Consider the following 144,179-nt stretch of genomic DNA (forward strand, 5'->3'; position numbering starts at 1 on the left):
CGTAAACTTGAGGAAATACCATTCGCCCCCTTACGGGCTCACTTCGCTCGCCACGCTGCGGGCACGGTGGCTCGCTTCACTCGCCACATGGATTTGTTGCCCCTCCATGCCCACTTGGATGGTAGGGAATGACGTCGGATGGTAGGGAATGACGTTGGACATTAGCGTAAAGATGAGCCAGTGTCCAACGTCATTCCCTACCATCCAACGTCATTCTCTACCATCCAAGGGGGAATAAATCCATGTGGCGAGCGAAGAGAGCCACCATGCCCTCTGCGTGGCAAGCGCAGCGAGCCCGCAAGGGGCCGAATAGTATTTCCTGATTACGCTATTTACGTAGCGTAACCAGGGGGCCGCAAAGATACAGAAGTACATTTTAGTTTTATCGACTCTGGTTCTGCTCTGTATTAATAACTAATGTACCCCATTGTACATCACTGCTAGCACTTTCAATTTATGGACATACAGATAAGCGTACTTTTTCCCATATGGCTCTGTAGTATTCTGTTCACACACAGCCATTCATCATTTCCCCCCACCCCAGCATTGCACAGCCCTTTACCCACTTATGTGAAGAAAATGAATTATGCAGACTCTAGTTTAGTTTTATGCAAACAAGTGTCTCTGAGGAATGAGATTATACTGATCTGTGTGTGAGCCCAGTATTGCAGGGGCGGTAAGCATTATGGAGCAGGCTGGAGGTGATGGATAAGAGACAGATGGGTAGGGTACCAATATTTATACAGTGGCTAATGGAATTTGCAAAATGAGTCATTTTATTTGGGGATGGGTGGGCGGAATAAAGATATTTGGCCTTATTTTCTGCAGTTACAATCTGTACAATTATTTCACAAGCAAAATAGGTTCTAGCTCACTGACATCTCTAAGGCTTTGGGCAAACAGGCTGTGCTACTGTCTGTCAGCGTGTCTACTTAAATCATCCATTTTTTCCTTTCTGTTTCTAATTATCCTGCTATTTATCTCTCTTATCTCTGCCCAGCACTGATTCTCTATTCTTGGTTCTTTACTGTACAAACCAACATTCATTTTCTGTTCTTTCATTTATACAATATTTCTCCTCCAATAGCACTCCTTTCTCATCTCTCCTTGCTAGAAATATGATTAGATTTCCTGAATGCCCGCTGGTGATTTGCATCCTGAAACTCAGTCAATTTCAGCAGGACCTGCAGCTTTTGCAGTGCTCCATGTAACTAATTCTAAAACAAGACAGAAGGCAAATAGGTTAATTATGAAATTTGCCACTCAGAACTATTTGGCTACTGAGCTGGCAATTTGCACATATGATAGTGGATTCTTCTAATGGCAACAAGATAACATGAGTTAATTGTTTCCCTGATATTACTGGCATTGTACAAGTTAATGTGTTAATTAAACAAGGCTGAGATTTCAACTATTAATGTGGTAATGAAATGTATAGAAAGAACTATTTGTAATGCCAACGTCACCCTTGTTTCTTCCATATATATATATATAATATATATATATGTATATATATATATATATATATACACACACATCAGGGCATATACCTCTCCCCTCTTCCTCATACTGAGAAACATACAGTACCTGTATTTTCTTACTCATCTCTTCCAAATTCTTCAGGATATGTACCTCTCACCTCCTCTTATTACAAAGTCACCGGGATATGTACTGTACGTAACACCTCCTCCAAATTCTTCAGGATATGTACCTCTCACCTCCTCTTATTACAAAGTCACCGGGATATGTACTGTACGTAACACCTCCTCCAAATTCTTCAGGATATGTACCTCTCACCTCCTCTTATTACAAAGTCACCGGGATATGTACTGTACGTAACACCTCCTCCAAATTCTTCAGGATATGTACCTCTAACCTCCTCTTATTACAAAGTCACCAGGATATGTACTGTACCTCACACCTCCACATTATTCAGGGACCTCCTCTTATTACAGTCACCAGGATATGTCCTGTACCTCACACTGCCTCCACAGTCTTCTGGATATGTACCTCTCACCTCCTCTTATTACAAAGTCACCAGGATATGTCCTGTACCTCACACTGCCTCCACAGTCTTCTGGATATGTACCTCTCACCTCCTCTTATTACAAAGTCACCAGGATATGTCCTGTACCTCACACTGCCTCCACAGTCTTCTGGATATGTACCTCTCACCTCCTCTTATTACAAAGTCACCAGGATATGTACTGTACCTCACACCTCCTCCACATTCTTCTGGATATGTACCTCACCTCCTCTTATTACAAAGTCACCAGGATATGTACTGTACCTCACACCTCCACATTATTTAGGATCTGTACCTCTCACCTCTTATTACAAAGTTGCCAGGATATGTACTGTACCTCATACCTCCTCCAAATACATTTTCTAGAGGATATTTACCTCTCAATTCCTCTTATAACAAAGGCATCAGGATATGCACTGTACCTCACACTTCCTCTAAATTCGTAGTCTTCCTCTAAATTTGCAGTCTTCAGGATATGTGGCTCTCAACTCCTTTTATTACAAAGTCACCAGGATATGTACTGTACCTCACACCTCCTCCAAATACGCAGTCTTCAATGTATGTGCCTCTCACCTCCTCCTGTATCTCTTCTCTCCTCCAAATACAGTCTTCAAGATATGTACTACTCAGGTGATCAGATGTGTAATCAAGACCTGTACCTTTCTCCTCCTTATATATACTCAAATGAATGTACCCCTAACCTCCACCTTATGCACTGACATCAACACAAATATCTATCATCTCCTCTTAATGCACAGACACATAGGGCAAACATTTTGTTGCTTCAAGAAATCCCCTTCATACATCAAATCATCATAGAGAACACCTCAATCCATGTTAACTCTTAATTACCTAATGGTCAGATGCTCCCTACATACATTATTCTACATATAACTCTTCAGAGCTCAGAAGCTGTACATGCTCATTTTCTGGGGTAGTGGATTACAGTTGCTTAGAGACATTACAGGATATGGATAAATGCAGACTATACTGTATGACACAAGGGGTTCCATGCTCCATTGTTGAACTTAAACTACCTTATGCTTTGCCTTTATACTGAAGGGTGGGGGATGTGGTGATACTGTGGCAGGTTCTGCTGACCTGAGCTGAGATGTTGAAAGTGGTGGGGGCACATGAGTAATATGAGAATGACATCATCTTGTGAGAGTGGATCCTCCCCAAGGAGAAAAGAGCAGGAGGAGGGAATGAGACAGGAGAGCAATCACTCTGAAAGCTCTGGATGAATCCCAGCACACGGCATGCTGGCTGACTCCAAGTATGATCGCTTTCGCAATGACTCCGTAACTTCAACAGAAGAGCAGACACCTCTGGCAGCTGGAGCCATGAGTGGTCAAGTGGCACCAGGTTCTCCCACTACATCTCCATCATTGGTTCAGCCATTCTCTGAATCACAATGCCCCGAAGAGCAGGATGTGGCTACCACCTTCTGCATGATGATACCCAGGATGGGGCAATGGAAATTCTCAAGTCCTGCTGCTTTCCTGAGCCGATATCCGTCTGGAGCAAACAAAGAACTGTCCATAGAGAAATCTGGGGGACTGGGGTCAATGTTCGGAGCCTGCGATCCGGTTTGTTCTACGCCATGTACTCTGCAGGTGATAAACCGGTTGCGAGGGGGAGCAGGTGGAGGAGGAGGGAGAAAGGCTGCACGGACAGAGACATATAAACAGCCAGGGGAGGAGTGGACCCGTAAAGGGACATTTATCAGTAAACCAGCTCAGGGTTGGCTCCATCCTGATGACCGACTGCAGGGTCCTGGGGTGTCTTATATTGTAAGGGTAAGTATTGCTACAACAAGTGCAGGCTGAAACATGTACCATAATTAGAAATGTAGGGTGGGGCATTCTTTACTGATAATACTGATGCCTCATTGTGGCAGTATATGTGATAGCCAGGAGGAACACAAGAAAACAGGGTGGCTGCTGAAACGCATACCTCTGTGCTTGGTAAGTTAATTATAAAGGAGCTGGTTGCAGTAAACAACTGCAGAAAGAGCATTCAGTTAAGATTAACTTGCTAATATATCATATTAAACTGTCTTTTTTTTTCCTGAAGACACAGAACTCTTTAAGTGATATGCCCCGAGTCTGATCACATAGAACTATGTGCATGCCCCTTTAACTAATGGGCCAACAGAGCAAGAGCAGTGCGCAGTGTTGTGTCCTGTTACCTGATTGGCTAGCTAATCCTTTCCTTGGTGCTGATTTGTAAAAGCGCTGATGCAATGTTTTTCTCCTTTGTTTTGCTGTGCTCTCATTGGCTGGTGAAACCTTTGTTTTGAAGGAGGAAAGGAAGGGCTGGCGATGATGCTGTAACCATATTACCTTCTGCAATTGTCATTATGTAGGCTTTAAACACCGTCATATTTACATATATTGCTTTTTTTATTGAGTTTTTTTTATGATGTGTGCGGATTAAGCTGAGAATTATTTCTATAGAAATGTCCTTATAAAAATATTCGGTGACAACATAATTGACATTTGGCCAAGTTTTAGATAAATTCCTAATTATTATTGTTTTCTATAATTTATTAAAATGAAGATAAATCTATGACAGCGGATACCTAACATAAAAGAGCTATTAGTAACATTCACAAATATACAGCACAACAGTTCCAATACCATAAAATAACAATAGATATGGAACTTACACTTACTCTGCAGCATGGTATAAGCAATCGCAGCCATGTTAGACTTAGAAGGGCCTCTATCTATGTGATTTCATAGAAATGTAAAGAAAGGAACTCTGCTGTGTTATTTTATATGATATATGTTCTGTTATACTAAGCTTCTAGATTGTGTCCTATGTATTTATTTGTAAATATTGCTTGTAGCATTTTTATAGAAGCCAAATTGTGTTTTAGTGTTACTGGTTATTTAAATGACAAGGACGGAACCAATCTAAGCAGATATTGCAAAATGAATAAACATAATCATATTCTTCATAACCATACAGGATTCATACCTGGGCTGTATAAAAACTATTACGTGAACCAATTAAGTGGCATATCATTTCAGAATTTGGAGCATGGCTGAAATCAAACTGCTTATAAAAACTATTTTGTTATATATGTCACATGGGTGCTATGCTATATAACCTGTGTGAATTATCAGTCATAGGTATGCTATTATATTACATCATGTTTATTACGGTAATGAATGTGTCTGTATAACATTGGCCAGGGGTGCAGTATGCCCTTGGATCAGCTCTGATTTTGGCTGACATCTATCACTTATCATCTTAAATGTCCTCCCTTAATTGCATCAACCAACCTCTGCTAGGATGCATTTACATGTGAGCACAGTCACAGCATCAGTGAAATAGGCTTACTCAGTCATGCCTCTCCCAGGGGTAATCATCTGAGCCAGAGGGGTGGTCTCCTTTCCTTATGTCATGCATTTGGGACTTTCTTATATATGGTGAATTAAATAAATTTTGTCACATGAAACAAGCAAGGTTATTTGGGGACAGTATAAGACATAAATCACACAAAAATACAGAATAAGTCACATAAGGACAGGGTGTGCATAGTGTTTTATTCTCCATAGAGGGGAATTTACCTGCATTGTTTATCTACCTTGTACTATAACATTATTCATTTAATGTATCTTAATTATTTATTGCAGTTATGTGTTATCTGCCAATCATACTCTCCTCAGAAATTACTTTCAAGTCCAATTTATTAAAGTGCTGAGGAACTACGCTTTTGGGGATGTAGTTTAAATCCCGGGTGTCGGGATGCCGGCAGTCAGAATCCCGGTGCCAGTATCCCGACCGCCGGCATCCTGACGGTAAGTAGTGGGGTTAGGGAGAGGATAAGGGTTAGGGTTAAGCACTAGGGGGGGAGGTTAGGGTTAAGCACTAGGGGGGAGGATAGGTTTAGGGGGAGGGTAAGGGGTAATGTTAGGATAGTTACCAACACCTGTCTGTATCCTAACCCTGTCGGGATGCCATCGTCGGGATTCTGACAACCAGGATCCCGAGTGCCGGCATCCCATACCCAACCCTATTAAAGTGCTGAGGAACTACACTATTGTTTACAATGTTTCTATGTGAACAGCACATTTAAGCAGTCTAATAGGATGTTATTATTCTGAGGTCACAGGAGTTGCACCATTCCCACCTCTCTTATCTGCCACTGCCCTGTTGACAGTAGGGCTCTGATTCGGAGTCGTTGTCACGTCTACGTCTTATTCATTTGCCACGGGTGATTTCTTTAAAACTGAAACGCCCACTTGCAGTGCCTTGCACCTGTGGAAATCCATCTCAATACCATCGGGCTCACCATTGAAACTGGCATCAGCCCTGTGGCAGGTGCAGTTTCTCCGTCTGAATATGGACTCCTGTGTGTGCGGCTTTGTCATTGTCAGTGACACGCCCGCATCTGCCTAACCACTATACTGTTACCTCCCTGGTACGCCCACTAAAAGCCACACTCCCTGTCTCCAAATTTGTACTGTGTCTCTGTGCGGTGACAATTGAGATGCATGTGCAGTACTTCAGCATTGAGTGTAGTTAGCATGCGACTCAGAATCAGGCCCTAGGTCTCCTCCTGAGCATGAAGGTCTAAACCAATATACTTGTACCACCGAAGGTACACCCAGAAAGGCTAGGCGGTGCTATGCAGCCAGTGCCGTTTCAAAGCACAGGCAGGCCATGTGGCTGCCTGGTACACAGGTGAACACCATCCAGTTGTGGATTCAGGGAAGGATAGGTTGCAGCATACTGTCAGCAACATCCTCTGACATCTTACAGAGGAGCTGGCTGCTGCTTATTGCCAAGCAACGGTGTCCACGGCCAATTAGCAGGCAGTCAGACAAAATGTTTTGAGAATCTTCTATAGTCGCGCCCACTGAGGACGGTGTAATAGCCTTAATGGTCGTAATGCCCTACTTTGTGAGATGCCCCTCCTAAGTCCCGGGTAACTGTTCTAAGAGACGGGCCAGCGTACAACACTGCAGTTAGCAGTAGGTGCCCACTAGACATCATATAATCCACACAGCAGCAGGTCAGCAAGACTTCTCACCTCACAAGTTGCTGTGGCTGATAACAAACACTACAGCTGCAGAATAAAGAGCAGACCTGTGTATGAGCTTCATAGTTGATCTCGGAGCTTAGCTGATACAGAAAAGTCACATTAGAGCAGCATAGGCGAGTGCAGAAGCTAGAACAGGGGGTGCCTGTTACCCATACCTTGGTCATGGTCTACCCTGTCCCCTCCTCCCCCTGGGACATACACTACTCACATAGGCTGTCCAGGTGAGTAGTGTATGTCCCACAGGAACAGGGAGATGGGATAGACCATGGGATAGACCATGACCCAGTGGAGGAGGAAGTGCCGAAAGGACACCCCTATGCTGGCTTCTGAGCATGCCTATGGAGAGCAGTCAGGTAGGGGAATCTGGCATAAAAGGAGCATGTGCCTGGCATAAACAGGGCATGTTGAGAAGACTGATGGCATAAAAGGGGCATGTCGAGGAATCTGGAATAAAAAGGGCATGTATCTAGCATAAAAGAGAGAGGTGTGCCCATTATCCCCCCTCTAACCTCTCCATTGACCCACTGTACTGTATACTTCAATCGTGGTCTGATTTGAAAGGAATCTTGATTGGAGAGGTGGAAATCACTGTCAGCCTTTGCAGATGATGCGTTACTGTACATTGCTAATCCCAAGTATATGTAGGAATTGATATTGGATAAGCTGAAAGATTTTGGGGCTGTTTCGGGATACACGGTTTATATGTTCAAATGTTGAGTCTCTTTCTACATCCATGTGTCCATACACTGCATTGGCGCTATCATCTCCCTGTAACTTGGGCAACATCTTATACTGATTATCTGGGCATTCAACTCTCTAAACGGCCCTCAGAATTGTGTTATCTTAATATAACAAAGGCTATTTCACAAATATCGAGAGAGCTGGTGGTTGGTGCCATCTCCTTTTGTCCTATATGGGCAGGACAAGCATAAATAAAATGGTGAAGTTTCCTAGACTACTATATTTAATGCAATTTTTTCCATACAGTTCTTTCAGAAAGATATACAGTTGCTAAATTCTCTATTTTAGAAGTTTATTTGGAGGACCAAACGTCCTCACATCGGTTTTCTAAAACTGCAGCAGACTAAAAATAGTCCTGCAATCATGCGATGTCCTGCGTGAATGCAAATCGCCCTGAACATCAGCACAATTGCTGGTCGTCCAGGTGTGTACCCAGCCTTAGGGACACAAAGTCAATTTAACAACATACTGTATATTTTATTACCACCACTGACTGCTCTGTACTTTTCTCCTGGTGCAGGTACCTTCTGAACCAGGCATGAAAAGCTAGTACACACAGACTGATCTTGTTGCTAAGCTGCTCTTACAATGAACTCTGGCAGCCAATCAGTGATCAGAGTAGCAAATTTTTGCCTGGTACTTGAGCCAGTTATAGCATTGGGAGCATCTGTTAAGAGTCATCAATGACCGCTCTGAGTGCCAGCCTTCTAGAAATAATTAGGTCAGAGGGGCATTACTCTAGTAGGTAGGCACCACAATCATGGTCCGCAGGGTTAACCAAGCAGCAGAATTAGGGTCTTAATTGCACTGAGATCTGCATGGTACACAATTCAACTAAATGCTCTTTGTACGATATACTAGCAGATTGAATTATGGTCTGCATGATATATATACCTCTGGAATTGGGGTCTGCATGGTTACGAACCACCTGAACTGAGGTTTGAAGTATATACTAGTTATCAAAATGGTGATATGCATAGCTTCCTTAATCACTTAACTGGCTAATATATTTTCCAAAAATGTCTCCAAAATGTAAAAAAAAAAAAAAATATTATCAAATTATGTAAATAATAGCTATTATTTACATGTGATAATTAAAATATGTTGGGGACATTTGCGGAAAAAAACAAATCACTTTTAGAGTTTAAAAAAAGCTTTACTGTGTTAGTTTTAATATATTCACACACAGAGCCGTAACTAGACTTTTTGGTGCCCTGCGCCAGAGAGAGCATTGGCGCTCCACCCCATTTATTAAATAGGGACATAAGATAGTGAACCTGAAAAAGGGCCATGGCCTCCTTGGGAAAGGCCGGGAAGAGATATGGGAGGCCAGGAGATGCTGGGGATGAAGAGGAGGAAGCTACAAGCAAGACTGATAATATAAAGGAAAATTGACAGGCCCAAACAGTGCCCCATGCCTTTCGGTGCCCTGTGCCATGGCACTGGTTGCACTACCCTAGTTACGGCCCTGCACACAAAAACAATCCCGTCTCCCCAATACACGCGCAGTAAAGCCTGTGAGTACACTCCAAAGTTACCCACTGTGAGGGAAACTGGACAGACCTAGGAGAGAATGTAGGGTCGCTGGGAGCGGTGAAAGTATGTGCCTCGGGAGGGGGTGGGGGGGGGGAGGGAATGGTGGTGAAACGTGTGGGACAGAGCCATGACCACCATCTACGGTCAAGATCAGTGGTTTCAGTGTGCAGTGCGGATCACACAGAGGACCTCATTCAGAGCCACTCGCAAAATGCGAGCACTCGCTCTGAATGAGGGCGGCCGCTTCTCTATAATGAGCCGGCCTCCTGGCCGCTCGCTAAGCTGTGGGTGACCACCCACAGCTTTAGCGAGCGGCCAGGTTGATGGTCGCGATGATCAAGACCATCGCGACTTGCGATGAGACCCTTGTGGTAGGGTCTCATCTACCGCAAGCCCCAGTGAGCTTTCGGCTCTAACAGAGCCGGAAGCTCACCACTGACATCACTGGGCCGCCCCCAAATGGCAGGCTTTCCTTCGGGAAAGCCTCCGTTTGGCAAGCCAATCCCCCACCCCGCCTACAAAACGGTGCGAGCTGTCGATCACCATCGACAGCCACCCCTTTTGTAGTGAGTCCCGGAGCGAGAGAATTTCTCTCTCGCTCCAGGGCTTGCGCACGCGCAGTGCGTGAGCAGGGCCTCAACATCGACCTGCTTGCGAGCGCTCAGCACTTGCATGCGGGTCTGAATGAGACCCAGAGTGCGGTCCACACTACACAATGAAACAAACACACCGCCGCCAGCGCTGGGTAGCACACTCACTGACAGTGAGTGTACTACCCGGCGGCGGTGCGTTTGTTTTAGTAGGCAATGAGAGTCAGACAGACTCTCATTGGCTGCTGCACCTAGGGCCGAAGCCGGCCTGGAGCTCACTCACGAGCTCCACCTTCCCGGCTCCCGCAGCAGGTGAAGGGAGGTCTCTCCCGTAGTGCCAAGCAGGTAAGTATTTTGTTTTGTGTGTGTGTGTGTGTTTGTGTTATAAATGTAAGGAGCACTACTGGCTGGGGGCACTGTATAAGGGACACTACTGGCTGGGGGCACTGTATAAGGGGCACTACTGGGGGCACTGTATAAGGAGCACTACTGGAGGCACTGCATAAAGGGGACCACTACTGGGGGCACTGTATAAGGAGCAGTGCATAGGGGGGCCAGTACTGGGGGCACTGTATAAGGGGCACTACTGGGGCACTGTATAAGCACTGAGATCTGCATGGTACACAATTTAACTAAATGCTTTTTGCACAATAGGCTAGCAGATCGAATTATGGTCTCCATGATTGGAATTGGGGTCTGCATGGTTACGAACCACCTGAACTGAGGTTTGAAGTATATGCAAGCTATCAAAATGGTGATATGCATAGTATACTAGCTTCCTTAACCACTTAACTGGCTAATAAAAAAATGTCTCCAAAATGTAAAAACTGACAGTGAGTGTACTACCCGGCGACAATGTATTTGTTTTAGTAGACAATGAGAGTCAGACAGACTCTCATTGGCTGCTGCACCCAGGACCAGAGCTGAGCTGGAGCTCACTCACGAACTCCACCTTCCGGCTCCCGCAGTGGCTGAAGGGACGGCTCTCCCAAAGTGCCAAGCAGGAGGATGGAGAAGCGGACGGCGGTGGACGCAGGAGCGAGGATTCAGGTAACTATTTTGTTTTGTGTGTGTCTTTGTGTTATATATGTAAGGGGCACTACTGGCCGGGGGCACTGTATAAGGGGCACTACTGGCCGGGGGCACTGTATAAGGGGCACTACTGGCCAGAGGCACTGTATAAGGGGCACTACTGGAGGCACTGCATAGGGGGGACCACTACTGGGGGCATAAGGGGCACTACTGGGAGCACTATAATAGGGGGCATTGCATAAGGAGCACTGCATAATGAGCACCACAATAGGAGGCTTTGCATAAGGGGCACGGCATAAGGGGCATTACTACTGGGGACACTGCATAAGGGGCACTACTAGAGTGGCATTTCAAGAGGGGCCCTACTACTAGGGGCATTGCATAAGGGGCATTACTAAGGGGGCATTAAGGTGCATATTCAATGGAAAGGATTGTTCTCAGAGTGACAAGAAACGGTGGTTGACTTTCCGATCACTGTGGCCAACAGTGATCAGGACACATTGGGGGCAGACCCACGGCTTCTGTTTCTATTGCACCCTCAGCTGCACTGAAGCTGGCATGAGGAGGAACAGCTGTGCTGCCTGATCACTGCTGGCCACAGTGACAGAGAACGCAGCCGCATTTCTGTCTCCGCTGCTCTACAGCTGCTGGGTGGGGATTCCGTCGGTATGCCCGATCACTGTAGCCAGCAGTGATTGGGTGCTGGATGCAGCAATGCGATTTTTGTGGTAAAAAAAAAAATACGATTCTTTAGATGGCGTTGCCCAATAGAAGCCTATGGGCTTCTATTCGCAACTCCCCCAGAGAAGGATCTAATCAGATCCCTCCCAGCACCCCCTGCAGCGCGTGCGCCACTCAATGTATGAGCAAAAGGACTTCTGGTTCATAAAACCGGAAGTACTTCTATCACAAAGGACAGCTCTTACTGGGAGAGCTGCCCTTTGTGATTCTCTTCAAGCATACGGTGTTAATAAGAGCTATTTTGCTTGCAAAGAGTTGCGGGATGCATCGCATTCAAAATGAGATGCGTCATGCACTCCGCCCCGGGATACACTGGGAGCGGAGCCGTGGGTACAGGGGGCCAGGAGATCCCGCTAAGATTGTCGGCTGCATCAGATGCAACCAAAACCCCAGCCTCATGTGCCCATCAGAATAAGGTGGGTACATATCGCATTGTCTGTGCCGCACAGCCGATGAACAAATATGTCTGCAGACATATCTGTCCATCGGCAAGTGTGTACGGGCGGTCTACAGACTGCTCGTACACACAGCGGCAGCTACGGGGAGGGGGGCGGTCCCGCCCCCACCCTGCCTCCCTGCCAGTGGGACTCGTAGCTGTTGGATATATGGCCGTTCAGTCAGTGTGTACGAATGACTATCATCTAAAGATATATCTCCCATATCCTTTAGTTACCACAATGTGGGTCTATAAAGTGTACTAGCCAGTAGCCACTAAAATTGGGAACTGCTTTTTATATTTGCCACTAGAATAAGGTATAGACTGTAAACTGGCCAACACATGGGCCTCTGTATCTTACACTGTATGCTGGATATTATTATCTAAATACAGGTGTTAGGGGTTTTTCTTTATGTACCATTTCAACTACTAAAGGCCACATTCTTTGTTTCTGCCCTATGACTATCTTATCGAACATGGGTCTTGGACCAGTATCTGCTATATATATATATATAATATAATTAAAATAGGGGAGCCACACAAACTGCCACCTCAAAGATCGGTGGCCGGGACTCACTGGCAGTTGGTTTGGCTCCCCTGTTTGAATTTTGGACTGCGCTGCATCCCCACCTCTAGCGCCGCCACTGGTCCTGACTCACTGAGTCATCAACCCAGCCCAAACCAAAGGTGGTGAAAAGGGGCTGGGTCGGACTGCCCATCTGGCAGTTATGGTAAATGCCAGAAGGCCGATGGACAGATGGGACGGTCCGGCTACTGCAGCCGAGGGGATGGGTGCAGCGCGACCTTAAACATAGCTCGCAGCCAGGTTCCCTGCACACACAGCGCATTGCAGAGCATAAATCCCCACCCACCTTCCGGCTCGCATTGAAGGGAAGAGGGAGGAGAGAGGGAGGTGCTGGGAGGAGGAAGAGTCTTGAAGAGACAGCACCACAGTAATTTTTAATCTGGCACCGGCAGCCAATCAGCAGCGGCTGCCGGTCCGTGAGCTCCGATTGGCTTGCGACCGGCGCCAGATTCAAAATGCCGGCGGCGTTGTATAACTAAAGTTACCCCCTGCCCTCATTTGGAGTTTGGAAGGTTGAGCATTTTGGTCTGTCCATGGGTGTGGGATTGCTATGGGGTTGTGGAGAGATCCCCTACAGTAACAGCTGCATGCAAGTGTGTGGAAGCCCGGCTCCAAATTTACCTGCTGATGGCACGCAGGGGGTTGCTGGACAAACACAAAAGGAGCAAAGGTAAGAGGCTGCTGGAGGGACACTGGGGGGTGACATAATGTGTAAGGGGCATTGCTGTGTGGTCTAATGTTATAAGGGGCATTACTGTGTGGCATAATGTGTAAGGGACATTACTGTGTGGCCTAATGTGTAAGGGGCATTACTGTGTGGTCTAATGTGTAAGGGGCATTACTGTGTGGCATAATGTGTTATAAGGGGCATTACTGTGTGGCATAGGGTCCATTTATTAAATGGAATTTGAGGTAAATTCCCCAAAAACACCTGTTTTCGGGGGTTTACCTCAAATACTAAGTATCCCCCGGATGTATGAAGGAGGGACCGCAGCTGGTATCTCCGATACCTGCTGCAATCCCTCCATTGCCGCTGGCAGCCGCCTCCCCCATAGGTTTCTATGGAGGATGCGATGCTGCCAAATGTATCAATATCGGGAATGCGAAGCATTCCCAATATTGGCCCCAGCAGCTAACGCCATTTGAAGATAGCGTTAGCCGCTGTAGCCTATGGGGACTTACCGCATGTCAGCCGACAGAGGGATTATTATTATTATTATTATTACCAGTTATTTATATAGCGCACACATATTCCGCAGCGCTTTACAGAGAATATTTTGGCCACTCACATCAGTCCCTGCCCCAGTGGAGCTTACAATCTATATTCCCTACCACATGCGCACACACATACACACACTAGGGTTGATTTGTGTTGGGAGCCAATTAACCTACCAGTATATTTTTTTTTTGGAGTGTGGGAGGAAACCGGAGTACCCGGAGGAAACCCACGCAAGCACAGGGAGAATATACAAACTCCGCACAGGTAGGGCCGTGGTGGGAATCGAACCCATGACCTCAGTGCTGTGAGGCAGTAACGCTAACCATTACACCGTCTGTGCTGCCCATCTCCCAGATCCCTCCGTCGGCAATGGGAGCCGCTCATGTGCAGTCCGCGGGACTGTGCATGCGCAGCATCCTCCGGCCACATCGCAGGAACCCGTCGCCCTGCATGTGCCGGATCATACATTCGGCCTCTATGATCGCATTTTGCAATGCAATCATGGGCGGTACTGCATGCCCTGATCCCATTGCAAAATGCGATAATTAATAAATGGGCCCCTTAATGTGTTATAAGCGGCATTACTACTGTGTGGCATGTTTATAAGGAATACTACTGAGTGGCATAACATGAGTGGGCTCTGTGTGGTGTAACCTGACAAAGAGACACTACTGTGCAGTGTAATGTGACAAAGGGACACTACTGTGCAGTGTAATGTGATGAAGAGACATTACTACTGTGCAGTGTAATGTGACAAAGGGACACTACTGTGCAGTGTAATGTGACAAAGGGACACTACTGTGTGGCATAATTTGAATTGGGGGTACTATTGTGTGGTCATGCCCCTTCCCAGTGGGACCACACCTATTTTTTTCGGTGGTGCGTGCTCTCTCCACTGCATTTGTGGATGGCGGCACCAATGCTCTTTATGTACACAGGGCACCAATTGTGTAGTTACGACTCTGCTTTGGTGTGCACAGATGTGCCCGCCCGGCTACGACCCCTTTTGCCGGCCACGCCCCCTGCCCTGCCGATCTGGCTGCTCCCTCCTGGAAGGAGCAGCCAGATAGTCAGCAAGTATGAGCCAGGTACTGACGTGAGGTTGGCCTGTGTGTGCTTTAAATGCAGGGCCTATTTTTAGCCCAGCCCTGAAAAGGGTTAATTTGTTTCCTCTCAACTGAGGTGAATGGGTGACAAAGCAACATGGCCCAAGTGCTGTGGGACTATAAGCTCATCGTCTAGGATGAGTGTCGGGCCCTAGTGGTGGGGCTGCAGCGCAAGTCCAAAATATTCAAATAGGGGAGTTAACATGACATTACCCCACAGGTATAAATGAACTAAACATATAAGTTAAGATGAGATGAAGGAAATATCTAAGGTCTACCCGGGTGAAACCGGGTACATCAGCAAGTTTTTTTATATATATTTTGTGTTATTGTTTATCTGTGAATAGCAGGCCTGGTTGGGATTGCATCAGAACCACTATCTTTACTGGTGAACAGCCAGGGCCTGTGCAAGCTCTCTCTACACCCTAGGCAAGGCTTCAGCCTAGTGCCCCCACAAACCCCCCCCATGTACTAAAGACATGTACTTCCTGCACACAGGAGGGTACACACATTTACACATACACAGCACCAGACTGCAAGTAACCATCGTGACAAATTCCAACAGTGGCTAAAGATCAGAGATGCACACAGCACATACAGCAACAGCAATGACGTCACCCCCTCCCCGACACTCACCACACACAGTCCGGACGGCGCCCTCCACCCCCTTCGGTACATGAAGCACGAGCTCCAATGGACAAGCCCCTGTGCTGCTTGCAGTATGACCCGGGATGACTGCTTAGCCTCTGCCCGCAATACCTCACGCTCCATGACGATTAAGCTTTCGGGGGGCCAGGGGCACTTATGACAGGGGGGCCCTCTCCCACTTGCACCACCTCCCCTGACCGTGCCCGTGGTGCGTACGCCTCCTCCACCCACACCTCCATGGGGCAGCAGCACAGATCCTACTAGCGGGGGCACATAACATATACATACTATATATATATATATATATACACACACAAAGACACAATCCATTCTATTATGTGTAGTAAATATCCCCCCCACTTCTTCCCTTGTATTTTGTATGATTTTATTTCTTTCCACCTCCCAACAACTCATAATATAATATGTTAGTAAATTACATATATTATTATTCTAATATATATATATATATTATATATTTAAGGATCTTCCCCCTAACCCCTTATATAATATATTTAATGATCTTCTCACACTAATCCCTTAAATGATACCCCCTCATCCCCAGCCCTTACATATTTAATGATACCCCCTCACCCCCAGTCATTATATATTTAATAATCCCCCCTCAACCCCAGTCATTATATATTTAATGATCCCCCCTCACCGCCAGCCATTATATATTTAATGATCCCCCCTCACCCCCAGTCATTATATATTTAATGATCCCCCCTCACCCCCAGCCCTTACATATTTAATGATCCCCCCTCACCCCCAGTCATTATATATTTAATGATCCCCCCTCACCCCCAGTCATTATATATTTAATGATCCCCCCTCACCCCAAGCCCTTACATATTTAATGATCCCCCCTCACCCCCAGTCATTATATATTTAATGATCCCCCCTCACCCCCAGTCATTATATATTTAATGATACCCCCTCACCCCCAGCCATTATATATTTAATGTATTTAATGATCCCCCTCACCCCCAGTCCATATATATTTAATGATCCCCTCACCCCCAGCCATTATATATTTAATTATCCCCCTTACCCCTAATATATTTAATGATACCAGGGCCGTTTCTAGGGGCGGGCGACCCGTGCAATCGCACGGGGCGCTCCACCCTATCAATGATCACAAAATACGCGCCGCGCTGTCAGCGTCCAATTGCCGCCTCCCTATTATCCTCATGGCTGTCACATGATAGGATGCCACTCTACCCGCTCAGCCGCACTGACACTCCGGGCGCCGGCTGAGAGTGAGACCTCCGTCCTTCACTCCCCCCGGGTGTCATGTGGCAGGACTCCTGAAGGAGGGCCCGCTTCTCTGCCCTCTATGCCTCCGTATGCCGCTTGAGACTCCCGTCTCAGCCCTCTGCTCTCACAGTCACATAGGGGCCCTGGCTGTCCGCTCCCATTTGCCGCACTCCGGACTGGGACAAGCATGTGCTGCAGCTTCACCAGGTAACTGTACCTCCGCGAAGGGGGTGCAAGCTGCAGCATGTGTGCGCAATATCAGTTGGGGGGTTGCAGGCTGCAGCATGTGTGCGCAATATCAGTTGAGGGGGTGCAGGCTGCAGCATGTGTGCGCAATATCACTTGGGGGGGGTGCAGGCTGCAGCATGTGTGCTCAATATCACTTGGGGGGGTGAAGGCTGCAGCATGTGTGCGCAATATCACTTGGGGGGGTGCAGGCTGCAGCATGTGTGCGCAATATCAGTTGGGGGGTGCAGGCTGCAGCATGTGTGTGCAATATCACTTGGCGGGGTGCAGGCTGCAGAATGTGTGCGCAATATCACTTGGGGGGGTGCAGGCTGCAGCATGTGTGTGCAATATCACTTGGCGGGGTGCAGGCTGCAGCATATGTGCGCAATATCAGTTGGGGGGGTGCAGGCTGCAGCATATGTGTGTAATATCTGTATAGTCTGTGGGCACTGCATAAGGGGCATAAGTACAGGGGGCACTGCATAAGGGGCACTAATACAGGGACACTTCATATGGGGACAACTACAAGAGGCACTGCATAATTGGCACTTTTGCCTGAGAGCCAGTGGGAGAGAAGCCTAAGACCTGTCGGGATGGAATGGCAAGGGAGGGGGCTGGAATGAAGTGTGTATTATGTGAATCTTGTTTTTTCAATGTGTTTTATGTGGTTCTGGATTTCAAAATTTATTTTATGTGTTTCTGGATTTAATAATGTATTTGAGGTGGATGTGGTTTTAAAACGTAGTTTATGTGCCTCTGGCTTTTACAATATATTTTATGTGGAAGTGGTTTGTTGCAGTGTAATCCTGCAGTGGCTTTTTCAGTGTATTTTATGTGGACCTGGCTTATTTCAGTGTATTTTATGTGGACCTGGCTTATTTCAGTGTATTTTATGTGGACCTGGCTTATTTCAGTGTATTTTATGCGGCTATGGCTTATTTCAGTGTATTTTATGTGGACCTGGCTTATTTCAGTGTATTTTATGTGGACCTGGCTTATTTCAGTGTATTTTATGTGGCTATGGCTTGTATCTTCAATGTGATGGGCTCGACCCCCAAACTGACTAAAAATGGGTGTGATACAAGGTCATACTTCTGCAAATGTCACACCAAAGGCATGCACACACAAGTGCGGCGTGGGCTTGTGACAGCTAGGCCACAACCCAATTTTTGAGTGCACGCCTTCGGCACGCGCATGCTGTCTGTCTTTGATTTAACTACATATATTTTTCAGCGCTTTGCCTCTGACAGGTTAGCCACCCCTGGGCTCAGTAGTCACAGCGGCTGACATTCTGTGGTCTTTCGAGGCCACTCTCCCTTACTGTGGTACCACACCCCCTTACAATGAGGCTACGCCCACTCCACAATATTACTGCTTCTTGAAGGAGGGGGGGGGGGCGCATTTTGACTGCTCGCACTTGGAGCCTCAGACCCTAGAAACTGCCCTGAATGATACCCCCAGTCATTATATATTTAATGATCCCCCCTCACTTCCAGCCCTTATATATTTATTTAATGATCCCCCTCATCCCCAGTCCTTATATATTTAATGATACCCTCACCCTCAGTCATATATTTAATGATCCCCTCTCACTCCCAGCCCTTACATATTTATTTAATGATCCCCCCTCACTCCCAGCCCTTATATATTTATTTAATGATCCCCCCTTACTCCCAGCCCTTACATATTTAATGATACCCCTCACCCTCAGTCAGTCATTATATAATATATTTAATGATTCCCCTTTTCTCACTTACCTCTGCAGGTTGGGGTGCGCTGCATTCAGCTCAGTCCTCCAAGAGTTCCAGGCTCCCAGCTGTACCCCAGCACCAGATCACCACTGTCCTGCTCCTCGTTGACGTCAGTAGCGCAGGCGCAGCGCCGCTTCATTAACGCCGGAGGAGGAAAGTAGGGAAGGCTGACAGGCCAGGTGCCAACCACTGCACTGGCCAGGGAGGGGACCGATCCTGTTAGTCTCCAGCCTCCACTGCCAGCAGCAGCGCAGGGCAGCGGAGGCTAGAGATAAGCAAAACATTTTTCCAGACTGCAGCGCTAGAGCTGCTTTGGAGTAGGCTGGGGGCCCAACCTGAGAGAGAAGGAGGTCCGGGAATACTCGCCCCCTGCGCACCTCCCCCTTAATCCGACCCTGCGGATGCATGCGGCTCCCACACAGCCATGGGGTCACAAGGCGCAGACCAGGCACAATTAAACAGGCGCCGGGGATGTGCAAGCGTCACTGACCTTCCTGCTGTGGATTCAGTGGCGCCCTCCAGGGGCCGGCTCCCTTTAGGCAGCTGCTTAATGGTAGCGCCGGCCCTGTGAGCAGCATAGAAATGCCTGGTCTTAAATCACAGTACAAAACACAGATATACTGTACTGTATTTATTTTGTGATAAAAATGCCTCACACTCCATTTTATGACTTTATTTTGCCAACCAGAATTCCAAGTTGTTTTTTCCCCCCAGACAAACGGAATGTTACTGACCAGGGAACTTTGCAGGCCTCATAAGATAAATGGTATATGTTCTGCTACATAGAAGGAGAGGGGAGCACCTCAGGCATTTACTTAGTACACAGCAGTAAAGAGAGAGAGTAAGAAGATTTAAAACACATGCAATGTATCTTAGATGCTGGGCCACACACATATCTTAAGTGATCTCTATGTTGGCTTTTGGCCATCTGTTTTCCCTCCCAAGGGCCTAACTATAGCAAAAGCAGCCTATGCAACTGATGTGGGGCCTAACAGCACAGGGGAACCTGTCCCTCAGGAAAACAAATGTTCCTTAAAGTGGAAACCTATTATGGTTTCATAATTAATTTATCCAGGTAGCTGTATTATTTGAAAAACAATTAGAAGAAAATATGTACTATATATATATATATATATATATATATATATATATATATATATATATATATATATATATATATAATGTATATATATATTTTATAGGCTAACCTTGCAGCAGTATATGTTCTGCTTCAATGCTCTTTATAGGTTTCCCCACATCTTAAAGCCAACAATGACCCCTTGATGTCTAGATCTATTGTCAGCAAATACATTTGTTTTTGTATGAGAAATATGGCCCTGTTTACAAACCAAATAACAGTATTGAAGTCAACTGAAGAATATTAATAAAAATATGTATAAAAACAATCCCTTTAATCATGTTAAACAGTAAATACAATGTTCCCAATGTAAAAGTATCTAGACATAAACTAATAATTGCCAATGATAATTGGTACTTCTAAAAATAGAAATGATGCTGTATTTAATGTTCCCTGGAAAACACATTTGGATAGATATAACAGCTGTTGCAGAGCAAAGCCTTGTATTGGTAAGTTGTTCTCATGACACCTTATATACCATAGTTTTATTCTGACTCTATATATTCACATAGTAAACAGAGGTGTCTATCAGACCAGTGTATGCTGTTATAAATAAACACTGAAGTGAGAAACCTCAATGGAAACTACTGTTATTTAGTTCAGCAAGATAAAATATGATCAAACATATAGGCGTTTATTCATTATCACTTCGTTTATACAAAAGCAGGTGAAAATGAACATATTCACCTACTTTTTGTAAAATGTAAGAATTGGGGCCAATCATTATAAAGGTAATGAGGAGATATCACGGATATCTCCTGCTTACCTTTCAGCGGGATGCAGCAATGTGAAAAATGCTGTCAAATCCCCTGAAAATGCTGTTTAAGGGGGTTTGACCGCATTTCTCATATGTACCAAGCTTGGATGCGGTGGGTAAAGCCATCTTCAGATAGCGTTACCCTATAGAAGTCTATGGGCTTCTCTTCAGAGAGAAGCCCATCATCCCCTGTGGTGTGCAAGGAGGTCAGAGGAACTTCAGGGTCATTCACAAAGGACAGCTCTTACCGAGGGAGCATTGCAGTCTCCTTTATGCATACTGGTATAATTAACGTTGGCATGCATGCAAAGAGTGGTGGGATGCATCGCATCCTGAATTTGATGCATTATGTATCCCGACCCTAATCTTGCACGCTGTTCCCATACGCTAGTATGGGGCTCAAATTCATCAAGCACCAAAAATACAATATTTTCTGAACTTGACTGCGGATATATTTGCCATCTTCAGATGGCATTTGTTCCCGCACCCTGCTACATCCCTATAGGAAGGAGGCCCCGGTTGCAAAGAGGGATACATTTGGATCCCTCAGCTACTGCCGGGCTCCTGGCTCCTTCTGCTGGACGCCGGGGCTTTGTGTGCTTGCGTGAACCCCAGTTCACGCAGGCGCACTAGCAATGCTGAGTCAGACTCGTCAGTGCTCATTTTCACCGCTACTAAGACATTTGCGGGAACAGTTGATCTTCAGATCAGCTGTCTCTGCACCGGATCAATGACGAATTCTCCGGCGCTTATGGCGAGAAAGAAAGTTAATTTACATAATGAATAGTCTCAATAATCATGTTGAAATGTGAACGGGAGAAGCATACAGTATGAAAGTCATATATACTTTCAATTGTATCTATGTCGCTATTCACTTTTCCTTAAGGCAGAGGTTCCCAAACTTTTTGGAATCAGTGCGCCCTAGAGTATCAGCATTGTTTTCATGGCACCCCTAAGCCAATTGTTTGTTATTGAGAAATTCAGTAAAAATGTAGTACAGTAGTAAAGTGAAGTAAATTGTGCTGACCTGTCAATCCATAGGGTCAGTTATGTGGTGTTGGACAGGTTTGAGCTTCTGTTTGTCCACATATTTACATTACACTGGCCATAAATAATTTGATTTGGTGCTGAACCACCAACCTGAGGCACCCCTGCAAGAGACCAGAGGCACCCCAGGGTGCCACGGCGAACAGTTTGGGAACCACTGCCTTAAGATATTCATCCAACACAGAACCCTCACCTGCTATACTGGCCCCAATGTAATACCCCTTTTACACCGGAGCTAAAACCCGGGTTATTGCAGAGTTAACCCGGCAGCTCCCTGGTGTAAAAGGGGAGAGTGTTGGATCGCCGGGTCGAGTGACCCGGCAATCCAACCCAGGTAAATAGCAGGGTTTAACATGGGCTTAGCCCGTGAAACCCTGCTGTGAGAACAGCGCACTCCGGGTCACGATGACCTGGAGTGCGCTGCAAGCCGGCCGATTGGTCCGGTTTCAGTGGCGCTTGGAGATGACATCATCTCCAAACGTCCACTTTCACGCTGGGAAAGCCGGGTCTATGCGTCGGCTAAATTCAGAGTCGGCGTCGGCTAAATTCCGGGTCTGATCCGGATAGGAACTCTGTTCCAACTCCGGGTCAGACCCGGAATTTTGGTGGAAAAGGGATATAACAAACAGAAAAATTTTCATTATACACAACAAAGCAATGACTAAAATGGGAGCACTGTGGTTCATCTCTAGCAGCCATTTTTTCTAAGTATACCATCCTACCTGCCATTCTGGCTATTAGAAGTCTGATTAAATATATTTTGAAAACGGTTTGTTACATACACACCAGTATAAGATGTAATTGTGGATCCAGGAAAAACTCTTGTGGATCTTACATCTTTAAACAATGGTCCAGCAAATAAGCTTCCTGGGGTACATTAAACACAGTAACATTTTTATTTTTAGAAGTATTCATTATAACTGGTAATTAGTTATGTAACTTATGTTTACACAGTATACTTTTACATTGGGAATGAATTGTGTTTACTGTTTAACATGGAAAAGGTACTTATTCTAATAGATATATTTATTAATGGTCTTCAGCTGACCTCAGCACAATTATTAGGTCAGTAATTTGTGGTTTAATTGAGAATTGCAGTCTAATTACAGCTGCTTTAGTCAGATTTTACTGCTCAGAGCCATAAGTGTATTACCATTTTTATAGTCTTGGCAAATATGCCCCTATGACTGAGTATACACTCTCTTTATAAATGTATTATTTTACTTACTGTAGCAGCATATGTTTTGCTGCAAAGATAGGTATACGTGCACATAATTTTAAAAACAAAAGTTGTGACATTTTCTCATGTACAGTATTTGAAATGAAGTTGTGAATTTACAAACGGGTCACAGGACAGGGCTGTGTAACCTGGTGCATCTTTTTGCAAGCCTGATATAGTAGTACACATGTGACACCACTGTTTGTTGCAAAAATTAAGGGGAAATATAAATAAGCATTAGGAGCAGTATGGAACTGGGGCATGGAGAGCTAGATATTGTCCAACCCTCTAAAGTAATTCCATTAATAAAAAAAAAATATATGACATTAGCCCCCACAGGAAAAAATAAAACACATTGGTCCCCACAGAAAAAAATAAAACACATTGGCCCCCACAGGTAAAAAAAAATAAAACATATTGGCTCCCACAGGAGAAAAAACTAACAAACAAACACATTGATCCCCGCTCAGCTCCGAGGACGCTCGGTTGGAACCGGTGACTATCTGTGCACAGACATTGGATTTTCTTTGCGCTATCCAACAGTGCAGGTTCACCAGTTCACGGTAAATATCGGGGACTAACGGTCACACCGTGTTTTCAGGACTTGTCTACCAACCGTGAGTGCATTTATACAAGTTGATGCCTATACTAGCTGAATTATCCAGTGTGCTAAATTGAGCCATTTGCCCTATATAGGGAATACATTTAAAACCTCCCACAGACTTTGCCTTGCTAAGGAGGCTTACGATCTGTCTGAACAGAGCAACTATGCATTTTTTAGCTATCAGCTGATATTTTTTTTAGAGATGATACATTGTTATTTAACCATGGTTACATTTTGACACATTATGGGCCAAATGTAATAAGGTGAGAGTTTAGCAGTAAACTCTCACATTGGTTGAGTTTTATCTTCAAAATGGGAAAACATCTCAATGAGATTTGAAATCATGAGAGTTTTTTAAGTCTAAAAAAACATGCAAGTTCGCTCTGTTACTTTGTTTTTGGTCTCTAATACATTGTCAAAGTTTAAAAAGTGTCAGAAACTCTCACTTTTCTAAACTCTCACCCTATTACATTTGGCCCATTATCTTTTTCTTTGTGTATGTCCATTTGTTTAATATTTGTCTCCCAATATTCTGCACGGGTAGACTTCTATATTTCCATTATTATCCACTCATTTTTCTGTTTTTATTATGTTTGTTTTTTTATCGGGATTTTTATTATGTGTGTTTATTATTATACCTTGATATTCCATATGGAATTATTTATTAAACAGTGATTAATTATACCCCAGCAGCGCAATTCCTATATGTTTTTTACTGCATAGGGGGACCATTACTGGGGGGCACTACGTAGGCAGGCACTGCATAGGGGGCCCTTTACTGAGGGCACTGCACAGGGGGACTACTACTGGGGGAACTGCATAGGGGGGGCGACGGCAGCTGGGGCTGGCATAGGTGCTGGAGGGGATGGTTAATTTTATTTATTTTTTATTTTTTTTGGGGGGGCACCAACATTTATCTTGCCTCCAGGCACCTGGGATGAAGCTACGCCACTGGCTGGGCTCTTCCTAAGGACTCGCCAGATGACACTCAGGTGGATCTCCAGCCTGTAGGGATCCTTTCCAGCTTTATTTTTACACTGCAATTTAGATGTCAGTTTGGACACATCCCTCCAGAATCTAAATCTCTCTGCACATTTTAGATCTGCCCCACCTGTAGTGCAGCATGGTTTTATCAAGTTACTTGCTCTTTCTAAGGTGCATACACACATAAAGATTTTATGTCCATCCATCCAACTAGTTGATTGGTTGGAATTAAAATCTGGTAAGGTATAAAAGTAAATGACAATCAGCAATTTGCTCCCAAACGCCGGAAAATGGACATAAACTGTTGTTTGAACAAATTATTTAGATCAAACATATAACAAACTTGTCTGATGACCATTTTCATCTGTTTTCTGGCATTTAGGAGCAAATTGCTGATCATCAGTTACTCCCATATGTTACCAGATTTTCATTCCAACCAATCAACTAGTTGGATGGTTGGACAGTAAATCTTTACGTGTGTATGCAGCTTAAATCAGGCCCTTAGACCACAGGTTCTCAAACTCGGTCCTCAGGACCCCCAAACAGTGCATGTTTTCCATGTCTCCACACTGAATCAAGTGAAATAATTAGCTCCACCTGTGGACCTTTTAAAATGTGTCATTGAGTAATGATTACACCTGTGCACCTGCTGGGTGACCTGCAAAACGTGAACTGTGTGGGGTCCTGAGGACCGAGTTTGAGAACCACTGCCTTAGACAACCAAGTTGTAGTGTCGGCCCTGCAAGTACTGTCTGCTTCATCTTGGATTATATTATCCATTGTCCCAGGTTTTAAAGTTTTCTTTTATCCTGTATATTTGTTGAAATGACCTCTAATATTTAAATTCTGGGATCTATATGTAAAGCAGCATAACAGTTACATATATATTTAGATGTATTTTATTTTTAACAGGTATTTCTCTATACAAACTATGACATGCCTAGGTAAATCTGCTAATCTCTAACATTGTATAATGTTCTCTCACCTGCCAGTATATGGGCTGCATTGAAGTTCTACGTTCCATGAGATCTCTGGATTTTAACACAAGGACACAAGTGACAAGGTCAGTGATACCGAATACATCAAACTAAAACCTACTCTATCTATCTATCTATCTATCTATCTATCTATCTATCTATCTATCTATCTATCTATCTATCTACATTTATTCGCTACAATACTCCATAGAACTTCTTTATGGTAGTTTCAATCTAGCACGTAGGAGAAAAGTTCAGACAGAAAGGGAATAGTTGACTGCAGGGGTCGGGTATGACTGCAGGATGCCGGGTGTCAAAAGACTGACAGCGGCATCCCGATGCTGAGAATCCCATCAGGGGATACGTAGGTATGCAAACCCTCACCCTCTAACCCTAACTCTCCTTTTCTACACCCTAACCCTCCCTACCCTGCAGCCTAACCCTCCCGGTTAGTGCCTAAACCTAACCCTCCTCCCTTAGTGCCTAACCCTAACCCCCCTCCGGAGGTGCCTAACCCTAATCTGCTCTGTCTGCAGCCTAACCCTAACGTCCCACAACCTAACCCTAACCCCCCAGGGGTGTCTAAACCTAACCCCCGCCCCCCTCTGCAGCTAAGAGCTAAGGATGCCTGCTATTCTTTCGATTGGTATGCCGTCTGTCGGGATCCCGGCAGCGGCATCTCCACTCATGTCTGGATTCCGGCGCTGGTCTTCTGTCCATGATTCGGGATTCCGGCGACGGGATTTCATCAGCCGGTATCCAGACGGTAGGCAATGTAACTACATCCTGACTGCACTCAGGGCTGGAGCATCAGCAAGCAACATGCTTGATTCAGAGTATCCAGGTATTGTGATGTTTTTGCAATCCCGCAATGGTTTTTGATCTGTGTATGCGCATAGGTCACGCTGCGCATGTGCAGATCCTACTCTGCGATCTCATCGATTGATATGCTGCGACTGGTTGAGAGGGGCAGATCGGGGACCATTCTACAAATTGCGGACATATCACCTCCATTTTGTAGCCGTGGCTAGGCCAGGGTCTGCATCTTCTAATGCAGATTTTTTGGCCCCACCTGAGGAGTACCATCCCACATTATGAGTAAGCTTAGATTTATTTTATTTATTTATTACCAGTTATTTATATAGAACACACATATTCCGCAGTGCTTTACAGAGAGTATCTGGACATTCAGTGGAGCTTACAATCTAAAGCTCCTACCACATGTACATGCACATACTTACACACTAGGGTTCATTTTTGTTGGGAGCCAATTAACCTATCAGTATATGTTTGGAGTGTGGGAGTAAACTGGAGCACCCTGAGGAAATCCACGCAAGCACAGCAAGAATATACAAACTCCTCACAGTTAGGGCCGTAGAGGGAATTGAACCCACAACCTCAGTGCTATGAGGCAGTAATGCTAACCCTTACACCGTCTGTGTAGACTTACTCAGAAGGGCAATGACTGTGAACATGATTGTGATGGTGATCCAATGCTGCCTCTTTGGATGCAGGAATTGTATCTTCAATGCCGGCATTAGGCGTCTTTTTCCTTCAGCTGCCTTCTGCAGCCATTAACATAATTTAGTAACTCACGCAGCTGCTACTGTTTACCATGTTACTCTGTATCAGTCCCATTGCTCACAGTGAGTGTAGTCAGGTGCAGGATCAAGCAGTACCTAGTGTGAGTGGCTTCAGGTTTGAATGTGGTAGGTCATGGCAATGAGATGGGTTTTTAATGAGTGATGAGTGTTTGAAGGTTTGGGGAGATATGGACTGGAGGTGAGGTGCATCAAGCATCACAGTTTGGATGCTATGCAACCCGTCAATGAACGCTGTACCATATAGTAACGCCGAATGCATGATGATTTCAGCAAAGGACACCTCTCCTGGAAAGAGCTGTCCTACGTGATGTGGGGACTTCCGGGTTTATGACCCAGGAGTCCCTCTGCACATGCGCGAGCTGTGGGGGGACTCTGGGAGGGATCTAATGGATTCCTCTTGGGGTAAACTCCAAAAAGAAACCCATAGGCTTCTATTAGGCAACGCCATGTAAAGATAAGCGTTGCCTATTGGGACCAAGTTTCACTTTCCGGAGCTTCGTGCATACAGGAAATGCGGTCAAACCACGAAAACAGAAGGTGGTGCCTAAGGGAAGGGAAGATAGGGTTAGGCACTAGGGGGAGAGTTAGAGGTAAGTATTAGGATTAAGGAGAGAGGGTAGAGTACTCACTGGAACGCCACTGCTGAGACGTCGCCGCCACAACTGCTCTGCATGAGACCGCCGGAACCCAGAAGACAACACTGGAGCTGTCGCTGCTGCCATGAGAAGGTAAGACTCTACTAGACCAGGGACGGTTTGTCGACAGTTCATCATGTCGGCATATCATCCGTGTAGACATGATGAATGTCACCATGATCACTGTCTGTTGGATGAGGAGCTCTCTGGCACTGCCTCCATCCATGCTACAGACAGGTAGCTAGACAAGAGGTCTGCAAGAGGTCTGAGCTCTAACATGTGCTACTGCGCATGTACGCCGTCTCTACTCGTCTTTCTCCCTAGTGTTCCTCTTGAGCAGACACAACCCTGAGACTCTCCAGCTGTTTGGTGTGTGCAGAGCCTGTAAAGCTGCTGCAAGTATACACCACCACCGATATAGTGAGGGCAATGGTGTATCTATAATGGGTGAAGGGTGTGCGGTCAGCTGGAGTAATGCTGGGTACACTCCTGTGCGACCCAGTAGCTGGCTGAACTCACACAGACCAAGAAACCAATTTAGTAAGCCTACACACCTACCTATCGGCTGCTCGATATGTGTGGCCAGACATCACAACTACCGCCCAGTTGTGATGTCAGTGTCGGCAGTTCTTGCGGCCAGTGTAATGGGCCGGTCGTGGGTCACCAGCACACACCCGCAGATGCACATGATAGATCTGCAAGATATAGTGCATCTGCCGTGCTGCAAGGGCGGCACAATATATCTGTGAAGGACGTCTTTCACAGATATATTATGTGTACACAAGAGCCGACGCGCTTAACTATGTCATTCGTCGGCTGTGCGAACGATATAATTAGTCGGCTGTGTGAACGATATATCGTATAGTGTGTACCCAGCATAACCTACCAATATAAACCTAAATGAAAACACTCACATATGGTTATTTGTGAGCACATTACAAACTTCAAAAGTGAGCAATAACCCATATGAATCAATCAGTAATTGCTTTTGATTTATTTAATACATGTAAAACAAAGCAAATGTTTGAGTGGATGCCGATTTTTTGGCACAATTAGTACATAACACAATAAAGTCAAGAAATATATGACCTAATATATTGTAAGCCACTTCTTTCATTTACTGATCCCTGATTATCACAAGCCTAAAATTAAAATTGGATTGTAGCTGTACATTTACCACCACAACCCTTCTTAAATAGGCTTATCCATCCCATGCTATTACCTGCAGGGGTCTTCTCACAGAGAGAAACCTATTTTAAATAAATCTTAATAAATAAGGTTAAATAACACTCAATGTCCTCTTGTCTCACAGAGAGGCCATCAACAGGCTATATGAGGCTGTTCCTGGAGTGAGAGGGACTTGGAAAAAGAAGGTGAGTGACCTGTCATGACCACATGAATAAATGATGGCCAGGACCCTTCCTGAACAGAAATGTTGTTTTCCATGAAGCATAGCATCTCTGTGGGCCACCATTTTTTCTCCTTGTTTGTTTGTAGGCACCGAATAAATCTTTAGCTTCAGTTTTGGGTCGGAGTAATCTTCATTTCGCAGGAATAAGCGTTGCTGTAAATATATCCACTGACGGACTTAATCTCAGTATCCCAACCACCCGGCAGGTAAGGATATTACTCCTACATACCCAGATGATCATTTCTATCATTCAATATCTAATCCATACTTTACAGCTCCCAGAATTCAGTGTATTTAAACATTATGGGCCTGATTCAAAGGTAGACTCTAATGCAGCCGCAACTGCCTCTTTTTATGTAGAGCGACTTTGTCTTCATGCTAATGCCATGGCCGACTGGGATTCGTAGAGAGACATCCACCGTCTGCGGCACTAATCCGCTGCTTTGCGTATTAAGATGCACCATCGGCCTCACATCAGTGGAGAACATTGAACATTGTGGGTAGCCACCCCCGTTACCACCAAGGAACGCTCACTGACATGGCTTCTCTCTGTGTCCAAATTTGTTCGGTGTCTCCCATCAGTGGTAATCATCGTGTAGCACGCGCAGGGCAACTCGGACGCATGCGCAGACTGAAAACATCGGCCGCTGGCGTCCAACATGGACACAGCGTCCATCTCTGAACCAGGCCCTATGCCTTTTTGTATGGCACATTTTCCTGTAGTGTGTCATTTATTAAAATAAACTACTGTAATGCATTATTGCTCTGCCCTGGAGTGTTTTATTAAACATGTTACTATCTTACACTTTGCAGTGGCAAAGCTCCTAATGCTAATGTCCTTGTGCTAATTGTAGTGTATATCACCTGCTGAGGAGCCAGTAACTAAAGCGGCTTATACTGTACACTGACATATCTGTTTTCTATGCAGGTCATCGCCAATCATCACATGCAAGCCATCTCCTTTGCTTCAGGAGGGGATATGGTACGTATGAGCTGCACACGTATTTCTCATTCTTTCCCAGGTTAAGGGATGAGTGAAAACATTGATATTTTTATTTCTCTCCCAGGACACAACAGATTATGTAGCATACGTAGCCAAGGATCCAATTAACCAGAGAGGTAACCAATTCCTTCTTGTTGTATGCTGGGATACCATAGATACCGTAGTGCTGTAATAATCTTCAACTGTAATCTTCAGCTCTTAAGGTGTCCATCCACTTGAAGATCTGAAAGCGACTGCACGATTACAACATTGTAATCGTGCAGTCGTTTGTCAGTCTGTGATGAGCCTGCACTGAACGAGCAGTCATTCAGTGCAGGCTCATCAATCTGGAAACATGCTGAACCTGATGATATCATCAGGTTGTCCAGCATGTTTGCAAGATGATAGATGTCTAAACGACCAGCGGGCACGTGCATGGCTGGTTGTTTTAAACACATTTGCAAACGATTGAACGATCGTTATCGTTCAACTTAATCGTCTAGTGGATGGGCACCTTTACTTATAACTGTAATCTTCAACTCTTACTTATAATAGATAACAACTTGTCTATTCAGTAATATTTGTCTAATAAATTACCTTTAGTATGAATATTGTTTTTACAATTTCAGGCTTATTCTTTTTAATGTTATTTAATTGTGCTCTCTAAATTAATTTTGTCTACATCTAAGAGTTATTCATGCTCTCATTTTGTGGAGAGATACATTCAATTTGGGGGTTATTTACTAAGTGTTCAGATTTCAAAGACACTGATCTGTGGTTTCGCCAACGGGAATTAAAATGGCAATAGTATCAAATGCAAAACCCAGGCATGTTTTCTATACAGTATTATTATTATTATTGGTCCGATTTTAAATCCTGCAGGCAAAAACCACAGAATATCGGTGGCTATGAAAACCTGATTCTTAGTGAGTACAACACTCAATTCTTTGTTTGCATTGGGCCTGATTCAGAGCAGTACCCTAATAGCATTGCAGCTGCGTCTGTGTATGCAAATGTCATAGCCGCCGGTAGATGTATAGAGACACCCACCTGAGGCTATGCAAATCTAGGCATCTGCGTAAATATTCGCAGCATCTGCGTGCACAGACGCAGCATCATTCGCAGATCATTCGATTGTCGCAGTCCTGAGTAAGTCAACAGTCCCGCAAGAATGACCGTGGGAAGTGAGAGGCCGGAACCATGTTTCCTGCATATGGGATCACAGACGCAGGCAGCGACACACCTCGAGAATGGTCACGACACATCTGCGGTTTTGCCGACACTCCTCATTACCTCTCCCAAAAGCTGTCAGCCTGTCACTCACACTGCGAATGATAAATTGCAGCGAGCGACTATGGTACAGTATTTTGATGCATGCACAGTGCTACCAAGACGCATGTGCTGTTTACCGATAATCGCTCAACTGCGTAAACACGGCATAGCGTATTTCTCTAAATCAGGCCCATACACCAAATGTGTCAGACTGATACAAATCAGATCCAACAGATTTGTCAGCCATGTGCAAAACTGTTATGTGGAAATGTCATCACTCTGTATGGTTATATATTATCATTGCTCAACCGGGCAAATTTGCATTAATCTAATAGCAATAATTAGACAGTTACACAGACTTGCCTACATTTTGGAACTCCCATCTGAAGAAGGTGAGGTAAATTTTGAGGAGCATGACTATGTGATTTGCATCATAATCACACAGCACAGTGGTACTTTATGACGTAGTGAATTGCATCATAAAACCCCTGCTTTCTTCACTAGGAACATTTGTGGGATCCAAGAGGAGGTCTACTCTCCTGGATCTCCTGAATTTTACTAGAGATTCAGGGGGTGCGTTTAAGTGTGATTTGCATTCATTATCTACACAGATGAAATCAAATGTCTGACTTGTTGCTGTTATATTAGTGCAGATTTGCACCTTGGAGAAATATTAGTAAATAACCCTGAAGATGAATACAGATGGAAGTTATTTTAGAGAGTAGCCAAAGTTCTGTGTTACATGAGATATGCTCCTAATATGTCCCACCAATCACTTGTCTAAGCTCTTTTATTTTTCACCCTCTTGGGCAAGAGTTGAGGAAATAAACTTTTTTTTAATAGAGAAAACTTATGTCGAACTGGACATAAATGGTATAGCCACATTAGTACATTATGGGGGGAATTCAGTAATTTTTTAGTTTTCGCTATCTTTGTTTTGTGTTATTCAATTATCCCCCGTTTTTTGTGCCCGAAAAAATATATAAACGACCAGCGGGAGCGTGTGTCGCTGGTCATTTTACACATTTTTGCAAACAATTTATGAACGATAACGATATGGTTATCGTTCAATCGCTCAATTTAATCGTCTAGTGGTTGGGCACCTTTGGTCTGCAAGATGTTTTATTTAAATATTACTGTTACAATTATTAATGCCTAAGGCAGAGGTTTCCAAACTCAGTCCTCAAGACACCCTAAAAGTCCAGGTTTTAAGGATAGCCATGCTTGACCACAGGTTACTTAATTAGTACCTCAGTTCATTTGATTTAATCACTTGTGCTTAACCATGGATATCTCTAAAACCTGAACTGTTGGGATGCCTTAAGGACCACGTTTGGCCTAATATGCATAGAATAAGCTACAGTATGTTGTATGATGATGCATTTTAATTAATAATTGAAATGTACTTCTAAGCAGTATACTTACAGTTTTTATAATAAATAATTAGTAATGCAATACATAAATATAAGGGGGTATATTTACTAAAGTTCAATTTTGTTTTATTTTGAATTTGTGGAGTAATGGCAGCATAGATCTTAAGAACATCTATGCTGCCATTACTCAAGTGAGGGTTGTTTCTGAGGAATAGTAATGTCTGGACTACAGTATGGTGGCACTGTGGTCGGTGACACCCAGTGCGTCTAGGAAACCCCCTGCGTGTGTGTCGCCAAAAAGAGGATGTGACCATGCCACACACCCAAATTTTCAACACTCTGGGGATGTGCCCAGCACTCCAAGAGATGCCAGGCTGCCCCCAGAGACTCTCCCTGCACTGCCGGCTCCTCTTCAGTGATGGAAAACGGGCACTGCACTGTGATGTTAGTCTGCAGCGCTCTGCTCCCTGTCACTGAAGAGGAACCCAATGCAGTCTTCACCCCCCCTAGTGACTCCACTGAACACAGATATGGTAGATTCGTTATAATTCATATACACAATACAAATGTACATGGAGGGGGGCATATAGAGCTGGGCATATGTGTCTTTTCTTGTGTGTAAAATATGCATTTTCATATCACATAACGACTTACAGTTTTTGGTCGCGTTTACCACTTACTTTACTGAAACAAACATCGCGGACGGGATGCATGACTTTGCATGAAGAAAATCGCAAAGGACAGCTCTCCCGATACGAGCTGTCCTTTGCGAGAGAGGGACTTCCGGGTTTATGACCCAGAAGTCCCTCTGGCAACCTCATGCGCAGAAGGAAGCTAGCACCGCAGGGGGTGCTGGGAGGGGTCTGATTGGATTTTTCCCAGGGGGGTGTCGTGAATAGATGGCCATAGGCTTCTATTGGGCAACACCATCTGACAATAGCATTGCCCACCACATCCAAGTACCGGAATGTATCACATTCTGGGGCTTGGTGCATATGAGAAATGCTGTCAAACCACCGAAAACGGCATTTCCGAGAGTTTGACTGCATTTCTGATGTTGGTGCATCTCGCCCGTATGCAATGCGCTTTTCCAAATCAATCTTCGTTAGGGTGCCTAGTGTGGCACTTTTTCCAAAACATTCCCAATGTAAAGGCCCCCATACATCAGCAATCGATTGTGGCAATTCCGCAATTTGCAGATGATTGTGTATAACAATCTGCAATGTATGGGCTTCACAGATCGCAGATTGCAACCAAAAAGTGATTGGAATTGTTAGATTAGATTGTCCTACATGTTGAATTTCACAGATGGATTGGGGCTGTATATTCCTAGTGTATGGAGATGATCAGCAGATTTGCAGACCGTTACCAGTAAAATGATGGGCCTATCAAGATTGGCAGATCTGTGTTTGCAGAAAATGATCTGCAAATCACTGAAACAGATTTGTAATGTATGGACGCAGATTGCTAGATTGGGAATTCCTAAACTCGGGCAATTAATCTTCAAATTGTTCAATTGTGGTTTTCAGATTGCTGATGTATGGGGGCCTTTAGTCGCTGAACATTGGTCACTTGGAATGCTTATGTTTCAGAATTCATACATCTGATGTTGATGTACTGAAAGAGTTGGCCACCATCAGACATCTTTATTATATAGGGTTGAAAATGCCTCCCTATACTAAAGTATTATTTTATTTTTGTGGCTTCTATTTATTGATTTATTTTGTTGCTCCTAAAGCCTTACATGATTATGTAAGAGTTGTATATTTTGTAACCCCTGGGTGTGTAGATCTCTGCATTAGACACACTTATACCCACAGGGCAGAGAAAGAAAAAAAAAGAAAAAACTCTGGCTAGATAATATAACACATTCATGAATATTGGGAAGTAAAAAGAGAAAACCATGTATGTAGTAAAAGTTGCAGGAGGGCATGGACAAATTAGTAACCAGTGACGGAATTTCGTTTGACACAATCTATGCTAATATATGTGGTTTTTGTGGCATTTGGTAGCCAAAAGGAGATTCTGAATGGTATTTATGGACTAGACCAGAGGTTCCCAAACGTGGTTCTCAAGGCTCCCCAACAGTTCAGGTATTAGAGATATCCATGGTTGAGCACAGGTGACTTAATTAGTACTTCAGTCAATTTGATTTAACCACCTTTGATCAACCATGGATATCTTTAAAACCTGAACTGTTGAGGAGCCTTCAGGACTGCGTTTGGGAACCTCTGGACTAGACAGATACATATGGTTTGGGTATTGTCAGAACTGTGGAAAATATTTGTTTCAATCAAAATAGCGAGAGTTAAAAAACTTCATACTAAAACATTTATTTGTGAATTGCCTTTCCTTCATCCAGCACACAGGTCCTCAAACTTGGTCCTCAGGACCCCAAACTGCATGTTTTCCAGGTCTCCTAACAGAATCACAAGTGAAATAATTAGCTCACCTGTGGACCTTTAAAAAAAAATGTATCAGTGAGTAATGAGTACACCTGTGCTCCTGATGGGTGACTTGGAAAATGTGAACTGTGTGGAGTTTGAGAACCACTGATCTAGCATAATTAGGAATGCCATTACCATGATCCTTGCAGTCAGGAGAAATTTACCACTGTAAAAGTGCATTCATAAGAGTTTAAAGTCAGTGATTGATAGAAAACTCCCACAGATGAAGGTTATCAACACATTTTTCCAATCAGGCTGGCTTAGGTAAAGCAAGTGTTTCACGCATAGTTTTGGAAGGACATAACTAATAAGAACCCAATCTTACAAAAGCAGTTACCTAACCCTAACCCTCCATCCCAAACAAAGCCCCCAAAGTGACCAAATTTTAAATGTGAAGCCAATATTTATAAGCCAAGCCTTACCGTAACTCCATAAGTGAAACACTATAGAAAACTATTAAAAGAGAATTTAAAACATTAATTTATAAAAAAATGGAAACACGGACCCATGTAGAGGAAGCTGTAAAACGGAATACATATTGTTTGTTGACAGTGAATATGTCGACATACTCTGTATCGAGATGCACTAAGCCTTGTAGAGTAATAAAGTGGAGAGAGATAAAGTACCAACCAATCAGCTCCTAACTAACTTTACAGGCTGTGTTTGAAAAATGACAGTTAGGAGCTGATTGGTTGATAGTTTATCTCTCTCCACTTTATCACTCTCTAAGGCTCAGTGTGTGCAGGAGAATTCTGATGTCAATATTTCAACACTGTTCTAATGTTAGTTAAATCAATTTAACCGTATCGGCAGTATCACTGGTGAAGCTCGTCATTAAAAATAGGGAAATATGACACACAGAATACAACAACCAAAATGGAATGAAGATGAGAAAGGTAATGATTTTGCTAGAAAGGATAAATTAAAAGAATGATGGTTGTGCTTGTACATTGTTTGTAATTCAAGGAGATAGATTGGTGCATGATGATTAGCATAAAACATCTGCCCATTATTCCTTTCCTTGTTTCACACTTCAAACCATCTGTGGATTTCATCTTGGTGTTAATGTTTGTTTTTGTCTCTTGAACCACCCTTTCTGTCCTTCTTTGAACCATCCCTGTCTTCCCATCTGTCCCTTTGTGTCCCCAAATCATCCACAGCCTGTCACATTCTGGAGTGCTGTGATGGGTTGGCCCAAAGTGTGATCAGCACTGTAGGACAAGCCTTTGAGTTGAGGTTCAAACAGTTCCTGCACAGCCCTCCCAAAGTGGCAGCACCCCCAGACAGGTAGGATGGGAACCCCATTTAACCTTCGCAACATTTTTTATTTGAGTCTTTATCCGTAAATGTTCTCATAAGGAAAACATTTTAAAGATACTGTAAATCCTGAGCCTAACACAAAATGTAATGTCACCGCAAAGCATTTAGCTGCTAACACTTGCAGAGCTAGGACATCAAAGTGAATACAGTGGGGATGTTACTAACAGGTAGTATTGTCTTTTCACGCACAATATGATTCTGATTCCGAACTGCAGGCAACTCTGCTCTGCTGACTGATTTTTAGCAATTGCGCATGTGTCAGAGCCTGTGTCCGCAACTTTGAGCAAATACAGGCAATTAGTAGTCGTATGCATCTCAGCTGCATCTCTACTTTCAACTGAGTAGGTGTAGCTGAGCGGCAGTTTGACGTTTACAAATAGGATGTGTGCCATGGGCATGTTCTGGCTGTGTAAATGGAATTGCGGGCTATGCAGACTTGTGCATATTTAGAGATCTGTCTAATTTCCAATGGATCTCATGCACCAAGGATAGTGTAGGAATAAAGGCACACTAATAGTGATTATGGCTACTTTCACAAGCAGATGGATTGGGGAGGTGCAGCCACATAGATGCAGACAACTCCGAATATAGGCCAAGATCCCGATTTATTTCTGAGCGAGCAATGCTGCAGCAGCAGATGCAGATGTTTGCGTACAATTTGAATTCAGATTTTTTTGGGTCATTTTGCCAATCTCTGACTTGGAAAGCTCTTTTTTTATATAGACATATAATAGTATTATTTAAACAGTAGTAAGACACCTTGCTCATTTACTTAGTTAGGGAATCACACAGCTCCATATAGAGAAAAATACACAAAATTAGACAAATGTACCACATGTCATCTTGCTATTTTGTATAGTGCTCCTTCATCTCTCCTCCAAACCTGTAACTTGCAGTGTGACCTTTGCTTTCAATATGTGGTCACATGCGTTCTTATCTCTTGTTTCTACAGGGTGGTAGTTGGAAGCGAGGAGTTGGCATGGGGGGTCGAGGAGGATCAAAGCTCTGAACACAACTATTACAATAATATCCCAGGAAAGGAACCCCCTCCAGGAGGAGTGCAAGACTGCAGAATGAGGGATCCAGGTCCAACAACCCAGCCTAACACACAGATAACAAGCAATGGGCAGTGGACACAGGTAGAGGCCACCTCTCTTCACAATTAATTACATCTTGCTGATATTTATTGATTATATTGATGCTAACGCACTGAGGGCCTGATTCTGTAAGGATCGTAATTGCAAAGCTGCACGCAGGCATCACGCCTCTTGTGCATTACTTAACCGAGCTGTGTTTTCTAACGCAGCATCGGTTAATCTATGTACCATCAGCCGGCTGCGGTGACCCACAGGGTCCTGCAGTCGGCCGCCTCAGTTTAGGGGAAGAGGCCAGGAAATTTCCGGCAGCCGATGGAGATCCTGGCTTCTTCCCTCCCCCGCAATGGCGACGACACACCTCAGTTTCAGGAAATGGAGGGCATCGCCGGCCCCTCCCCTCGCACAAACGGCAGCAGACTGTCAATCACTGATAGACACAAAAAGAAAGGTTACAAGTGCACAACTCCAACATTACTAATTATGTATAATACATCGTGCAATAACATTTTGTAATAAATAAATAAATAGAGGTTTTAGAATAATCCTGGCCAAGCTTATGGGCGTACTCACTGCGTCCCGGAGACCTCTGAGGGTAGGTTCCTAACATACTGGGGTTAATATCCAGAGCGCAGGACCCCCCAAACCAGCTCAGCAGAGCCACCACAGGGTATCACTCTAATGAGAAAGAAGTGTAAAAAAGTGTTAGATAGATAGGAGCAGCTACTGCTACATATATTAGAAGGTGAAAAATAGAGATGTGAAAATAGTATATATATAACAAACAAACAATAGAGGTGCTAAAAGTGCAAAAAAGGAATAATGTGTTATAATGCGATGCCCTGAAGCAGCCCAACCAAAGCAATCCAGAGGACCCACGTCCCAAAAATCAACCCATAGTTGCACTAGAGTATATAAATTTGTGCATGCTGAATCAGGCCCTGAATTCACCGTGTAGCTATTGTTTTATGTCAGCTGCATAATAAACCTACGGGTGTGTTAATGAAAAATGGCACAATGATGTAAATATAGGTGTATGACGTTACAAAGCAAGAAAAAATTACTCATACATATATGCATATATCTGCATTCATTAATCACCTCCATTGCTTCCGCCTTTGATGCTCTTTGTAGGTGGGTTCTCCTGCCAGAAGGCCACCAGTATCACACTCAGGCTCACAATGGGAGCTGAAAGACCAGGGTGAGCTTTTTATGTTTTATTTAGCATGTTGTATTTAGAGTGCTTGCTCTCAAGCCCATATTCAGGTCTTCCTAACAAAGTATGGTTTGTTAGCACACCACCAACTTATCCACCCTTTTGAGAACCCCAACAACCTATCCCCCTGTGCTTCTATAAAGAGAAAAACATACACTGTTGGCAAGTCCTGATTATAGGGTTGAGGGAAACCAGGGTAGAGTACATTGCATTTTTGATTCCCATCATGCTCATTTCTCAGGACCAGCCAATGACTTATTCCAAGGTACCAGTGGCCGTTCAGTAGGACTACGAGACTATGAGGAACACATGTATGTGAATACGCAGAGCTTGGATGAACTGAATACAGAAAAAGAGCCCTATATGATCCCGGAGGATAGTCCAAAGAAGGATCTCTTTGATATGAGTAGGTTGACATAGGGGTTTAATTTACATTTGTATACTGTTTATCTAATCTGTAACCAGGTTCTTTATTCTCATTTTATCTATACATTACATAGTGTTCTCTGATTTTTTTTATGCCCTATGTTCATTCCTGTGTGGCTTACTCATACATTTCCTATGATGCTGACAAGACAAATGAGCTATGATATATAAACCATCTGGGAGATAGCAAAGCATATTATGCAGCTGACACGGGAGCCAAAGAGGGGTGTCTTCCTAGCGCTTCTTCTGGGCAAATGGGGCCACTGTAGAAAGCCGCTGTAGCAACTGCGACAATTCTCACAATGTTTACCGTTACCATATCTGTAACCTAATACATAAAAACCTCATATTTAGGAAGACAGCACACAGAGACTAAGGTTAAGGGAAGACAGATGGGAACATAAAGTGGAGTCTAAGGATCCATTATTTTATCCTGTTACCTAAATGTTACTACTCCTATAGTCCCATACTGCCTTCTTTATGCAGTCCACTTGCTCAGATGTACTTGACAAAATTCAATTCAATGTCAATAGCGAATAAGAAAGATGTGCCACTCTCTTCATACAAAAACAGTGTCAAATCAAATAAATAAATGAATAGATTTCCTTAGTATGACAAATGGGATGCCATGATATAGGGGAGGGAGGGGGTAGCAGGTACTAATTACTCGGGCCCGGGCTTGTTGGAGAGGCTTGGCGGAGGCACGGGTCCATCACTGCCCCCCCTACTTCTTACCTGTCAGCAGCCTCTGGCCCCACTGCAGACCAGCACAGAGCAGTGTGCGCTAGGCTGGGGAGTGTGGCCATGCCTCCAACGATTAGCCCCTCATGAAAAGTACCGGGGCCCAGCTCTCTATGGGCCTGGCTAGGTGCAAGAGACCCATTAGAAACTGGCTTCCCTTCGCATAAATTCGAAATTTGCATCCTGCTCAAAGATCCGTACAACTCAGAATCAATTATATAAGGAGGAGCAAGGTGGAGAAAGAGCCTGTCTGTCACCTCCATAACAAGACACATTCATGCACTTAGGGCCTGATTCAGAGCCGGACGCAAGTGGCTGCTCGTTCGCTCCGAGCGATGTTTGCCCAACTGTGCATGCGTACGGATCGTAATACGCATGCGCGAACCACTCAGTGCGGCCGAAAATCGTGTGCTCGCAAAATAGCGAATGCCTGCTATTTTGAGTGACAGAATGAGGCGTATGTGGGTGGTAACAGGGGAAGGTGCTTGAAAACGGGGAGTGGAGATCCGATCGCAGGCGTGCTTAAAGGTCAAAACGGGCGTTTTATGGGTGTGCATAATTAAAACTTCAGCGTCATTGACTACGTCACGGGTTTTTTTCTTGCCAGAACTGCTCGCAAAATTGTGGTAGCAAAAACCAACCACAGGAATAGCGAGCAACTCATACCCTGTTCGATGTACTCGATTAATCTAATAAATAGCGGACATGACGTAGGATGCGAGCGGCCAGGGGGCCTAGTTTCCCAAAAAACGACCGCGTTTTGTACGCTCGTTCAGACCTAGAGGCGTGAACAGACCGCAAACAGCGAACGGTTCATTTGAATAGCCACCCCTATTTTCTTGACGAGCGAGCGCAAATAGCGTCCGGCTCTGAATCAGGCCCTTAGTCTGCACTCATCAAGGGCTGTCTGTTATTCCATAGCTCCTCAAATGAGAAGATGCAGAATTCTGCACTCTGCTGATGCCTGAGTCTTGCTCTGCATACTTTGTGCTACACTAATAACAACAGGTGTATTCGTACAAACAAGGCATTACAGAAACAAAGTCTGTGGGTCCACACATTTACGCTTTCATACCTGGCTCTTTCTGAAAGCATAGAAATTGCACTTTAGCAGTGTCAGTGTGCCGAGTTAATATGTAATTAGTTCTGGTCATTATCAATATTGGCTGCATTCTCAATGTATATATACACAAAGGGAGTCGCCTAGATAAAAGGAAATGAAACAGTTTAAGATATGTGGAACAATTTATAGCAAACTACGACTGTACCAGATGGGAGGGAGAGAGAATGTGTGTGTGTGATAAGTGACAAAGCTAATTAAACAGTCTGGTAAGTTATAGTACTCACAAATGTATTATATACAGAGATAATACAGTGACTAGACTGACTAGAAAATGCATATACTAATCAGAGGAAAGAAAATCAGTCAAATTCATCAATTTAATAATCCACTAAGGTCTGTCTTCTGACCTGCTCAGTGGGGGCCTGAACACGCTCCTCAGGAGCCAACGCACCCACTGCAGTGAAGGAGCAAACCTCTATCTGGTGCGTCGGGAATGGGGTAAATATTAAGCGGGGATAGAGTGGGGAGAGGGGCCGAGGTGACCCGGCATATGCTGGGTCCCTTTACTAGTAATAATCTAATGGCACTAGAGATGACAAAAAACTCCAAAACATATAGTTACAGTTAACTGCCTAGACGAAAAGGTAGTAAACTAGACAGTGGTTTTTGTATGTATTCATTACACACAAGGTACATTTTCTTAAACCAATAATTCTAGAGGAGGGATCCCAATTCATTGTCTGGTTCATCTGTGTCCAGAACCACCAACACAAGGGAGAGTTTAGGGAACCCCCTGCCTACTACTTAGTGACCACAACCAGAAGTAAGCTTAGGACAAGAGTTTATTACAAATTCCACCCTGGCACAGAAAAGAGAAAGACTGCAGGATGTTAGGTTTCATATATTAACTATACTTTGCGGGTAAAACAACACCGATAAGGAACTTTGGGTAAACCAGCTATTGACATACAATAGTAGTGGCCCTTGTGCAAGGAGCCACTGCTGACTACTGTCCAGACTGGGAAGGCTAAGGTCACTTATGCCCAAGCCAATGAACCCTTCAGCTGTCAGCCTATTTATTTTGATGGGGATATCACTCATCTTATGGCTTTGATGACAATGTGCTACTCAATTTGCTTAGTCATCTGATGCAAGCCACCAGGACATAATAGCCTCCTTGTTGATCGGGTTCAGAGGTGAAGCTCTGGAAAAAGCATATTTTGTTATTAACTTTAAAGACCCTGTGATGCAGGATTTTACTGCTTTCTATATGGCAGGTGTTTCCCACCCTCAGTTCTTGCAGACTTGAATGCTACCTTCAACCCAGAGGCTAAACCTCAATGTGAACCGTCATTGAAAAAGTCTGCATCTTCAGGGTTATCCACACCTAGGTCTTTCATACAGGCTAAACAAATACATAAGAGAATTTTTTTTTAACCCAGTTTACGAAAGTCCTCATTAATTTGATGTTCCCTAAGGCATATGGGATTCGCCTTCCAAAGGGGGGCATTATGTTATGACCCTATCATGTACATCTTGGTCTGTGCAGTTCTGTGGTTCATCAGTAGGTGCTGTTGCCTGGACTCAGCTATCTTATTCTGGACTTATGGTGATTTTATCTTTCAAGGAGTTACCTCTACCTCATCAGCTGCACCTGTTTATAAGGTATTTTATTCCACTCTCTAAAGCCAGGGACACACTAGACCAGTGGCGGAACTTGTGAGTGGTGGGCCCAGGTGCAAAAATTTTCTTTGGGCCCCCCTCCTCCGCCTTACTCCAAGTTCAAAGTGCAGTGGGTGACAGGGAGAGGCAAGAGGTAGACAGAGAGAGGCAAGAAGGTGACAAGGAGAGGGTGACAGGGAGAAGCAGTGGGTGACAGGGAGAGATAACAGACCATGGGTGAAAGGTAGAGGGAAGAGGCAGTTGGTGACAGGGAGAGGGTGATAGGGAGAAGTGATAGGCAGTGGGTGATAGGGAGAAGCAGTGGGTGACAGGGATAGGGAAGAAGCAGTGGGTGACAGGAAAGAGGGTGAGAGGTGACAGGGAGAAGCAGTGGGTGACAGAGAGGGAGTGAGGGTGACATGGATAGTTGACAGACAATGAGTGAAAGGGAGAGGGGATAGGCAGTGGGTGACAGGGAGAGAATCATAAGGAGAGGTGCCAAGGAAAAGCAGTGGGTGAGAGGGAGAGGTGACAGGCAGTGGGAGACAAGGAGAGGTAGGGGCAGTAGGTGACAAGGAGAGGGTGGTAGGGAGAGGTGACAGGACGTGGGTGACAGGCAGTGTGTGACAGGGAAAGGGGAGAGGCAGTGGGTGATAGGAAGAGGTGACAGGCAGTGGGTGACATGGAGATGTAGTGGGTGCCTGACACATTATACCACACTGTAGTGCCCCCCACATTATGTCACACTGTAGTGCCCCACATATTATGCCACACTATAGTGCTCACACATTATGCTACACTGTAGTGCCCACACATTATGCCACAATGTAGTGCCCACACATTATGTCACACTGTAGTTCCAGCACATTATACCACTGCAGTGCTCACACATGCTACCAGTAGTGCCCACACATTATGCCACCTGTAATGTCCACACATTAAGCCACCTCTAGTGCCCACACAAGATGCAACCTGTAGTTCCCACAAATTATGCTACACTGTAGTGCCCACACATTATGCTGCCTGTAGTGCCCACACATTATGCTACCTGTAGTGCCCACACATTATGCCACACTGTAGTCCCCACACATTATGCCACACAGTGTACTCCCCCGCAGTATCCTCAGGCAGCCGGCAGAGCAGCAGTCACAGCCTAACAATGAGTCACACACATGAGGCTGTGATGCTAAACTTCAGGTAAGAGGAGCATGTGATGGGCTCCTCCAATCACAGCTCAGCACATTCTCCTCTGACCCCACTGCAGAGACTACTGGGATTTATTACCCAGTAGGTGAGCCTGACTGCACCGTTCCCTGGTCTTCTCTGTGTGTAGCTGCCAGCCGGCTCAGTCACAGCCTCAATGACTGCCCAGCAAGCAGCTGCACTGCAGCCTGCCATATACAAATGGCGTTGGGCAGTGTGGACCCCTATATTGCGGTGGGCCCCGGTGCAGTGCAGCGGCTGCACCGCCGGTAGTTCCGCCCCTGCACTAGACGATATCTCGTCCAATCGGCTGGATCGTATGAATATCGGGCACATCCTCTAGTGTGTACCCGCTATATTGCTGACGAAGCGTGCTCCCGCACGTCGTCACCGACATCGGACTTGCATGCAGGTCTCCTCCTTCTAAATGTATGGTGAAATATTAGACATCATTCCATTGATATACATATCTTCAAATAGCTACATTTCAATACATCAAGTTTGTACCTATCATGCAGTCACTGAGAATTGAATCCTTGGTACAGTAAAAATCAGGATGGTCAATGTAAAGAAACTGTTACTCCTAATTCTGCTGCTCCTCACTTTGGCCAATGGCTGGCTATCTATGAGGAGAGATTATTGAAGAGCAGTTTACCCATACAAACAACAGTATAACCGGGACATTACTCAATATTTAATTTCTGCTATTGGGTGTCTTACTGGAAGCATTGGACACCAAATGAGAGAACTACTCTATTGAGATGATCCTCAGTTAATAGAGGAATAGGAAAGATATTGGATCAATCGATATATAACATTAGCCCAAAGCTACAAAAATCTCAGAGAGTTTATTTTCTATTACACGGTCCATGTGTAGCTGTTTGTCTCAAAAGGGCATAAAAGTATATCGCATCATTAGGATACATTCTAAATGGTGGTAAAAGAGTATGGGGCCTATTCATCAACACAAAAATTATGGTTTTAAGGACAGTTGTCCTTAATTACCGTTTTTTAGTATATCACCGATATCTCCTGGTAAAGTTTGTCTGCATTAATTTCCACACTCCTTATACATTAGTATGGGGATGTAGAAATTAGGCAATTCATCAAATTATTTTTGGAATTTGATGGTGTTACTATACGCCACTCTCAGGTGGTGTATAGCGGGTTATACTTACCTGCTTTCAGCTGGGCAGGTCCTCCTCTGGCTCTCTCCGTCACTCCTGGTCCTTCCGGCTCCGGCTGTGTGTCCTCTCCGCAGCAATGCTGCTGGTGGCGGACAGCATCTCCCCTCTGTTCTCCGATGGCACTTGTAACTGCGGGATGCAATCGGGAAACCGGCTGATGTGATCCCGACAGCCGGCTTCCCGACTGCTTTATCCCGACGTAGGTTAAATGACAGGCGTCTATATCTAGACTCCTATAATTTTCCCTGCGCCGGGAGACAGGCGCTCTGTATTCCGATCGAAGGGATGCTGGGCGCCGCGAGCGGACAGCCGCGCATGGGGGTGGAGGGTTAGGTTTAGTGCTCCCGGGGGGGACTTAGGGTCAGGCACCCCCTTGGGAGGGTTAGGCTAGGGGGAGGGAGGGTTAGGGTTAGGCACCCCAGGGGGGGACTTAGGGTTAGGCACCCCCCCGGGGGACTTAGGTTTAGGCAGCGGGGAAGAGGGGGGTTAGGGTTAGGCACTTACAGGGGGATTAGGGTTAGGCACTTGGGGGGAGGTTAGGGTTAGGCACCCCTAAGGAGGGTTTGGGTTACGGGGGTTAGGTTAGGCTAGTTATTACTTACCTGAGGACGATTGGGTTTCCAATGCTGTCGGGCTGCCGATGCTGGGATCTGTTCAGCTGTCGGGCTGCCGGCGGTATTTCGTACCGATTCCGTAAGTGCTTCTTCAATTAACTGTTCATTTACTATAAAGAGTTAAATAAAGAAGCACTTACAAGTGCCACCGGGGTACAGTGGTATGGATACCTAATTAAAACCTCTATGCAATCCTGTCTATACCTTCTAAAATCCTGCCTATACCTTCTAAAATTGTCGCTATTTAGCGTAATGAGTCGCACAGTAAATAAATGCTTTCAAACTTTGAATGTGGTTCCAAAGCACAAAAAGTTATTATTCAATATAAAAACAGATGGTTACATGCTGTGATCTAAAGACAATTAGCGCAAATAAATTATACAGACCCAAGGTACAGTTGTTATATACGCACGTGCTCTGGGCCCAGATACCGGCATCAGCATTAGAAACCTCCGTCAACAGCACAGCAAGAAGACTCAAGACTGGGGTCAGAGAGCGCACATATATACTCTTACAGGGATAGCCAATACAATAGACAAGTTTGACATGATTCCATTGGATCTTCTTAAAGGTGCTTCTGTTACAGGATAGTTCATAGGTCAATTCGAATGGACACAAACAGCCTCTAACAACCCTTTGTGTCCTTTTTTCCGCTGCATGCTAATCTAAGCTGCTAACATTACAGAGTACATTGTAATGTTTTAACTCTCTATAGTCCATAGTTTGCAGACGCATGTTGCGATCTTCTCACCGATGATACCGGAAATCTATGGAGTAGTACATGGTAAGCATGGAAATCTATGGAGACACAGTGGATCAGTACAACACCAAACACTGTCTGCTTACCATGTACTACACCGTAGATATCAAATAACCTTTATTACACAACATTAATAATTACTGCATAAACCCTGGATATTACACTTTAATGCTAGGGAACCTTTTATGTAAGTGTGCAGTGTGTAAGTATTGGGGACTTGGGAAAAGACGCTAGTTAACGTTGTGCGACTATGTGTTTTGTGGAGTCCACTATGGTACTTGTTTTGCAGGGATAATCATTTTATATGTTTTAATGACTCTGTATTTGTATGGTGAGGACCTTTAACTTCTTTCTATTGCGTGGGAATCGCACAACGCTAAATAAATAGCATCGCCGTATGTACTTATAATGGCGAGTTTCACTAAAATGGCGCTGGGCGGCCAGTCGCAAAATGGTGACTCATTGCCATTTGCAAAATGGCGTCACCCGGATCTAATTTTAAACCGATCCTGTCTCAGCCAATTATCCGGCTTCGACAGTGGGGAGGGGAGACGCTGTCCGGCAGCAGCAGCAGCAGCAGTATTACGGTGGGGAGAACATAATAAAGTTATATAAAAAGAAAAAAAACTAGAACTACCTCTGCCTGCCCGTCCTTGTAGACGATGGGGCCCGGCGGAAGGTCGGGGTTCGTGGTTGCAGCCCGACAGCCGGCCGGGTAGGTGGGGGGTGGGTGGGGGTGCGGAGACATAGGATTTTATGTTCAAATACCGCAGCTGTAATCAGTGCTGCGCATGCGCCGCTTCTGTGAACGGAACGGCGCATGCGCAGTACTGATTACAGCTGCGGTATGTTAGTGTAGAGAGGGAAAGTATCTATTTTCTGAAGAGCTGTCATCGCAAAAATTACAGCTTTTCGGAATAGATACTTATGGAGAGGAGGAATGATGAATTCCTCCGGTAAGTAGGTAGAACTCCATGTGAGTTCTAAACCTAATTACCTCCATCAATATTTTAGCAATGAGGAATAGGCCCCTATATCTTGAACTGCATGTATATCTATGAGTGATCGATATACACATATAAGAAATCTGATTCAAACACTCGTACTGATACCTATATATCTCATCTCACTAAAACTGCCTGTGAGACAGCCGAAAGTGGTATATAGGTACATAAATGGAAAAAGGTGAGAAAGTATAACTTATCATAAATATCTTATATGTGGCATAAAGATTCAGACCAGGTGGCATGTGCGACTGGTACAACTTTTCACATTCCCAATTGGTGCTTATCGTCCCCAGGCAGTAGCAAAATTGAAATATAAAATCTATGAAACAATCAACCATGTACTGTAAGAGCTCGATTCAATTGATCGCGAAGTATATAGCGGGAGGGAGCTCCTGGTGCTATTCAATTCTGCTCGCTGTTCGGTCGGGGAATGCCCGTTCTTCCGCCCCTCGCGACTTAAACAGGGTGTTTAGTCGTGAGAACGGGCATTCTCTGACTAAACTTCCCACACAATGCTGTTTTCCCGGAGTTAAGCACAGGTTTATATTATTATACCTAAATCACATGTCTATATATACCACCAAAACCTACTACCACTATCCTTTAAGGAAGACCCAAAATATCACCTGGTAATAAATATAATAAATAAATATAATGCGTGATATGGGCAAAGTCTGAAATGTGACAGAACAAATAAATAGGTGTACAAGTACCTTTTTAATTGTAGGAGCCCTTACTGGCAGCTGAATAGACAAAAAGGTGCTAGTGCAGATTCAGTCAGATGGTATATTAAAGTGCAAGAGTGCAAATATTAGTGTATAACATACAGGCTGATAATAGCACTAAGTGCTGGTACCAGTATGAGTCTCTCGCTCCAATACATATATTTAATGAATAAGTGCAGGAGTGCAGATATTATAATTTAATGTGCAAACGTATGAAAATTATAATTATTGGCATTAACATATGCTTATTGCCTCAATGCATATGTTAAGTATAGTTGCATGGCAGTATGACCTGCACACAAAATTCCAAAAGGGATCCGCAGCATATCGCTGTTAGCAGAAAAAACCTCTGGAGTCCCGGTTAAAGTATGAACAACTATATCTCACAGTGGGGTACAAATTATATGCTGGGGTGTCCCGTGCTGCGCAGTCACGTGCAGCTGTCCTGCCGATGCGCGTTTCACTGCTGTAGCTTGGGAATGAGATAGATCCCCTTCCGTTTGTGTACGATGACGTCATCAGCCAGTGTCCAACGTCTTTCTCTACCATCCAAGTGGGCATAGAGGGGGAATATATTCCTGTGGCGAGCGAAGTGAGCCACCGTGCCCGCAGCGTGGCGAGCAAAGCGAGCCTGCAAGAGGCCGAATTTCTTATTTTCCTGGAAAGTGTGGGCAAAAAGATCCACTTAAGTTCCGCCCTCACTCATGTCACTTCCAGGTACAGCTACTGAAGGGGTTTTATACTCTTCCCTGGAGCTTGGTCACGGAGGAAGTAACATAATGTGCAGTTCCTGATTGCCGTTTTAATGTACCAGAGGCTGGCCAATCAAAAAGTGACATGCATTGATTGGCAGATCCTCTAGCCAATGGGTGTTCCTACCCATTAGAATTCGGACTCACTGGGGAGTGTGTTGGAACCGCCTTTGTTTCTGATTTACAGAGCATCCAGCAATGGGTGTTCTATTACCATTAATCCTAAAACACTTTGAAGTTTAAAGTTATTTCATAGTAAATAAAAGGGGATTGAATAGCTGAGATATTTTGTATTTTGGCCGGGGAATATATATAGGGAGCTCCTATTATTAGATTGACAGACAATCTAGTCAATAGATGTTCCATAATGCTTAATACCAAAACATCAGGGAATGTGTAGTAAATAACCCTAGATAGTTACATAGAGGTAGTATGGCCAGGTGGATAATATATTATAATGGGGTAATAGTGAACTGATGGACCTATAATTTCTATTCATAATAACCTGGGCGTGTAGGACCCATCCATAATCTGGTGACCCCCTCTCTCCCATACTATTAGCTTTGATGCAATACATATATATCAAACTGAATAGTCTGGATTATGTATACCTAGAGCCTCATGATAATCTCTGTAGTAGATTAAATATTATATTTATTATACTAATGGGCTGTTATATAACTTCTCAAAAAAATAAAATAATAAAATAATAATAAATGAGTGCATGAGATATTATAAACTTAGCGTGTGAAAAAAAATGTATAGTGAAGGCAATGAAAGTAAACATTAAATAGTGAAGTGTCCCTCAAACCATATCCCTCTCATGTGACCAAAACAGTGAGAAAGAAGAGGGGGAGTGTGCTACAGTACTATGTATGATTATCAATCATTGGTAGTTTATTGTGACCCATGACTGTACCTGGTTCACCAGACAGAGTGAATCAATAAACTGTAAGAATAAGAAGGTGCAACATGCAAAATGTGTTATTGGGGAAAATTTTTAATAAAAATGTGGCAAATAAGTGGAAATCAAAACAAAATAGATATGAATGACAATAAAAAATAATATATAATGAATAGAAAATAAAAGTGTTGTTGTGATGAACTGCCTATTGCAGATAAGAATGGTTTATAATGGTGGGTACACACTGGGCGATATTACTGACTTACGACATCGTAATCGTGCAATCGCTCCGTAATCGTGCACAAATCGTGCACTTTTATGTCAGAAACGACCAGCGATGCGCACTCCCGCTGGTCGTTTCTGACAGTGTCCATTGCCTGAACAGCACAATCTGACGACCAGGTTGCTGCATGTTGGGGAATGGGGGAGAGAGCCCGGCGCTGAACGATATCGTTAATTATATAGTTCAGCGGCTGTGCTCAATGTCATGAACGACATTGTGCACAGCCTGCCGAAAATACACTGCACGATATGGCTCAGGGAGCATATCGTGTAGTGTGTACGCACCTTTAGTGTGTGTGTATGTGGTGCACATTTGTAACTATCAATATAATGGAAAGGGGATCGTGTTTACTTGAAGTTAAAAAATATGTGTATCCTATGTGCTGTGAATAACTGGTAGGGATTACCTACCCTGCTATTATACATGTAGTACAAATTGGACACATGTTTGACTAGGTACATATGTCCTGATATATATCTTAATCCTAAACTGTTTATAATACTGTAGATATAATAGATCTATAAAATTAAGGAAGTTGGGGAAGGGATAAATTTGTGAGCTGACCTTTAGGGGTATTAAATCCCTTTAACACTATAATATATATACGTGCTCTCAAAATGAAATAAAGAAAGCCCGCCTATGCATTCCTATAGGGAATAGTAAGGTTATTACAAATATATTGGGTCATTATATATAGTCTCCAGCCATCTAAGTATGTGTGTGCATCTTGAAGGATTATCATACACGGTAAGAGAATCACAGGAAGGGGGTATAGCTGTTATACTCATTTAACCCTCCAGATGTACCCAGTTTGAATATCCATTCCGTTTCTTTCCTAAGAAGAGTTGTATTCAGGTCTCCTCCTCTGATACACATTTTTATTATTTCCAAACAGAAGGCTTTGAGTTGTCCTGGATCACTATTGTGCTTCTGTAAGAAATGCCTGACTAATGAAGAGATCTTATTTATTTTGCTTGCGTCTGATTTTGCATTGCTTATGTTACTAGCATGTTCCAGTAATCGCAGTTTGGGAGCTCGTGTAGTAATTCCCACATATTTATAGTCGCATTCACATTGTTGGCAATATATGACTCCAGTAGTATTGCAGTTAAAGTAGTCTCATATTAAAAAACATTTTTACCATACTTGTCTTGTAGTCTGGTCGTTTTTTTTATGAAACTACAAGCCTTACAATTACTGCATGGATATATCCCCTCTACTTTTGGTTTCCTTCTTGGAAACTGTTCATAGTGACTATGAATGAGAAGATCCCCCAAATTTCTGGCTCTCCTCCAACTCATAGAGACCTCTACCTTGAGGTGTGTCCTCAGATCCGTATCCAAAAGGAGAACCGGACAATGTTTCTGTATGATTCGTTTCAGTTCTTTCCACTCCCTACAGTAATCTCCCACAAACCTGATCTCTTTGTGTTCCTCTTTGGGAAAGATAAGAGTATCTCTATAAATCTTGGATACATTATATCTTGCCTTTTTAATTGATCAATTACTGTAGCCCTTTTGCGTAATCTTAAAGAAAGATCCTCACATCGTTTAGTAAAGTCTATTTCATTCGAGCAATTTCGCCTTAAACGTAGACATTCTCCCTTGGGAAGATTGGATATGGTTGGTGGGAAGTGACAACTTTCTTCATGTAAGAGGCTGTTAGTTGCCGTTGATTTCTTGAAAAGATTGGTAGTGATTTTGCCATTGCCTTCTTTGCTTATTTTCAGGTCCAAGAAAAAATACTTACATTGCTTATTTCCCATGTAAATCTCAAATTCAATTGATTAGTATTCAGAATCTCCATGAATTACTACCTCCCCAGATGACAAAAACATCATCGATGCATCATAGCCATTGTATCATGTGCTGTGTGTATTTATCATTCATTTCGAAGACCACCTCCCGCTCCCACTAGCCTAGAAATAAGTTGGCATATGTGGGAGCGCATGTAGATTCCATGGGCGTTCCCCTTGTTTGCAGGTAGAATTTATTTTGGAAGCTAATCTACATGGGGAGGGATGGGGTTGTTCATCTCTTTGTTCCTCTTCTGATTAATGAAAAATTTAGTCAGGAGTAGTTGTCTCCCAAATAAATGCAAGTCTTTCTCCCATAGAAACCGATTAAAACTAGTCACGGTGGAAAAAGACAGTCCCTTCTTCAGTAAAGTGGTTTGTGCTGGTGATAAGATCTCTTGGGATAGGTTGATATTTTGAGCTCTTCCTCTTGTGACAGGTCTGTCACCTCCGTCTGTTGGTCCTTGCTGATAGGTAGGGGTGGGTCCCAACTTTGGGAGCCTCTTCCTCTTCTCCTTTAAAAGGATTGTCACTTTAAATATATAAGGCGACTCGCATAAATCCCCATAGCATCGGAAGTTTGGAGGCTATTACATTTAACCCATAGTCTGTTGATGGTCATTGAAGTCTCCTGTGTCTGTTGCTGCCAGTGGTTATATTTCTATTGTTTGCTGTTCTGGTTCTGACCTTTGGCTTCGTCTCCTGGATATTTCCTTGCTGCCTGTCGCTGTCCACTGCCTGGATTCTCGATTTCGTTTGTTTGCAGCCTGTACCATGATCTTAGCCTGGAACTTGGATTATGTTTGTCTGCTGCCTGCTTCTGACCCAATATTGTATAGTTTGTCCTGCCTGTATGCCATTGACTGTATTGAGATTGTGTTAGGGCTCCAGAATTAGGGCTCGGTATTCTGCTGTCTTTACATGGGCTGAATATAAATAAACCTTTACTGTGCACCTTCATCCGGTCTTTGCACACGCCGAATACTAACAAGCCATCTTGCTTTTGCACTGGAAAGAGGTGACTAGTCCAACCTGTCTTAGTTACATCTGTTAATTCTCTCGTACACTGGAATAGCGCTAGCTCTGGACAATATATTGTCTATTAGAGGACTGCAAGTTTTTGATTAGAGGAACCTCTGGTGTGGAAAACGGGCAAGAGGTAGGGACACCCCCTTTTCTACAATCTTTAAAAGCCACATATCTGTGGTAATCTGCCTACTGGTTGCTATTGCTTGAGTGAGGCCAAGGTGAGAAGTTACCTGAATAGTAATTACTGTAACCTCTATCTCTCCTGGAGGGGTTCCTGTTGGAGGACACTGTACCTTTTGTGACCCATGTCCTATAGGAGCCTCTGTGATCTCAGGTCAAACCACTGGATATCAAGGATTTACCCTTTTGTGAAAAGAGTCTTCTAGAGAACTGGTGACCCCCTAACACCCAAAACGTATATCTGGGCTCTATAACGAATCTTAACTAGGTCTGCTTCTATTAGTTTCGGGCCATCTATTTGCCTAGGAGCTAAGGGCCTGATTCAGCAAGGAACGCAGTTGCTTATACGCACGCAATTGGTCAACTGTTGCGTACTGCGCATGCATATGCATCGCAGTGTGTGTGCGCGAACTAGCAATTGCGTCGGGAACTGCGATTGCAGAGGACATGCAGACCAATGACAGCGTTATTGACAGGAAGTGCTGTTTGTGGGTGGTGACAGTGGGGTGGTCGGGTGAACACAGGCATGCTAGTGCATTACGCCATTGCAGGGTCGTACATAAATGATCCACTGCGTGGCCATAAGCAGCCATAGCACTGATAGCGTATGTGGCTGGTAGCAATTTCTGAGTAAGGTCAGGGTTGTACAAGTGTGCATATGGGGTCCGATGTTACCAATTGTTTCGCTATGTTGTAAGTAAGTATACGGATGTCAGTATGGGGAAGTGGGCGTCCTTATGTCTGACTGCGATCACAATGTGAATGCTAGAGTAAGCCCGCCGGAAGTGGTATGCGTTCCAGTTAATGGAACACAAACCGCTAAATTACATTTGGATGGCAATTACATAGTAGATCTGGGGAGAATGATGAAATCTCATTTCAGGAGGTGAGACATAGTTGGACTATAGTTGGTGATTGTGCCCCTATGGGAGTAGATTAGGATTATTGAGAGATGGACCAATGGGGAGACACCTTAGGGTATTTAAGGAAGTAGTATATGGTGGCTAACATACACCTTGAAAAAGGCTCTATATGAGCAGAAACACGTTGGAGAGAAAGGAGCTGCATTGAGAACACCAGGAATAGGGTCTAGAGGACGAACCACTGCCATATAGACACCAGGGGGACCACACGAACCCATCCCGGGAGGTGACTGTTTATATCCCTGCACATGCTGTCTTGGGTGTGTATTGTCCTACACCCCTATATATCTGGTACGAAGCTACCTTTATGAGTTTTATGGATGTTTTTATGTTTTGAATAAACTGTACTTCACTATATACTACTTTTTATTATTTTTTTGAGGAATTTTGGCATATTCACTGGTTGAATCGTTTGAAAAGGAACAGTATAGGAATCCATTCCGGAGAAACTTTCTCATTAATTAACTTTTCCTAAATCTGACATTTACTCCAGAGGAGCGTGGGAACTGCAAGTACTGTATTTATTGAGGTTTATAGGGTGTGGCCACCCAAGCATTTCCTGCAGCACCATTGGATTGGCGCGCTCATTTCATTATAAATCATCTGTTTGTTGTTTTTTGCATTTATATAGCACCGCTGATATTAGCAACTGCGGTGCATGCGTTTAAGCAGAATTGCGATCCATAGTGAATGAGGCCCTAAGTTAGATCTGCTCCAGAAAGATAGTTAGTAAGACATTAAAGTGGCTCTGCTTATAGCTTTAAGAAGAATGGACTAGGAGGCCACTAAGGAGACACTTTTTCGGACTTGTCTTGGACAAATATGCAGGGACCCGCTGCATCAGAAACCTTAATCTGTATTGTTTTTTCAAAAGCTTGTCTGTAGTGTCAATCTGGGAGCTATCCCCAATGAGTAACCTAAGTGATAGATCAATGTCTGGGGCAAAGAGGGCAGAAATGTAAGGTATAGCAGTTTGCTTACAGAGAACCATTGCATCCTCTTTTATGATAGTGATTCTGAATGTTAATTGGGCAAACTGGTAAACCTCTGAGTTTTCATCTAATGCCCAATGGAAGGTGTATAATTCTACCCGCCAATGCCACTCTGGCCTTCTGCAGTTCACTATACTCACCACTTTTAGAGGATGCAGAGGTTGTGGTGACCTCCTCAGATTCCTAATCAATAGAAGTAAAACTAGCTTCATTGTGGTTATGAGTGTGAGGTACTGAATGCTGCATTGTGGACCCCCTATGGGAACTGGTCAGTGATTACTGCTGGTCAGTGGCAGAAAAAATGTGCCGGACATGGACAGTAGATGATGGTTTGCTGCACACCATGGATGTATTCCAGCTATGGGCAATACCAGGAAATGAGATGTTTTTCCCTGAGCTGGCATCTCTGTGGAAAACTTAGTCAAAATGTTTACTTTTAGAGGTATCTGGAAATGCAAGAGGAGAGTGAGACTGAACACTGTGGAGCACGTCCTCAGTCTTTGAACTGTCCCTGCTGTCCACAGAACTGACAGGGACAAAACTTTTTTCTAAATGCTACTTGCTCTGAGGAGGAATTATCATTATTATCTGATAACAGCCCCTATTCAGACTGTCTGGAGATGATGCTGATAGATGGGGACAAATGGAGGGTGTCTGTGATAGAGACAGATACAGAATCCTCTATCCCTGCAGTGCTGAGGTAAAAGTTTAGCTAGGGAGTGGGAAGCGGCTCACAGATGACCGCGCACGTGAAGGTGACCTGCGTGCGCATGCACCGCACTCGCTCCCTAGAAGTGAGGGAAAGGTAGGTGACATTTTTTCACTTTACCTGGCTTCTTTTCCTGTAGGCTTCTGGGACCAGCTTTTCACTTTGGTATAGAGCAGTGTCCTTCTCTTCCTGCGTTGGGCACTTGATTGTTAGTGTCCCTTGAATGCCTGCATGAAGACAGTGCATCACTTAAATTAATTCCAATAAATGTTGATCACAATTTTCAAAATATGCTGTTGGATGATGGCTGCAAATTCACAGCGTGTGCATTCATTGTGGGGCTGCAGGAGCTGTGTCCCATAGCCTGTGACCATACTCAGATCCAGTTTTTTTGAACCGAGAACTGAATGACTGGATCCATGTTCAATTTGGCCATACCGGTGTCTGACTTAATCGGGAGGAGTGGCCAATCAGCACACAGGACTAAAGCTGGTTCTTTGTGATTCTGCCACACACGTGTGAAAGTTGGAGGCTGCTTGGGTGAAGCATACCAGGTGGTATAAGCACTTTGAGTACTGCCAGGTCTATGGAACAAAAGCTTCAAACCTGGTATTGATTTATCAGTCAAGTTTACTACTCATAGTAAAAAAGTATTGTGTACAGTGTGCACCTAATATGGAAGCCTATATTGCAAAAAATACATTTATTTAAAACATTGAGAGGATTTAGTCAATGTCACAATGTCACAGATGTAACAATCATTATTTATTCTGTACAGTTATGTTCCTGGTCTCCGCTGTAGAAATCACTTCAGTGTGTGTATACAATCAGCCGCTTATCTAACAGCCAGCAGTGTTTGGGGACAAATCTGGGACTGCTCTCCACTGCTTCATCACTGGTTTCTACTCTTTTGTCTGTTTGCCCTTTGTCTGTTGAACGTGCACTTATCTCTCCCTCACCATCCCTTGCCACAGGAGGTATCTCTTTCAGCACTGGCATGGCCTATGTTCTCACAGTCAGGAACGCTGCCTATTAACCCAAATATTCAACAACCTTTTAAGGAAATGCATTTTTCTCATAGGCTGCACTGTACTGGAGAGACAACTTGTGTGAAACTGATTGCTTCCCTGCTCTTTAGCCTTGACCAGTGATCTATCGCTTAGTGAGACCTGGTGCATGTGATATTGATGGTGGGGGGCCCTGCGCACTGGAACGGACTAAAGTGTTCGGGGTGTGCTGCAAATAATAGATAGGTCGCCCTAACCTTAATTGAATGAAATAGAAAGGTAACCCTGCGCTCTACCTCTTCTGTGTCATGACTAAATAATAAATAAATACAGGTTGTGAAATTATATCAACACACTTTTAATTACAAAAATGTGGGTGAAGTGAGTATAATGAATCAGGGTATACACATTAACAGCCAACTTGTGTTCTCATGTAAACATGTCAACACAGTTAGTTGTGATGGTAATTCTATAAAAAAGTCTTCGTGTACACTACTACCCAATGCGATATGAGATAACATTGATAGGTGGTAGGTAAAGTTCTGCTTAATAGAAGTCTCTCTGACTAACACCTGTGTGTTAAAGTCTGTCCGTGCGAGTTACCTTCACTTCCTTAGTTGAGCGGTGTCCTGCTTTCCTTGGCTTTGTGGTGCACCTCTTCTTTCTTTAATGTTGGTTCTGGTGGGGGTCCGGTTGTTTCAGCCCGGTCTTATTGTACACCTAACTCGTGTGGCTACCTCTACCACTGTGGTGCTCCCCGCAGATCACCTTGTTAAGATTCACCTTGGGGCATCTAGCTGTGGAGGTGCCTGGCTCTAGATGTTGTGACCTCCCTCTGGTCCCTAATTAGTCCCGCCATCTGTTCCTGATCGCTGCCGGGTCCCAATCACGTGACCGCAAGTCCTGTCTCACGAGTCCTAGCTTCCTCGATGCTGGGCTGCCTGCAGCTGACGGTCCTTAATAGATATGATATAGCGTTGCTCTGGTGGGTGTCAATGCCAACGCGTTTCGGCCCTTGGGCCTTTCCCTGGGGATGTGTGGAAGGAGAACTATGTCTCTGGGGCTCTTTTATTAGCCCTGCTAGATGTTACGTGTTCTCCTATTGGGCAGTAAAAGAGCTGCGTTGATTGGTGCATACGGCTGTCACTCAGTGTGTGCTGTTACAACGTGGGTATTATTGTTCCAGTTTGGCATGTTAGGGGTTAAACGGCCATCTTGGTTGTGGCTGATGAGTTAGCCACAACTATCTTAAACATGGAATTGTGTGTTGATCTTTGTATTTACTTGGTATTCATCTATTTGGCATGTTACAAGTTAAGCTGCCATCTTGGAGGTGGCAGTGTGCTCCACTAATTATTTTGTATTGTACTTGGCAGACATTTTTGATGTGGCAATGAACATACTAAACTATCTTATTTATTGAATTTTTTTTTATTTTTATTTAAGTTTGCCCTGTTATATAGAAGGGCAGATTCTCATCTGGTAACATCATATGGATGTCCACGTACTGGGTGTCGCTATGTACAGGTCCAAGAGATACAGATGTCTGCTAACGTTTAATAATTATATCTCTGGTGATATATGTAACAAGAGGGCAAATTATCATCTAATAACATCATATGGATGTCCACATGCTTGATGTCTTTATGTACATGTCCGAGAGGCATTTAAAGGTTTACTAATGCATATTATTTAACTCTCTGGTGTGTGGTATGTTATTCAGTTGCATATGATAGATCTGATTGCATTGTCTATGTTTAAGCTTTTAGGGTTCAATGTGTCAAATAGGATAATGTGTTTCAATACATACAGTCAGGTCCATAAATATTGGGACATTGACAGAATTTTCATATTTTGGCCTCTATTCACCACCACAATGGCTTTGAAATGAAACAAACAAGATGTGATTTAACTGCAGACTTTCAGATTTAATTTGAGGGTAATTACATGCAAATCAGGTGAACGGTGTAGGAATTACAACGGTGTCTATATGTGCCTCCCACTTTTTAAGGGGCCAAAAGTAATGGGACAAACTAAACAATCCTAAATCTAACTTTCACTTTTTAATACTTTGTTGCAAATCCTTTGCAGGCAATTACAGCCTGAAGTCTGAAACGCATAGACATCACCAGACGCTGGGTTTCATCCCTGGTGATGGTCTGCCAGGTCTCTACTGCAAATGTCTTCAGTTGCTGCTTGTTCTTGGGGCATTTTCCCTTCAGTTTTGTCTTCATCAAGTGAAATGCATGCTCAATCGGATTCAGGTCAGAGGATTGACTTGGCCATTGCATAACATTCCACTTTTTAGCCTTAAAAAACTCTTTGGTTGCTTTTGCAGTATGCTTTGGGTCATTGTCCATCTGCACTGTGAAGAGCCGTCCAATAAGTTCTGAAGCATTTGACTGAATATGAGCATATAATATTGCCCGAAACACTTCAGAATTCATTCTGCTGTTTTTGTCAGCAGTCACATCATCAATAAATACAAGGGAACCAGTTCCATTGGCAGCCATACATGCCCACACCATGACACTACCACCACCATGCTTCACTGATGAGGTGGTATGTTTTGGATCATGAGCAGTTTCTTTCCTTCTCCATACTCTTCTCTTCCCATCACTCTGTTACAAGTTGATCTTTGTCTCATCTGTCCATAGGATGTTGTTCCAGAACTGTAATGGCTTTTTTAGATGTTGTTTGGCAAACTCTAATTTGGTCTTCCTATTTTTGTGGCTCACCAATGGTTTGCATCTTGTGGTGAACCCTCTATATTCACTCTTGTGAAGTCTTCTCTTGATTGTTGACTTTGACACATATACATCTACCTCCTGGAGAGGGTTCTTGATTTGGCCAACTGTTGTGAAGGGGTTTTACTTTACCAGGGAAATAATTATTTTGTCATCCACCACAGTTGTTTTCCGTGGTCTTCCGGGTCTTTTGGTGTTGCTGAGCTCTCCGATGCATTCTTTCTTTTTAAGAATGTTCCAAACAGTTGATTTGGCCACACCTAATGTTTTTGCTATCTCTCTGATGGGTGTGTTTTGATTTTTCAGCCTAATGATGGCTTGCTTCACTGATAGTGACAGCTCTTTGGATCTCATATTGAGAGTTGACAGCAACTGATTTCAAATGCAAATCTCACACCTAGAATCAACTCCAGACCTTTTACTTGCTTAATTGATAATGAAATAACAAGGGAATAGCCCACACCTGTCCATAAAATAGCTTTTGAGTTGATAGTCCCATTACTTTTGGCCCCTTAAAAAGTGGGAGGCACATATTGAAACTGTTGTAATTCGTACACCGTTCACCCGATTTGGATGTAATTACCCTCAAATTAAATCTGAAAGTCTGCAGTTAAAGCACATCTTGTTTGTTTCATTTCAAAACCATTGCGGTGATGAATAGAGGCCAAAATCTGAAAATTCTGTCAATGTCCCAATATTTATGGACCTGACTGTATGTGTAGGGTGCACGTGATAGTTGCAACCTGAGCCCATTGGGCCAATAAGACCACTATAGTTGATGTCCAATACTTCTTGACTGAAGGATTGTAAACAACAGAAATGAAAGATATAAATATAAATTTGCCCTAAATCAATTCTGCTCAATGGCCACAATGTACTGTTTCAGAACAGCACAACATGACTAGCAACATTGCATGTTTTACCTCGCAGCCCATAGAGGTGTGCAGGAAAACTTGTCATGCTAAGGGTACCGTATATGGCGAATATTTGCTCAGCCGAGCATCCGGTTTCCTCCTACACTCCTAAAAATACATTAATTGCCTTGTGACAAAATTAACCCTAGTGTACGTCCATATTGTAGGAAACATAGATTGTAAGCTCCACACGGATGCGAGCGATTAAATAATCACTGTAACGTACTGTGAAATATGTAGGCGCTATATTAATAATTGATAAGAGATTAAATAAAACAGGCAACATCAGACAGGAATGATCATTTGAGTGCATCAGGGTATTTTACTTTGCCAAGGTTCATTAATGGAATATTTGTAGTTTGGCTGTGTTTGTTTGTTTTTTATACATTGGTGCTTCATTAATAACATACTGCACATAATAGATGTTGTGCTTTAACCATAGCAACCAATCAGACATCAGCTTTAGGCAGTCTTTTGTAGTTATACTAATAAGAACAGGTAACCATGGGTTACAACGCATACATTCTACTTCTGCTACTTTATTAAATAAGCCAATTTGCGTGCAGATATTAGTTTCTAAATCCTTCGCCTGCTCAAATCTTAATGCAACACAAGAATATTCTGATTACTCATTACATCATAGATGGCATCAGTTTACTTATTGATAACATCAAAAAACATTACTAAATACATTAACTACAATCATGTTTCATATTAGACAATATGACTGTGCAGGACAAATTTGCATTGGGGAAAAAAAGTGTTGTTTTTCCCCAATGCAGTACATTAATGTACAATTACAAAGTTCACAAGTTCAAGTACTTTCACATGTCAATAAAGCTAATTTCTTGGGTAACATTGTTTGCAAAAGGGTAAATTCGGCTTAAAGCAGTGCTATCACCTAGTAATAACTGGCTCTGCAGAGCCTCCTCCCCCAGCTGTAACCCCATGCAGCCATTTTTTTCCCAGGGCTCTGCTGGTTCTGTAACACAAAAGTGGCATATTCATTTTCTAAATCTACTTAAAATAGCATCATAGGCAGGTGTGCAAGTGTGTGGACCCACTAACCCCCCAGTTTTCACCCAGCTACAAAAGGATGACCTACAATCACTTCTGGTTTTTCAAACCCAATTAAATAGATTTTGGGCAGCCTTTATTTCACATGTCAAGTGTTTCAATAAGCAAAGAAAGTAGTTGAAAATAGTGGATTTAGGATATGATTCAGACCCGCTCGCTAGCAAGCGGCCGCTCGTTGCAGCCGATGTTCGCTAATGTGCACATGCGTGTTGTTCGCAGTGCGCAAACTAGTACGAGAGATCAGATTTTTCTCGCTTGCCCTGCAAAGACAGCCCAGCGGAATGAGTGGCAGGAGAGGTCATTTGTGGGTGGTAACAGGGCAGGGCAGTAGTAACGGGAGTGGAGTTGCGGACGCAGGCGTGCCAGAGTGTTTTCACTGCGTTTCTTGGGCGTACATAATTAACAGGCAACGTCCTAGTACATGTCTCCTGGTTGAATTATAAGTGCTCACAGTGCTTGCGGTAAGGTAGAGTCAACCGCAAGCGCTACAGTCAGATCCGATAGAACCCGATGTACCGATGGTTGTATATACTTCCTGGAGATGACGTACGGTAGTGGGCGGCTAAAGACAGGCTGGTGGGCGTCTATAAACACAAAGTGATCGTTCATAGACATAGTGGGCGTGCTTATGCCTTGCCAAGCGAGTGGCTCCACTGACGTCACTTTGCAAAATTTAAATACGCTGGGAGCGAGCGGCCGCAACTAGCAAGCTGGTCTGAATGAGCTCCCTAGCTTGCTGCAAACTTCCTTCAAGTAAGTGCTATCTTTCTGTAATCCTTAAAACTCATTTTTATATCTGGTCAGCAATAATAAATGTTCTGTTTAGGTGCATTGCAAATACAAGTAAAGATGTGCGGATCGGTTTTCCAAACTTTGTTGTTCTGAGTCTAATTGGTTCCCGGTTCAGATCACATTTCAGGTCTCAAGTAGAACAGAGGCCCTGATTCAGAGCTGTGAACGCCTTGGGAACGCCTCCGTCTGGGCAGCCATGCCCCCGGCACGCCCACCAAAGGGGGCGTGCTGTCAATCACCATCGACAGCGCGCCCCCTTTGGTGCGAGACCCTTAACGACGGCTTTGCCGTCATTATTCGGGTCTCGCACATGCGCACGACGGAGCCGCCTCCGTCGTGCGCATGCGCATTTGGGCACCATCGACCCTCTTGCGAGCGCTCAGCGCGCGCGAGCGGGTCAGAATCAGGCCCAGAGTCCCTTCTAAGGTCCGCTGTAGGTTCGGAACTTGGATTTAAAACAAAATGTCGGTTTTCGATTGCATGTAAACAGGTCCAAATTATATTGTTTTAGCTGTTTTATCAGTTTTAAAAAGATCCAAAACCGAATCCAAACCACAACACTTGAGGGTAGTTTTGCCAAAGCGATAACATTTGAGGATGGTTTTGCCAAAACCAAAACACGGAAATCCGCGCACATCTCCCATAAGGTAGAACTCAGATGCACCTATTTTGTTGTGCAAAAATGTACTCATGTATGTTGGGATAAAAACTGGCACCACAGCCGTGAAGTCTTAACGGCTTTTGTTCTGCACCTTTTGGGCCTAATTCTGAGTTAGAGAAAGTAAAGAAAAAATAGCAAGTAACTTTGCACCTTGGCAATATCATACTGCACTGCAGGTGGGGCAGATGTGAAATGGGCAGAGAGACTTAGATGTGAGAGGGGTGCGTCCAAACTCTAAATTACATAAATATGTAAATGTAAAGCTGTCAGACATTTGTGCGCTACATGCAACAACAGCCAGTATTTACCCTGCATGCAAGTATATTAAATGTATTTGCACCCCTTGAAATGCAACATGGTTTGTCTAGGTGCAATTATTTTATTAATATACTGTGCCTCAGTGCTGGTTTGGGTTATGAAAGGTCCACCAGTAAGTCTTGTTATAGGTGCCTATTGATGAGTTTAAATGAATACTTTAGGTATAATATTCTGCAAACACATAACACTACACAATATCTGGTTTGAATTTAGGTTATAAAGGGAAATAAAATAAATGTTCTTGCTGGAGTTTGTTTTGAGTATTTTAGGTGTCACTATGGGTTAGGACCAAGCAGGGGATCCTTTGATAACTTATGACAACAGTAAGCCTACTGTGCATATCATCTATGCAGTTATTTATTTCTTGGACATAGAGCAATGGAATGGCCTGTATTTTAATCGTACATGATTTTTTTGTTCTTTGTTTTACCCATTGCACTTGATAATTCTACTATATATATACCTCATTCATGTAATTTAATTTTGCTTGTACAACTAGTTAAATATATTAAAATATATTTTATGTAACTGTAGATAAGAGTAAAGTCAAATTAAATAAATTAAGTCAATTCTACAGTCAAAAAGAAAATATAATATCGTTTTCTTTTTTTTTACCAGGACCATTTGAAGATGCTCTAAAACTCCACGAGTCTGGCCTCTCTGAGGCCCAAAAGTTGGAAGATCAGTGGCCAAGTCCACCCACTAGGAGAGCACCTGTTGCCCCAACGGAAGAGCAACTCAAAAGAGAGCCATGGTATCAGGGAAAAATGAGCAGAAGGGAAGCAGAGAAGCTCCTGCAGAGAGATGGTGACTTCCTGGTGAGGGATAGCATCACCAACCCAGGCCAATATGTCTTGACAGGCATGCACAGAGGGCAACCCAAGCATCTTCTCTTAGTGGACCCTGAAGGAGTGGTAAGAAAGTGTCATGATGACACTTCATCGATGTATCATAATGCAACACTCTACAGCAGGGGTGTCAAACTTGAGGTCCTCAAGCTGCTGTGGACCTACATATCCCAGCATGCCCTGCCACAGTTTTAGCATGCCCTAATAGCAAAACTGTTGCAGTGTATGGTGGGATGTGTAGTTCCACTGCAGATGGAGGTATGCTAGTTTGACAGCCAGTGGCGTAACCAGGGCAGGTCAGCTGGGGCTCGTGCCCTGGGCGCCGTCGAACCGGCGGTGTTTATTTTTAATTTTTTGGGGAGGCCATCACCGTCCGTGGTCCAGGTCTGGTAAAGTCAGTGTAGCGCGCAGTTAGGGCACTACACAGTAACACACACACCGCTGCCGGCGCTGGGTAGTACACACGTACTACCGGGCGGCGGTGTGTGTGTTTCAGCAGCCAATGAGAGTCAGACAGACTCTCATTGCCTGCTGCGCCCACTGCCAGAGCCGGGCTGGAGCTCATGAGCTCCTTCCGGCTCTTGCAGTGGGTGATGGGAGAGACGTCATGACGCCTCTCCCATAGTACCGAGTGGGAGGAAGGAGGCACGGACGGTGGCGGGTGCGGCAGGAACAGGGATTCAGGTGTTTTGTGTGTGTATGTTTGTTGTGTTATATATGTAAGTGGCACTACTGGTTGGGGGCACTGTATCACTACTGGGGGCACTACATAGGAGGAAACACTACTGGGGCACTGCATAGGGGGGACCACTACTGGGGGCACTGTACAAGGGGCACTATTGGGGGCGTGCATAAGAAGAGGGGGAACTACTGGGGGCACTGTATGCTGGGGGTACTATATAAGGGGCACTACTAGAGGCCTGCAAAAGAGGGACCACTACTGGGGGCACTGCATAAGAGGGACCACTACTGGGGGGGGCACTGCATAGGGGGTCCACTACTGGGGCACTGCATAGGGGGGCACTGTATAAAAGACACTGCATAAGGAGGACCACCACTGGGGGCACTGCATAGGGGAGACCACTACTGGGGGCACTGCATAGGGGGAACACTACTGGGGACACTGTATAAGGGGCACTGCATGGGGAGAACACTACTGGGGGCACTGTATCAGGGGCACTTCTGGGTGCACTGCATAAGGGGGACCACTACTGGGGGCACTGTATAAGGGGCACTACTGGCGGCACTGTATAAGGGGGACCACTACTGGGGGCACTGCATAAGGGGCACTACTGGAGGCACTATATAAAAGACACTACTGGGGGCACTGTTTAAGGATGCACTACTGGGGGCACTGTATAAGGGGCACTACTGGGGCACTGCTACTGGAGACATTGCATAAGGGGCACTACTACAGTGGGCATTTCAAGAGAGGCAATACTACTGGGGGCATTAAGGTGCATATGGAATGGAAAGCAATGTTCCCAGAGTGACGAGAACAACGGGGGGTGTCATGTTGACAAGCCCCCATTTCTCAGTGGCCACGCCCCTTGTGGAATGTGGCCATGCCCACTTTTCAGCACGCGCACATAGGGGAGGGGGGCTCTGTTTTTCATCTTGCCCTGGGCTCCAAATACCCTAGTTACGCCACTGTTGACACCCCTGCTCTACAGGTTCTTTATGAAATAAGGATATAGCTGTGTGATTTGGAACTTGTCACTCAGGCACTATGCTTATATAGAGATTGTTTTAATTAAAGCAGCATACTAGTAGCACATGGGTGCCCATATTTTTTAAGCCCTAGTTACTGGAGCCGTTCTACTTTTTGGTTTTCTCTTGTACCAATGGAGCCTGGATAGGACAGAATATTAAACAGAATCCTAGAGATGCTAAAGGAAAAATTTATGTAAAATTATTCTAGACTTATAACAGTAACGGTAATCCAAGGCAATGTCTAATCCTGCCCATCGATATTTATTATGTTTTACACAGGTAATAGGGTACAGAAGGGAAAAAAGGAAGGAACACAACACAGCTGCCCTAAAAATGTTCCTACACATTGCATTAGCTTAAGCACTAATGCAAACCGCTAAACCTAGTTCAAGCTATACAGTTCCAGGTTTCCTGCCCAAATTCTATAAATGTAAATATAGGGGCTGAATCTGAGTTAGGAACAAAGCAAAAATGCAAATAACATTGCCCCTGGAAAATAATGTTGCAATGCAAACGGTGAAAATTATTATTATTATTTTATTTTTGCATGCATGGTAAATACTGGCTGCTTTTGCATGTAGCCCACACATGCTGGGCAGTTTTATTTTTACACTGTAATTTAGATTTCAGTTTGGACCTCCCAAATCTAACTCTCTCTGCACATGTTACTTCTGCACCAGCTGCAGTGTAGCATGGTGTTACCAAGATGCACACTTACTATTTTTTTTTTTTTTTTTTGCTTTGCTCCCATCTCAGAATCGACCACATAATCTATATTTGGGATATATTTGCAAGTTATATATTAGTTGGCATGGGTACTCACTAATGTGACCAATGTGATCCTGGGGCCCACTAAATTTTTGAATCCGCCAAAAAAAAAAAAGGTAGAGCTGCTGCACATATAAGACAAAAAGCACAATCAAACATCAGAATGATAGAATAGCCGGAGTAAAAATGTCATTAATACATAGCTCTGTCCCTCCCACTGCACCGTGACAAATATAAGTGAATCGTATTAGCTGCAAAAAGCAAAGTATGCACTACCCTCTGTCTTTTTCAGGTCAGGACAAAAGATGTACTGTTTGAGAGCATCAGTCACCTGATCTCCTATCATCTGCATAACCAACAGCCGATTGTGGCAGCTGAGAGTGAACTGCATCTAAGGCAGGTGATAGCACGCAAAGTACCATCTTAGGTAAGATAATACATATATCCTGGTCTAGATGGTGAGTGACTAGTTATCAAAGATTGTATTGTGTGAGGAAATTCATAATAAAAGCATAAGTTCAAGAAACAAAACTTTCAGAAAACAATGTGATGTATGCTGCAAGAAAGTTCTGTGGATGTTCTGTGGATAGGAAAGTAAAGAAAATGGTAGGCTGTAAGATAAAATGATATTTTTGGAAATAGTGGACTCGGTCTGATTCAGCAAGGATCGCACGGCTGCGTTCGCACAGTGTCTTCACACAGTGATTGAAAGGAAGTGACCGTTTGAGGGTGGTGACGGGGTGTGGTCAGAGAAATGCAGGCGTGTTTTTGCGTTTGAACGCCATTACAGGGGCGTGCATAATTAAGCTCCTGCGATTGTATACGCTGGCAGAGGTCTAGATAGCGACAGGAAGTTTAGTAGTTTGCGTGGTAGGGTCAGGTCAACCACAGCTGTGCGAATGGTTCTGATGTTACTCGATGTTACCGATGTTTTTCTGACTTGCGGATGCATGCCATGGGAAGATGAAGGCTTTATACGGTGATGGGCGTCTTGGTATAGTGCTGCGGTTGCCGTGCGATTGCATTCATTAGCAGATTTTCGCAGCTAACAGGTGCGTGCGAACGCAGCCGTGCGATCCGTGCTGAATCAGGCCCTCAGAACACTGACTGCATATATAGAGATCTGCAGTATTATAAAAGTATGGGTATTCTAAGCTGACAGTGATTTGAAAAAAAAATAAAATAAAATGAAGGAATCTGAGGCAGACAGGCCATAAAGATAAAATATTTTGAAACCTTTTTGTCTGTCATTTTGAGATCATCATTCATAAGTAACTTAACTTTATGTAATGTACCTATATGCTCTATATCGTTCAGGGTGACCTCACAAGGAGATGAATATTAATCAAGAAAGGGGCACAGAGGGGTTCCCAGAAAACAGATCAAGAAATTGAAAAACCACAAATTGTAACATCAATCAATAAGTGGCACAGAGTACTATTCTCCTGAAACATCTAGTCATTTAAATATAGTTTTACTACTTCACCACCAGAGGGAGCAGTTGAGCACACCAGGAAGAAGATCATTTGAATTTTCAAGCTGCAATTCCATAATAGAAGTATGTGTGTTTTTATAACATAAATAACTCTGGTTACATGTAATAAGACACATTGTTTTGTCTCCTTAGTTATCTACTTTAAGCTGATATTAATCATTTATAAGTGTCATATACTTGGAACTACAGTCACCTGACAGATGATGTAAAGATTATGGTAACTTTGGAATTCCCCTCTTCTCGCCATGCACAAAGCTCTAAACCAGGTGTATTCCACATTTGGTCCTCCAACTGCTGGGAACATCCCAGCATGCATTGCCGCAGTCTTGCTCTTAGGGCATGCTCAAATTGTGGCAGGAATCCTGGGATGTATAGTACCACAGCAGCTGGAGGGACATAAGTTGAATACCCCTGCAAGTCTAAACCCTCTTTTTTTCTATCATCACATGACCATCAAGGAGCTTCCTTACTAACTGGAAAAAATTATATAAAAAAAATATCCTAAATGGCTAAATGCATATAAATAAAATAAAATTTGCTTAAAAAAAAAAAAAAAAAATTAAATAAAAAAAAATATAAATGAAAATACCATAAATAAACAATTAGTATGCATAAAAATATCCAACATTGAATATGGGATAGAAAATCACAAGGTGAGCTATCATTCACAAAATGTAATCTCATAACCAACCTCTAAACCACAGAAATGACATCCTAATCTGGAACTATAATAAATGAGGAGACATGAAACGAAGATATATACCTGAAAACTGATTACGTATAACAGAGCGAGCTATTGCAGCATGGAACTGGGGGTGGGACATTAAAAGGTGGTCAGCTATATTCTATCATATAAGGTGCTTATGAAATCTTTGCCTTTGAACCTCACCGCAGTGTTTATCTTGGCACTGCACATAGGACTCCCTATTGTCCACATACACAGTCTTATCAGCATACAGCTTACAAATGAATTCTGGATGAAGTACTTCCCTTGATTGATTTTGGGATATTAGGCAGCTCCTAATTAAGAGTTATTTTATTTTATGTGGTTTAGATTTGGGTTAGACAACATGTGACACTCCAGCTGCAGTGACACTATGTATCCCAGCATGCCCTGCCACAGTTTTAGCATGCCCTAACAGCAAAACTGTGGCAGCAGATGTTGGTTATAAGCATTTTATGAATGAAACACATCCCTAGTTAACTTAGATTGAGATTCTGGCATATATTCAATTATTGGTTATTTTTATGCATATTTATTGATTATTGTGTTTTATGCTTTATTTAATTAAAGTTGATTATTTAAAAAAAACAGTTATCTGCTGTTTATATGAATTAGACCATTTAAGATTTTTCTTTTAGCATTTTTGTATTTTTATTTTTCACCACACTTAGCGCTGTTGCTTGCTGGGGTTTTTCTGTCAGTATATAAGACTGACAACCCTTTAGATACAGCTGCTGTGTTGGTTTAGATTGGAGTGCCAAAAGGACATATTTTTCTTATTTCTTCTGACTCAGAGATCAGGTTACACTCTTCATGAATGTGCATGAGGGGCCGTGCTGAAAGGCAAATACTTCCAGATGAGAGACTATTGAGTGACAGACATATAACTTTCCTGATGGAGTGATATTAGGAAGAAGACATCCTGGAAAAATGACAGCTTCTTGGTACTCAATGTTGTAACTTATAAAAGTTCAAACTTTGCTTTTTAAACCCAGACCCCCCCAAATAATGTGGGATTGCAGCTGTAAATACAACATAAAAATAAAACTGTTGTTGGTTTTTATAAGACCCAATTTAACCATTTATGTTACAGAAGAACAAGTGTGATATATTGTAAGCCCATCTTGGAGCAACAATGTTAACTGTATAAAATAATGTGCATTAAAGAAGCATAAATTATATTTTAACATTAATACATAATTATCTCAGTCTGTTTTCAGTTTCTAACATCCTGCTGCAAACCCTAACACCCAAATTCACCCATTTAGGATTTACCCTTGTGGCTCCCAAGCATGGTTGACCTGCTTTACAGTGCAAAATCTACCACGTCTGATAATATTTGTACCAGGGATAATGGACCTCATTCAGAGTCGGTCGTTGCGGCCGCACGGTCGTACGGGAAAAGGGGCCGTATATGCAAATGATGCACTCGCATGTTGCGTCCCTAAGTTCGGATCGTTAGGTGCCCGACCAAGGGGAGGAAGCGGCCGGAAGATAAAAAATACGCCCCCTTCTCGTACGCATTACACGTCATCTCCGGCCATATAAGGATTAATCGAGACCATCGGGAACCATCTGAACTGGTCGTAGAGCTTAAGGTTGACCATACCCTCTCTTAAGCTCTACGATCATGTCAGTGTAAAAACCACCCATGTCACGTGTGCCATGACACTACTTTGTTAATTATGCACTCCCATAAAACGCCGTTCGCATAATTAGGCACGCCTGCGTTCGGATCTCCACTCCCCCGTTTTCAAGCACCTTCCCCTGTTACCACCCACAAACGCCTCAATCTGTCATTCAAACTAACGACCTGGCTGTGTTCAAGGAGAGAGAAATTTCTGATCGTAGTGGCTAGTTTGCGCACACGCATTGCGAACTTTACGCATGCGCAGTTTAGCGAACATCGGTGGCGTACGACCATGCGGCCGCAACGACCGACTCTGACTGAGGTCCAATGTCCCATTTGCTATGATATTGTGATGCATTTTATAAGTTTATCAAATTAGTATTCGGCGTTAAATAATAAAGCATCGGTGCAGTCCCAAGAATGGCTAATGTTTAACTCAGTATTTTCAGTTGTTAAAACACAGAAAGTGTCAGTCGTCAGCCACTAGGCCGGCCGTTACGCCATATAGACTCAGAGAAGTGGAGATCAGCAGATAATCTAATTATCTCTCACCTGGAGCTATCTGACCTCTTGGGATGGATAAGTACTCTTTGTATGGGCAATGGCAGAAAATGTAATTTCACAGGTTTTAAATAGATATTGCTTTCCATATCAGAATGCACAAGTAAAGAACAAATTTGTTGCACCTACTGCTTTCCGTCCATAAGCCAGGTGACCGTCAAAACACTACACAGACATGTATATGTAATGGCTTTTATGGAGAAGTCATGGAACGCTGAATGCAGCAAGTAACAGAGACTGAAACACTTCTTCTGACTTGTGATGACTTCAGTCCTATGGAATGAACTATATCTTTTACAAATGAAGACAGAATGTGCTCCTTACTTATGTCAGGGGGAATCTGAAAATCAGCAAATCGAGACAAAAGCTGGAAAGTAGTAACTCAAAGAATACACATTTTTCCTGAGTGACACTAATCTGGACCTATGGATACATTTGTTGGAGTTGTATAATACAGTGCACTGTTTCTGTACATTTCTCAGACTGTTTCATTAACCATTCAGTGTGGTTGTATATACAGCAATACAATGATGGGACCATGGTCTGAGTACCTGTGCTGAACACAATGGGAAAGAGAGCACCATAAGGAATGGTATACTGGAAGGGGCAAATGAGGGATTTTGTGGGTTGTAGGGGATTACACAAAGTTGATCTCTACTTGATGAATTTAATTAAAAAATATATAAGACAAATGACCTGTGATGAAAGTCATCAGTTGTGCTATTTTGTGTCAGGATGTGTGTCGCATTGCATGTGATGTAATGTGCTGAGTGATTTGGTGAACAGTATACTAGGGCAAATGGACCACTGTGAATGGCAACACAAGTCAATGGCAGTATCAAGGGCTGTTTCTCTCTAGGTACCATAAATGTATTCGCATTGTATGGCAACTACTGGGAATGTTTGTTGCCCAAAATATACTTCTTTCGTGTCCCTTGGTCCGTCTTCTCCTCCCAAGTTATCCCTTTACCTGTAAGCCAAGCTTTTTAGTCTAGTCTTCATACTTCATCCTGTATCGGCTGACAGCACATATCAAAATGACCCAGGCAATGATAGCGTACAAATCTTTGTTCAACACTAGTAATGACAGAGACCCTGTGGATTGCATGGCTACACAATGCAAATGTCAACAATCGCTGGTTAATGCTGAAATATAGGGGTCAGTGACATGTGACAGTGAGCCTAGGTGGTTTATTTACTAAGCATTGGGTTCTAAAACACGACTAGTAAAAGCTTTGACTTTTTACATTTCAGGTATAAACACGATCGTAAGCGCCAGGTTTTAGAATCCGACGCTTAGTAAATAAACCCCTAGGTGTCTTTCTTTAATAATGAATCAGGGTAATTCTGGAACATAGACAAACATTAGACCTGTTTAAATGAAAATCAGTAAAAAAATTTTTTAAGAAACCACAAAGCAAGCATATAGCATGAAGACAACAGAAACTAAATAGGAGATTAACGTAAAGTCTCAGACCATTTTAAAGTGATTATAGAGACAAAGCAGTAGAAGGCCTGAGACCAGTGGCAGATTGTACATAGGGGCTGCAGGGTTGCAGCCCCTCCCCCCTCTCCCAGTACAATCCACCACCACCAGTGAGTCTCACTGGCTGTGACTTCTCATTGGAAGCACTACTTGCCAATCACACATAGGACAGGCAGTCCCAGGGGGAGGTGTTTTCTCCCCCTGGGTCTGCAAGTCCGGGCTGCGATTAACAGAGAGCACTTTCAATAGGAAGCCACTCTTCTGCCTTACAGTCAGCCCTACCTGGCTTCTAGGGGCTGCAGCTGATGCAGTCCCTAGAAGCCAGTGTTGTGCGCATACGCAGCCGGTCCCATTGGTGTTTGTGTGTCTGCGCTGGCACCTGCGCCTGCAGATCCATTATACAGGTGTCATGACTGTCTCCTTAGGCTCCGAGTTCGGACTGCGGCACGGGCAGCCCCCTATGCAAAGAGGGTAGGAGCTGCCACTGCCTGAGACTCAAATGACAAAAAATGACAGAGCAGTGAAGAAGTGTGCACTGGTACCAGGTAACAAGGGTTAGTGGCAATGTAAGTGGAAATAGCATTCAGCAAGAAGTGCCCTGGATTGTAGAACTTGATTATTTTTTTTTAGTTTACGCACCAAAGTACTGGACTAAGCATGAGCGACAGAATTTGTGTACAGAAAAGTGTTCATTTTGTTGTGGAAAATTGTGGCTAAAAGTAATCATCGACAGCATTTTTTTTGAGGACTAAATTGTAACGATAACGATAATATAAACATTTTAATAACAAATAAATTGTGACAAAATCTGTGTTAAATTTTAAATAAGTGACTAAGGGCTCTATTCAGCAACAGTGATGATGTTGCTCCGAATATTATCGAGCAACATCGTCACAATTTTTTATCAATTATTACATTTTATGGATGCTATTCAGCATTTCTGTATGCAGGGGCACCGGTTGCGGTAACACGCTGTCCCTGTGATGTTGCAGAAAGCATTGTTTTCAGGATTCCAAAAACAAAACCTTCTGTTTTTTCTGCGCATGCTCAGTCATAGTAATAGTCTCCGTCCCTGCTTTGTGGGGGCTGAGTCCAACTCCAGCCTGTCAAAACTGTCTAAACTGACCGACGTGTACACAGGCTTTATCAGAGCCGTAACTCAGGCTTGCCTACCCTCCCGATTTTAGCGGGAGGCTCCCGATTTTTAATGGAGTCTCCTGCAGCCCCGCAAATTATAACTCATCTCCCGGTTTCTGAAGCTGGAAATACTGAGGGCGGCTGCTGCTAGTGAGCTCTGAACAACACTCACAGTGTCATGCAGCTCCAGCGTCCTCCATAATCACTCTCACAGCACCAGCAGTCTACAGTCTTCTACACTGGCCGGTGTGCAGGAGGAAGCGGACCCGGGAGGCGTCTCTAGCACTGCACTCCTGACGTCATGTTAAAAGCCGGCTCCCGCAGGGTGGGTGCCGGCGGCCAGCATAGCTTACAAATCAAACAGGCACACTGGCGGCATCAGCGGCGGGGACGACCACAATGGGTCACGGGTGCAGGCCAGGGATTCAGGAGTGCAGTGCTAATGCCCGGAGACACTTCCCCCTGCACCCAGCTCATACACCCTGCCAGTGTAGACTGTTGGGAGAGTGATTATGGAGACAGACAGAGTACCCGGCGCCGGAGCTGCATGACACTGAGTGTTGTTCAGAGTTCACTAGCAACTCTTACAAAATGTATTGACTGCGAGAGGAGAGGAGGAGAGGATCTATTTGTGTGAATGTGTCTGGGTAAATGGTTGTGGAGGAGCATGCAAAGGATCTGTCCCACTTTTCAGGATTCATAAAGAATATTTTATGTCCTAGAGAGTATCAGAATTTTTTTCACGACAGCCCTTGGCCAAAAGGTTATTGAGAAATTCAGCAAAAGTTAATAAAATAAGTACATTCTGCCTATATGTCATTCTTAGGTTCAGTTATGTGACGGTGGTGAACAGGGCTGTACTTTTGTTTGTCTGCATATTTTATGATTGTCAGCCACCAGCACTGATTTGCCTAAAACATTAGCCATAAATAACTTAATTTGGTACAGGACACACCCGAGTGGCAATATATACGCCATAGGTGGAGCTTGACACGCCCATTGGGTGGAGCTGGTCACGCCCCCATGCTGCGCTGCACGTGGAGCCATCTAAAATCTCCCTGAAACTAGTTTTCAAAAGTAGGCAAGTATGCCGTAACTAGACTGTTTGGTGACCTGTGCCAGAAAGAGCATTGGCACCCCCCTCATTTTTCAAAGGGACATAATGCACCAAAAAAAGGGCCATGGCTTCATGGGGAAGGGCCAGGGAAGAGATAGGAGAGGCCAGGAGATGCTGGGGATGAAATAAGAGGAAGCTACAAGCAAGAATGATAATAAACAGAAATTTGACAGGCCCAAACAGCGCCCCCTGACCTGTGGTGCCCTGTGCGATGGCACCGGCAGCACTACCCTAGCTACGGCCCTGGGCTTTATGTTATATTAAATACATGTATATTTATTTGCTTTTATATTTGACATTTATATAGACATTTTAAATACAGAAGCACATAAATATAAATGTATGCAGACTTATATAAAGCCTGTGTACACATTTCAATCAATTTAGACAGTTTTGACAGGCTGGAGTTGGACTTACGTCACCGCAAAGCAGAGACAGAGACTGGGCGGAGTTTCAAGATCCTGTAGGGACTTATGGGAAAACTTTTTCGGGATTATTATTATTATTAGTAGTAGTAGTATGGGGATATGGAAATTATGCTATTCATCAAATTCCGAAAATTATGTATTTTCGGAATTTGATGGTGTTACTATACGCCACTGGGAGGTGGCGTACAGCGGGTTACACTTGCCTGCTGTCAGCTGTGCAGGTCCTCCTCTGCTCCCTCTGGTGGTCCCTGGTCCCTCCTCCAGCTCCGGTGGCTGCTCTGACACTGTGTTCTCCCGGCAGAACACAGTGAAGTTTAGAAAATAAAAAGTTTTGTTTTTTTTCTAAACTTTACTGTGTTCTGCCGGGAGAACACAGGACCTGATTCAGACCCGCTCGCAAGCACTATGTTCTCGCAAGTGGGTCAATTGTTAGGCAGTGCGCACGTGTGTTATGCGCACTGCACGTGCGCGAACCCCGGAGCGAGCGCAAAAAGCACTCGCTCCGGCGATCGCATCCAAAAGGGGTGGCTGTCGATGTTGATCAACAGCTCGCCCCGTTTGGAAGGCGTTGGGCAAATGGATGCGTTCCTGCAGGAACGCCTGCCGTTTGTGGGCGGCCCTACTGACATCACTTGTGATCACTCGTGATGTCAGTAGGTGGACTTCCTGCTCTATTAGAGCAGGAAGTCCACTGGGGCTTGCGGCAACGAGACCCTACTGCAAGGGTCTCGTCGCAAGTCCGATGGTCGCGATGGTCTTTACCATGGCGACCATCACCTGGCCGCTCGCATAAGCTGTGGGTGGTAACCCACAGCTATGCGAGCGGCCAGGAGGTCGCAACTAAAAAAAGCAGTGCCCGCCCTGATTCAGACCGAGCGCTTGCTTTTTGCGAGCGCCTCTGAATCAGGGCCACAGTGTCAAAGCAGCAGTCGGAGCCGGAGGCGGCTGCAGCGGACAGGTACGTGAGCGGAGGGAGGGAGGAGGGACACACAATTACCGCAGCTGTAGGCAGTGCTGTGCATACACCGCTCTTACGGAGGTAACAGGGCATGCGCAGCACAGATTACAGCTGCGGTAAATTAGAGCAGCCCTGGAAAAGTATCTATTTCCCGAAAAGCTGTCATCGCAAACATGACAGCTTTTTGAAATAGATAGTTATGAAGAGGAGGAATGATGAATTCCTCTGGTAATTAGGTAGAGCTCCATGTGAGTTCTAAACCTAATTACCTCCATCTAATTTTTAGTTATAATGAATAGGCCCCTAAAACTAGATTTAAAATCCTCGTCAAAATTAACACTGATACTACCATACACTTCTTTCAATTTTTGAAGTAGGGTTATTTTACATTTTTAATGTGTTCTAGATATTGGCAGAACATAAACATGATCTGTGTGAAGGAAATATGATTGTATTTTGCACTTGTTCTAAGGCATTCATTTGTATATGATATATGGGAGAAGTACTACGTTAAGTCAGTATGTAACACATTCTCACTCCTACTTAGTCTAGTAGAGGTAAATTTACTAAAGTGAGAGTTTTTAGAAGTGGAGATGTTGCCCATAGTAACCAGTCAGATTCTAGCTATTATCTTCTAGAATGTGCTAGGTAAATGTTAAGTAGAATCTGATTGGTTGTTATGGCAACATCTCCACTTCAAAAACTCTCATTTTAGATTACTAAACACATAGTTACAGTATGCTGACTTCAAGTTCTCAAGTTCTTCAGTAAAATCCCATACAGCATCATTAGACTGTTTGCAAAAATGATGACTAAAACCAGTGGTCGAAGTGGGAATTTTGAAGTGGGGGTATGGAATAGTTAAGGTCGTACTTATGTGTCAGAAAAGGGGGCGTGGTCCCTCAAAAGGGGTGTGTTCTTAAGATGCGCCCCTTTTCATCAGTGTAGTGTACCACATTGTAGTACCCCTTATGCACATTATGCCACACAACAGTAGTGCCCCTTATAACACATTATGCCATGCTGTAGTAGTGTCCCTTACACATTATGCCACACAGTAATGCCCTATACACATGATGCCACACAGTAATGCCCTCTACAAATTATGCCATTCAGAATTGTCCCCCCCCTTCCCCACAGCCTCTTATCTCCCTCTGTGTCCCTCCAGCATCATCTCACCTCCGCATCATGGGGAAACCAGCAGCAGCCTCAGACCTCCCCCTTATGTGCTAGCAGCAGCAGGTGTGGGTTTGGTGATGGGTCAGGCACACATCCATAGAGGGACAGTAGCACAGCGTCACAGTCATTTTTAATCTGGCACTGGGCGAGATGCATCAAGGGTAAAAATGCGGTCAGGCCCTGAAAATGCAGGTTTAACTGCATTTTTCATATGCACCAAGCCCTGGAGTGCGATGCACTCTGGGACTTAGTTGCGGTGGGTAACGCCATCTTCCTGATGGCGTTACCCTATAGAAGCCTATGGGCTTCTCTCTCCACAGAGTGCAGATAGTCGTAGACCCAAAAGTTCCTCCACCGCAAAGGGCCATTCTTACCAACAGAGCGGTCCTTTACAGGGATCATCATGCATTTACTGGCGGAATGCATCGCAAAGTGAGTGCGATGCGTCATGCATCCCGCCCACTGTCTGCTAACCAATTGACTCACAGACCAGCAGCCAATCAGGAACCACCTCCTGTAATGCTACATGTGTAACAAAACCGTCTCTCTTGCATTGTTGATAGTCGGTAAGTGGGCAGTAGATCATTAAGTAGTAAGGTAGGTAGTCGGAAAGTGGGCAGTAGGTAAGTAGACAATTGGTAGGTTAATAGCCCCATGACCTCCTGCAATGACAGAGTACTCCACATGCAGGTAGTTAGTTTTCTTACTACCTTGTCCTCCTATCCTGTGAAAAGAGCAGGGAGCCAGGACAGTCAGTGTGGTGAGGGGGGTGGGGACACAGAGGAGGCACATGCAGTGAGTGTCTCAGTCGAGCAGGAAGAAAAGGGCTGATCCGTGCAGCCCACTGAGCCCGGTGATAGGTAGGCTGGTGACCCTTGGGGAAGGGCCAGCCAGTAATGTTGGACAGGCTGGCCCCAGTGCCCAGAATGTGTGATGCCTGGCTGGCCCCTCACTGCCCTGGCTGCCGCTGTAGCTGACAGCGCCTGTCAGTACCTTTCCACAATCAGCGCTGCTCCAGAGCCGGCGGCTCCTCTGCACTAAGCAAACAGCCGGAGCCCCCGAGGGACTGGAGGGTGGGAAGCAGCAGCGGGGAAAGAGATTCTGGTCCTGATCAAGGTGACATCAGCCGCGGGGCCCGAGGGAGTTAACTTTTGGTGCAGAGTGAGTCCCTACAACTAGAAATCCATGGGACCGAGCCCCTCTGAGGTAAGCTGCTGCTGCTATGCACTTCTCCTCATGTGGTCTGCCAGGGCTCCCAGGTCGGCAAACTCCAAGTGACACACGGACCTGTCAGCCTGGCTGGGAGCCCTGATAGAATTCAGGGAGAGAAGTGCAGAGCAGCAGGACCTGTCCAGACCGCAGAAGGAGAAGTGCAATACGGCAGCAACACCTTGGGGGAGAGGGGGCTCCTCTCCTCCCGCAATAGGGACTCGGTCTCCCAAATTTCTAGTTGTGGAGATTCTCTGCTCCAAAAGTTACCTTCCCCTCACACCTCCCACACACACTGGTTTCTCCTCACCCCCTGCCGGATCGGCCCAGTGTCTCCGTAATTGCCACATGGGTTGATCTCAATTCAACTTAGTGCTGGGGACGTGACTGTGGTAGTTCCGTCCTGTTCGGACGGCAAAGCAGGGTTCCGTGCTTGAAGTGCCGGTATACCATACCGTTGTATACCAGCACACTTCGAGCACTGACTAAAACATTAACCAAACTTAGACTAAAATAACAACTGAGGTCCACTGACTGAGGGTAGAATGCAGCAAAGCGAGAAATGCGGTCAAACCCCAAAAATGCTGGTTTGAAAGCATTTCTCATATGCACCAAGCCCCGGGAATGTCATGCACTCCGAGGCTTGATTGCGGTGGGTAATGCCATCTCCTGATTGGCGTTACCCTATGGAAGAGCCTATGTGCTTCTATCGGGAGAGTGCTGTGAGAGGGTTACAATCGGGTCCCTCCCAGCACCCCCCGCGGTGCGTGCGTCCTTCTACGCATGCGCAGATGGACACCAGTGGGGCTTCTGAGTCATAGACCCGGAATTCCCTCCATCACAAAGGCCCGCTATTGCCGAGAGAGTGGTCCTTTGCGGTGTTCGTCATGCATACCGGCAATGCTAGCGCCGGCATGCATGTGAAGGGTGGTGGGATGAAGCGCATGCCAAATGCGATGCGTCATGCTTCCCGTCCTAAATCTTGACTAAAACAAAGCAAAAAAAGAGACTATTATGTGACTTTAAACCTACTACAATTTTAAATAAGTGAAGACAAAAAGTAAATTTAAAATCCTTGTCAAAATTAACATTGGTACAGAAAGCAAGGAGCTTAAGGACAGCGATAGGGTATACACTGTCAGGATGCTGGCACCGGGATTCTGACTGGTGTTGGGATTCCAGCACTGGCATCCCGACCGCCAGGATCTCAACTGCATCCCTGTTATCTTGCATTTTAATCTCTGCACATCAGTATTAGCACACTGGAGAAAATTGAGTGCAGGAATGGAGTGGCCAAAACATGTATTGGAAGCACTGAGTTCACCGTCACTGCTGCAATGGTCCTGGATTCATTGCAGGAATCTTCCCATCCGTGGACGCTATTTTGCTGTAAAATAAAAAAAGGCATTAGCAGATCTATCTATCTACCCCCACACCTGAAGGGCCCCCACGCTCATTGGGATTAAAGTGAACCGGAGGAGACTGAACCAATTCCGCCTCCTCTGGCCAACCTAACCCCGGCGCCGCACGGAGGCACCATTTGCCAGGCGCCCGCTGAGATTGTAACCAGCGGGCGCCCGGCTCCCTCCCCGCAGCAGGAGCCGGAGACTGGAGCTCATTCGTGAGCTCCGGCTTCTGGCTCATGACGTCTCTCCCATGGTGCACTGCAGAGGAGCAGCCGAGCGGACTGGACGTGGACGGCAGCGGACGCGGGAGCGGGGCTTAAGTATTAGCTTTTTTTTCTTTTTAGCGCAAGCTACTGGGGGCATTGCTCAGGGGGAGGGCATTACTACTGGGGGCATTACTACTGGAGGCATTACTTGGGGCATTACTACAGGGGGCATTACTTGGGGGGGCATTACTACAGGGGGCATTGCTCGGGGGGGCATTACTACAGGGGGTATTGCTTAGGGGGCTTTACTACTGGGGTCATTACTCGGGAGGGCATTACTACAGGGGGCATTACTCGGGGGGTAGGCCTTACTACTGGGGGCACCACTTCTGGGGGCATTACTATTGGGGGCTCAACTACTTCAAGGTGGGGCATTACTACTGGGGCACTGGGACTACTACAGAGGGAGCATTACTATTAGGGGCACTAATACAGGGGCATTACTACTGGGGCATTTATACAGAGGGTACGACTACAGGGGGCATTACTACTGGAGCCATTACCACAGAGGACATGACTACTGGGGGCACAACTACAGTGGTATTACTACCTGGGCATTTATACAGAGGGTACTACTACAGGAGACATTACTACTGAGGCCACTACCACAGGGGGCATGACTACTGGGGGCACAACTACAGGGGTATTACTACTGAGGGCATTTATACAGGGGGTATTACTACTAGGGCATTACTATTGGGCACACACAGGGGGCATGACTACTGGAGGGCATAACTGCAGGGGTATTACTACTGGGGGTATTTATACAGGGGGCATTACTATTGGGGACACTACTACTGGGGGAATAACTACAGATGGCACTACTAATTGGAGTATTGCAAACGGGGCACTGCATAAGGGGCACCACTCCTGGGGGCACCACTACTGGGTGCACTGCATAAAGGGCACCACTACTGTGGACTCTGCATTCGGGGCACTACCAATGTGGGCAGTGACACTACTGGGGTCCCCATTGCGCATACCCCCAGTTTGTCACATTTAATAGGAGCCCCCACATAATTGTTGCCCAGGGGCCCCCACAGACCTTAATCCGACCCTGTATCTATCCCATATCTATCTATCGATCTATCCCATATCTATCTATCCCATATCTATCTATCGTTCTATCCCATATCTATCTATCGATCTATCCCATATCTATCTATCTATCCCATATCTATCTATCTAACTATCTATCCCATATCTATCTATCTATCTATCTATCTATCTATCTATCTATCCCATATCTATCTCTCTCTCTATAGATATATCTATCTATCCCATATCTATCTATCTATCTATCTATCTATCTATCTATCTATCCCATATCTATCTATCTATCCCATATCTATCTATCCATCCATCCATCTATCTATCTATCCCATATCTATCTATCTATCTATCTATCTATCCCATATCTATCTATCTATCTATCTATCTATCTATCTATCCAGGGGTTAAAGTGGGCAAGGAACGGGGTGGAACTGAGTTCTGTCACCAAGTCCCTGCACAGAAGTCCCACAGACAGGGACACTCACTGTCTGCGTGCGCGTGTGTGTCTGTATGTGTAAAGAACTGTTTTGGCCTGTCAGACTTACGTGGCGGGGGGAGAGATGAGTTCCACCACCTCTCCAGGACCACTTTAAGCCCTGTATCTATCTATCTATCTATCTATCTATCTATCTATCTATCTATCCCATATCTATCTATCCCATATCTATCTATCTATCTATCTATCTATCTATCTATCTATCTATCTAATCTATCTCTATATACATACCTATCTCATATCTATCTATCTATCTATCTATCTATCTATCTATCTATCTGTCATCTAATTATCTATCCATTTATCTATCTATATCTATCTATCTATCTATCATCTAATTATCTATCTATCTAATCTATCTCTATATACCTACCTATCTCATATCTATCTATCATCTAATTTATCTATCTATCTATCTATCTATCTATCCCATATCTATCTATCTATCTATCTATCTATCTATCTATCTATCTATCTATCTATCTACCTATCTCCTTGCTGTATCTGACATAACTTAGCTGCCTGGATTAGGTTCGTATTCAAACAGAGAATACATTTATTTATATTGCGGCATTTGGAAGAGTGACTGTTCCTTCTCAAACTCCCTGGGGAAAAACATACAGCTACAATTAAACTGCATAATACAAGTCTACTGGTAAAGCTGTCATGGAGCTCACTGGCAATAATGCACACCTCAATCAATTGTACACAGAAAGTATTGAAATGTCACCATACAACAGTATTACATGTGATACTATCATGATGTAACAAACCCACATGTGGCACATAAGGCAATGCTGCTGCTATGTGGGTGTCACAATTTAACAAAGCACTAATAGTAAAGGTACAAGTGATCCATCAATCATGGTGAAACACCGATTACACAAAACAATGATGAATGTTTTGAAGTAAAATACTACACAGCGCATTAATGCGATCACAGCTTCACAAGTCATACACAAATCATATACAAATGTTGGAAACATGCTAATATGGTATCGGGCACTTACATAATGACAATCATAATGTTACAGAGATCAGTACATATATTCCTGCACATAGCTATGCGTCAGACTGTCACGTTAAACATGTTATTTTCCTCCAATAATAACTACCATCCCCAGTCATTATCGGGGACTGTGCTGCATTAATCAGAGGAAGAACTAATTACAGCTGGATGGATAGACGTAAGATACATGTTGCATATATTAATGGTCGATGTGTAGTGCCTTCCTATGGAGTCAGGTGGTTTATTATCATTATTTCCCTCAGACTTGTTGCTTCTCCTTCCCGGGACCTATATACACAAGGTGAGCAGCCTAGTGCCTCCCAGAGCTGGGAGGTGTGTATTAGGAGCAGGACGTGTGGTTGGCTGGGAGGGCTGGCAGCTGGGTATATATAACACTGCACAGTCCCGGCGACTCATCATCATCACAGGCAGAGACAGGGACCAGCTGTATCAGCGCCAGTGACGGGCGGTCACAGCAGCGAGGGGCAGCACTTACCTGTCATCTGCACTACAAGTCACCCACCCGCACGGACTGGAGCTCTTACATACCCAGCTGCCTGGGAATACTTGAATATCTGGTCGGCACCAGCTGCGCCCCCATCAGACCCATCACTCCGGGAGCAGGGAAGCCACAGGTAGGTAGCGCCCCCTGCGTGCTCAGCAGTATAAAACACACGGGGGGCGTTGTCCCATGATGCCGCCTTATAGTCTCATGACTCGCATCCAGCCTCAGGGCATCGGAATAAAACAAATGCAGAGAAGGAACCTTTGCTGCGCATTGTCTATAGAGATCAGCAGGTTGTAGTGTAGGGTGAGATTACTTTTTGTACACATTTCCACCATTGAGTCTAGGACAAGCCATAACTCCTGCAGAGTGCCTTATTGTTCTCTGTTTCTTACAGTCACCCTTTACTTTTTTATGTCTGCAAACATTTGCTTGGAAGTCACCCTTTGGTTACTGTGTTTGTGGGCTGCTAATATGCTGTGACATGATTCAGTCAGACAGGATTCGGTGCTTGGAGAGAACTGCGGCAGAGTCACCTCCTATCATCCATTTGCCTATTGTTAGAGATCCCCCTCCTGGGGAGGCCAGTGTTACCACATTGTGCATCATGCCATACAGTTATTTTTGGCGGACCAATGTATCATTTGCATCATTGACAATCAGCAGCAGAGAAGCTCATTCTGAATTTCAATTGATTAAAGTTTGTTTTTGTGTGGTATTGAGCTTGAGCGGACAGAAATAGTCCTTCTTAATGATTGTGTTGAAATTAGGGGGTAGTGAGAATGTTCAGACCTTCACAGGGAGGAATGGGAGAGAGACAGTATTGGTGCATGTAGCTGGGGAATAGAGATGGTGATTAGATGCTTACAGGTGATAGTCTGCCAGGTATGAACCCCATACAGTCACACTATTGGCAGTAACTTTTTTTCCTTATGATATGTTGCTAGCTCTGGGCTCAGTATATGTCTCTTATGCACATGAGAGAGGGCTATTCCCCATATGTAGTAAAGCTCAGCATCTCGGTTCAAGCGTTATTATCACAGAACTTTGTAGTACTGCCTTTCCTATCTAAAGCGCTATATAAATATTATTATTATTATTATTATTATTATTATTATTATTATTATCTCCCCGACTGCAATCCAACCAGTTCAAATATGCTTTTGGGGAAAAGAAGATAGCAGCTATTTAGTGCTGGTTACACTGCAGAGAATATCATAGGTTTCATAAATCCCACCAGTATTTCTCAGGCACAGAATGAGTTTTATTATAGGAACATCCACAAATATTTGTATTGTCTATAAACATTTTTTACAGTGCTACACAATGAGGGCGTAGACAAAGTACAATAATAACACATCAGTAAGGAGAAAATGTGGTGTATAGTTCTTATAATACACAGCATACAATCATCATATACCAAGGCTTTCTGTGCACTCATAGTCAAAGCAAAAGTCCTATTTACATTGCAGATAATTACAGTACATTCTACGTATTGACACACAGGTAGCTGGATTGTAAACTGCGAAAAGGTTTGTTGACAAACCTGTACAGTTTAGTATAGAAAGCTCTTCACCAGTCACATATATTGCAAACAAGGTTTCTTAAATACTCTGACATATTTATATAAAATACTTTTATAAATGATGCTAATACTCTTATGAATAATAAGTGGATAAAGTGAGATTTGCTGCAATCATTTATTTTCAGTGAGTGCTGATGTCATCAGTTCAGTATTCTTTCGGAAACCCTATGTATTATAAGGAATTGTAAAAAACAATACACCCTACCATTATAATGGATATTAAGGGTTAACTCACACAGCGATCCGTATAACAGCTCTCAGCCTTTATATGGCCATGTAAGTCCACGTAGACTTATGATATCATTATAATTTACAGTAGAGTGTACATTATCCCATGTGTCACTTTTCATACAGAACCCTTTTCGGAAACATTACTAATACATACTTATAGGAGAATAAAATGACACACAGGAGACGCTATGGAGAAAGTAAAGGTGCTGAAATAACCAAAGCATTGGCAATCTACGTCTGCCTCTTGAAAACCCTCTTATCTAAAGGGCTGCATAGTTTCCTTTCAAAGAGACACCTGTGATAGCATTTCAAGTGTAACACACAGACAGATTTCTGCACGCATCTGTAGAAGAAAGCCTTATACTGCATCGCCCACTGTTTCAGCGCTAAGATAATTGCTCACTTTTTTTACATGTATTTTATAGACTTCTTGTGTCAGTCATATACAGAGTGCTGCGTTTAGTCTAAAATGAAGTTAAACAGGAATAAATGTAGCGTCTATTCTAGCTTATCGAAATCTGCAGCATATGAAAGCGACACTTTCCTTCTGTAGTCTTGGAGTCAGCACAGTATTGCTTATTTTTCTCTAATTATACATGGATTTCTTCTTCATGATAGCTTCCACAAAATCATTTATAAATACATCTACAGGAGAAGACATCTTTGGTATAAGATTTTTTTCTATGTGTCAGTACATCGGCTTAATGCACAGGCACAAATATTTACCACAAAAACAACTTTCAGGGGATGTAGTTGAAATGCTGGCTGTCGGCACCGGAATCCAGATGCCAAACAGAATCCCAGCGTCAGCATCTCGACTGCCAGCATCCCGACGGTAAGAAGTGGGGATAGGGGTTAGGGTTATACACTAGGGGACGGGTTGGGGGGGGGGGGGGGAAGGTAAAGTTTAAAGTGCGGAGAGAGAGGGATGGGGTTCGGATACTTGCCGACAGGCGTCGGTATCTTAATCCTATCAGGATGCTGGTGTCGGCATTCTGAGTGCCGGCATCCCGTACCCAATCCACTTTAAGATATCTAATTTCAAAAGGCTTTGCACATATTAGTGTGTATATCAGCAGCTATATACAACTGTTAAGAATAAAGTGTAAAGCTATAAAATTAAGGGGTCAGTTCAACATTATTTGCATTGCCCCCAACTCACAAGTTGCAGTGGTGGATGCTAATTATACAGCAGCAATTTAACATTGCTCCAGCGCAGGGCAGCTGACCTGAAACTCATCCATGTCACTGCTGCTCCCGTAGCAGTGGAAGGTAACACTGCAGGGTCTGGCTTGGCAGTGTTACTGAACATGCAGGAACCGGGCTTTCGGATCCTTGAAGGTGGCATCAATTCCGAAAATGTTGTATTTTCGGAGCTTGATGAATTTAGGTCTCCATACTAGTGTATGAGGACAGCGTGACACTTCACCTCTAAAAGGTCAGCAGGAGATATCTCCTGCATTAACTTGGTGAATTTTCATCTACTTTTATAGAAATTGAAAGGATAATGAATGTGTTTATAAGAAAACATCTTTTAATGACACAGTGCTATTGCAAGCTTAAATTTGTCAGCAATTGTAAGTGACTGACCCAGTCCCAGAATAGCTAATTTTTGCCTATTTCATGTTCAGAAAGATCTGTAAGACACAATACTGCAAAGCACTGTACACTTGGCAGACTCCTGTATTGTACTCATTGTTTACTGTGACCTGCAGGCCATTATATGCTACATAGATATACTGAAGAGCACTGCACATTAGAGCCTCTTACAGTTACAAGTAAATCTAGCAAGAAGTGGCAATTTTGTGGCAATAAGGAATGATTTTTCTGTAGCTATTTATCAATCAGCTAATGCTGGGACAGATGCTCCAATAAGAGGCAGCCCTACAAGGAGCTTAGTGAAGGGATAGCATTCGCTGTCACTGATACTGCACTTTCTGACACTACGCATGTGCAACCCTAAAGTCACGCATGCAAAGGGACATTATGCTGCATCAGTATATAAGGGCTGCAGGAGAGTGATAGCGAGATACCTTTACTGCAAGAACGTTTGCATATGGCAACGCGGCTAATGCATAGCTTTTTAAAGCATGATAAATAACTCAAACTGGGGTATCCTTTAAGAATAATCACTGCCACTCTGATATCTCCTGCATTAGGGTCTTGTTAAGTATCTAGATACAGTTCCTACAGTAAATCATTCTTTTTAGGTAGAAGAGGTTTTATAAGTAGACCTCTAGATGAGGTGCATAATGCTGAAAAAAGGTGATCGTGTTCTGGGCCTACGCAGCGCTTATATACTGACCCTCCAACTATACCGATTTGGCCGGATGAGTACAATCTCCTGAATTCTATAGCAGCGCTGGCGGGGGCACAGACTCCCGCAGCGCTGCTGAGTGACAGATGGCTCCATCCTCCGTAGTTCTTGGCAGTAGGCACTGACGCTGACATAATGACCAACCAGGGCCAGCTGCCACCAGTCTTCAGTACCCGTGGACATGCCCCCTTTATATATGACCACGCGCCTTTTAACTGTGGTCACGCCCCTGTACCGGTTTTCAACTGAGAGATGCTGGAGGGTATGTTATATAGCATATATTTCTGTAGATCTCAGGACACTGAACGAGACTGTTTAGTTTGTTTGGCATGATGTTAAAGTGTATGCAGTGTCCTGTCTTGTCCTGGGTGTGTAAAGAAGAAGGTGACAGAGAAAATATAGAGAATAGGGGAAATATACAAGAAAAACATATTTTTACTCACAGGAGCAGTTGAGAGAAATAGGTAAATAAGGGCAGGACCCAGCCCCTCTCCCTTTCCATTTGTTACTGTGTAAGTACCTGTATGCTTTGTACAAACAATGGTGCTTTGTTTTTGTCTTCTAATTGTAGCCTTTCATGTGAGTGTTTTGTGCTGATAATGGGCAGGATCTTGTGAAATTGTATGCATGTCTTCTTTCATGAAAAGGATAAGTACACTTTTGTGAACCATCTTATTTTTTGGGGTTAAGTCAACCTATTAGGCTATTTTACCGATTTAATACCAAAGTAATAAAATGTCTTAGCAGAGTGAATTGAACAAGTGTAATTTTTTACTAAATAAAACCCCCCTTATCTAAATTTGCAGAATCTGTGGCACCCACACTTCCCAAGACACTCACTAGTGCAAGTCATTGGATATATCTCTGGAGTTCAACATTATGGAGAGTTTTGTTTGGTGTGAATGCACTGTGTGCCTGTTCCAGAGATGTATTAGCAGTCCCACTAGGCTGTTTCAGCAGGGCGCCGCGCCCTGCCCTATTTCTGAAGGGCAGAAAGCACCCTGCCCTCCGGCACAGCACCCCACTGAAATAGCCTGTGGGTTCTGTCCCCTCCCACGAACGCAGTGTCCCGCGGGTGGGGAAAACTTTGTTGCAGCGGTCACTGCCGGTGAATGGATGCCAGGCACATGTTCGTAAGTGCCAGGCACGCCCCAAGAATGACGAAAAGGGGACGCGTCATAAAGACATGCCCCCTTTTCATTGGCCACACCCCCTTTTATGGGCACGCGTCTTAGGCGCGCACAGAAGTACCCTTTCTCTGGATCTGGCGCCCTGCCTGGCACTAGACCTAGAGTGAACACTATGTATGCTTTTCCCATAGTGGCTGTGCTAAATTATGCAAATGTTGCAGGAGGTGTTTTGTATAAAAAGATACCTCCTGCTCTTCTGTGATCCGCTCCTGCCTCCAAGGACGCAGCATTAGATCACTTGCGTAACCATCGGACACCTGAGTAACTTCCAGGTTACTCAGGATGTCTGATGTAATCATGCTGCAAAGGCCAGTAAATCTGCAGAGGCCAGAAATTAGAGGCCATTATCAGTTGATTTGCACTGCGCAGTGCATTAATTCAACGTTCTTCCTTGACCTCTACCCACAGAGGCAGGTGTGAGGCTTTCCGGAACCGTGGGCTTACCGGACATAGGTACAATGTAGTTATGCCAGTTGGTGGAAGGAGGTTAATTATCTAAAAAATAAATTTGGGTGCTGTTCTTCTTGTACCACAATAGAAACAAGATTTACGAAATCATAAACAAGTGATAATCTTATTTTCCTCCAGTAATGTAGGAGTTATCATAGTGATATAGAATTCTATACTGAGATGGCAGGAGTGTGTTTGTACAGCACAGTGGAAAATGTCAGTATTTTTTAAATAGATAACAATAAAATGTTCTAAAAGCCATTTTGCTCTGTTTGCACAGTGTTTCTGTGAAATCTCTGTAGGACTGGGCATATGACATCATCCAATTCCCCTTATATATAAAGGGCTTTTCATTTCTTATCTAATAACTGAAATGTTCAGCACATCTCATTATTGGAAAATCCTGTAAGTGATAAATGTGGAGTATTGTTTTTTTCATTAGATATTGTGTATACTGTGTTGTTGTTGTTGTTGTTGTTGTTGTTGTTGGTATTTGTGAGTATCCATAAAATCAGTTATGCAAAGAATTTCTAAAAATGATACAAATAGTGGGGTCTAATTATCAAATAGACTTTAAAAAGGCCTGTCTCTGTGGTAAAAGAAACATTCTACTCCTATTTACCATTCTCATCTCCACGGCGATATTGTCAAGCAGCAGAAAGCAGTGACTTAGTGCATGCGCACAATTCATGGTCCCTTCTGCACATGCGCAGCCCAGTGCGTTGTCAGATTTAATGTATGAATAAATAAATATTTGCATGTAAAGCTTTATTTTAATATTAAAGCATTTTTTGTTGTTTAATGCATCTACTATCATCATCCTGAGATGCCGATACCATAAGAGGACATTCAGTGGTACAGTTACTGCAACTTGGCAGGGGCGTATTTATAATAGTGCAGGGTGTGCCGTGCACAGGGGGCCCCGCACCACACACCTTGCACCAATATTATACTTACCTCTCCGGAGTCCCATTTCAGCACAAGAGTCAGCGCTGTAAAAATGCCTGGATAATGGCCGCCGCGGTCATTTTCCCGTCGTTTTGCGCATATGCAGTACAGGGAAGATACAATATAAGAATAGTTAGTGTCCCGGTGCGCTTTTTCTTATGACCGGTGTCAGCAGATACATCAAGGAGTTTCCCATCTTGTCTCCTCACATGCTTTTCCAGAACTTATTCTATAGTTCTGAAAGCTTATCCGGTAATTGTGTTTTTCTACCATATTAAGGAACATTGTTAATGTATGTCTGTATAGTTGTTTTATGTGTATATCATTTGATTAAAGGAGATTACGCTATGTTTTGCTTCTCTCCTATTCTTCTTTGAGATTCACATTCCCATGGGTGTCCTTTGATGCGGGGACCAGCTTTATTACTACGGAGGAGATAGAAAACACTGGAAAAATATTTTCCTTCATCTCCAAAAGGCACGCAGTCCATTGCTATAAGAGAGTATGGCAGGATAAGGATTCCTGGTAACAAGACTGTGTGATTATTTCTTGAACATTGGTACCATTATAGAGCGTCGTAAGATATCATCATCTTTCCGTTTTTTTGAGTACAGGGAAGATGGCTGCCGCGGCCATTTTCCCGGTGACCTGCACATGCGCTATAGACTCTGGGCACACTCTAGTGCCCAGAGTCTATCAGTGTGGCGCTGGCCGTGCTGCGCTCAGTGCGCTGCCGGCCGCCGTACTGAGAGGAGGGTGCCTGTGACGGAGACTGAAACGCCCCTGCAACTTGGTAAATATGTTTTGCATGGGGCATGAGCAAACAATCATTGGAAGGCTCCGGCATTGGCCTCCATTGCTACAGGCCTTGATAAATGAGAAAAAAACGTAATTCATGTCAAAACATTTAATTTTGTTAAGACTAATGCTGGCCATACACTAGCATGATTTTGGGCCGATTGCTTGATTTTAGACGCGTCGTACGATGAATTGCGTCAAAATTGTGTAGTATTTAGGTAGGTTACTATCCAATAAATGCTCTTGCCTTGATGTGTGATAAAATTATTGGTTGGTGATATATATTTCACAATTTTATCTCACATCAAGCTTTGATACATATGCCCCTTACAATGTATCGTATGATCAGATGTGCAGCCCATATTATCTATCGTAATCGTATCCAGATCGTGCTGTGTATTTGTGCATGCGTTGCATTGTGCGTCCAACCGGCATCATTTCAGTTACATTTTGAAGAAGTGTGTGTTCTTTCAATGACCTAAACTGCAGATCGATCGTATCGTGAGATCGTATGTACATCGTGTGTCAATCATGAGGCCGGGACTGCCAGGGAGCTGCCGGGGAGTTCAAGGGAAATCGTAAAATGAATCTCATCTTATGCTGGTCGTACTAGTGTATGGCCAGCATTAGGAGCCGATTCATCATCGGAGCCGCGAGTGGTGTTGGTGGATACTTAATTACCAAAGCAATTCACTATTGCTCTGGTGTGGAGACAGCTGCTCCAAAACACACCTGTTTCCGCAATCAGTAACGCATAAGTAACCAAAGTAGCAGTTATATTTACTGGTGCCCATCCAGTCCGGTGCACCTAAGGTCACGTATGCGCATGGCCTGTGGTCACTCAGTGCAGAGGAGGTGGAGGGATCCGCTTGGACTCTTCTTCGTAACCTGAGATATATTTCCCATAGGATAGTGCTGGGGTTCGGGAACCTGAAGATGGTGTTGATTCCAGTAAGCAAACTTTCCGCATTTGTGTAACGGGTCCATGAAGCTGCAGTATATGCAGCCCTCTCCTCCCTGCCATCCCAGTGATTGACAGGTGATGCCACCGAGAGGCGGGGCTTAAGGCTGGTGGTGAGGGGCAGGGCCTAATTAAGGGTGTGTGGCAAAGTATAGTGCTACTTGGCTGTCTTATTGGGACTGCATTAGCTGCGGCCCCTAGAAGCCAGATAGGGCTACCGTAATAGCAAGGGAGGCTTCCAGTGAGAAAACACCTCCCCCCGGCTCTGCCTGTCTGGCTGTAATCAGCAGGGAGTGCTTCCAATGGGAAGTCACTGCCACTGCTAGGCAGTACCTGTGAGTGGCAGATTTTATTGGTGGGGCTGCAGTCCCGCAGTCCCTAGGTAAAATCCAGCACTTATAATGAGCGATAATGAATAGGCCCCTTAGAAATTACTGCCTTTGGTGCATGGACCTCTGTCAGGGATCCCAGTAAGCATCTCTGTGTTTGCACTCTAACTATTGTTAGAGACTATGGCCCTGATTCAAGGCCGGACGCTCTGACAGAGCGCTCGCTCTGAATCAGGGCTGTCCTTCCTGATATTTTAGAGTGGCCTCCTGGCCGCTCGTATAGCTGTGGGTGACCGCCCACAGCTATAGCGAGCAGGCAGGAAGATGGTCGCGATGGTCAAGACCATCGCGACCATCGGGCTTGCGACGAGACCCTTGTGGTAGGGTCTCGTTGCCGCAAGCCCTGGAGTGCTTTCGGCTCTATCAGAGCCGAGAGCACTCCCACTGACATCACTTGTGATGTCAGTGGGGCCGGCCCCAGACGGTAGGCGTTCCCATGGGAACGCCTCCGTCTGGGCAGCCTCGCCCCCGGCACGTCCACCAAAGGGGGGGTGCTGTCACTCACCATCGACAGCATGCCCCCTGTGGAACGAGACCCGGAGCGATGGCTTGCCCGTCGCTTTCCGGGTCTCGCGCATGCGCACGACGGAGCCGGCTCCGTCGTGCGCATGTGCCCTGGGCCAACATCGACCCGCTTGCAAGCGCTCAGCGCTCGCGAACGGGTCTGAATCAGGCCCTATGGCTGTATCACTTTGCCTAGTACTACACTTGCATCAGGACTGCAATCGCACAGATCCCCAAGTTCTGATGTAGTGAGGGCATTGCCGAATATAATGTCACACTGCCTGTTAGACCATACACCTCTCCTATGCCACCACCCATGATAAATAAAGGAGCCACAGGTCCCCTAACACTCTAATCACAATTGTGCAGGCTCATCAACACAGACTACCATGCAGCTAGCTGGTCTCCCACCTGCTTCTAGCAAATAATAGTTATAGGGTAACCTTAGTGATCAAATTCCTTCCTCAATGACTGGGTTCTGGAGCATATTGTAGATAGATTAATAAAGGAACACTTAATTTCCAAAAAAGTACAATGCTTAGTTACAGGAATTATATAAATAAAAAGTGTTACAAACAGTGGCAGCTCCTACCCTCTTAGATGAGGGAGGCTGCCATCGCTGAAAACAAGAGGGAGGGAGTAATCACTCACTCGCCGCTGCTCCGACCTGGCCGGGTTCCATTGCCTGCACAATCGATCTATCAGGCACTGGGACCGACACATGCACACTAGCGGCAGGGAGTTGCATCATCTGCTGCCCCTAGGATCCGGTTAGGGCTGGAGAAAAAGCAGAGTAGCGGCTTCCTCCTAGAAGCCGCTCTCTTCGACCAGTAGCCTGGACTGGCAGTAACAGGGGTAGGAGACACCTCCACCTGGGGCTGCCTGTGGTGTATGTGACTGGCAGGTGGCGCTTCCAATAGGAAGAGACTGCCAGTGATAAAGTGTAGCCAGTGCAGTCACGGACTGCGCTGACTACACAGAGGTGGTGGATTTTACTGGGGGGACTGCAGCGTCGCAGCCCCTAGGCAAAATCCGCCACTGGTTACAAAACACATAGACAAACATGCGTTGCAACTTCAAAATGAAAAGAATTACAGGCTTATTCTGAGGCAGTGGGGAACAGTAGGGAAAATGCAGGTCCAGGCTTCAACTTAGAAGTGATCCCCCCAAGTCTGACCTAGAGCAACCTGCTCCCATTCCTTTTAACAACTGTTCCCCCACCCAATAGTGAGGTTAGGACCAAGGCCCTGATTCAGACCCACTCGCTGCCGCAGGCAGCTCGCAGGGTCTGTGGGCGTTTTTTTTTCCTCTGGCCACTCGCAAAGCTGTGGGAGACCTCCCACAGCTTGTGCGAGCGGCCGGGAGGCCATAGCGATAATCGCGACCATCGGCCTTGGTGGTAGGGTCTCGGCTACCGCAAGGCCGAGTGGATTTCCTGCTCTAATAGAGCAGGAAGTCCACTACTGACATCAGTAGTGATGTCAGTAGGGCCTCCCACAAACACCAGGCGTTCCTAAGGGAACGCCTACGTTTGTGCAGCCACCCCCCCTACCCGCCTACAAAACAGGGCGAGCTGTCACTCACCATCGACAGCCGCCCCGTCTTGTAGCGATCCCTGTAGCGACTGAGCTTCAGTCGCTGGAAGGGGCTCGCACATGCGCACGCCAGAAGCGGCCCATGCGCAGTGGGGAAACATTGAGCCGCTTGCGAGCAGCTCTGAATCAGGCCCCAAGTTCCTGAGACCATACATCCTAGTAACTCTCAAATAACACCAGTACAGTGTTCCGACTTCAGGTCTATGATTTTGGGAACTTCTAGCTGTGATAGAAATATCAATGTTTAGTCAGAAACCAATAAAATAGAATGAGGCTTTGATCTCTGCCTATAGTCTGAATACCCTTTTAGTCAGATGGCGATGTGTTTACCTCCCATTGTGTTAGGAGCCACATATGCATCCTCCAGTCATCTATGTGTAGACTTAGACAAAGGCTGTATGTTTACCTATCTCCTCTACCTGGGGCACCTGGTTTGCACAGGTAATTCCTTTATCCTGCTCAAAGACTATTCTTTTATACATTTTAATTAAAGCTACACAGGACTACCTCAGTTATCTTCATGAGTCATCAACATGCTAATGATCCGTGTAGGGCATAATGATAACCTAACATCAAAAGAACCTAACAAAAGGCATTCAGGTTACTTGCCACCATTGACCTTACATTTACATTTGGGATTCTGGCTGTCAGAATGCTGATGGCGTAATCCCAACACTTGTCAGAATACCGACGCTGGCATCCTGAAAGCCGGAATCCTGAAGTTAGGTACTGGGGTTAGGGGCGGGGTTAGGGTAAGGTGTTAGGCACTAGGGGAAGGGTTAGGGTTAGGCTGAGGGGAGGGAGGCTTAGGTGTAGGCACTGGGGGGAGGTTAGGTTTAGGCATCGGGGAGAGAGGGTTAGGGGTTAGGCTTACTTACCTGGGGGCGTCGGCATTCTAACCTGGTCAGGATTCTGACTGCCAGGATCCCGAGCGCCGGCATCCCGTACCCAACCCCTTTGTAACCACTAAGGGGGGTATTCAATATGGGAGCAAAAAGTCCATGCTGGACTTTTCGCTCCACATTGCAGGTTTTCCGGGGATAAAGTATTGGGCGCGTGCCCGCTTTATCCCCGTATTCAATTAGAAATCAACGAAAACGGGAGCCGACGGAAAGGTAATTATCGCCAAAAAACAGGAATTTTCAGGAAATATTCCAGGGACCCCCCCCTAAAGGTGTCTAGACATGGGGGATCACTATGGGTACCCCCAATTTTAATTGCTGAAGGAAGTCGGGATTTCTAATAGCCATGGCAGGTGCATATTTGTGGCTATGAAGAAGGGGTGAAGAATAACACTTAGATTTTTTTTTTTTGTAAAGTCCCTAAAATTATTTTTTCAAATTCTGCAAAAATGCACCTGCCGCTACTCCCGCAATGAAGAAAACACCTACCGCATACTTGGGGACCCCTCTGAATTTAATTAGGCTATTTTAGAAGTGTGTTCCATAATTTTTTTTTTTTTTTATCCCCAAAATGAAAGTACATTTTTTGGGGTGTCCCGATTTTTTATTTTTTATTTTTCTTGACACAGTTTATTTTTAAATGACTTACCCAGGGGTGCAGGCTATTTTTTTTTTAAGCCTGCACCCCTAAACGGCAATTCTGCACTTTTTTTCGCCACCTATTTCAATGGTGAAAAGTTATGCCCATTTTTTTTCAAAGACTTTTCGAACCTGCGAAAAGTCTTTGAAATTAAATACGTGGATAATTGAAATAGGCGGAAATGACGTCATCCGACATTCAACTCCAAGTTCAATATGGCCCTAAGACTACATTTGAAGCAAGCTGACAATGTGCTGTTCAGTTATGCATTTTACCAGCTTAAGATGCTTTGTAATAAAATAACTAAATTACAGGACAAAAGGTGCAGTGTTCTGACATGACAATCTGACAGACCATCAATGTTTATATCTTGTGCTTGATAAGCTTGCAGTACAAGGATATTACAGAAAAATATACATTCTCAGATACAGCACTTTTAGCCTAACCAAAAACTAGATGCCAAGGCAGACTGTGCCAGCTGCAGTATATCCAGGAATTACTCACTTATAGCCTTTAGATAGGTGTGAGAATAATAATTTTGCACCCTTGAAATGGTAAATAAAGCGGAACCCTAAAAGCTTACATAACATTTACAATATAATGATTTCCTTTTCTTCTACATAGCATATGCTGAGGCAGCTGCATATTATCCAAGAGAAGAACATCTAATTCAGACGAAGGAATTGCAAAATTGATTCCCTACGATTTGCTGTCACATCAATCCTATTTAGCTCATACCTGCCTTTTGGCTATTTAAAAGGAATTGAATGAATTGATTGAGCTGAAGCCGAGTTTATTAATTCTTTTCTTATCAAGTACCATGTTATGTATGGAAAAGTTTACGAAGTGCTCAATTATTTTAGATTATTTTTACCATCCACAGTTTAAGTATGAAATTGTTTTACTAAATAATCCTTGACATTTGTAAATAACCATTTGAAAGGTACAATGGGGCTTATTTAGAGATGGCTCACATAGCTCTCCAGTACTTAAATCCGTATGTGGAGTCAGATGCATCTTATGATTTCAACGGGATGTAGTCTGGAAACCGGCGGTCTAAATGCCGACCGCCAGCTTCCAGACTCTCTAATCCCGGCTTGGTACTAATGACAGACGCCTATCATTAACCATACGCCGGAAGACCGACGCCCGGCATGCCAAATGAAGGTAAGCCGGGCGCGGACAGCCACGGGGGGGACGGTTAGGTTTAGGGCTACCGAGGGTCTTAGGGTTAGGCACCCCCCCGGGAGGGTTAGGTTTAGGCTAGGGGAAGGGGGGGATAGGTTTAGGCACCCCCGGGGGGAGGTTAGAGTTAGGCACCCCCCCCCCTTGATGATAGGCCAGAGAGAGCAGGTGACCTACAGACGATTGGCCTGCTATGTCACATGGCCAAAGACAACATGGTGGCGCCCAGACACCTGTGACGCAGAGATGCCACTAGACTTACCCTTGCCAGGATGGCCCAATGCTGGCGGATATCTGCGTACAGCCAATGCCAATCTCCACACGCCAGCTTCCCCGACAGAAGGACCGCGCCACAGCGCCCTCACCAGTAAGGACTGCAAACCTCCACGCCGCGAAACCATGGTCGTGGCAGTACCCCCTCCTTATGGGTGGCCTCAGGACACCTTCTGGATGAATTGAGTGTAATTTGCTTATGGGTTTGTGAGTGTGGATGTCCTCAGCTCTGGTCCAACAATGCTCTTCTGGACCATAGCTTCTCCAATCAAGCAGGTATTGCAAATGACCATGATGGATACGAGAATCCAGAATCTGAGACACCTCAAATTCCACCCCTTTTTCAGTTTGGATCATGGGGGGAACAGGGAGAACGCAGAGAAATGTATTAAGAACTAATGGCTTGAGGAGAGATATATGAAATGAATTAGGAATTTTCAAATAAGACAGGAGCTGAAGACGATAGGAGACTTGATTGATTATCTCTGTAATGGAGTATGGTCCAATAAACCGGCGGGCAAACTTCAGATCGTACCCTGAGGCGAAGATTGCTGGTAGAAAGCCATACTTGATCCCCGACCCGCATCTGAGGAGCTTTCAGCCTTGTCCTTGTACCGCAGGGAGGTTTTCACAAGAGCAGCTCGCACCTGAGCCCAAACTGAAGCAAAGTTCCGTACAGTGGCATCCACAGCTGGTACATCAAAGGTGGGTAAACTGCGGAACTCAGGTAGTAGAAGAATGGTATGATGCGTTGTGCACAAATTCGGCCCAGGGAAGGGACTCAGACCAGTTGTCCTGGGATGAGGACATAAAGATTCTCATGAAGGTTTCGTGGTCCTGGGGCACCCTCTCGGTGAACCGATTACTTTGAGGGTGATAGGCCGTGGAAAACTTAAGTTTCACTTGCAGGACAGAGCAGAGGGCTCTTCAGAATTTTGTCACGAATTGGACACCCCAGACTGAGACGATTTCCTATGGGAGTCCATGAAGTCGAAAATATGGTGGACAAACAAGTGAGCCAAATCAGGTGCCGAGGGTAACTTCTCTAGCGGAATGTAATGGACCATCTTGGAAAAATGATCCACTACAACCCATATGGTGGTATATCCATTACAATTTGGCAGGTCTGTCACAAAATCCATGGACAGATGTGTCCACGGACGAGATGGTATGGGAAGAGGCACCAATTCACCGGCTGGAGACTCTTGAGGAGACTTATGCTGGGCACACTGGGTACAAGATGAGATAAACTCTGTTACCTCAGTTTTTGTCGATGGCCACCAGTAGGATCTCTTCAGGAACTCCAAGGTCTTACGAATGCCTGAATGACCAGCAAAACGAGATGAGTGGGCCCACGTGAGCAACTGTTTCCTCAACTCCGGGGCCACAAAGGTCTTCCCAACAGGTGGTTGCAGTTGTATGGTGGCGAACACTTTTGACTCCAGCACAGGTTTATGCCACAGTGTTTCTGGACCACTATCAGTGGACAGTGACTGTGACAAGGCGTCAGCCTTCTGATTGAGAGCCCTACAGCGATACAACAGGGTAAAATGAAAACGGGCAAAATATATTGCCCATTGGGCCAGACAAGAACTTCCACATTGAATATTTTTCAGAAAAAGAAGATCCCTGTGGTCTGTAAAAATGATAAAAGGGAACTTAGCGCCCTCTAGGAGGTACCGCCATTCCTCTAAGGCCAGTTTGACAGCTAATAGCTCCTGATCGCCTATGGCATAATTTCTTTCAGCAGGGGAGAATTTCTTTTTTGTAGAAACAACAAAAGCGTGAATCCGGTTATCCTCAAAGCGCTGGGACAAGATAGCTCCCACTGCCTCAGACGAAGCATCCACTTCCAGTAAAAAGGGCCTATTGGTATCCGGCTGTCTCAAAACTGGAGCTGTTATAAAGGCTTGTTTGAGGCCACAGAGCAGGGTTGGCACCTTTACGAGTTAGGGCTTTAATGGGAGCCATCAAAGAGGAGAATCCCTTGATAAAACGCCAATAGTAATTGGAGATACCAAGAAGTCTCTGGATGGCTTTCAAAGACGTGGGGCGGGACCAGTATTGCTTGGACTTTTTTGGGGTCCATTTCTAAACCCGATCCTGAAATGATCTATCCAAGAAATTGAATACTTGGTAACACCGAACACACAGTTCTCCAATTTACAATACAGTTGGTTTTTCCTCAGACGGGACAATGGTGTTCCTCAGGAGAAGATGAAAAAATCAAAATTTCATCTAAATAGATTACAACTGTGACATATAAGAGCTCCCTAAAGATCTCGTTGACAAATCTTTGAAAACAGCAGGTGCGTTACACAGCGCAAACGGCATGACCAAGTATTCAAAATGACCGTCCCTTGTGTTGAATACTGTTTTCCACACGTCACCTGCTCGGATACATATGAGGTTGTATGCATCTCGGAGATCTAATTTAGAAAATATAGTGGACCCCTTGACTCTGTCAAATAATTCGATGATCAATGGTAGAGGGTATCTGTGTTTTACTGTAATATCATTCAGGCCTCTATAATCTATACACAGCCTCAGGCCTCCATCTTTTTTAGACGCAAAGATGAATCCTGCTTCAGCAGGTGATGTAGATGGTTGGATAAATACCTTTTTTAAGTTCTCTTGGATGTATTCCGACATGGCGTCTGTTTCTGGTAGGGATAACGGATAGGTCCGACCACGGGGAGGCGTCTTCCCAGGCAACAAGTCGATAGGACAATCCCGTTCTCTATGAGGAGGTAAGATGTTAGCTTGTTTTTCAGAGAAAACATCGGTAAATGATTGATATTCTTTAGGTATAGATGGGGCCTCTGACGTGTGAATTTTTCTCACAGGTCGAATCTTCGGAAGACAAGACCCCTGGCATCCCTCACTCCATGGCAGAACCTGCATAGTGTTCCAATCAATTCTGGGGTTGTGCTTACGCAGCCATGGGTATCTGAGTATAATCTCATGGGAAGCCTAGGGTATAATTAAGAAGCTGATATGTTCAACATGAAGGGCTCCAATATGAACTAGAATAGATTGGGTTCTTTTACACACAGTTCCATTAGAAATAGGTCTACCATCGATAGAGGTCAATGAGGTAACAGGATCCAAGGTGATGCAAGGAATTTGTCATTTATCTGCCAAACGAGAGGTCATGAAATTTTCTGCTGCCCCAGAATCCAGGAGGGCAGATACGAATGCAGAACTAGACTTAATATCTAGAGCATAAGTGGAGACAGAAGTAACTGCAGGCATACTTGGAGAAGTTAGTGTAGCTTGTAAAGTATCCTGATGGAGTGCCATTTCTTGCACATACTGTGCTATTTGTTGTTGCATGGTCTCCAATCCTTTCAGGCGAGAAGTCATGCTGTGAATTAAATCTGTTCTGGACTCCTGCCAAGTGGCTGAATCCATCTGGCCAGTGCAAACTGTTGGGGACTGTGGACCTGATTCAGACCCGTTCGCAAGCAGCTGCTTGCTCGTTCCTGGCCGATGTTATGCAATTGCACATGCGTATGCATCGCAGTGCGCGTGCGCAAACTAGTCCGAGCCATTGGGAAGCGCTCGCTTGCCTAGCAGAGACAGCCCAGTGGAATGAGTGACAGGAGAGGCCGTTTACGGGAGGTAACAGGGGCAGGGCAGTAGTAACGGGGGAGTGGAGATGCGAACGCAGGCATGCCTGATTGTTTCAACGCCATTTCAGAGGCGTGCTTAATTAACAAGCAGCGTCATAGTACACGTCACCTGGTTGAATTAGACACTGAAGTGCTCGCAGTGCTTGCGGTATTGTACAGTCAACCACATCTTGCAACCGGGTCTGAATCAGGCCCTGTGTTTGTTGTGGACCCGGGGTGGAAACAGGAGGACACCGGAACAGGTTTAAACTGAAAGGTGGGTTGTTTAATGTGAATGTTCATAAACATGAACAATAAGATAAACTAAAATCCAGTAATAAACAAACTGATATATGTGGCTAAAGGGAACTGTAGTGAATGAGAGTAAACGAATGTAAAGATCAGTGACAGAGATGAATCCAGATAGACTGTGAGAGTGAAGTGGATATCCTGTTTGCTGAATAGTGGCTGAAAGTGAAATCCGGAAATGCTGGGATGATTGCTGAAAGGGAAATCCGGAAATGCTGGGATGATGGCTGCACAGGAATAGGTTAAATGAGACAGGTTCAGGCAGGAGTGGGTTAACTGAGAAGACAGGTTCAGGAGTGGGTCTGGTGGAAGGTGCAGGGCTGATCTCAGTGGAGAGCAAGGCAAGGCAGAGCGGTGCAGGCTATGCAGGGAGCCAGAGAGCAAGCACCGGAGCACAAGTCTAGGTTTCAGGAGCGCAGATAACTCTCTCACAGCCATGCTAACACTTTGCACTGGCAACTACAGGGAGCTCCAAACACCCTTAAGTACCCAGTAGCGGAACGTGATAGGCCAGAGAGAGCAGGTGACCTACAGACGATTGGCCTGCTATGTCACATGGCCAAAGACAACATGGTGGCGCCCAGACACCTGTGATTCAGAGATGCCACTAGACTTACCCTTGCCAGGATGGCCCAATCCTGGCAGACCTCTGTGTACAGCCAATGCCAGTCTCCACACGCCAGCTCCCCCAACAGAAGGACCACGCCACAGCGCCCTCACCGGTAAGGACCTCAAACCTCCACGCCGCGAAACCCTGGTCGTGACAAGGAGGACCAGCGTGCATATGTACACATATACCAGAAAACAAGGAATCTAGGCGCACAGAGGCCCTGATTCACAGCCGGACGCCACCCACAGCTATAGAGAGCGGCCAAAATGATGGTCGCGATGGTCAAGCCCTGGAGTGCTTTTGGCTCTATCAGATCCAAAAGCACTCCCACTGACATCACTAGTGATGTCAGTGGGGCCGGCCCCAGACGAGTAGGCGTTCTCCTAGGAACGCCTCTGTCTGGGCAGCCACGCCCACCAAAGGGGGCATGCTGTCAATCACCATCGACAGCACGCCCCCTTTGGTGCGAGACCCGTAACGACGGCTTGGCCATCGTTATTCGGGTCTTGCGCATGCGCACTTAGGCAACATCGACCCGCTTGCCAGCGCTCGCGAGCGCGTCTGAATCAGGCCCAGAGAGTTGAAATCTCTCTCCAGACTCAAATGCGGCTGTATGAGGTAGTCAGCCTCATAAATATAAAGTGCAATTGAATAAAAAACAGACGCAGAGGCTGGAGGTAGCAACCGGCAAGAGGAAAAATACATAACATTTATTTATGTAAAAGTCACATTATTAGTGTCAACAATAGACATCCAGAAATACAATTAAAATAACAACCTTTGCAATGTATATGGTTAATACTAATAGTAGGACATGCAGCAAGTAGTGCGTATTCCCTAGGTGTGGCCGGATGTTAGGTAATCTCCTATCTCCAGAGATTCAGGGGTATGATCTTCATATCAAAGTCACTATTGTTTGCAAGGCTAATTAGCATATAATGTGATGTGAAATGTTCTTTCAAATAGGTAATATTACCTGCGGGCTCCTGTGCCTTGTTGTGAAGATTTTTGAGCAGGGACTAATGGAAATAGGCACCCTTTTGTGCCTGGATGTTGGTGCGCTCAGCCCGACCAATGGGGAGCGGCTAATTTAGGTACGTGGCCTATTTGTAATCCTGGGGTCCTTATGTAGCAGTGATCGGAACCCCGTTCAGTCTCTCTCGAAGCTCCAGCTGAATGTCTTGTGTAGAAAGGACTGAGATAGTAGTCAGTGACCTTAATGAAAGTCTCATCTCATGCTCCGTATGCCTCCAGACAGTGCGGTAGTGGGACTAATTCCGTTTCCCTGACCGGCTTCCAGACATGTCTGACTAGTTAGCAGGGATGGAAATATTCAGTGTCCAGAGGATATAGTTGGCCGGATAATGCCGGCGGGCAACCGGAGTTTCTTGATTGCAAATAGGTGTTGAAAAGAGCCGTGTCCACGGGAATTACTGCAGCATGGAATATCACCTACGTGTTTCAACGTTTCAAGGACATCTTTTTCAAGTGTAGGATACACAAGCATTATGCTATGTGTTAGTACTCAGTGCAGAAATGGCATTACCCTATTATTCACAACCTCATAATGGACGGGATGCACTATCATCAATTATGCTGTAAACCCCGAAAATGCAGTTTTTTGGGGGGTTTACCGCATTTCTCATATGCACCAAGCTTTCGAAAGCAAAGCCTATGGGCTTCTTTCGCAAAGTGCTGTGAAAGGGATGAAATGGGATCCCTCCCAGCACCCCCCACTGCACACACGTCATAAAATGCATGAGCAGAGGGACTTCTGGGTCATAAACACGAAAGTACTTCTATAAGCAGCGTGCATTGGCGGTTGCCCATCTGCAAGTTTATGGAAATGGCATACTTGCGCATGTGCGTCTGTGAACGCAGCCGCTTGCATTGACACGCCCATGACACTCCCATAGTACACACACTGAATGGCCCATGTTTGGGCATATCTAGCTATCTATCAGGAACGCCCATCACTTTTCTGATACCGTCTGAATCGATTGCAACAGCACCTTTGTGCATACACTGTGTAACCCATGCACAGTAGGGGTTTTCAGAACTTGCACAGTTGCAAATAATCGCTCAACTACGTGAACATCGGCATTGCATGCGTATTGCGTGCGGCTCAGAATCAGGCACTATATGTGTACTAAGACACAACTGAGGAAAAAGTACACAGCTAGGGATTCCTATGGGTCACACCAGACATCTAGCGCTAAAGGCACAAAATAGCAGGGGTATGAAGACACATCTATATGTTATACACACATGGGCGCTGAGAGCAGGGGGGGGGAGGCTACTGATTACCTGGGCATGTTGGAGGGGCCCGGGTCAGCTGCTGAGGTTTGCAAAGAGAGGATCATTGTAACAAACACTACACATACATACTTACCCACTCTCCAGGAGTATCTGTGAGACTCCTTAATCTCAAGGTGCTCTCCAAGTCTTCTGAGACCATAGCCCAGCCTCCTGGATGAATTACATAATCGCGACCCTGCCACCAGTGCACAAAGGCACAATTGCAGCATTGAGCTGCGAGGGAGTTCAGTGTGTCTTACCCCCACACTTCCCACCTCTACCACCTGGACTGTCAGCAGGTACAACTAAACACAGTTAAGAACTGTTCTCTTTGACCAACCAGTTCAGTCACATGGTTGCAGATTGTTGTAGAGGGACAGTTGACCAAGAATCTGCACAGCCCAGGACTTACTCGAGGAGTCGATGTGCGGCTGATGTTGCGCCAATGGTGGTGTATTCTCAAAACCCGATTGATCTGCATACAACACAGATAGGGAAAGTGGGTTTAGCAACATTTTCTCAGTCCGTCACACACTATGCCAAATGAGGAGTCTGTTAGCTGGCATTAGCATATTGTCACAAATACATTGCGAGCGCGAATGCAGTTCAGAATACAATAGAGAACAACTGTATTAGGCCCTTTATATAATGAATGAAAAATATCTCAGTCTCATCACTTGTCAAGTTAAAAGGTAGGTAACATACATAAAAAATGTCAGATATTTTACAGACAGAAATAGAGCATTGTTATAATTCTGGAGCTACGTGTAAAGCTGCTGCAGGCAAATAGCTGTGCTTTAGTGAATATAATGTATTTTTTGATACTTCCCAACATTCCCAGTTTTCATGCGACAATTTCAGAGGCCAACAATTTGGGGTCTTTCATAAAAGTGGCATGGTCTTGTGGCAAAAAGCAGGTCTATATAGATTAATCATATTGGATTAATCAGGGATGAAGCCTATTTTGTACAAATGTCCAGGTGTGTTGTGAGGTATGGTTTTGTGTTCCACATGTTTACTGTAATATTCAAGTTTGAGATATATAAATGTTACCTAGAAATATTTTAACGCCGGCATGTATGCGAAGGGTATCGAGATGCATCGCATACCAAATTCTATGCCCCATGCATCCCGCACAGTCTCTAATAAGCAAAACTCAGACTTAAACATAAGAGCTTTAATTATCAGCCAACAAAACGGTAAAATGACAAATGCCTAGCCCCTACTCAGGGCCCTACCTCACTTTTTTTCAACCCTCTTTAATACTTGAGAAGCTAATTCACCGAGCAGCCTTTCTTAAGAATCCACTACATCTTAGACTCTCTCAGGGTGCTTCTCAGGCCCTCTGCCAGACACAAGGTGGCTTCACTTCAACTTTTCTCTGAGCTGCTGGGCTGCCACATGCACTACATAGATAAAGGAAATTTCACAGCACTCCTGACATTCATAGTAAAGGAAATTAACTTATTCCCTTATAGCAGCATCATTTTGAGACCTATTCAGTCTTTTTCATTACACATACACTGTGTTGTAGAAATGTATGCTACGGCTGAACAGGAGTGCCATCTGATATTTTCTTTGTATAACTTTGTTGACTCTGGCACCAGACTGTTTTAAAGGAAGACTGATAATATTTCTTCTCTCTCTCTCTCTCTCTCTCTCTCTCTCTCTCTCTCTCTCTCTCTCTCTCTCTCTCTCTCTCTCTCTCTCTCTCTCATAATATATATATATATATATATATATAGTTTGACAGGGGCAGCATGCTTTCACAGGAGGTTAATGTGGAGCAGCAGGTTTGTGCAGAGATGGAGCAATAAACAGCATGGTAATGAGATCCAGTCCAGGCTTTCCTGGAGTCAATTGTAAGCCACCAAGCAAGGCTAATTAGCAGCACGTTATCTGTCTTTAAAGTTGTGTCAGTGCAAATCCACAATGATCCTGACGGTGACTTAGTCACCCAGGTTATAGGCCCGGGGGTGACTAATGTTAGGGATCCTGGACCTGAGGGTCCATTAAAAGAACTGTGTTGCTGTATGGAAGATTCTGAGTACCTGCTGTAACATCTTGCCTGTGAACACTGCACTGACCTGTATATCTGCCTGTGGTGAGAAAATAAACTTCTGTTGGATTTTAATCCGGTCTATGTGATTCTTGTCACAGTGGGGGCGATTTAATTCAATGTGAATTGAATAGCGCCGGGAGCGAGCTCCCGGAGCTATTCAATTCAGTGCGCTGTTTGGGCGGGCTAAGGATTTTTTCTCGCACTCCACTGGGGATGCAAGGAGAAATCCGACCAAAGTCTCAGTCGCGCAGCTGTTTTTCTGCTTAGTGCGGCGCTAACAGCCGTGCGCCCGGCACTTTGGTCAGAGAATGTCGGTTAAAGTGCACCCTTGTTAAGGCGCGGTAACCAGCATTCTCTGACCACAGAGCACACTGAATTGAATAGCTCCGAGAGCTCGCCGCCGGCGGTATTCAATTTGCGTTGAATTGAATCGCCCCCAATATATAAAACGGACACTGACCAAAAAATAAAGAAATTTTGTCCTGGTGCCAGAATGTAGAAGTATTAAATTCCAAGTAAAAGATGGCACTCAGGAACTTGCAATAAATATATGGGTTTATTGAATGCAAAAAGCAACTTTTCGGGGGCGTGTGCTCCTTTTTCAAGCTGAACATTGGCCTATATTTATTACTATGCATACTTTTAAAATACATTTTTGGTGTAAAGATTGAAGGAATAGTTAGAATTTTACAACCAAAAAAACAAAAACAGGAGAGGTGTAGAAATTACCAGTGAATGAATGCACAATGCCGGCAAATAAATGTCCAGTAAATGAATAATATGTCATCTATAGTGCCCACTCTAGGTCCAGCGCTGGGCAGTGCGCTGGACCTAGAGAAAGGGCATTCCGGCGGCTGCGCCAAAAAAGGGGGCATGGCCGTGAGAAAAGGGGGGGTGTCTTTAAGATGTGCCCCCCTCTTTACCACTCTTGGGGGCACTTACGGACATGCTGGGCTGCCCCCAAGCTCTCCATTTTCTGTGAATAGATATTGAGCATATGCGCCCGGCATCTAATCACTGGCGGTGATCGCTACATCATAGTGGCACCCACAGGTTGTTTAGCGAGGCACAGCTAAAAGTGGCAGGGCACATTCTGCCCTTTTGAAATTTGGCAGGACGTGGTGCCCCACTAAAACAGGCTAGCGGGAACACGCACACTGATAAAGGGTGTGTCAGTCTCTGTAGTCAGTCTCTCACTGCCTGAGGAACAGGTCAGAGTCCTGAGATACAGTGTGATTACTGAATGTAAGTTCTGTGCTAAAGACTTCTGCTTTGTGAGAGGTACATTAGCTCCTTTCACTCTGTGGGAGAAAATCATATTTTTTTTTTAGTTCGAGCCAGATAGTCCAGGTCTTACTTTTATGTTTTGTTTATTTTTGTGCTGCTAATAAAACTAGCTGCAGATACTTGTACCAAAGCCCTGTACTACTACTTGGCTGCTGCATGACAAGTGCAAATGTTTAACCCAGGAGATGGCACCCTTACCATGATCTTGCCACACATGGTGGATAATGCAAGCATTGCATAAATTGCAGCAATAAAAATGTATGTGTAAATTTAAAGTGACAGACACTCTTTTTTTTTTTTTTAAATACTTATATTGTGAACTTCTTGGTGGTGTCATCATTAGATGCACTGAGAAGCCAGATTCCGCTTCTCACTGGCACCAAGAGATAACATGGAGAACATACTTAAGGCCTTGCTACAGACTAGCTTGGTGCAGCAAGAAGCCAACAAGGCTCATTAGAAAGTCACCAGAATGCCTTTAAAAGATGTGTTGCAGCATTTAGCAGCCTTGTCTGGAAATGCTTCCATAGATGTCACAAATAGCTCCAGCTCCATACGAGCTATTCACTTTCTGCAAAAATGACAACGAGTGATGATGTTTAAGCTTATTTAACAACTTTTGAAGATGAAGTTGGCCTCAAAATCAGTGGGCAGTCCTTTTGGCACCCTTCCTTTCAGGGGAACTGCAAAAGGTATATTTTACTTGACCCTTACTGATGCCAAGGATGATGACAAACTAAAAACTTAAATTTTAACTCGTTTGGGTGTCACGATGTCTGTTTGAGTTCATAGCTGAGGATACCAAGTGAATAAACATCTCTGCTCTCAAAAGCATGACCTCATCTATCTCACCAAGAAAGGACTACAGCCAGAGGCTCTAACAGTGCCACAGATCGTGGAAAGAGCCACAGTGGTGATCTCCAGTGATTTCTGGTAAGACTGTACCAGACGAAATGGATGCTGATTGGTAGAATGAACTTACACATCCAGAGACTGTTGGCTTGGAACCTGGAGATTGGCTAGCTGTGCCAGAAAGGTTGCCTCCTCATAAAAGACTTGATAAAAGTATGATCAGATGTTTTAAATGTGACTTGGGCCATGTTGCTGCTAATACCCCTTTCACACCGCAAACCTGGGTCACACCCGGGATTGTGTACATGAGTCCATCCCAGCTGAGACCCCTTTCAGACTGGCGATCTAACCTGGGTTATTGCCGGGTCGATGATGTCACCGCCGTCACAGGTCGAGCCGGCGCTTTGAGACGAGATCAACTCCAAGCGCTGGCTCTTCCTATGCTGTGAATGGGTCACTAGCCGAAATGATCACCCTGAACCTGTATTCAACCCTGCTTGTTACCCTGGTTGAAATGCGGGGTTATTTCACCTGGGCCCTTTCACACTTATCATGCGGCTGTTGATTGGCTGTGAGCCGCGTGGCTGTTGATTGGCTGTGAGAAACGTGGCTGTCAATCACTGGCCGCTTACTCTAGAGCGGCCTCTGATTGGCTAACGGCCCGGCAAATGACGTTCCCAACGAGGTCTCCGTCATTTGCCGGGGAAGAGGCGTCTCAATCCATGCACAGTCAGAACACGGATGTACGTCAGATAAGGACTTTGTAGCATCATTATCATAAAGGCTTAGATGCGCATGCTGCAAAGGACGCAGCCAAATCATTATATCATCATTCAGTCCCGTTTTGATTCTGTGACTATATGACACTATTAAATTCATGTTTTTAATACATTCTATCCAGTGAAAGAAAATATTTTTCCTACTCTATAATAGACACTGATTTTTAAAGCAATCTCAACTGCACTTCTAACTGCTGTGTGTGGTTTTTTTAAATAGTCTACTTTAATATTCCTTTCTTCCGCCATCCAATGCAACAAAAAACATAGATACTACTGACTAAAGGGACTTAAGGGACTCTGGTGTAGGATAACAGCGCATACTGTATGGCAATATGACTTAATCGTCATGCCCCTGTAAGTGAATCCACCAACAAAGGGATGACATAGATTTAGGCTACATACACATGAGCATTGTTAATCCCATCTCACTTTTTTTGAGTGGTGAACAGAAGACAGATGGAACCTCATATATAGATTATTAATCTCTATAAAGAGACACGTGCAGGCAGCTGTACCATTATAGAATACTAAAGAAGCACAGACAGGGGAAAGTAGAGTGTGTTCTAGTATGCCTCAATCCTTTTCTGTCATCTGACCTATGGCAAGATAGGAATGTGCCCTGTACCAGCATCTTTCCTTAGGTATTAATGATGTCTACGTTCGTTTCCATCTTTCTGATTCATTCAGTGGGGGAGGGGCATATAAATAACTTGTATAGCTGCCTCCCTGCATCAGTGGAGAGTGAGGGAGATGTGCTGATCTACAGTAGCACACAGTGGCCAGGAAGGTGAAGCACCAGTGGTCTCTGTAGGTCTTGCTATTCTCCTGGTTCCTATATATCACTGCGAAGATAGCACTGTGGAGAAGGAGGGACCAAGAGCTCACCGGATGACCATGGCCCATTGCTGATTTCTGTCCGAACAGATCTTTGTCGTCTGCCGCTATATTCAGCTGGAGTACCCTCTGATGGTTCATCTTTTTAATCTGTCCTGGTCCTTCAGGATTGCAAGTTTTAACTGGAGCCGGTGTTTGACATGTTTCAGGTGTGCATAGTCAGCACATACTGTGGTGGCTGAGAGGGAATGGAGTGATCTTCGTGAGGAGTCGGTTGTAGCGTAAAAGGGGATGAAACATCAGAAGGACTTTTTTTTATAAAGAAACTGCTACGGGATCTACAGAACGCTGTAAGTTGGGTATGCACTTCTTTGATCACCATTTATAACTTTGGGTGAGGTGAGGGAGACTAATCAGCCGCAATATTGCAACATTGAGTATCAAAACTGAAAGAAACCTTTATAAGAGGAATAAGCGACAACACCACGTGAGTGGGATACACCACTTGGGATATACTTTCCGAGGGAGGAGGGATAAGTAGCCACTGTGTTGAGGAGTTACAAGAAGCCGTTATATAAGTTAGAGGCTTTACTACTATGTGAGTACGCCACTCTTAATACACCTACCAAGGGTAGAAAAATAAGATCTTCTGTATCAGGATTCTCCGGGGGGAAGCTATTTACGTCAGACAGGCCAAACAACATACTACACACTGTTTTTGTTTTTGTATTCTTTTTCGGGCCTATATTGGAAGAACAACATAATACTCTAACAACAATAAACAAAGAAGAAAACAGGAAAATAAACCTTTATGGGTGGAACACATACCACAGATATGTGAGTATGGTGCGAAATATTTTCACACTTAGATACAGAAAAAGACCATCAAAATAGGAACTTTAATAAGAACATACTACACCATTGTGTCTTCTCTCTTTATCCCCCTTCTATTGTGTATCTGGGGGATTGGACGTAAATCACCAATAAGAACAAGACATTAAAACATCATGACCAGGAATTTGTCTATTTATCCTAAAAAGTATTCAGACAGACCTCCAACTTCTTGTATGTTTATATGAGCGCATGTGAAGACTGTGTTTCTGTTCTATGTGTGGCTATTTGGTTCATGTAGGGTGGGTGTCCTACTTATAACTCAGTCTAGCGTGCAGCACATAGTGTGCGCATTGATGCTTCCATCTATTTTTTGATGTGCATCCCCCATAGAAACCTACGGGGAGGCGGCTGCCAGTGGCAATGGAGGGATCACAGCAGGTATCGGAGATACCTGCTGCGGTCCCTCCTTCATACATACGAGGGATACTTTGGATTTGAGGTAAACCCCCGAAAACACCCGATTTTACCTCAAATACACTTTGATAAATGGGCCCCTCTGTGGTGTCCTAGATGAGATAGTGGTTTGGGGCCCCCTCCTCTTCCAGCTGGTCCTTGTCAAAATGCCTTTCCCATTGCAATCCCCAGGGATGCACATGGTCAGCGGCAATACTGAGGTTGGCTGTCGTATTTAAACAATGATCAGTTGGTAAACAGAAGCTATGTCCTAGTATCTTAACAAAAACTGCACCTTCCCATTATTTCTGCAGGCCACATCTGGCATACCCAGCTGATAAAACACACAAGGAGCATGTATTAGATAAGGGGGAGGGACAGTCAAACAACGATTGTGTGAACAACCTGGAAGCATGTGACTGATAGAGGAGTAATGTACCTATTACATTTGCTTGTGCCAGGTAACCTCAGGCAATAAATAATCCTGATAAAAGGATACATTTTAACCCTGCGTGAGTCAATAAATGAACATTTAAGTTAGATATATATATATATATATATATATATATATATATATATATTTATATATATAGTCTCAAAAGTTTGCTAGATTATTATGCTTATGTTAATTTAGGAGTCTTTTGCCTATCAATATGTATGTGTACATTATTGAAGCTAATCTGGTACACAGGGCTGAATGTAACACAGATGCTTAGGCTATGTACAAATTAGCATTAACGTTCTGCTGTTGTAGAGTAAGTTCAGTGCATGCAAAAAGAATATACACATTATTATACTAAAGTAGACCATCCATATTTGCAGTTTTACATGCATTTGCCTTGTGTAGTACTACAGGGGATTTCAGTACACAGTTGAAAATGTACATTTATTTCAATGGGGGTGTTGTATGTGAGAAGTGTTTCCTTATTAGATAACAAGTTAGTGAAATGCATATTTATAAAATGCTGATTACACACCTTTGTAGAAGCATGTTACATGTTTACATAAATGCTACTGTATGTGATTTATATGTGGATTTTTGCTTGCAATTGAATACATCTTAAAAAAAGGTATTGCAAATCTTGTGCAGCGTTAGTGAGGCCCATGTCAGCACTGCATAGACAAGAAGCAAAGACATTTTTTAAGTTAGCTTTTACCAGTGGTCTTATTACTGGCCATCTGAGCAAAATAATTTTATAGCATTAGATAATATGTTACCGTTATATATAAATAAAGCATAATATTAATCCTAATCATAGTAATAATACAATATATGAATGTTATTTGTTGCACTCTGTAATTTGAATAGCAGTAATACATCTGGTAGTGACCATACTTTTATAGTTCTTGTTGCCAGATGAAGAAGATTTATGATGTACAGTTGAAAAATTAAAGCCGGTTCCTGATTGGATGTACACTGATTTAATCAGGAGCTGGCTGCCATTGTTAACCAGTGTATAAGATTTGTTCTTCCTCTGTCTGCCACTCAGTGATGTTTACCAAAGCTGACCGGCACATATCCTTGAATAAGCTTAAGTACTGGAAACCTGCTGCTGACTGAACAAACAGCAGGATTCCTATGAGATGTTGGATAAGAAAATCTAACAACTTATTTTTAAGATGGTGAACCCATTTAATATTAAGTAATAATGACTCTGCTTGTTTTGCAGGTAGCACAATCCACCTCCTGTACCCGTTTGTTTTCTTCCATTTCTCGGACAACAATAAGAATGTGGCTGCTGGAGAGGATCCGAGGCACAGTAGACCACAGCGGTGGTCGACAGACAGGAGAATCTGGGGACAAACAGTCTAAGGGTGGATCTTACAGCAATGTTCTGACTCCGGACAAGATACCTGATTTTTTCATCCCCCCAAAACTTAGTAGTATCCCAGCTGAAGGTGGAGGAGCAGAAGGGGCTTCAGCAGAAGGAGTACAATCCAAACCAAACATAGGCACCTCTGCTTCTGAGCAAAACTTGTCAGGCCGGCGTCCTCAGCGCAGCCCCCGTCTACCAACCAAAGCTGCTTCAGAGAGCCGGAACCTAGTGAAAGCTGCAAACCGTCACATCATTCAGATTGAAAGTGCTGATGAGTGGGCTTCAGAAGAAGACTTGGGTACTAATGCAGATCCACAATCTCAGAATGCCATGTCTCTTCCATATGTACCGAAAGCTCAAACATCATATGGGTTTGTGACGCTGATGGAGAGTCCACATACCAGGCGGAAGGAATCTCTCTTTCACAGTGAACAGGGGTCTCTTTCCCCATGTCCATCACAATCCAGTTCTCCCAGTTCTCAGAGACGGAGCGGGACAGAAGGAGGAGGATCACAGCTTAACCCTTCTGACTTTGGAATGTCCTTGATGAATCCCTACCGGTATTTCAGTGGTGGTGAAAGTGATACCTGCTCTTCAGCTGAATCCTCACCATTCAGCTCACCATTACTTTCCCGCTCAGTCTCCCTGCTGAAGATCTTCACTCCAGATACACAATCAAAGCTCATCAAGCTCAAACACTCAGTTGCTCGAAACAGTTCACTATCCACAGATGAGTGCAGTTCTGCAGACACTAGTCCCAGCATGCCCAGAAGAAGGGTACGGGGTGCCAAGGGAGCTGGCATTGGTTCTGGACAACAAGGAATGCATAATATAGGCCTTCTACAGAAAGAGCACACTGTGGGTCTCAGTAAAGGAGGCAGTATGAGGTTAGCAGCAGAGTATGATGCATCAAATGCCCGTCTCAGAGTACGATTAATTGCAGCAGAGCACCTCTTTGACAAAATCTGTGACTTAAAGGGGGTGAACTGCTGTGTAGTCCTCTACCTGAATCCTGGTAAGGTTCACCGTCAGAGAAGCACCATTATTAAGAATAGCCGAAATCCAGTCTTCAATGAGGATTTTTTTTTTGATGGCTTGGTGGCTGGAAGCGCTAAAAAGATGTCACTTAAAGTGAAGGTGCTCAACAAAGGGAGCAGCCTAAAAAGAGACACACTTCTTGGAGAGAAGGAGATCCCGCTGACTGCACTTTTACCCTTGCTTTGAGAATGAAGTAACTATGATGGAGTGAGTGGAGTGTGAGAGAGGGCCGACTGTGCTCTGCAGTGAAGGGTGCCTTCACTTATGGTAATTAGAAACTACAGAGCCAGATGTGACATCCTTTACATGAGTCCTGCTAGAGTAAACTGCAGGCAAAAGTACTTCCATAGCTCTAAAGAAAAGCTCTCATTCAGAAGCTGCAGTGTTGATCTTCCAGAGCAATAGTGATCTGAAGTGCATTGCACATTTAGAGGTGATGAACAGCAGATTATTGCAATTGTAAACTGGACCTACAACATTTTCACATTTTGATGATTCATGGGGAAATGTACCAGACCAGTTGCAAATATCTGCAGAGTATTACTACACAAACCATGTATAAATGTGCATGCAGAGCATGTCACCTCTACTCAGAGTCCCATAAAGCAGGAGCCTTCAGAGATCAATTTGTGCAAAGCAAATGTGGGTAATCTGCAGAGCATCTCTCAGAAAAAAAGAGAGTGACCTGGCAACCCTAACAAGAGAGGACATCTACCAGTCTCTTAGAACTGGACACATATGAACGACACATTGTGCATGGCTGCATTCGTTTATATACATGCATGTATGTATAATTACAATGACAAGAATGGAGTATGCTTATCCCATATGTGTCTAATTTTAAGTGGCTAGCCTTGTAACATCACATATATATAATATTAATAACTGTTATATTTCCTCTCTTAGTGGTAGCTAACATGCAGTATCAGAAACTCCAAGGCAACAACAGCCAGACAGAGCCTGACAATTACCTGGCACCATGCCACAAACCATCGAGCAGGACATCACTCCAATGCCAGCCTTACTGTATGACCCCTTCCTACACCAAAAAGGCAATTCTCTGGCTACAGACTAGATTAGTCATTAGTTTGTTGCAGGATAATATGGTATTAAAAGATAACAATCCTGTGGTACAAATGAAAGATACTTCCAATGATTTTCCATTGATGTTCTTGTCTGCACCTGAATGGACAGGAAACCCAACTGTACTATCTGCCTTCTAGAAATTGATCCCACTTGTCACGTACAATCTACAACATCTCTTACATCCCTGTAAATGTCAGACACTCCCTCACAGAGAATGTTGTAATCCACTTTATGTTTTATGAGTACTTTCTATTTCACACCTACAAAAGTGCAGTGTGAGTATTTACAATTGACACAGGCTCATTGTGCAGATGGTATAATCACAAGGTCAGAAATTCCTATATGGGGAAACGTGTGAAATCAGACTCATTATGAGATTAACCCTTACCGCACCACAGCAACCAACTTAGGGCTCGATTCAGACCCACTCGCTAGATGCGTTCGCACGCATCCCGCGTATGCAAATCCCTCGACCGCACGGCAAGGCATTGGTACGCCCACTATGTCTTAGTGTGCGATCGTGGTGTGTATTTAGACGCCCACTAGCCTGTATTAAGACGCCCACTAATGCACGTCATCTCCAGGAATGTGTACGTAACTTTCTGTACCATCGAGTACCATCTGATGCATATGCAGCACTTGTAGTTGACAAGTTACTGCAAGCACTGCGAGCGCTTCAGTGTAAAATTCAGCCAAGTGACATGTACTATGGCGCCGCATCTTAATTATGCATGCCTCTGATACGGTGTTAAGACGCTCAGGCACGCCTGCGTTCACACCACCACTCCCCCCGTTTCCAGCGACCAAGCCCTGTCACCACCCATAAACGGCTTCTCCTGTCACTCATTCTGGCGAGGTGGCTATGCTCAGCGAGTGAGCAATTCGCGATCGCGTGGACTGATTCACGCATGCGCAGAATGCAAACATCGGCTGGCTGCCTGCGAACGCATCCTAGCAAGCTAATCTGAATCGGGCCCTTAGTTCATTATAAACTAACATACACATTATTAAATCCCTGCCTGAACACAAGTGAGTCAATACTTGATAAATAACATGGATATAAACTGGGGGTTATTTACAAACATGGCAAAATGACCTAAAGATGTTCCTACATTATGCTCCTATACATGAGTTGTGCCTGTCTTTACAGTCCTGTACTAATTATTGTGTCATAATGACTTGGGGCAGTAGAACATGTTTACCCCATGGATGGAATATGACGTTCTGTGCACAGCCATGGTAATGTTTCTCATGTTTCCAAGATTTCATTTTTGATCGTACTCTTTTGGATTAAGGAGAGAAAACAAACTAACACAAAACACATAATGAAAATATTTTACAATTCAATACAGTGCTGTTCCCTTGATATCTTGAATTATAGATTACATAAATATTGGTCAACATAGACATATTTTAAGGAAATATAAATGCAAGTTATTTTGCAGTTTATGTCAGGCACTACTTCGAGGCGAGAATTGTCATTTTACAGAAAAGCACATCTAAGCCACATAAGTAAAATCTGCAGAATTCTACATTAGGTGTCTGCTCATGCAGCACATGAAATATAAATGGATAGACAAATATTTTATTTCTGTGTTATCAGTAGTGTAACACAATAAAGGTAATCGTTCATTGCAGTTTATTCTTGTTATTCATTTGTCTGTCAATTTTCAGGCTGTTTGCACATAGTACAGTGCCATATTTCCCCTGTCTGCAACTTTTTGCACTTTTTTTTCCCAGTGGAATCTTACTTCACATGTCCTAGGGGCCTATTCATCAACACTAAAATAACGTTTTTAAGGACATTTTCCTTAAATAACGTTATTTTGGTATTCATATAGCCACTTAGCACAGGAGATATCACAGACATCTCCTTCCTAAGTTCCCCTGCGTTAATTTCCACACTCCCCATACATTAGTATGGGGATGTGGAATTTGTGGTATTCATCAAATTCCGAAAATTATCAATTTTCGGAATTTGATGCAGTTACTATTCGCCACTGTGAGGTGGCGAATAGCAGGTGAAACTTACCTGTATCCGCGTGTGCAGGTCCCCCGACGAGTCCCTCCGGCGCTCTGCTCCGTCCTCAGGCTCCGGAGGCTGGTCTTACATGTGTGCTCCCCAGCAGAGCACAAGAAAGTTTAGAAAAAGAAAAATGTTTTTATTTTTTTCTTCTAATCTGTCATGTGGTCTGCTGGGAAACCACATGACAGACCAGCAGGACGGAGCCGGAGGCTGCTGCTCGGACAGGTAAGTCGGGGGGGGAGGTGAGCGGAGGGGGGTGGGAGGGGGTCGGGGGGGGTACACAAACTTAACGCATCTGTAGGAAGTGCTGCGCATGCGCTGGTTTTACAGATGTAACAGCGCATGCGCAGCACTGTTTCCAGATGCGATAAGGTAGTGTAGGCAGGGAAAAGTATCTATTTCCCGAAAAGCTGTCATCACAAAAATGACAGCTTTTCCGAATAGATACTTATGGAGAGGTGGAATGATGAATTCCACCTATAATTAGCTAGAACTCCATGAGAGTTCTAAAGCTAATTATCTCCTGAGAATTTTTAAGTTTAATGAATAGGCCCCCTAATTAGTCTCTTACCAAATTTGGTGACATTCTGATTGTTAGATCAAGCTACAGATGGCTTTGAATAGGGGAAGTATAATTATGGCCACCCTGGTTATATATAGTGCCCTAAAATAGTTACCTGTGCGTTTCTTCAGACCCCTAGGGGTAAATTTACTAAGATGGGAGTTCTATTTAAGAAGTGATATTGCCCATAGCAACCAATCAGATTCTACTTCTCATTTATCTAGCACCTTCTAGAAGATAATACCGGAATCTGATTAGTTGCTATGAGCAACATGACTTCTTAATAGAACTCCCATCTTAGTAAATATACCCCCTATACTCTGTTCATAATAAGTATCATTTGTTACCTACAGTAACATTAAGATATGTAAAATTGAATTTCAAAAGCAGACTGAAGCTGGGTGCACACTTAACAATGTGTGTACCCAGCAATGTGACAGACGACCACACCAATGACGGGCCGGCATATCGGGCGGCCGGTACACATTACACGATCAGGTGCCCGACCACCTGATATGTATGCACCAGCCACATACTGCTGCATGGGATCGTCGGTTGCATTGTCAGACTGAGCTGCATGTAGTGCCGACCTGACGATGCGACTGACAACCAAACGGGAGCATGCTTGATCGTAAGTAGTGCGTACACACTGGCTGATGTTGACAATGTGTTGGCCTGATCCACTGGATCGGAGAACATATTGGGGTCTATTTACTAAGCCTTGGATGGAGATAAAGTGGACAGAGATAAAGTACCAGCCAATCAGCTCCTAACTCTCAGTGACATGGCAGTTAGGACCTTATTTTCTCCGTTCACTTTATCTTCATCCAAGGCTTAGTAAATAGACCCCTAAGTCTACATATCGACTAATGTGTACCCAGCTTTAGCACCACTGAAACTGAAAAATTGTCTTGAAAACTAGAATTGAAGTAAAAATAATAATCTGGTTTCATAAAGGACGTGAAAATAGTACATTTATTATTTATGAAGGCAATACTAAAGAAGAAATCTTTTGAATATGTTTATTTTTGTTAACAAATCATTCACTAGTAAATTTGCTGTTTGATTAATTTGTGCATGTTCCTTTATGGGAACGATTGTAATGTGTTTTGAAAACTGTTCTGTGAGAGGTGGCAGTATGCCATAGGGCTGTCACTTCTGATAATTGGTCATTCTCTTCAGAAATTGATAGTTACAGAGAGCCTTGTAGTCTGCAGTGAAAATATGCTGTGAAATACTTTGTAATGACTATGGCAGTTACACAGAAAATGTTGTATTCAGGAGGTGTCAGCTGCAACAGTCACTCTTGTAAATACAGATGAGCAAGTTGCTTCAGTCCCTTCAATGTTTCCAATAAATATTGCTCCTTTGTGCAGCCCAATCATTGTCATTGGCCATCTCATTGTCTGGCAAGCATTTTGCATTAATTATAATGTTATAAATTGTCTGGTTCTATCTAGCAGCCAGTGAGATATTAGTTCTCAACTTCTAAATTGCACTAAAAAAATGACAGATTGTTATTGGTTCTTCTGAGTTGCATCAGATCAGTGCACATCGCACTACAAATAAGCCCCTTTCAGTCTTTTTATGGAAATCGAGATGATGGAGGGGGTGTGGATATGGTAATAACAGAAGAGGCATTTAGGCAGTAAAAATACTGCTGTTATGCTTGTTATATAGGCACAGGGAATCTTTTTTATTATTGTTTAATCATAAAGTGCTAGATAGAGCAGGAGGTGTATCATACCTTCTAAAGAGGTCATATGGAGAGGTTGCCCCACAGCAACCAATCAGTTTCAAGTTATTATTTTATAGAATGTTCTAGATAATGATAGGTAGAAGCTGATTGATTGCCTTGGATAATTTATCCACATCCTATTTAGGAGGTTTGATAGTGCTTAATAAGGAAATTAGACTTTTAATGTATATGCTAATTAGTAGCTTTGACTATTTATTTAAGGAGCATAATGTTTAGGCAATATCTAAAAAATGGTATTCATACAAAACAAGTATATACTGATGGATAATTAAAATTCTATTAATTAAAAAAAACAGACATTGAATTACCTTCATTAAGACATTTAGGTTTATAAGAGCACTTGGTATATTCTAATAATACAAAGTACATTTACAGTGATGTTAATAAACAGCAATTTTAATATTGACTCACTTTTGTTACAGCAGGAATTGTCCAAGTCTATTAGGGATTTATACACGCCCAAGTCTATTAGGGATTTATACACGCCCAAGTCTATTAGGGATTTATACACGCCCAAGTCTATTAGGGATTTATACACGCCCAAGTCTATTAGGGATTTATACACGCCCAAGTCTTTTAGGGATTTATACACATGTATATCTTGTAGACATATATAACTCTGTAACTTACCTCCATTGCATCACTTCATTCCTCCTTGCAGCCTAGCCAAAGTCTGTCCTATAATACCCTGAAATTGCACTCCTTCCACCTCTTCCTGTTACTTGCCAGTGAATCTCTGCACTTATTATCGCAGCCCATTTAACTGGGTTCCACGTGTTGCTGAAAGTTCTTATTGTCAGTTGGCTTAAGTAACCGTTATCTTAGCAATACTATCCACCATTCATGACATACAGTATATGTATTTGTAAATATGAATTATTTTATGCATGAATATTTAACTATTTGCATGACTGTTTCTGGGGTTAGATTTTCTTGTTTAGTAATATTTTGTTTTAGGATATTTTTTTAGCAGATCTTCAAAATTACCAGTTAACTGCATACAATATGTTTACCCCTGCAATACTAGGGCTGAGTGTATACTTCATCTGTACATGAAACCTATAAGTGGAATTATTACATTTATTGTTTTGTATCTTTTATAGGCTCTATCTAACCAAACACATATTTTAATAGTGGACTCCACCCAAAATGTATCAGAATGTCAGGTACTGATGCTCGGGTACTCTGCCAGCACAGAAATACATATCTCCAGTGCCTTTTTAGTGATGGCAGGTGAACACTGAGATCTAGGGATGGCCATCGACGATCGATGTTTTAACAATCATTGATTATTTGCCATCGATGGTCAATTGTTTTGCCATCAACGGCAGAGGTCAGATGGTTTTCCACCATTGATGACTGTGAAGCAGCAATGTACTTTCTACTTCTTTTCCTTTGGTGCAGGGAACCACCCTTTCAGTGATTGGCCTCACCCTTCTGTTCACCACAGAAGGACTGTCCATTGATGGGTGCAAACCATTGATGGTTCCCAGCGGAGAACCCACCTATGACTATTCCTACTGTACGTCAGACTTACAGTAGCTTGTAATTTATCCAAAGCTCTGTTTTGTTTGTGCTCTCCCACATTATAAGACCATCCATGTCAGAAATTGGAATGATGAAATTCTGCTAACAGTGGCAGGGGAATGAATCATGAACACACCAGGGAGAAAGAATATCCTAGATGGCAATAGCCATTAATGTTAGACCCCTGACATTCTGATATTTAAACAGAGTTAGAGGTCGACTGTTAAAACATGTTTTGGAAGACTTCTGTTTTAAGGCTTCGTTAGCTGTATAGCATTTATTTCAGACCTCAAGGGAGATAACAGCTTAAGGAGCAGACCCAATGATTCAAACATATTGAAACTACATGCTGCATTGGTGGTCCCAGTTCTGCCCAAGTGCCGATGTGCTGACCTCCATACATGTTCAGAGGAGCAGAGTGGAGACCTCTGAGCAGATAGACACACATCTGGGCATCACAGCAGGCGCATAAGCTGCTCCAATGGAAGTAGGAAATCCATTTCCTGGATCCCGGACCACTTTGGGCGCCCAAATTCCCTGGGTTTCTTGGCACCAAATCCTGTGTATTACCAGGATTATCGCGGTCACTGAGACAGCCACTCACAGTGACTGTCTAAAGTCTCAGTGACCACTTCCACGAGCGCCACGGTTCCCAATGCAGAATGCTTGACTCACGCTGCCCTGCTGTCACTGTTACTCATTGAAGGAGCAGGGACAGATTTCAGCTAGTGGGAAAGGAGTGAGTTACATGCTTAGAAGTGTATAAAGCATGCTACTTCCCCCTGTGTCTTCATAACTGGCTAGATACAAAGAGAGAGAGAGAGATACAGAGGGAGAGACTGTCACTGGAGTCTGCAGCAGGGAGAGGAGAGAGAGAGTGGGTATCCTGGGGACAGTCTGTTGTATTTGTTTTTCTTGCTGTTGCAGGCTTGCAGCATCACTTTCAATAGAAGGACTCATCAGAACAGGAGTTGTAAAAATAAAAATCACAATGAATAGGGACTGAGGCAGCCTTTGTATTAAATCTGTGGTGCACTGCCTAAGTGACAAATTAAAAAAAAATATAAAAAAATAAGAGATGGTATTATACTTACGTAACTACAGCCTGTATATAATATATTAAAGGGTGTGTAGAAAAAAATAAGATACACAAACTTTTTTTCTTGCGGACTGCACCTCATTGAGGAATTTTATTTGTGGACTTGGGGCCTGATTCAGACCCGCTTGTAAGGGCCGGCTGCTCGTAGGCAATGTGGGTATTTTTTTTTCTCCTGCCGCTCGCAAAGCTTGTGCAAGCGGCAAGGAGACCGTCACGATAATCACGACCATCGTCCTTGCGACGAGACCCTGTGGTAGGGTCTCGGCTACTGCAAGGCCGAGTGGACTTCCTGCTCTAATAGAGCAGAAAGTCCACTACTGACATCAGTTGTGATGTCAGCAGGTCCTCCCTCAAACGCCAGGCATTCCTAAGGAAATGCCTGCGTTTGGCCAACAACCCCCCCTACCCGCCTACAGAATGGGGCTAGCTGTCACTCTCCATCAACAGCTGCCCCGTCTTGTTGCGAGCCCCATAGCAACTGAACTTCAGTCGCTCACGCATGTTCACGCCGGATGCGGCGCATGCGCAGATCACAAACATTGAGCCACTTGCGAGCGCTGTGTGCTGGCGAGCGGGTCTCTGAATCAGGCCCTTGGTGTGCTGTTGTCTGGTGGTGCTTAAAAGCAGCTAATTTCTATTAAAAATAAGACACCGCTTCTTTGGTATCATAGTAATACCATTCATATACCTACAGTAATAATAACAACAATGGTGTGTGGATAAAATTTAAAACACAAACTTTTTTCTTGCGGACTGCACGTCAAAGTGCAGCAGTACCATTGTGAAATTTTATTTGTGGATTTGGAGCACTGTTGTCTGTTGAATAATAGCAGCAAATTGATATTAAAAATAGGACTTAAACTGCCCCTGGTTCCATACTTACTGTCTAATTTAAATAAACATGCAATTTTTTTTTGCATTTCAAATTGCCAGTTTGGAATTTTATATTATGGCAACAGCAAAAAATCCCAACTATGTATGTCATTCATAAAAAATGTGTGAGATGTCTGGTTTTATTTTTTTACAGCAATTGATAATCAAACAGCAAAATGCAAAACTTGAAGTGCTATTTTAAAAACCTTGGGTGGTTCTACAAAAGGTTTGCAAGCACATTTAACTGCCTAACATAAAATAAAAGTGTGAACAAAAAAGACTATGGTCATAACAAGTTCAAGTGAAATGAATATTGACGAAGGTCTACCTATGACACAAAAAAATTCTATTACTTTGGCACTTCACAAAATACATTACTAGATGCAACTTTTGTGTGAATGACAGCTTTAAATGGACTGGCGTTCATCTTTATTTTCTACATCACAATTTAAGGCAGTTATTGATTGCTAAATGTTAATTCACCTTCCACGCTCACTGCCATATGAAATAGAGTTGGGAATTCTTCCCTGAAAATTAATTAAAAAGTAATCCAGGAAATGTCATTTTAAAAAGGTAGGGGGAGGGGGTTCTACTGCATTTGATGAATGGGCCTCTACTGCTAATAAGAGATATATGAATATTATCTTACATGGCTAAAACAAATTCATAGTTTGGGTATGGTCAGAGTCCATGGATCGATGACTGCAGAAAATTTTAAAAACACATTTAAATGAGATTAATATGATGCTTGAAAATGACATAGTCGCGATCATCACAGATGGTCCAAGTCTTATGGTACAACTTGGAAAATCTGTAGCTGTTGAACACCAGTTGGGTCTAGTGCATGGCTGTCACCTTGCAGTATGTGATATTATCTACAGAAAGGGCCCTACTGAACATTCACAGTCTACAAAGTCCTCTTCATTCATAACAATGGCTAATCCTTCCTCCTCTTGTATAGACAATGTCAAAGATGATGATGATGATCATCATGTAATTGTGCCTAATATAGATGATGATGGTGAAGAGTCAGACACAGTTTTATCAGCAGATAATATCACAGCAAATTAAAATAGTCTCAAATGTTTTCCAGTGTAGAGATTTGCACTGTTTTACCATTTTTCTTTATTTTTATTCCCATTTTCTTTCTTAATCACAATCCAGAAATGAGTTGTAGCCAGGTAATCCTGAAATCCCAGGATTTATAAATAACTTTGGGACTGGAATCCCTAGGTTCAAGTCATATGCTGGTGGTATTGGTAAAAAGCGGGACACATATGACTGAATCCGTCCTGAAATTGGGTAAAGATGCCTCAGATATGTAGCTATTAATTGCCTCAGTTGAAGCTTGTACCCTGCCACACATGGATGCTGCATGCACTAGTCTTTCCCAGCCAAAAACATCACCACTTTCTCGTTATCTCCATGCACAGACGCTTTGCTGTAGAAATACGAGGGTTGATCAATAAATAAGGTAACAAGACCTTTCATTGCATAAATTTATTCAATTCATACATATACATATAATCAATAGTATGGCCTTGTTACACATTATTTTTCCACACAGTCCCCATACTTGTCTAAGCATTTGTCCCAACTTTCCACCAAGGGATCTCTCCTGGCATAGAAGAAATCAGTATCAAGCACCTGAAGCCAGGACATGACGGCTTTCTGAACTTCAGCATTGGTTGCGAATCACCCTCACCCTGGTGCTTCTTCAATGGTCCAAAGAGATGGAAATCATTCAGTGCCAGGTCAGGGCTGTAGGGAGGATGGACGTGCTTGGCCAGCCAGATTGCTGCTCATCTTGAACGTCTGTCCTGCTGTTATCAAAGGCAGTGCACCATGCCCAAACCTGTTTCTGTGATATGACGTTATCACCGTACACATCAACAAGTCAGCAATGAATTTCAGCTGCTGATGTGCTCTGTAGACTCAGAAATCTGATCACACTATACACCTCAATGTATGACCATGTTTCCGCCAGCCTCGCCATCTTACACCTGATGTTGGGACAGTATGACTGATATGAGGCACTGTCTAATGGCCGTGAGGGGAAGCAGTGGTCTACCTGCTCTGGCCTGGTGGGAAATTGGAATGTAATAGAGAACATTACACACCTGAGAGATCTTGTTACCTTATAGAACCATCCTTGTATGTTAAGTTCAGTTAATACTCACATCACCTCACGGATTGATTGATTTATTACCAGTTATATATGTATAGCACACATATATTCCACAGCGCTTTACAGAGAATATTTGGCCATTCACATCAGTTCGTGCCCCAGTGAAACTTACGCTCTATATTCCCTACCATATATATGTAGTACACACATACACCCTGGGGTTAAGTTTTATTTGTTGGGAGCCAAATAACCTACTAGTATATTTTTATGGGTATCTGCATTTCTAAGGCCTATGGAGAAATCAACAGCTTTAGATTTTTTTTAGGCCACTAATTAAATAATTATGTGGATAACATGACTGTGAGTGGTATATTGGGTATATATAGAAGAAGATTCCAGGTTGTAACCGCACTGAAAATAACACTGAGGAAAGGGAGAGGTTTTGTTCTGGTGTTGCATGTGGATTTACGGTAACTCTGTGTCATTGGAATCTGCCTAATGTAACTTTCCATTTGGTGTACAGTGTTTTTTTGGGCACTAAAATCTATGTTCTCTATACTTTGTTACATTTGTTATGGAAATGAAAATGTTGACTGTACAATTCTAGGAACTATTGCATTTTCAACTTTTATATATTTTTGCTCACCCTAACAAACCCAGCATAAGTTTAAGCCTTGATTATATATATATATATATAATCAACTTCTCATGTAATATATATTGTTTGCATCCTTCCTAGGAAACTGCAATAATAACGACAATGCTTCTTCCTTCTCTGCATTTTAATTTGGCTGTTAATATGGTGATTTATACAACTGCCATACTAACTTTTCAGCATAAATAATGCGTCAGAATTTTTTTTTGTAGAGAACTATGTAAAAATTTCAAAAATAGGCATTCTGCATTAAATTGAATAAAACACAATGGCATAACATTAAAGCTCGAGACAGTGCATTAAGGCTATATAGGTAGAGAGTGAAGTAACAAAAGCATAATATACCTGAGTAATAAGTATTATTTCTAGAGGATAGTAAATACTAATGCTTCTAATCCAAATTTGGTTTGAGATTCTGCCAAATCCAAAGACTTGGACTTGATCAGTCGAACATGAACGACTATAAAATGATTCTGTATTTGTCTGAATCTGAAAATATGGATTACGCACATAATTGGTGTTATATAAGCTTTACTGTTTCTACAACAAAGCTGCTTATGTGCATCACACAAATAGACACTCCTGTTATTATACATACATTTTATGTGTGTTCACATAGACTGTTAACATAATATCAGTAACTGGTAATGAAATAATGCAAAGTAAAAGGTTATAGTGACCTGCTTCAATGCATAACAGTTTACAGCACATTCAATAAATACTTTATTTGATTGATGCATTTCAGCATATACGGCATATAGCAATTGAACAGTATATAATGGTTTGTTAAATGACACATTTAACACATATATGCTTGCACCCATAAAACCAATAATATATCCAATTTTATTAGTCTAGTACTGGTTAAACAAATGAAGGTATATGTCTGGATGGTTGCTAAAGGTTACACCATGCTATTAAATAGACTATTACAAGGTTCTACTTTCTTTAGACTTTTGAACCCAGCAAGACGTAGGACGTAGCAATAGAACACCTGGCTGAACTACTTTCTGTGATGGTAAAGCAGCCCCTCTATGTTGCCGGTAATGCACTTAATTAGCCCCTGATTGTCCAGGTGTTATAAGGGTATCCTAAGAGGCTATTGAAAACCTCTTGTTACAGGGTCCACCCAGCAAATGAGAGTATACGTATTCTTCCTTATAGGCCAATGTCATTCTTTTGTAATCTTTCATATAAATATATGGTTTGTTATATATTGAATGAAAAATGAAAAAATAAATAAAAATAGGAAACCAATATTATCCAACAAAATGTGTTGTCTGTTTATATTCAATGAAAAGTTGCAATTTTTTCTGTGCAATAAATAATATTTCTAAGAATGTATACATTTTGTGTTTTTTTTATTATTTGTATAAGTACTGAAAAATAACTATTCTAATTTGTGGCAATGAAGGTACTGAAAAATAACTATTCTAATTTGTGACAATGAAGGTACTGAAAAATAACTAATGTAATTTGTGACATTTGAGTTAATATATCTAGAAGAGGTTATTGTGCTTAAAAAGTAATCATGGAATAAAAAGTAGAAAATAGTTAAAAATTAGCATTATTTGAGAATATTCAACATTTATTTATGAATGATATGATTCAATTTATATATTCTCTCTTTTTTCTTTAGAAATGAATACTAAGGGGCATATTTATTAACACATTTTTGTGGAAAATCACCCGAAAACATCTGTTTTTGGATGATTTCTGCAAATATGAAGTATTTCCAGAATATATGAAGTGGTGACAAAAGCAGATATCGGAGATACGTATATGTTTTTGATAGGTGAAGCAGTCCCCATATATTCTTATAGGGCCTGCTAAATTGTGAGATGCATCGCTTTCTGGAGCTTGGCCCGATAGCTAATGCATCTTTAAATGGCGTTTGCCATTGGAGCTTAATGGGCTACATGTTCACATACTTTTCGGGAGAGGGGTCCATAGGATCACTCCCCATTAACGGTCCGGTGGTGAGTGGTGACCAGGCATGCGCAGTAAGCATGCTGGATCCGAACCTGAAAAGCGACCACTTTTACGCATTGCAGAGACGGGTTCCCATCAGGGCTAAATCACAAACTATGATAAATATGATCCAGACAGATATATCATTGAGTAATTTGCCACCCAAACACATCAATATATAATAATAATTTAAGACTCTTTTACATATAAATATTATTGTGGGGGCAGCATAGTGGCACAATGATTGGGTTTGATTCCCACCAAGGCCATAACTGTGTGAAGTTTGTATTTTCTTACCGTGCCTGCATGGGTTTCCTCCAGGTGCTCCTGTTAACTTCCACAAGCCAACGTACTGGTAGGTTAATTGGCATGTGGTAGCGAGTACAGAATGTAAGCTCAATTGGGGCAGGGACTGAAGTATAGGGCCAAATATTATCTGTAAAGTGCTGCATAAAATGTGTGCTCTATATAAATAACTGTTAATAAATACTTTTAACCTATATCATTCCCATAGATGCAGATTCCCTGGATCAGGAAGAAAAATGAGGACCACCATTCTTCTCATCCACCTATCATAAGAGATGAGTTCAAAAAAATCAGATGAAAATTAGTATTTGTATGATAAAATAACAATAAAACCCAGTTACAGTATTTCATTAATAGCATATAGTTCATACACCACTTTAAAAAAAATCAGACCTTTATGTATAAATCTTTGTGAACAAAATATTAAACCACCACAACACGTTGCGATTGAAAATATCTTGTATGGCATTTAAATACTAATAAGACACAAATCTAGTGGACAAGTTGAAGCATAAATCTGCCTAATCCACAAGGTGAGAAGCATTTTCAAATAAATCTTCCTTAGGAACAAATTATCCAAAAAGTAATCCAGAGAGATTGAAGGATTTCTGATATTATCTGACCAGACTGTTATGGTGCGCTTACTTCTGGTGTAAAGGTGTCTCAAACATTTATATTTGTGTCAGTTGTGTAGTGCAGAGTGGGTAGACACCGGTATGTGCAGCTAGCGTTTATATTTGTTTCAGTTGTGTAGTGCAGAGTGGGTAGACACCTGTATGTGCCGCTAGTGTTTATATTTGTGTCAGTTGTGTAGTGCAGAGTGGGTAGACACCTGTATGTGCAGCTAGTGTTTATATTTGTGTCAGTTGTGTAGTGCAGAGTGGGTAGACACCGGTATGTGCAGCTAGAATTTATATTTGTGTCAGTTGTGTAGGTCAGAATTGGTGGACACTGGTTTGTGCAGATAGCGGTCTGAAAGAACAAAGCATGATACTGTAAGCATAGAGTGGATATTAATTTTTTTCCCTTGGTGCATTTCTTTGCAGTCTTATCATATGCATTTCCACTTCACAGCCATACTGATTTTTAAATCTCCAATTTAACCCATTAAATAAATTCTTTACTATAGTTAAACACAGTAGGTCTATTTATAAATAATTTTTAAAGGTTTCTAAACTCACATGACTTATTTAGAATATTATATAAAGGATATAAATATAATTAAAAAAAAAACTTTATGAATAGCATAAATTTCATCTAAAACATTGTCCCAGCATACAGAGTCTGGCAAGCGGGTCCCCCGGTGAGTCAGTCCGATTCTGAAGTCAGATATGCTTATGGATACTTGGATGCCACCAGGAATTCTTTGTCTACTACAGGTTGAGTCTCCCATATCCAAATATTCTGACATACATAATATTCCGAAATACGGAATATTTTTAGCATGACTGAGATAGTAAACCCTTTGCTTTTTGATGGTTCAATGTACACAAACTTTGTTTAAGGCACAAAATTATAAAAAATAAAGTATAAAATGACCTATAGGATGTGTATATAAGGTGTAGATGAAACATAAATTAATTTCATGTATGTACACAAGCTATGTTTGAGCCACAAAATTATTGAAAATATTGTATAATATGACCTACAGGCTGTGTGTATAAGGTGTATATGAATCATAAATGCATTCTGTGTTTAGATTTGGGCCCTATTCCTAAGATATTTCATTATGGTATGCAAATATTCCAAAATACAGAATATTCCGGTATACAAAATACCCTTGGTCCCAAGCATTTTGGATATGGGAGACTCAACCTGTACACACAAATCAGGTCTAATACTGAAACAAATACAGACAGTAACATAGATTGTATATTACATGTTATAGTGTTTTGAGACTAGTTAAAAGGTGTAGGAATATATCTGGTGCAGGGGTGCCGTTGATGTTCCGATGTCTACCGTGTTTTGGTTTTGAATCTGTACCTCCCCTGGTTTTGGATTGGATTGGTTTTGCCAAAACCTCCCTTACGTGTTTTGTTTTTTGGTTTGGATCTGGATTTTTTCTCAATAAATCATAAAAACAGCTAATATCACATAAAATGGGCCTGTTTTTGTTCTTACAGTATTATTAACCTCAGTAACATTTATTTCCACTCGTATCCAGTCAATTTTGAGCACCTCACAGCTCACAATTTTGATTTTTTTTCATCTAGTTAAGGGGCAAAAGGTTGCATTTAGCTAGCTGGCTCAAAACTGAGTGATAAGTAGAGTTGAGGACTGTGCAAAGATAATGGTTGGGGTACCCCTTGAGGATTGAAGAATTGATAGTTGATAATTGATACAGTCACTGACTGAAGGAGGAATTGATAGTTGAGAATTGGTGCAGCCACTGGCTGAAGTAAGAAGAGTTGATACTTAATAATTGGCACAGCCACTGGCTGAAGTAAGAAGAGTTGATACTTCATAATTGGTGCAGCCACTGGCTGAAGTAAGAATTGATAGTTGATAGTTAATTGTTGATGCAGATTCTGGGCTGAGTAGTACTGGAATACAGAGCTATGATTAGGAACCAGTCCTGCAACAGCCTTGAGGGCTGGAACTCTTGGCAAGTTGCGGACGTTACAGCCTTGAGGGCTGGTGAGGAGTGACAACAGGTGGCCTTTGGGCCGTGCAGCAGGATGTGGCCTTTGGGCCATGTAGCAGCCTTGAGGGCTGAGAACCCTTGGCTGACTGTCACTGTTGTGCGACTTGTGCCGCTGGGTTGACACAAGCAGCAGTTGGTTCAGAATTTTCTTTAAAATATATGAAAGGGGCATGCAGGAGATGCTGTCTGGGGCCATTACAATTCTGGACATTCATAAACCATAACATTAAAAATGTTATGCAACAATGCCCCAAACAGCACATAATGGAAAAGAAAAGGTGCAAGATGGAATTGTCCTTGGGCCCTCCCACCCACCCTTATGTTGTATATATGAAACAGGATATTCACAGTTTAACAAACCAATCACTTCAGCGACAGGGACTGCCACTTGTGGCTGAAATTATTGGTTTGTTAGGACCCCCCCACAAAACAAGCTGCCAATGCGCAGTGGACATTGGTGGCTACAAATCCCATACACAAACTGACTTTACAACATAGGTAAGATCAGATGTCATCATCGTTGTACATCCTGTTCACACAATATTCGTCCCTTTGGAATCCATCATTACAGTCGCTTCTGTAGTTTTTTTACTTAATTGCTGGTAAAGGTCTTCCTCATGGAATTTGTAATTCATTTTGATGAACATCATCTTTTCCACATTCTGGGGAAGTAATCAGCGTAGGAGATCACTGACAAGGTTCCCGGCTGCGCTGAAAACTCTTTCAGAGTACACACTGTAGGGTGGGCAACTTAAGTACAGCAAAGCCAGTTTGTGTAAGGGACTCCAAATTGCCTTTTTCCTGCCAGTAGTGAAATGAACTGTCTGACATGCCTAGTATTTGGATGCTATCCCTAAAATAATCATCCACCATTCTCTGAATGGTGACCGTATCAAAGTCACGATAGACATGTCACTGATTGTGGGCAGTTCTTTCAGACCCAACCAGATGTCATTAGTTTTTGTTGATTGATTTGCATCACCACCAGCAGTGGGTATCTTAGGAAAATTTTGTTTTTTCCTGGCAACTAAAGAAACTGAAGGAGCTGACAATTTTTTCACCTACAGCTCTTTGCATCTTTTCAGATTTATGTCCATCAGAAAGAAAGACACAAGGTATGACTTAAACTTAGGATCAAGTATGGTCGCCACAATATAGTGATTTGATTTCAAGAGATTGACGACTAATGGATCCTGGCGAAGCGAATGAAGGGCTTGATCTACCAGTCCACCATGCCTAGCAGAATCATTCCATTTCAGCCCCTCCTTCAGTTTCTCCAGCTGCTTTTGCAAAAGTCTGATTAGGGGAATGACCTGACTCAAGCTGGCAGTGTCTGAACTAACTTCACATGTGGCAAGTTCAAAGGGTTTGAGAACCTTGCACAACATGGAAATTATTCTCCACTACTCTTGACTAAGGTGCATTCCCACTCCTCTCCCTATGTCATAGGCCATAGTGTAGCCGTGGATGGCCTTTTGCTGCTCTTCCATCCGCTGAAGCATATAGAGGGTAGAATTCCACCTAGTTACTACCTCTTGCTTCAGCTGATGGCAGGGCGAATTCAACAGTTCTTGCTGGTTCTGCAATCTTTGACACGTAGTTGCTGAATGTCTAAAATGGGCAGAAATCTTATGGGCCACCGAGAGCATCTCCTGCATGCCCCTGTCATTTTTAAAAAAATGTTGCACCACCAAATTAATTGTGAGGAGAGTCTAAGTGGGGTAAGCCATTTTGCAATGATTTCCTTGAGTTTTTCTAAGAGGTTCTCAGTGGTATGCCTCTTAGTGAAACCGGTGATACACAGAGTAGCCTGCCTCTGAATGAGCTGGCATTTGTTAGATGCTGCTGTTTGCACTGTTGGAGGCAATACACCTACTAAGTGGGCTTACACAATCATGTAATCTTTAGTTTGCCCTGTTCCACTTATCCATATATCTGTGGTTAAGTGGACTGAGGGCACAACGGCATTTCGGAGGACATTAATAAGGTTTTTTTAATGTCCTTGTACAGATTGGGAATTGCTATTCTAGAGAAATGGAATTTAGAAGGGACATGGTAGCGGGGATACCGGACCACCATTAACTGTCTAAAACCCACTGCATTACTGGCAGATACTGGACGCACATCTAATACCAGCATAGCTGTGATGGCGTCAGTGATCCGCTGTGCAACTGGGTGTTTGCTGTCATACTTGCTCGCAAATGCAAAGGATTATTTGACAGTCAATTGGTTGAACTACAAAAAGTAGTCTTATTCCCGGTCTCCTTCTAGAATGAAGATCCACTCACAGCAACAGCAGCAGGCGTTGAGGAACAATGGATATGAGAGAAGTCAGTCCTTATGATATTGGATGCAGGACTACTTCCGTTCATGAATGAGGATGTTAATGCAGGTGTTGGTGGTGGAGATTGCAGGCTCTTGGATCCAGATAGAAGGGAGCAGCTAGGTGACACTGGACTGATTGTTGTTTGTTTTTTTGTCCTCAAAGTTTCAGAATTTGAAATACCCTTTCCAATTTGAACAATGCGCTGCAAGTGATGTAATAGGGAGGAGGTTCCTAGATGGTTAAGGTCCTTACATCTACTCAATGTTACATGGCAACAGTTACAAATGGCTTGGCAAAGGTTGTCTGGATTTGGGTGGAAATGATTCCATACATCAGAAGTGGATTTTTTGGTTCTTTGCCCAGGCATGGCAACAATGGGATTTTTCCCACCATGGGCAACAACTGTTGCCTGATTTACAGTTTTTACACAAACATCCTTGACATCAACATCCTCATCATCCTTGTTGTTATCGCCAACTACATATATATCCTCCTCATCTTCCTGGTGCAATTCCACAGAAGCATCCTCGATTTCTATGTCAGCATGTTGACTTGTGCTGCTCAATCCCACATTTGCAGAGGGCACACAAATGGTGGAAGTAGGTTCCTCTTCAAGTACAGTATTAGAAAGGTCAGGCTCACATATGGCAACTGCGGACACACTTGGACTCTCCTCGTGAATCTGTGACTTTTGAGAGATTTGAGACAATTTGAATTTTTTTTATATCTTTTCTACAAGAGGGATTAAATCATCACAACTAGAACCACCAGTCATAAATAAAGGCCAAGGCCTTATCCTTTCCTTGCCACGTCATCGTGACTGCTGCCGGCAGCTAAAAGACTGGTATGTGGATCCTGCTCTCCTGTCATGTGACCGTCCTCCATACTCACTGCGGTCTTACAGTAGTGTCACAAAGTAATTATAGCGCAGCTAAGTTGCGGCTAATGCACACAACCACACACAGAAAATAAAATATATTTTTTTCACACTGGGGGGAGGAAGCACCCCTGAACAAGGCAGCAGTCCTTTGATAAATGACACAGGCAGCACCTCTGTGCACCTATGTTGCTGATAAGTGTGGCTAACATGCACACACACACAGAAATAAACAACTTTGTTTTTTTCACACTGGGGGGGAGCACCCCTGAACGAGGTAGCAGCCCCTTGATAAATGACACAGGCAGCACTGCTGCGCACCTACATTGCTGATAAGTGTGGCTAACACGCACACACACACAGAAAAAATAGTTTTTCTTTTTTTTTACACTGGGGGTGAAGAGAACCCCTGAAAGAGGCAGCAGCCCCTTGATAAATGACACAGGCAGCACCCCTGTGCACCTAGGTTGCTGATGAGTTTGGCTAATGCACACACACACAGAAATAAAATACTTTATTTTTTTCACACTGGGAGGGGAAGCTCCTGTGAAGAGGCAGCAGCCCCTTGATAAATGACACAGGTAGCACCCCTGTGCACCTACGTTGCTGATAAGTGTGGGTAACGTGCACACACACACATACATTTTTATATTTTTTATCACACTGGGGGTGAAGAGAACCCCTGAAACAGGCAGCAGCCCCTTGGTAAATGACACAGGCAGCACCCCTGCGCATCTACATTGCTGATAAGTGTGGCTAACATGCACACACACACAGAAAAAATATTTTTTCTTTTTTTTCACACTGGGGGTGAAGAGAACCCCTGAAAGAGGCAGCAGCCTCTTGATAAATGACACAGGCAGCACCCCTGTGCACCTCGGTTGCTGATGAGTGTGGCTAATGCACACACACACAGAAATAAACAACTTTATTTTTTTCACACTGGGGGGGAAGCACCCCTGAACGAGGCAGCAGCCCCTTGATAAATGACACAGATAGCACCCCTGAGCACCTACGTTGCTGATAAGTGTGGGTAACGTGCACACACACATAAAAAAATATATTTTTTTTTCACACTGGTGGTGAAGAGCACCCCAGATGGACAGAGCACCCCCTGGACAACACAGCAGCACAGCCAGCCAGCCCATATGGACAACAGCCAGCCCCTATGGACAGGACAACAGCCAGCCCCTATATGGACAACAGCCAGCCAGCCCCTATGGACAACAGCCAGCCCCTATGGAGTGGACAGGACAACAGCCAGCCAGTCCCTATATGGACAATAGCCAGCTCCACCCCCTGTGAACATTAATCAGCCAGCCCCTATGCACAGCGTCAGCAATAGCACAGAACAGCGATCACATTCACAGCCTCCTCAGTCTCTACAGCCAGAATGAAAAATGGTGGCAATTGCGGGACCTTTTATGCAATCCAAAACACGTGAGAATCTGACAGCGGGATGATGACGTTTTGCCTTATTTTGAGATCCGAGTCTGGCGGGAAAACCCGAGCCGACTCAGATCTGCCTCGTATCTCCTAAGTTCGGGTGGGTTCGGATCTCTGAAATCTGAACCCGCTCATCTCTAATTATAAGGATGCGGGTCTTAAGATGACTGATTATTCCTCACTGTCCCTTTCCTGGTCCTCTGGCACGTTGGCGGTCTCCAGTTCTTCAACTCCGGTTAGTGTTGTCCTCAGCCTGAACCAGCGGGTCTGGCACTTGATGATGTTACTGTGTACTGGGCGCCATGCCCGCTGCACCTTCTATGTTCTTGGCTAATGTCTGTTGCTTCACACTGAAGCAAATGGCATTAACCAGGAAAATCCAGGGTGCAGCGGGCATGGAGTCCACCCGGGAACATCCACAGTGCAGCGGGCATGGAACCCTGTACAGAGTGACACAATCAAAGGCCACAGTGAACAGACGCACCGGCTGAGGGATAGTCAGTCATCTAAGACCTGCATCCTTATAATCGGCATCAAAAATCAATGGCACCACTGCACCTGATATATTCCCACACTTGTTAACTAGTCTCAAAAGACCATAAACATTCAATACACAATCAATTTTACTGAATATACACTATTTGTGCCTAAATATACACTATGTAGACAAAAGTAATTGGACACCCCCACGCAAGCGAAATGCATACCATTGCACATGAATTCCAAATGGCCACTAATGTGGCAGTTCAAAAAGAGCACTTTGTAGGGAGGCCATGCACTTGCAGTTTTAAGGAAACAACAAATGTTTTTTATCAGAATGACAATGCCACCTGCCATGTTTCCAGGGCGACGCTGGACTGGTATTCAAACGATTCAGTAACCCGGATGGACTGGCCACCTCAGAGTCCAGATCTTAACCCCATTGGGAACCGACTGGGACAAATTGGAGCGACTGGTGCATTCTAGGCCGACTTGACATTCTTCAGTGTCACAGTTGGTCACTGTACTTAAGGCAGAATGGCAAAACATACCACATGCTGTTGTCCAGGAACTTGTGCACAGTTTGCGAAGAAGGGTGTCTGCAGTAATCACTGCATGTGATGGACCTACAAAGTACTGACGTCAATAAAATCTCATTGATCTATTTGCTGTAAGTGTCCAGGGCTGCCATCAGAAATTGTGGAGCCCAGGACTGACAAAATAGGCAGTGCCTCCGGGCCCGTCCCTCCTCCCCCTTACCTTATATCCTTGAAGATGGCTCCTTCTGGCTTTTTCTCCTGGTCTGGCTGGCTGGCAGGCACTACTCCTCACGTGCCATGGCTACTCAGACCTCTCCCTTCCAGTGGCAGTGACTCAAAGAGAAAAAAACTTTATTACAGAAGCATATTGCATTTATGCCCCCACCTACATGCCTTACAATACATATGTATTTTATAAGTTTGTTCCCCAAGACCACCTTTCCCTTATACAGTAAGTGTTTAGTAATCTTTTATCCCCTTTTTATTTATTTATTTTTTTACGCACATTTCTCCGTTTCATCCTGTCCTCTTCTTGTCTTGTATTTGCTGCCGGTGCTTGACTCAGGCTTGCCAGGGCAGTGAGAGCTTGCTCCTCTTGCAGGCAGGCTGTTCTTCTTGGATGGTGAATGAAATGTTATGATGTCACAATGTCCTAACCCCTCACTCCTCTATATCAGCACCAGCGCAGTGCACACCAGCGCCGTTATGCCCCATTATAATCAGCAGGAGGAGGGGACTCAGGGGCAACCAGAGACAGCCAGCCGCTGTCTTCAGAGGTCTGCACCTGGAGCAGCAGCGGCCGTACAGCCCTCCCTATGGCCTTGACTCTGATTGTCTTGCACACACAATCAGAGCAGCCGTGTAGGGGAGCACTCTCTGTCAGCCGTCAGGCATGTGCATGCAATGCACATCTGCAGCAACACAGTCATCTTAGTAACAGAACTGTACTGGCTCGGGGGGCAGATGTCACTTCGGTTGCGAGCCCGAAGCGCAGGGGCTTATTTATAATGGGTGCAACGTGAGCGGTGCACACGCACACCTTGCACCCATATTATACTTACCTCTCCAGAGTCCCACATTGGCACCGGTGTTAGCGTTGTAAAAATGCCTGGAAAATGGCCGCCGCGGCCATTTTCCCAGCGTTTTGCACATGCGCAGTACAGAGAAAATGGCCACCGCTCTATAGACTCTGGGCACACTCTAGTGCCCAGAATCTATCAGTGCGGCGCTCCTCTCTTGAAACGCCCCTGCCGAAGCTGGAGCACTCGCCTTCTGAAAATGGCAAATGCTCCCGCAGTCAAGCTCAGAAAATATTGTGTTTTACGGAGCTTGAATAATTCTGTCCCCATACTAGTGTATGGGGACAGTGGGCCATTCCGCGACAGGAAGCTATGCAAGGTATATCTGTGATATCTCCTGTTTTACCTCCTTGATGAATGGCCCGAATACTTAACTTTTACAATTGCAGGTGAAAATGTTCATTTTCACCTGTTTTTGTAGAAATTAAGTGATGATGAATAGGCCCCTAGATGCTGGTATGCCAGAGAAACAGATTTAATTATTTTTTATAGTTCAAACTCTTTCATTATATACTATGATTATTTCGCCATGGGCAGCAGCTTTTCCCAGAGCCTTGTCAACCTCTACATGCAAATGTTTAAAGAGCATCATGCCTGCAGTTGTGGTTTGGGACAAAATGTTGTCTTATACAGGGCCATAACTAGGGTGGCACAGGGCACCGTGGGGGGGGGGGCACTGTTTGGGCCTGTCAATATTCCTGTTTATTACCATTCTCACTTGCAGCTTCCCCTTCTTTTATCCCCAGCATTTCCTAGCCTCTCCTACCTCTTCCCTGGCCCTTCCCCATGAGGCCATGGCCCTTTTTCAGGTGCAGTATCTCATGTCCCTATTTAAAAAATGGAAGGGGGGGGACGCCAATGCTCTCTCTGGCACAGGGCACCAAAAAGTCTAGTTACAGCTCTGGTCTTACATACAGTACATAATCTATGCTTGATTTGGATAGGGGTTATACACTTAATTACTAGTTTTGTCACTCACCTTAAAGATCATTTTTATAATTAGATTTTTACAAGAACATATCACCAAACCTACATTTCCTTGGACGTAGATATTATAACTATGTATCCACCTAAGAGCAAAGGGCCTAGGTGAATAACATCTCCAGAGGCCAATTACAAAGACTTTAAACAGGAATATATTTATGCAACAATCTACAGTCTTATTAGAGGCATTCAAAACTATATTGCATATTTCCTACAGACAATTAATTTGGACATGAAAGTGTGACTATATATAGCCTCACTTTCATGTCACATTGATTGCCTGTAGGACGTATATAATGGTGTGTAGCTTATTTGTCTTACACAGTGTAACAATGATGGCTCAGTAGCTTTCCTCTTCCATTCCATTATCTCTGCAAACTCCAAGTGCTCTGATGGGAATGGGTATGATATACCGACTCCCGTCAGCGGCAGCCCGACAGGAGCAGAGTGCGATGCAGCGGAAGCCCGACAGCGCTGGAAATCCCGATTGTGGATAGGTAAGTATCCACTAACCTAACCCCCCTAACACTAACCCTCCTTAGGGGTGCCTAACCCTAACTTCCCCCCCAAGTGCCTAACCCTAATCCCCCCCTTCCCCGCTACCTAAACCTAAGTCCCCCGGGGGGGTGCCTAACCCTAAGTCCCCCCCGGGGGTGCCTAACCCTAACACTCCCTCCCCCTAGCCTAACCCTAACCCTACCGGGGGGGTGCCTAACCCTAAGTCCCCCCCGGGAGCCCTAAACCTAACCCTCCCCCCCGCGGCTGTCCTCTCGCAGCGCTCGGCATCACTACGATCGGGATGCCGGGCGCCGGTCTCCCGGCATTGGGGAAATGCCGGCGTCTACATCTAGACACCCGGCATTTCACTCTTGCCGGGATAAGACAGTCGGGAAGCCGGCTGCCGGTATATAGGCAGTCGGCTTCCCGATTGCTTCCCCTCTGATGTACTACTGCCTGCATCTTTGTCATTTCCCACTTTTAAATAAAAGAGTGCAAGTCAGGAGTGGGTGAGGTCCTTCACCTTCAATAGTCCAATAGAGTCTGATCTATTAAAAAACACAGCTTCTGAGCCATATAAATCTCTGTGCCACTATTGCAAGCGCCTCCTTTGAAATTTACACTGATGATAATTGCCCGCAAATGCTTTGAGAGCAAACAACCTAATGATCTACTAATGGGTGGTCTTAAGAGCCTGTGCACAGTTGATCTAATATAGAAGCTGCTGGTATTCAGGGGTCTGTCCCAATTCCCCTATTGCGCAACATGAATATAGTAATTAACGAATACCTGCGCTTGGTGATGTCAGTTTAGGAAACTTGCTCATGGGTATGGTCCGGGGTGCGTGCCTAGTTACGCCCTCCGTGTGGCCTATGTGACATATGTTCCTGAAGAAAGCAACATTAGCCGCTACGTGTTGGACGCAATCAACTACATTTCCCAGCATACCCCTCAATTCCGCTTCTGGTCTCCCGCATGAGGCTCAAGTCATCCAGTCTGCAGTGATCATCCACATGGAGGGCGTAACTAGGCACGCACCCCGGATCATCCCCATACAGACCAGTCTCCTCCCGAGAGAGTAGAGCCACCTGATAGTGACGATGGACGGCGGAGGACCACGTGACCTTAATGGAGCGTGGGACTCAGCGTGGGACTCCAGCTGCCCCGCCGCTGATGTTGTATCCGGTAAGAAATAGAGAGCGATCCAATCATCCATCCATCAGAAGCCACGCAGTGGAGAAGAAAACAAACTTCAGAAGGAAAGGGTAAGTTGTCGGACTGGAGGGCACGGGACGCCGCCCCTCCAGAACGCAACACCCCAACCCCAGAACTAAATACAGTATATTACACTTATTCATTGAATGACTGAACGTTTTTTACATAACAAACGAGCATTGGTTTAATACCCAACCCTTGGATAATTACAACTTTCCGGTTAGGAAGGTGAACTCTGAGTGTAATCCACATATCCTCATGGGCGCCGAGAGGGGGGGGAGCGGGTACAGTTTACCCGGGCCTGGGCTTGCTAGAAGGGGCCGGCGGAGGCCCGGGTCCAGCGTCGCCCCCCCCTCCTCCCCCACAGCAGCTCAGCACAAAGCTTGTGCTGCGCTGCTGTGTGAGACTGCTCGCGGCTAATGCAGCAGCCGGAGCAGTCTCCTATGTCTGTGGGGGGGAGCGAGCACACTGATCACGCCCCCCCTGCTTAGTACCAGGCTGGGGGGCGTACAGAACCCCCTCCCCGGCGTAGCGGCGCTGAAAAACAGATTATAGTTTCCTTTTTTTCAATGGGGCGTGGCCACGCCTCCCGTGATTAGGCCACGCCCCGTCCATTACCCGGGCCCGGACAGGCTCTCAATGGCTCTGCATATCCTCATATCTTTCCCCCCCCCCCCTGCCCCTTCCATTTGCAAGTTTCACATACTGCAGATACAGTAGGGATAAGGTAGCATTGTGACTTTCCTGAGAACCTACATTTTATCTGCTATTTATTTATACACCTGTTTGTATTCTTAATAAATACCTTTAACACAATACTCGGGTCAATAGTGTACATGTTCGCATGAGCAAGTTTCCTAAACTGAAATCACTAAAAGCAGGTATTCGTTAATTACTATAATGATCTACTAAGCCTAAACCAGGTTTTCCTAAATGTCACTCTCCGATTACTCCTAATTCCCCACCCCGCTAAAGGAATGAGCTGCCCACAAACATTTTTCAGGTTACTGCTTAAACCAGACATTCACAAAGTCTGCCATTACAGTCCAGGTTTTAAGGATATCTATGCTTGAGCCCAGATAGTTAATCAAATTAACTAAGGTACTAATTAAGTAACCTGTGCTCTAACATGAATAGCTTTAAAACATGGACTGTAATGGCGGAGTTGGGAACCTCTGGCTTAACCTAGAAAGCCCCCAATTAATAAGTAATACCTCTCAACCATATCCTCAGCACATTTGCGTTACACCTATTATACACACTAAATGGTATAATGTGTTGTTTAAATTTGCCACTAGATACGTATTCGAATATTGAATAATTAAAGGTTTCTTTAATAATAGCAAAGGAAAGATAAATTATTATTCAGAGATCAGTTAACATGAAGTCTCTAGGCTGTTGATTCCAAGTCTACAGTGCAGAGAAAAATACCTTCGCAAAGATATATTGACAAGTACAGGACATGAGAAACTTAACTTGCACAGCAAACAAAGAAGAATTGTCAGAAAACAAACATAACAAAACATACGGTAGATCCCCAGATAACAGCATACTCATTGAAAATATGGTACTGTATTTCTTTAATCCCATTTTCTCTCATTCTTACCTGGTATAATCCTGCCTTTGGAGACTTTCTTCTTCTCACATTAGGGAAGGGATTTGTTCCTTGCTGACATTACTCCTCTCCTGGGTTTTCCTTCTTTGCAGAAGTCCAATTTCACACCCAGGTACAGGATTAATACAATATTTTTAACTGCACCCTTTTTCTAATAAACTGTTCTAGGATTATGTCTTTACCCCAAACTCTGTGTAAGACTCATTATGTTTTGCCTCTTTTAATGGCTTAAAGACCTCTAACATATATATATATATATATATATATATATATAGATATATATATATATATATATATATATATATATATTGTTTCTTTCTTCAGGCTCACAAACTAAAGATCCCCATGAATTGACTTGGAAATGTGATATGGGCAGACCCTGAAGCCAATCTAATATAGCCTCTTGATCCACGTGTGTTTATAATAGATAAATGTTGCTAAAATAAATGTAATTTAGTATCTTGTACATTTGAGAATTCATTGAGTGATATTTTGTTTATCTAATCAACTGTGGTAGTTCAGTGGTGAAGAAGGTTACCTGCATCACATTTGGTAAAGTGCCCGATGCTTTCTACAGTATGGAACAAGGTTCATCATTCCTAATATTACTCCATACTGTTACATACCATAGATTATACTCTAGGCACTCCGAAACTCATTTGCCTTATGCTTAATACTGTTAAATCATATACTTCCCTCTACAGAAAGAACCTGACCATTCCTCTTTATTTTCAGTAGTAGAGAATAGACGGGGGGTGTCCAGAATGGAGCAGATTTCCATTTTAATTTCTGATTGTTTAATTAAATGTTTGACCATTTGGCCTTTGTGGCTTGACCATCTTGGAGCACTGTTACATTTGGAGCTACATCCACCACTAATCTAGGTATATATATGTATGTATATATATATATATATATACACTATGTAGACAAAAGTAATTAGACATCCCCGCACAAGTGAAATGCATACCATGCACACCATTGCACACAAGTTCCAAATGGCCACTAATGTGGCGGTTACACAAGAACACTTTGTAGGGAGGCCCATGCACCTGCAGTTCTAGGGAAACAACAAATGTTTTTATCAGGACGACAATGCCACCTGTCATGTTTCCAGGGCGACACTGGACTAGTATACAGAAAATTCAGTAACCCGGATGAACTGGCCAGCTCAGAGTCCAGATCTTAACCCCATTGGGAACAGCTGGGACAAATAGGATCGACTGGTTCGTGTCTAGGCCGACTCAAATTTCTTCAGTGTTGGTCACTGTACTTAAGGCAGAATGGCAAAACATACCACATGCTGTTGTCCAGGAACTTGTGGACAGTTCGCCAAAAGGGTATCTGCAGTAATCACTGCACGTGGTGGACCTACAAAGTACTGACGTCAATAAAATATCGTTGATCTATTTGCTGTCAGTGTCCAATCACTTTTGTCTACGTAGTGTACTTGCAGTATCTTCCTGGAGTACAGATGCGTCATAATTAATTATTCAACATTCAAATTGTATTGTCCCCTTTTTCCTTCTTCACTGGTTATAGCATTAACCCTGTTACATTACACTCTTTTCATTTCAATTTCATTTTTTTTATAGATTGTGTATCTTCATAATACTGATTTGATATACTTGTATGCCTCTAACATATATTTAACTGATAATGTAAATTGTTCACAAATGATGAAAGTCATTATTCTGTTATCACCCCCTTACTTACTGCAGCCTACAGTACCCCTGAGCATATGTTTAACATTTAAATAAAATGCTCTTTCTTTAAAATAAAAAAAGAACAACAATACAGATATACAGATAAAAAAAAAATGATCTGGCTATTGTCTGCTTTTCACCTAAAAATAATAGAAACATTAGTATAGATAATTCCACCTGATCTTTACTATATTATACTACAATGTGTTCCTTTATTGGTGTTTCACTATTCACTTTTTCCTTCTACATAACCATGGCTGCCTAATTATTAGTATAAGGATGACCTTGCTGAGTTTATTACATTTCATATGTACTGTAAGCAACACTTTAAGAAAGCAATAGGCAAGTATAACCTTACAACATAACATGCAAAAACCATGATACCCTATAATATTGGAGAACCTAATGTTCCAAGCCATGCAATTAGACGCCATCATTTCAAATGCATTTCTGATGTGTTCTGTTCCGCATCATCAAAAATCTCTTTAAAATTATTACTGATGAAAGTAAAACATTCGTTAGTTATTA

At 43.7% G+C, this 144,179-nt stretch overlaps 2 protein-coding genes across 2 annotated transcripts; both read left to right on the forward strand.

Moving 5' to 3' along the window:
- The first annotated feature begins 3,270 nt into the window (after positions 1 to 3,270).
- SHC2 (SHC adaptor protein 2) lies at positions 3,271 to 71,926 on the forward strand. The gene is made up of 13 exons (XM_088478437.1): positions 3,271 to 3,825; positions 25,698 to 25,768; positions 29,234 to 29,294; positions 29,419 to 29,538; positions 30,261 to 30,314; positions 30,400 to 30,451; positions 36,567 to 36,693; positions 37,679 to 37,865; positions 38,955 to 39,021; positions 39,278 to 39,442; positions 64,126 to 64,421; positions 67,129 to 67,263; positions 68,154 to 71,926. The coding sequence occupies exons 1-12, from the start codon at positions 3,286 to 3,288 to the stop codon at positions 67,261 to 67,263; spliced, it is 1,875 nt and encodes a 624-aa protein (XP_088334563.1). The 5' UTR covers positions 3,271 to 3,285; the 3' UTR covers positions 68,154 to 71,926.
- An 11,503-nt stretch (positions 71,927 to 83,429) lies between these two features.
- C2CD4C (C2 calcium dependent domain containing 4C) lies at positions 83,430 to 114,935 on the forward strand. Its single transcript, XM_088478531.1, has 2 exons — positions 83,430 to 83,625; positions 113,066 to 114,935. Exon 2 carries the CDS (start codon positions 113,126 to 113,128, stop codon positions 114,434 to 114,436), a length of 1,311 nt encoding a protein of 436 aa, XP_088334657.1. The 5' UTR covers positions 83,430 to 83,625; positions 113,066 to 113,125; the 3' UTR covers positions 114,437 to 114,935.
- The last annotated feature ends 29,244 nt before the right edge of the window (positions 114,936 to 144,179 follow it).

This window comes from Taudactylus pleione, unplaced genomic scaffold (assembly GCF_031769625.1).
Source record: "Taudactylus pleione unplaced genomic scaffold, aTauple2 ptg000214l, whole genome shotgun sequence".
Classification (NCBI taxonomy): Eukaryota; Metazoa; Chordata; class Amphibia; order Anura; family Myobatrachidae; genus Taudactylus; species Taudactylus pleione.

Excerpts from the sequence above, each read along its gene's own strand:
- C2CD4C (XM_088478531.1), top strand. The coding sequence starts at position 113,126 with ATGTGGCTGCTGGAGAGGATCCGAGGCACAGTAGACCACAGCGGTGGT.
- SHC2 (XM_088478437.1), top strand. The coding sequence starts at position 3,286 with ATGCTGGCTGACTCCAAGTATGATCGCTTTCGCAATGACTCCGTAACT. Across the intron at positions 29,295-29,418 it reads GAGGGACTTGGAAAAAGAAG|GCACCGAATAAATCTTTAGC; the intron begins GTGAGTGACCTG and ends GTTTGTTTGTAG. Across the intron at positions 30,315-30,399 it reads TTGCTTCAGGAGGGGATATG|GACACAACAGATTATGTAGC; the intron begins GTACGTATGAGC and ends TTTCTCTCCCAG.